Below are 144,179 nucleotides of genomic sequence, written 5' to 3'. Positions count from 1 at the left end.
CCAAACGTGAAGATTATTGTATACTCCTCTATAGACATCGTCAGTTATTTACACAATATATAATTTTGCCGCTATATTTTTGAGACGAGATTTTACGTTAAACTTTGTATGATATATACCAATTCTAAATCTTTTTCAATACTAAAGCTGAAACCTTAATTAAAGTTAAAAAAATAACTAACGAGTACAAAAATAGTATTTATTTTTTAGTAGATAATATTTTAAAAAATGAACTATTTCAAAGTGAACAAATTGCATCTTTATAACAAAACTAATACACTACAGCTCCCACTGCTTGCATTTTAAAGGATACTTGTCATAATTTACTTATTCAGATAGTAAGAAAAGTAATGTCCACTTCCGACGGCACAGCTTCTTTGTGTCTAGCGACAAAATTTATTTCAGTAAATTTACGTCAGACGCTGTTCTTTGTTATTTAAATTATATACTCTTACTTAAGTAAGTTAAAAATAAAGATAAATTATTAAACCAATCTTTTACTATGACTCGAAAACAGGCAATTACCTACTACTGTTTGCATGCGTTTTTTCCAGTGTTTTGATTAAACAAACACGTAATATTGGATAGGAATAAACTTTCCTTTCACCATGAGTTTTTACACATTTTGCCCATTGCTCAGATATTCACGAAAATCATACCAAAAAATACTTGTCTATTTCCGCAAACCATTCGTCGAACCATCTTGATTCTTCCTAATAATTGCTGAAATTTTATTGTGACGTGGTGATACACAGATAACCATTGACCTGGAGACTATAGCAGATACGAAAGACTGGATTGGCCTATCAATCCAGTCAACTTTTTATTAAAGCACGGTTTAGGTTTGGCGATAGCCAACAAAAATTAATCTAAAAAAATCTAAAAGTATTAATAGTTTTATCCAATAACTCCTGCAATTTTTCTTTTTCCATTTTTGTGGTCCAACCAGAACACTTTTAGAAATTTAAGTTGTTGACACCGTGTATCAAATATTCCACTGATGTAGCGTGTTCACCATACGTTTCTATCTGCAAATAATTAGGTCATTGCATCCAAGATCAATCTTACTTAACTTCTTTAACAAAAAATCTTCTCTATTTTTCCTGCAATGAGCCTTACACTATACTCCTAATCACTTAACGATGGTTCAAATTTAACATTGTATGTTGTTGTAAAGCATAATATTACAAAGCTATAAAATTCCTTGCCTAGGTTCATAAAATAATCACATTACCAGGATGGTTTTAAAATACTAAAATTGAAACGTGTCTTGACGTCGACGTTGTTTAATCTTATTTAAATTTTTTTTCGCTTTATATCTAATGGCATATTTATTTATTTTGTTTACTTATTTATTTACTAACATATTTATTTATTTCTTTATTGGTCACAGAACAATATGTAACCAAAGCACGATTTTACATAAACTTTGAACGTAGAATGCATCCGTAGTTATTTGTACAGAATGTACATTTTTGTAATTTATAATAATAAAGATTTAATTTGTTTTATAGAGGCAACAGGATCGGTGTTAAAGATATCAATTCTATGTATTCATATATTTATGTGTATGCTAATAAATAATAATAAACTAACAAATTAATTAAAATAGCGTTAGTAAATTGCAAAAAAATTCAATTTATCTTATTGGCCAAAAGACTGCCTAATGATTTTTTTGTAATATTTGAATTTATGTGAAATAGTCTTACACACATGTATTACATAAAGATCGATTTATATCTTTATCTCTTTAAAAATTTGATCAATATCGACGTTTCGATCTTAATTATAATTTATTTAACATAATGTCAACAAACTTTTAACATAATTTTATAATTAAAAATATGAATAACTTAATAATACAGAACATTAAAACGTTTCTTACATTTTTTGTAAAATGTACGCTTTCTAAAAATTTAAGAGGTTTTATAGCATGCTTCTATTATTTTTTCATTGTAAAATGGACATTTTTGTGACTAGCCGACATAAAAATGAATAAAAGCTAGCTTTAGAGAAAATGTTTTTCATAATACAAAATCGTCAGGTCGTCTCATGGACCGAAAACGTCTAACAATGGCTTAAACCTGAATTTCTGCATCCAACTGAAAGTTATATTCAAAGTACTCTGTCTTGTTCTTTAAATCTATTTCGTTGTAAAGTAACTGGCGTGATGGGTATCTTCTTATTCTATAGTAATTAAAATAATTAATTTATAAAAGTAAAAATAAATTGTAACATTTGTTAGACTCCAATACTTCATTTTATTAACATATACTATTATTCGTACCTTAGTATTTTAGAAAATAACAAACAAATTCTTCCTAGAGACAATGCCACCTTTTCAGTTCATTGATAGAAGATTGAATAAAACCGTATTTTTCCAATGTGCGCTTTGAGGACGATGCTAATATATAACACTACAATATATGAACGTAATAATTAGGCAAAAAGTTTTTTATAGATATTCCTTCATCTCTATAACGCAAGAAATTCCCACTAGACAGTTCCATCACCGACCTGCATCGTCGCGTACGGTACGCGACGCATGAAGCGGCAACAAATTGTAGACGAGATTATTTTGTCGTTGCCGTTACGGTCTGTACAGGACCCGCGACGTTACCTGACCGTTCCGCACAGGCAGTATAACGGTAAGTCGCATACTTATAACCGCGTATTATGGTCGATTCAACGGTGTGGTAAACGCGTAGTATTATTTAGCCTAAAACAAGCCGTGAATCGGAAAACGACAAATTCAATGTAAAGGTACCTGGACCGGCAAGCACAATAAACCAACCCTTATTAAAAAAAAAAAAACAACCGCAGGAGACGCTGGATGCTAACCACTTTCATCCGATCTTTTTGAACATCCAGTGGAAGGCCTATGTCCAGCAGTAGATATTATATAGCTTTAATGATAACTGACTTATCGCGATATCTCTGGAATCATAACCCTCGAAAATTTAAAATATGGTAGAAATAATTCTTTATCTAAGTAGAATTCAACTAAGATTATAAGGCATTTTACGGGTTCATTAATTATGGCTGAAATGATGATGATGAACATTCCTTTTACAATCATGATATACTACGAAAAGTGAGTAGACTTTTTAACGGAATTCCTGTCCATTGGACGTTATTTACGAGTATTATACGAGTCTTTTATAGTTATCAAAAACGTTGCTTATCGTCACCGTATTTTGCAGTGAGCAGACCCTTTATCGTCTCTGTAATTAAAAAAATAATAATACTATATTTTTAATTTAATTACATAAGACTTTTTAAGTTTTTGCTAAAAAAAATGAATGTGGATTTTATAAAAACGTACATTTTCTTTATTCAAATAGACAGATGCATTTATTTAAAATAAAACGATGTGTTTTTTTTTCAAATCCAATAGACTAAATTTGGAATAAAGCAAAATTCAAAATAAATTCACTTCAAAGACCAGCGAATCCTTTATCAAACAGTTCTTTGTATAGTGTATACAATTCCTTGTCATTTATATAAAGAAACAGGCGTACGTAAGCACTTTCCAAGTAACAGTCACTTATTTATTTTTAAAATAAACTTAAAACCCGTGTTTACTCTTACATTAAATTTTGGTATATTAGTAAAAATAATAAACTAAAACATAACTCTTAAACTTAATCAACGTGTAACACAAATATAAGAGAGCACGTAAAAATTTATATACAGTTAAGTTGTTAAAGTAACAAGTTATAAATTTTGTAATAATTATTATTCGAACAACTTACTAGAAACAATTTCAAAAGCTAGAGTTGAAGTAAAACCCTTAAGCCGTGATAGCGACCCGTCAAAGGCTAGTTAATCCTTAATCAAACTTTCTTTGTCGTGAATACAAAGAGTCGAGTTTAACGTTAACTCTAGCCAGCTATTACTCGCTTTGAAAAACAAATTCAGACAATCAAAATGTTATTCAAAGTTAATCAGAATATAATAAATGATGAAACTTAGTAATTTCTAATACAGATTTACAAAATCCTTTTCATATTTTACTTTATAAACATCAAGACACCTTGTATCAACGTAAGAAATTTATTTATTTCTCTACCTTTATTTGTGTCCCTCGTGCAGATATTTCCATGCGCTTTGAAATGGTCGATTATTCTAACAATGTAAGTAGTAGGCTACCACCGGCACCAAACTCAACTATTCCATTTTTAGAATAAATTCCATTTTTCATATGTCAACAAACCAAGTTCCACGTATTTCGGTTAACTAAAAAAAATTGAATGATACAAGATTTATTGAATATTCAAAGAGTAATAATATTATATTTAAAACTAATAAAGAAAGATGTACTGTATTTCGTGGAAAATTATTAATATGTACCCAGAACAATGAAGGATTCGTTAATTATTTGAAGACAATTGAAATTTTTGCGAGTTTATTTTTATATGTTTTACTCGTATTTATTATGTGTCTGTCACTATTTTAGATATAAGATTTTAAATTATTATAGTATTTATATAATTACACTATATATATTAATGAAAATGTATTGCGAATCAACTGTTGTCTCTCAGGGTATCTCTAGCTTTTAAGTTATAAATAGCCCAAAAAGCACTCTTTTGTGCAAAATGAATATGGAATTAGTATCAGCACAACTAACTTGTAATAAAATTATGGGCAAAGGCAATGGAGTAGATTTGCAATATCATGCTAAATATTTTTTTTATTTCCATTTGCGACCAAAATTTTTACTTAATGTGTATAAACAAAATAATGAATGCTTCACCACCCTATACTTCTTCCCAGTCGTGCGTTCTTGTATGAGTGGTCTGGTCATGCCCCGGTCGGTTCTGGTGCCCCCTCTGCTCTCGCTATACGTGAATTATCCATAGAACTCCAAAGGTTCATATTTGGACAGACTACGATAAAATCTCTTTCATGTTGAGTTCTTTGAAAATCAAAACCTTGGGTTTACGCGGATTCTGAGCACCGTCTCTTACTTACTTAACGTTCTATTAATCTTTTAATCTGATGAAGATTTTAATTTCAATTTTCTGTCCAATTAAAATTTAATACATTTCTTAAAATGCACTTGTTAGTTTGTCCAGTGAAGTTATTTTACCAAACGGTTCTGATTTCATTTTTATTTTACCGAATTAATTACTTGGCGCTTTTAAAAAGTTGGTAAAAGATAATTTAAAAGTTACAAAAAAGGTTAAATCATCTAGTATAAAGTTTTTGGACCGTTTTAAAACTTGAAAATGTTATTCGTTTTTAAATAAAGGAATAAGTCTTGTTTAGTAACTAATAATTATTCTTCACTATTGAACCTGCGCTTAGTGATAAAAATTTTAAAGGACATCGTGCATAGTATAAAAATTAACGTAACATGTGTAGAGTTAATATGAATTTAAATAAGACCATAAATGGCTTATAACAATATTTCTCTGAGCTTATGTCTAATAGCGCAACGTTATAAAGCTTAAAATTTGTTATTTCACACAAAGGTCACACTAACAAAAAGAAAAAAATAACTAATGAACGATATCATCGGTTCATTTTGTCAAGTCGAGATAGTTGTAAACCAATATGACCTAACTAACATCGAGATTTTTTCCTTCTCTCGAAAATGATTTGAAAGTCGTTTACTTATTTTATGACAGTAGACATAAAAAAAAACAATTTATGTTTTTGGAATGTTAGTAAAACAATTGAGTGGAAATAAAAATTTGCTAGTCAACTCATCAATTCAAGTTTAGGTGACTATTTTTGTATTTTTAGTCAGTTAATGTTTTTATTTGATGTTATTTGAAAGCGCAGGAGGACCTTCATCAGAATCCATGTAAAGTAGGCGGGGTCGTGGGAGGTTGTGAAAATTTTAAAATTAAAGTATTTTTGCATTTGAATCAAAATTCTTGCTGTATTTTCTTTATAAACACTTTCTTTACACAATCCGATCATAATAAAGTAGAATATCAAAATGATTGATACGATATTGAGCGATTCGTCGCTGACGCGGTGCGCTGAATGGCCACACCGTTACCATAGACACGACGCTACGCTAGTGACTGATAAGTCACTCTTGACGTTGACTTTGACAGCACGGTGACGCGACTGTGGCTTCATATTTATACTACCAGAAGTTACTCTCCGGTGGCATTTAAAAAAAAATAATGTATCGTAATTTGGAGTGATCATTTTATTTATCAATTAAATTCAAAATGAATAATTTCGTGGTCTTTATATATCCTGATCGATGCAGCTGTTAAAAGACTAAATGCAGTGGACCAACTTTCCAATATGCGAAGACAAAGCATGGTATCAAATGCATAAAGCTTTAACAGCTATCTGAATTTATTTAACTATGTGAAATTTACATTTGTTTGATGTGGACGTAATTTAAAGTATTTATAAACTTATTAAGACATAAATTCATCACCGGTAAAGTCTTTATCAAGTTATGACTTGACCAAAGGGAAACGAGATTCATGCTTATGTATATAGATTTTTAATTATACGTTCGCCTCGAGCTATTCGGATATTGCAGAATCTGTTATCTAATTAAAATAAGATATTGACTTTTATCCTATAACAACATTCCCTGTATGCGTTATAAAAGCAATTATCAATATACTAGTCTGTTTTCAGAATAACTTATATATTGGAAAAATATTTACACAAGACTTAAAAATTTATTTCTCAGTTAATTTATGAAATCCTCTCGGGTAAAGACACTACGAGCAATCAGGGATATTCTTGAAAAGCCTATGTTTTGGTTATAACGAAATAATCGTCATTAACATTACCAGTCCAGCCTTACGACTAAAGCCTGAATTCCACTGCCGGACTAAGCCTGTCCCATAGATTTCTAATAGGACTGGACACGCATCCAGCGTGCATCGAATGTGTTCCGATGGCCGTAACAAGGTTGCCTGTCCTTTTGGGTGGATGTCCTATAATGAGCTTGCCGGCCCGTCTACGAGCGGAAATATTTTAAATTCTAGTACTATTTTTCGTGCCACAGTAGTCAAAAATCAATACATGTTCATGAAATTTTGTTGTATATTCATCTTTATTTCTCTTTTTAAAATACCGTAATTCAAAACTTTATTTAATATATACAAGTATACCCGTAGTGTTATACCTTTTACAATGCCTGTTTATTCATCCCAAACCGTATTTGTTGCAAAAACAAAATTAAATGGCATCAGTTCTATTTTTGACATAACAAATTGATTTACTTCCTACACAATTCTTTCAGACCGTAACACGCCCTTATATAAACCTTTTTTGAATGACACCGTTGAACTTATAAATCGCCTATCCTTGCCCTATTTATAGATTGGGTTGATATACTTATGTAATAGGTATAGATGAATATAAAGAAAATTTTCTTTTATATTACCTTTCTACGTCGTTAAAGCAAAATTTTCTTGGGTATAATCATAGAACATGAATCTAACACGAGAATTACCTCTTTTACAATAATCTCTTTATCGCCAATTTGAGGCGTCCACGCAATCTTTATTTAACCTGTATGAAATTTATCCCTATGGATTATCCCAAAATTAGAGTTAGCCCTGAATTATTAGAAAGAAAATATATCTTGCTAAGTGGAGTGGCTCAGGATACACCGAGTTGTCAAAAAAAATTACTGTGTTGCGTTTTAATTTCGATAGTATTATTGATGATAAAAATCCAAAATGTGTATTTAGCTATTATGGTTTAACAAACGTCTCTTTTACAGAATATACTTCAAGAACCTTTTCAGCTTACAAACGAGCCTCCAAGGAAAACCTATTTAAAATTGAACAAAAGACTCTCTCGTTCCACTTATAAAATTTCAATTTTTGTTTCAATGTCAAAATTCGCAGAAACAAGTGTTTCAAGTCATGATATATCGCAAACAAATAATTCACTTATACATAGAAAACTTTGTTTTTGTTGACCCTGTTTGTACACTGTTTTTCTCTTAGCGTCGATCTCCACGTATCATCGTTTATTTTATTATTTTTAAGCACTGGTCAAAATATTCCCTAAGTTAAGTTAGGTTCAAATTTGTAATCCTTTGCTGTAGCTTGTAAGCTTGGCTAAGCGGTCGACTTCGTTACTAACTTTGTGTCCAGTAACGTCCATCTTCCGGCTTCCTTGACGGTTTTCTAACTTGTTTTAGGACAAAATACTAGTTTTTTAATTGCAACTGCACAAAATATTTTTGCTTCGTATTAAAATAAGAAGAGTAAAGAAATTTTTGTATTTTATTTATGACTGATGGCAACAGATATATATTATAAAATTATATTTTCATACTTTTACTTATTACTTTATTCTCGTCCCTTAACGTGTGTAAGTTTATTTATACCTTCGATTATTCATTTGGTTGTTTATTTATTTATATTTGAGTGTTAATTTATTTATTTTTTATTGATTTATTCGGTATCAACAGAAAATGCACATAAATTAACATGAATACATAATGATTACATTTTCATTGCATCTCTACTGTTGGATAATACAGATTGACCTAACATGAATAAATTACTCTTTAATTAAGTTACCTTAGTCAACAAGACCAAGACTACGAATTTATTGGCATGTATTGTATAACTTGCTAGAGGGCCAGATAATATTTTGACGAAGATGAATTCAGTTTTGTTTCTCAGTTAATGTTAAATACATCGAGTACATTAAATTTGAATTTTTTTAAAATATTTGGGTTCCCTCCTTTTAACATGTTATGTTATGCAGTTATTCAAAAAAGAAGAATAAATTTAGGACTGAATTTACTTCATCTAGTAAAAAGCGGCTACATTTGCTGACAAATTAATTGATCGTTGAAAGACTTCACACCTTTTTGTGTAGAAATCGATTAGTGATCTAATCTTTTTTCGAATTATCTTAATGCGATTGTTATGAACTTGGTACCTCGGTGATAAAACCTAATAACACTATTCCAATTTCACCATACATAATCACTGTTGTAAATTCTAACGGTTAAAATTAGTACATAGAACAAAATGGCGACAAAATAAAAGAAACGCGTATATTGCGAAAGCTCTTTTACAATAGACAGACTGTAATGAGTAGTAGTTAATGTTCACTGTACAGGGACTAAGCCTGACTGAAGATTGAATGCGGCGAGTTACGGTCCTTTCTAAAGACCGTTAAAACAACCATTACTCGACACCTTTCGATAGGATGCTTCTACAATATGTATTAAAAGAATTGTTCAATTTCTTGTAACACAATTGGCCTGCTTGACCTCAAAACCGTTACTAAGCCAAGTTTTCTGAATTGCAGTTTAATATTAATCAACGCTGAAATTACACATTTTTAAATATATCTTTTAAAATCATTGATATTATTTCAAATTCTAAATATCTTTATTCAAATAGGATTTACATGCACTTTTGGACCGTCGATTACTTTAACATTATAAGTAGTACGCTACCACCAGCTCAAAAAATTGATCTGCTAAGAACAGCTATAAAGCTATCAATAGTTCTTTTTAAAAATGAAATTTAACAATTTTTAATATGTACATTAATTATAATGTATATATATATAATATGTTTGTTTGTTGAGTCTTTTGCATTATTGATATTAATCAATAATGCAAAAGACTCAACAAACAAACAAGCTTTCATTATTTCAAACAAGCAAACATTATTTCGATGAACTCCTGAATGCTATAATAAGATTTATTTATTAATGTACTATTAATCTTTGATGATTTATCTAAGATCTTTTATTTATTTAGGAAAAGAATTGTTGAAGATATCTTGTGTAACTTTGTTACACATGCGAACACTCAGACCCATGATGGATTTCTTTACATTTTGAATAAGTAATTTAGGCGCCACGGGTTCTTTTAATTTCTAGTTTTTATTATGACATAGTTTTGTTAAAATATCCTCCATTTTGTTTTCAAAGTCTTCAGAGGTGGGTCGATGCACGCATAAAATAAAGTATTCATTGAGCCTAACGCAAGATTCTTCCATAGTTCTCTCGATAGAGAGCGCCACTACGTCTAATCAAGGCTTTAAAACTACATCGTCACGAACCAAGATAAAAAAATACTCTTTTTGTATGTAAAAACATAACTGTGAAACGTGAAATTAATACAAACATTAATACTAGTTAATATATATAAATTATATTTTTTATATAATAATTTAGACAATTTTTTTATTTAAAATTTCTTTTGTTCCTTTGCCTCTGTATGAGATGTAGGTCTGTGTTATAGAAGTAAGGATCCTCATCTGTACATATTATTTACACATTTAAATTTAATAAAAATGATCGGAAATTGAGTTCGCTAGACTACCACTGTTCTGGTCCTATCATATATACGAAATGATAAATGCGAAATAAAATAAACATTTCTTATTTTATTTTATCCTTAAAGAAAACTAGTCTGAGGAGAAGTAACACCTTTTAGTCACGATAACGACATGTCAAAGGATACTGCACCTTTATCGAAGTTTCTTTGTCGCAGACACAATAAGACGAGCCGTCTTATTGAAAGTGGACATACTGCCATTACTTACATTTCGTAAAGGAAACTCTGTCGCTATATAATCGGTACTAATGTAATTGTTAGCTAGGTTCCCTATTCACGCTTTAATTTATAAATATGTTGCATAACCTCGCTTAAAAAATATTTCATATTTATTAACACATTAATTATATATACAAACACATTCGTGTGTATATGTATGTGTGTGTGTGTGTATATATATGACAGATACATGATTAAATCCAAGAAATAAAAATAAGCTCACAACGACGAAATTTTGCGTTCAAAAATTAACAAATTCTTCATAAGTCTGAGTGTACGTACATATTATAAAATTCCACAAGATATTTTACCCCTTCCTTATCTTAATTTTAAATCTCAATTTAACAGTATACTATAAAATGAATCTTATTAAAGCATTAACGAGTTTAAAAAATCATTTAAAAATATCAACTGTTAAGTTTCTAGTCGACTCTTTTCAGTGAATCAGAATTCCGAGCCGCTGGTAGCTTACCAGTTATAATGTTAAAATAATCGACGATTCAAAAGTGCTTGTAAATGCCTACTTGAATAAAAAAATGTTAAATTTGAAGTTAAATAAGTTCCATGATAAAATTATTTGAATAACATAAATAAGACGAATTCCATGCCCCAGTTTGCGCTCTGTGGCCACTGACACCAACCTCCGGGCAATGTTGGTGAGTTTTGTCCTTCCACGGATTTTCCCATTTTTGATTCCATCTCTTAAATCATACATTGATTAAGAAATATTTAAGATAAGTATTAGTGTTGTTTAATTTTATGAACATCATATATAATCATGTTTTCCTGTATATTTCTAAAATAAAACAACAAATGAATATCATATAAACTTTGAACTGTACATTTTCCTATTTTTTAAAAAAAAACGTTAATGTACGGACTATAGATATGTTTTAACATTTTCGTTATGCACAAATTTGTGAGAATAATACCAAAAATTTTGAACAAAAGAATAAAAAAGGTTCATGTCACTTTCTCACCTTTAAAAGGTTTTTAACTATCTTATAAAAAACTTCATTTCTTGAGATAAAGAAAATGTTTTAAGGCGCGGTGCTTTTATTCTATTTCTCTGCGAACTTTATCTTAAATGCAGCGCTATTTCATCTCAGCTTTTAAAGCACATATTGCTATCTAAAAATCTTTTAGTAGTTATCTGCTTCTGTGAAAAGATAAATTGAGGTTTTGATTTGAATTATTTTACGGTGACTATAATACGTAGCAATATATACTTTTAAAGATTATTTTAAAGCCTGTTCAAGATTATTCATCTTGCCTATTGCAGTCCGCTTCACATCGATAACTCATTTCTGAGAACCGTAATTTTCTAAACAAAAAATTATCTCTATCTTTAGCATTGTTAAGTTAAAAAAATGGTATTAAGCGACTGGCGGACTTTTACGGTCAACTGAAGGAACTATGTTCACTTAGATGTTTGACTTTTACAATAATAATCAGTCGTTCGGGCTTCGGTCACGTTTTATGATATTTATAGGTAGTCTAAATAGCAGATTGGAATCATTGGTGCACCATATCTCGAGAACATCCACAGATTCTTCTTCAAAATCCACGTTTCTGTATCTTAACTGAATATGGAGAAGCAGTCTCACTTAGATATTTTTCGTGATCTTACTTTATTTATATTATTAAACCAAATGTCTGATTAATTTAAGCGAATCATTTGCTTGCTAAATTTATTTAAAGCACCACAATACTTGTAGTGTTATGGTGCTATAAAATAAACTAACATGTACATTTTGGTTGCTATATTTGTATACTTAATGATGGATTGAATGAAGAAATCGTATAGAAGAAAGAAGATAGTAATATCAGCGAAAATAATATTTAAAATCTTACCATTATTTGAGATGTACGAGTACCTTGTATGTAAATACTCGTAGATGTATTTACGAACAAGCATTTTAATGCACCGATAAATTTTTCAGCGATGCGATATTTTTCATATTCATTTGAAAATGGAAATCTGAAGCCTTTTGGCGACCATTGCTGTACGCAACGTAACGAGGTACAAATAAAAATATTGACCAATCTTTTTTTTTAATTTAGACTTTATCAATTGAGTTTTAAATTTTTTTACATTTATATCATTGCGGCGATCTCTTTTTTGTGTACACAAAAGTATTACATATACTGATATGATGCCCGAAAGCATTTAATAGCATTAAATCGGAGAAGAAGATTGTGTAAGCGTCATAAAAAGCTTCGAGACACATTATAGTACACTACTATATTATAGTACGCTAGACAGGGAAATGTTTCACCCGTAGCATCTCCCGGTGAGCATAACAAAGTCTGTTAACCTTGCGATCCGTGGTCTCCACTCAAGGCCAGTGTGAGTCTTTTCCGTACGCTATGAAACCTGCTCAGCGCCACTTTTGCTTGCCAAACCCATATGCTATCATTCGCTCACTTACGGATCTTCTCATTTCTGGTTGGATCTCGTAGAGATATCCCGAACATGAGCCAATATATATAAAAAGTTCAATATTATATGTGAAAGATTATTCAAATAATTTTTACAATTTTTGCGCCTATTGAACAAAAATATTCCAACAGTTTATCAGACGTAAGAGATGTTTCAGTGTATAAAGATTGTGGTTATGTTATTTTAGGAGTATTTTTAATTCAAATCGTATCGATATATTGTGTTGTCGTCGGCAGCCCTAAAACGCTGAACGGGATAAATTGGTCGCAAATTCCTTGTGTGATTTGTGACAATATGATTATCCCGTTTAGCGACAATGTTTAAAATCTCGAATTGTACCTGGACAGAGCACGTACATGAGAATCTCATGGAACATATAAGTCGTAAGGTCTTTAGGTCTGCAGCATCCTTGCGAAAATTAAGGCACTTCCTATTTTTCACAGATACAATCCATTCTCTTTCCCATCCTTGATAATGCTGATGCCAGCTATATCAAAATTGCTGAAGAACAACTCAGCTCATCAGGATCGGAGCATGTATATCATAAAGCTGCCTTAATTTCTTTGTGTAAACGTTGACCTTATCCTCAACATTATCCGTCGCGATTAGCGAACCATCATCTTTGCCTAAACTACGCTTAAGGAGTATTTTGGATGATGCTTTTGGTGGACGGATATGGAGAGATAGAAAAATTAGGTCATGATATGAAAACGATTCGGCAGAAAGTAGGTCATGCTCACTCACATGGTCTACGGAGGAAACATAGATAAGATCTAGGAAGGAAGGAGTACAGTACCAAAAATGATAAGTGGTGGAAAGAGGAGAGAGAAGGAACGAGTGACATTTTTGAGGAGACAGGTATTGAAGTCACTCATAATTATAGTTTTACTGTACGAAGGAACTAGATTTTCATTTTGTATGTGTTTATGTGCATATATGCTTATTCGTGCAAGTGGATTATACTCTGATATGTATGGTATAATTTAACGCTTTTATTTTATTTTTTTATTACGTATAACCAAAAGTTTTTGCCCTTCATGTCTCTCATTTCCATCCAAGGGTTGTCTGGTAGAGATCGCCGCAAGCGATAAAACCGCCTCCTGTACCTGTATATAATTTGTTTCTTTTTTAGTTATTATCTATGTTATTTTATTACATTCTGCTTGAATTTTTATAAAGTTTTAAAATACTGTAAATGTAATACATAAAAGTTAAATTCGGATAATCTCTTTCTTTAAAAATAAAACGCTTCAAAAGGTCGCCTATGATGACTCGTTGAGCTTGTCAATGAGGCCAAAAGGAGTTTCTATTTTGTAATTTATTTTGTTTTAATGAAGGACCAAGGCAGAAAAGAGATGAAATATAAAATGTTTCTGCATATACAGAAATAATTTATTTGTATGTGTATAAGCAAACATTTAAGCAATTAATTTCGTACATAGTTTATAAGGTTCTGGAGTGGAAACCAGACTGGTATGCCGACATCCACCCCCTTGTAAACGAAGTCATTTATCAAGAGCCCTTGCGCCTAGACACTCCATGAAGCATCTGCCTAAGCGACCTAAGATCTTGGCGACTTCCCAATCCGGTGTAAAATCTATATACGTAAAGGCACCAGCCGAGGTTCCCGAATGAACTTTGAATTCGTGGAAATTTTATTTATTAATATAAATTATTCTTAACTTAGAATTAATTATGGTATTATTATGGTCCTAATGCAAATTTATGGCAGAAGCCTATGTCCAGCTGTATACGTTCTGGGGCTGAAATGATCATGAAAGTTTATACATTGCTTCACATAATATATATGATAAATATAGATTGTTAAGAGTGTTAGATTATTTATAAGAACGACGTTTAGTATTTACAATGACATTTTTATTATTTTACCTCTACATCTTCTGAAACTGTTCTTTTGTATATACAAAGATGTTTAGATGTGCGTTGCCTTTATAATTGCCCGCGGGACTAACTCGGGTACATTATAATCGAGTCACGAACATGGACTCAGCGGTTGAATATATTTAATATTCCGTTTGTTAATTCTCTCAAAATCCCACTGTATATATACATTTATTACCGTACATTATAGGTACAGGTAAATAAAAATAAATAATTTACAAACAAAATTTATGGTACATGGTAAAATTTTATGGTACTACATTAAATTTTATTTATTTTATTTATGTACTCTTTATGCACACAAAAAATGTACAATAGCGGACTTAACGCCATAGGCGTTCTCTACCATTCTACCATAGGGCAGAGGGAAAATAATCGCGGCAGGTGCTTAAACTATAATAAAATAGAACATACCTACTAATGATACAATAACAATACCTACATATATACCTCGTTTAAATATTTATGTACAACACATTAATAATATATACATATAATATAATGTACACTTCATGTAGATAAATATAAATAATAATAACTACGGTTGTGTAGATTCTGCTAATTTCTGATGCATATGTTCCCGAAGTTTCCGTTTGAAACTGTACAGCTTTTTGCCGTCCTGACTTTTAAAGGCAGCTTACTCCATAGAATAATAGATTTCACAAAAAAAGAAGAGTGAATGAAGTCAGTACGGTGAGGACGACAATAAAGAAGTGGATTATTTGAAGAACGTATGACTCGTATATGTTGAGACTTAAGTACTCAGAATGAGTTTTTATTTAAGAAGGCGAAGTAGGAGTAAAAAGAATAGAAAATAAAGTAGTTGGTACTCTCGTCTCTCGCCGTTGTCTGATCGGTAACCATTTGAGTTGCTCTCGATAAGAAGACACGTGATCAAACTTGCAAAAATTAAAAACGAATTGAATGCAATTATTGAGAAGGCCGTCAAATTTATTGATTAGATCTGCATTCAGGTCATAGTAGCAAATGCCACCATAGTCGATTATAGGTAAGATCAAAGTTCATCAATCCTTTAGCCCTCTGTCGTTGAGGAAAACATTAGGCTTAAAACAATTGACAAAACGTGCACATTATTGATTTACGTTCGTATGAAAATACGTTGTTCATTTATTAATAAAGCTAGACTTCTTATGGTATATAATTATTTTGTTATGGAGTTAATATCATCAGCCTTAAATCAGCCAATATATTAAAAAGTATATAAATCAAAATCCAGCACGCCTGCATAGGACTTTCACCAACAAGATGAACAGACGATCTTGTTAAGTTCGAAGACCCCAATGTACCGCGTTTTTATTATAGGAAATCTATTAGGAAGGCCTAGGTCGAAATGGACATCTTATGCCTGAAACTAAAATTATAATATTATCTAGTTATTCGAAGAACATTACGGTGAATCTATTTAGATTATGGAATTTAAATTACAACGAAAACAAAAGTAGGCGGCTCATCTTGTGCTAGCCGAGATTTTTATTCCAAGCAGCGCCGGTTTTCAGCGTTTTCTAGCATTCTTAGGTGTTATTTATATGGTCTACCATATGGTGTTGGCCTATTGGAACTAATCATTGCGGTAAACGTTGCTAAACGCCTGCGTCTATATAGATACTTGTTACATACACACATGTATACTTTTGTATGTACTCATGACAAGCAACTGTACAATATGGTAACCCACAATTGAAGTAGTCACATAACTCCAAAATATTATTTTTATATCTCTGTAAACTCATCTTATTTATTTGTGTTTTTATAAATTGTTAATAATTTTATTCATTTCTCTAGTAAAAAAATTTACCTAAAAACTTCGTTTAATACGAAAGAAACTTTCTATTGTAATCGAGAATTATATTTACCTTTGTTATACAAATTGATTCGTCCGCCCATAATGACCCGCAACCGACTCTTCTTTAATCATTTTAAATAATATGATATCAACTCAAAAGAATTACAATTTACTTTTGTAAAAAATTTATGGAATATTTCGCTTTATTGTGCTTAAATTTTGTAATAAACTTTTCGGTATGCATAAATATAGCAATGATTTATATTTCAAAGGATATTAAAGAAGTGAATAGAAGAGCAGTCTCTGCTCCATTTTTTACAAGTGCGTAAACGCGTCCCAAATAGACTTCTTTTTCAACAAGTGGTCAAGTGTTTAATCTTTTCCTGAATCCATTGTTTTCACTGTTATTACTTGAGTTTAAGCTTCAGTACAACTTATGTGGTTATTACATGGAACATTATTTAGTTTATTAAAATGATTACTCATTTCAAACTCGAAAATTGCGATCTCTTGCACGTTAACTTTGATAGTATACCTATAAAAAATTCTAATGTGTCGATTAATAGAACTTTTAAATAATTACTGTGGTATTATAAACATTTAGTGTTAAAGTCACCACAATTTTCTTTTTACATTACATTGTATTCTTTCCTCTCGTATTTTTTTCATCCAAATGGTATTTTAATCTATTTATAGCATTATCTCGTAATCGCCAATTCAATTAAACCTAAATTAAGACGTCGTTTCAGTCCTTAGACGCCCGCTGTAAAAAATAGGCCTACCCCAAAAATATCTATGCGGGAATATATCATAATCGCCACGCTTGGCAAGTGAGTTGGCGATCACAGTGTGGTATTATGATTCGCAGAGGACGCTGCTGACCATCCTCTCTAAATGAGGTATATATCCTCTAGTTTATTAAATAATCCTCTAGTTTATGAACAGTGGCAATCCTATACAATTAATGCACAAAGTATGAATTATAAAAGATTGTATCCCGGGAATCTAACCTGCGACCACCGATCACAAGTCTCGGTCCTCTACCGCTGGGCTACCACCGCATGTTTATATAGAATTAAGGAGTATATATAGCAAAATTTGTATATTAATAATACAAGCATCTCAATCAAACTTTATATATTTTTTTAATGTTTGAAAACATTTAAATTGCAAACATTTAAAATAAGTTCTGTAACTATTATTTAATCTTGTAAGTTTTTTTAAAAAAATAAGTATAATGTGACACAATATGACCAAATAACCACTAATATAATCTGTGCTTTTGAATTTACTTGATAAAATATAGGTATAAAACATTTTCCTTTAGGAAGGTTTTCCTGTACCGTAATGTGAAATTATTGGCAACTTTGTAATATAATCTATTTTTGTCAAACTAAATATTTTTAGAAATATCATCGTAACGATCTTGGGAGGCAGTGGGCGTCTATTGCCTGAAAAGAAAAAGAGTTATTCTTTTTTCAATATAACCTATAGACCTTTTCTTATATGTAAGCTTTGTTATAGATAAACTACATCGAAATTTTTAGAATAATTTGATTGATTCATTTTTTTCCCGTTATAAATATCTCTTTAAGTTATGCATTTTAGTTATTTAAAACTAGTGTATAACTTTCACCGTATATTATAATCTGTTCCTGAAATTTTACTTAATTCAGATCAGCCTTAAACAAATTAAGACCAGATATACTGGCATACATTGAGTACTTTTAATGGATTAGAGACTATAAAACGGCTTATTTAATCTTAAATCTTTATTAATCTAATAATAAAGGTTTAATAAAATGTTATATCTTTAAAACGAACTTTTAGGATTTATATATGACGGTGCAAATTCTATTTAGTCATTACAATTAACAAATACGTATACAAGACGTATGTATTAGGTGTAAGTGGTTTACTGGACGCAGGTGTACAAACCCTACATTAACTCAGACTCATGTGTAATCTACAGGATGGTACCAATTAACCTAAATTTTCGGTACAATCAGAATTTTAAATCGTAATTTGTATCGTTAATATAATAATGCATTGTAGATTTTCAATCGAAATTTTACACTTCGCTGTTTGGATATAATTTCCAATTATTTGTGCGTTCACATACAGCATAATATTTAAGTTGTTTTGCGGAAATAAGTTTCAATTATTTCAATTGTTTAGATTTTTCATCATCATCTTTATTTCAGTCGTAGGAAGTCCTGGATATAGTCCTTATTCCAATAGGACCGGTTGAAAGCGGTCTGTATTAAGCATTCCCTAAAAACCTTTACTTTAGGTCGTCTGTCCACCTTGTAGGTGGACGTTGTACGCTGCGCTTGCCAGGTCGTACTCTCTACTCTAGAAGTTGGAAGCCACAGTAGACACTTGTTCTGCGTGCTATGCCATCCACTGTACTATCCTTTAGATTGTGATTGTGAACACGATAATTTTTGTTTATCAATAATTAGTTTTAAAAGATGTTATTGAAAATGAATTAAAATTTTATTGTCATATATGTATGTGTGTTTACATACGTAAATATATATTCTTATATACACATATATTTATATATATGTGTATAATATATTTTCATAAATCAAAACCTATTTAATTTAAATAGTATTAAAACATTTCCAGGAAGATTTTTGTCTAACAGAAATTTTCATAGAAATAATTTTCTTTATTATTTAAAAATATTTTATTGTACACGCGAGGATGTGTCTAAATAGTTTCATAACAATAAACAAAAAAATTACAATAGGCGGTTTTAAAACACAAGGCAATCTCTTACAGCCAGCCATAGCACGGAAAAGGTAGAAGTATAAATCTAAAAGTTACCGAGTACAAAACCTACATATACACATACATACAGACACATGTATGTAACATATATACATATAATAAATAAAGTATGATATTGGAGATTTGGATCGCACTTGCGTCAGAAAGAATACAAAAACAAGGGAAAAAAAAGAAATGGATTTACGGATAAATAATTATAAGTCTGGTAAATTTTAAACATATTTTAATTTTAACTTTCTCTCCGCTTTTTAGTCGCGTTATTCCGATATAGTCATATTCGAGAATCAGACGATTTGATGATTGATTATTAAAAGTTATCTCAGTCGCAATTCCAATCAACCAGAAAGTCAATCCAAATGTAATGCTTGAAATACATTAACCTGCGATAGCCACTATCATACAACTTTGAATTTGTCGATTGGCGTGTTCGAATTTCCAACGGGATTGTATTTTATTGTACCGATCGAGTATTGTTTGTGTACTAACAATGATTTACGGACCGATAAGTGCGATTAGTTTTTTTTTTAATTAATTAACTTGTTAAATTTAGAGATAATTTATTTTTATCTTTCAAAGCAACGACAACAAATATCGCAAAAGTTTTTAATACAAAACCTTATATAAGGCCTTTAATAACCATTCTATTTGACGTCGTCGTTTCAGTCCATAGATGCCCACTGCCTATGCCTAGGTCTTCAGCTTCGTCTTACGCTTGGCAGACGGGTTGGCAATCGCGGTGTGATATTATGATAAATAGAGAACGCTGCTGCCCATTCTCTGTGAGCAGTGGCAATCCTACATAATTAATGTTCAAAGTATTAATTACATTAGTTCATGTACCGGGAATCAAACCCGTAACCTACGATCTGTAAATAATAAATTTGTTTCCACAATAGCAACTCGCTAATAAGTCCATTCTCGCACAATTGAAGATCGAAAATTTATTTTAACTACATCGCTAACTAGGGTTTCGCTGTAAATGATTAAAAAATTAAATGAAACTACAACATATTTATACATCACAGGCGACGCATCTGACGTAGATTTTTTTTTAATTTATTAACTAGCGGGTTTCGTATCCGCAAGCCCTGTGTAAAAGTCAAAAAGGCTAACAGTGTCCAGCACCAAGCGAACATAGCCAATAGTTCCTCTTGCCTACACCCTTCCAGAACCTTAAGGTCTCAGCGGCCATTTATTTCTGCCGTATTAATCATATATTCATTATATATTAGAGAATGTAGAAGTAAAAAGGAATGATTTGTGTATCCATGATTTTTAGACCCATCACCATTTTTATCTTATAACGTTAAATAAATCTCAACGTGCTTCTTTGTACTAAAGCAGCATTGATTTTCATAATTGCCTTCGAGACTAATCGATGCTGTTGCCATGGGTCTACAGTATAGTTAGCGACAGAATTGAGTTACAATTTCGCTCTGAATTAACACAATTAATATCTACAGGGTAATATCGATTGAACCATATAATATACATTGATATTCTAAAACTAGTTTGCTAAGGTTATTTATTTTTTTAATGGACACGTAATTTAATTTTTGAAGTCATTTTGGTTGTGGTAGTGACTTTTTTATTATTTTATGCTTCTCTTTACACAAAGTAATATTTTTTCTTTATATTTAAAATTAACCATAAAGGTTATCTCCAGTGTCGCCTACCTATATAACTTACAAGGATATCATAGAGAGAAAAATGAATAGAATACATGAGTAAAAGGAACCTCATATCTTTGCCCATAAAAACCACAGCGTCAAAACCAAAAGCACATGTATTAAGATTTTACAAAAAGAAAAACATCGTGAACCATAAAACATAACAGTTAATTCATGTAATCAGTGTACATTTATACAAAGTCTTGTAGCATGCGAAAGAGAAACCCATTTTTTGGTAAATAATCGTTGTTTACATTAAATCAATAAATGATCAAGCTGAAATACAATTTACCTATTTATTATTTAACCAGTAGCTTTTGACAGTGCAGAGTCTGTCGTGACAGCTTATATTTTAAAAACATTATAACTCTTAATTTTATTTTAAACACTTATTTCAAATAAAATGTTCACTCTGAAATTAGTTTCATTTATTTGATCTTTGACCAATAACTCATGACGCTACGGAGCCTGCAATGCAGCTAGTATTAAATAACATTAAACGTAATTATATTTATATCAAACGCTACTTTTCAAATAAAGTAATTATTCTCAAGTGGCAACCACGAGTCGGTAGAATCGCCGTGGGTAGATCACCAGGTGGATAAACGAAATAGTTAAGGTCACCGTAAGTCGCTGGACGGGAGCAGCACATAACGTGGCTATATTTGGAGAAGGCCTATGCCTGACAGTGGGCTGATATGATAATTAAAGTAATTATAAATTCCTTTGAAATTTACTCTTTTGATTAATATTTTTTTTTGAATAGTACAAAGTTAAATTATTCAAAATGAAACTGATTTAGAGTGTTTACAAGAAATATAATAGTTTCATTTGAACTTCAAATTAGCTGCCACGACAGACTTTTTAGTGTTAAAATTTATTTGGCAATAAATAAATAGAATGTATTTTAAAGTAATCAAATAGTTCTATTTCGTTTTGATTAAAAAATAAAACTATTTCCCGTGTTCACTTTTTTGTTAATAACGTGATTACTCTGGAACACTTTCTATTTATTTATATAATTTTGGCCAGTAACATTTTGACACTATAAAATTCGTCATGACCGCTTGTTATCAAAATAAAACTATAATATTTTACAATCACTCTCTTTTAAAAAATATTCACTCTGAAATACGTTTCATTGATAAATTTTTGTACAAAAATTTTCGACAATTTGTTCGTTTATTTTCAATTAAATTTAATATTCTTTACACTTTACACAATATAAATATTTTCATAGTATTTAGCTAAAATACAATTATTATTTATTATTACTTCTCTTCAGTTGACAACATAATATTTAAATGTGTAAATAGTTACATAACATTCTCTAACAGCATTTGGTTTAACTAATCCATCACAGGTGGTATCTGTGCCGTACTCATTTCGCAGCTTATCCAATTGATGCACTCGACATATCCACTAAACAATGACGTTTGTCCTTAATCACTTGTGCCGTCCCGCTGTCTGTTATGGACGGTTTCATGCGCTCTGTCTGTGTATATAACCTGAAACGACAATATTTATGCTAATAAAATTATAACAGGTATGACTGAAGAAGTAAGGAGGCTTCCGAAAGAGGAAGTCATGAAAGAAGTGATGAGTGGATCAATTATTTTTGTACCTCATTTACAAGTTGCACAATAGTCACTCGCAGATTCCGGGCGGCGCATACAGATCAGAATACTTAGCCTAAAACCACTTTAAAAGTAGCGAAGCTCAATGGCATCCTGGATTGCCTCTGCTCAGGCCACTATGTGACTCTTAGATCGCTTAGGCACGCGCTCCATGGCGTGACCTGGCGCTAGTGCCTCCAAGATAGGAACTACGCATAGGCTGTCCCTCGATACCTGTTTATCATACCGAATAAAAGCCACCGGAGAGAGTCGGTTGTTATTTACTGGTTAATATTACTACCTTTGAAAAGCCTTCGTGCTAGAAAAAGTTCTGATATGATCGAGAATAGGCGTCCACTGTGATATACAAACCGATCTCTTATTCGACAAGACAGGTTGGTTTTTTAGCATCACAATGTCGTCTCGTCATCCGAAAATTTGAGCACCTGTAGTGGTTTTAGGACGACACGGCATTCAAAAGTACCAAGTGTTATTATTTTTTAAGTGGCGGCACCAGCAATTAATCAATTAGGGGTAAAATCAATATTTATCCAAGTTGCTGATATATTCAACAGCATATAAACGTTAGCACGTAGTAAAATACAATTATTGTCTTCCAGTGCCAACTAAACTAAAATTTGTACATTTATTAAATTAAACAAGCTTCAATGTTTGTTGTATATAATATTAAGTCCAATTCTCGAGTAGTAATTCACTATAGAAGCGTCTATGGAACTTACAAACAGAATATACCATTTCAGAGCCGATGAGCGTGTAAATTAAACCCTAAATATCACAAGAGCTGCCATTTTGACAAAAGCAATGTAATTTCCAACACGGCACCGCAAAATAGCTGTTTACGTAAATCTGGCCTTCGATGAATGTATAATGTAATCAGCTACTAATGATATTCAACCTGACACTGCCGAATGTTTTACGACCTGCAATTTAATTGTGAAAATTAAAAAAAAAGACTATTCGCAGGGTTGTCAAAAATAATTGAGCACATATTAGTGTTTTCCATTAAAACGTATTGGTAAGACGGCATTGGTATAAACTAATTACTGTACTGAATGGCCGCTGAGGACTTAAGAGTCTGGAGTTGAGGCTTTGGTCTAGCAAGCCCAGCGTGTCCACCCACAAGGTGGACAGGCGACCTTGTTAAGGTCTTCGTAAGACGATGGGTGCAATCTATTTCCAGCTGCAAAAATCCTACATCTGTAATAATGATGATAACTAGAAAGTCCACGCATAGTCCTCTACCAGACCAAGCAATAAATATTTAATTTTCAATTAAAATTCTTGAAAGGTAAAATAAATTATTCTTTAATGTTTCAATAATATTAGTGATAACTTATAATATGAATTTAAAAATTAAATTGCAGTATTATTAATGTAATCCCTAATTTAATTACTTGCTTTAGTCGTAAAAACCGACAACAACGTAAATAAATCGAGACTGGTTAGCGATGTAAGCTATATATTAAAGACTTTATTACGTAATTAACGCGCTGTACATCGCGACAATTAACGAAGAGTTTTGTTAACAAAGAAAAAAATGTTTTAGATCTAGAAGTCAACGGTGTAAAAACGCAACTACCATAATAAACGTGTTACATTTTTGTAAATTTACACAACGTATACCAATGATTTAATATTCTTAACATATAAGTGGTTAAATATTATGTTACCTTTGTTTTTATTATTTTAAAGGGCTCTTATATGTTTTAAAACTTTTAAGGTCTCTTTTATAGCGGTAAAAAAGTAGTTAAAAAGGTGAAAAATGCATACGCATTTAGTTTATAAAAGACAAAGATATGGATAGAGGAATGTTTGTTAGTCTTGTTGGATTTTGTACGTAACGACGCCTCGGCAGAGTTTAGATCAGAAGACATTAAAACATTGTCATTAGTCGAATGTAAGAAAATTCTCCGTAACTGTATTATAGGGGTAGTTTTTATTAATCGGAAAAGTTTAATAATTGATATGAAACAGCTTACATAACTTAATTAAAAACACTATCATCTATTTAACAGTCATATATTTACGACTCATAATAATCCATATATAATGACTTAATATTTTGACAAAATATATATAATAATTATAACTAAATAAGCAAAACGATTTTAATAGCGTTAGGTTGTATAAATAATTTTAATACAAATTTTCTGACAATTTCTTACATCGATGCAAATCAAATATTGTAAAATCAATCAAATACTCTATGCATTTTTTACAATATTTGACTTGATATTGTAAAATTTACTTTAATTGGCGCTGATGTTACTGAGAATAATATGAATCAGCTCACCTGAAATCTATTTGCATATCAATTTTCGTTAATCAAGATTAAGCAAACCAACGGCAATTAACATAGATACTTATAAAGAATTAATCTGCCCAAAAAAAGATTGATCAAATACCATGGGAATTACTGCCTACATAATACAAAATTTAATTAACCATAACTCTCCTTGTAACAAAGCTCAGGATAAACATAATTAAACATGGTAACAGAAGCGTTCGCAATTTCACCATGACATAATTAAAAAAAATTACAATCGAAGGGATCATTAATTAAGAAAAATTGAGGAAGATATTATAGTGACTTAAATTTAACATAAATCTCTTTAATAATTATCCTTCTCATTCTAATATATTAATGTTAAAAAAAAGGTTTCACCTTAATGAAAGTTTCATATCAACTCGAAATAAATTTAAAAATTACAGTTCCATAAGTAATCCTTATAAAATTTTCATCATTTTGTCTTTTTTTAATGTCATCAACATCGTAAACCCAAACATGTATTGAAACATTACAGCTAAATTTAAAGCATACGAATACATTAACTTAAGATACACACAACATTTTTACTTAAATCAAGAACAACAAAACAGCTATTCTGTTAACTACATAATAATAATAAAGGCAAAATATACAGTTAATAGATAGTTCGAACAACAAAAATTATTTTTAAATATTTATTTATGTTCAATTATATTCACTTGCGGTTTTATTTAAGTATGAAATTTAATTGAACGTTAACAGCTTGCGTAAGTATAAATTTATTTACTGTTTATTAAATTACTTATTTGCAAATCTGATAGTTCATACCTATATACGATTTAGTCATGAAAATGAGGCTCGCTGCTGAAACTGAAATTTGCAATCTAAATTATTAACGCATACAGATTCATTTTCCGAATAAACCAGAATCAAGCGCTCATTTCAACTTCAGTAAACCTATTTTAGATCTTTCATAAATCATGCACTCAATAATTATTAGACTAATAAGCTTATGAAAATATCCTCTAGGATTAAGAGAAATATTTCCATGAGTCCGATAATATCGACTCAAATTATGCAAAAAGATATTCTCAAAAGTTGTTACCACCGTTCAAAGAAAACTCTCACAATTTAAGGGAGAGCTCTTGGTTTATGTCCATTGCTATCGACACATAGTTTCAAATGTTTACAATCATCTATGTAAATTATTATTTTTCCAAGGTAAAATAAAATTCATATGAAGTGTTCACGCCACCTTTGTAAGTTTTAACTTAAAAAGGTGTTAATTAAAACTTTCTTTTTAAGCATTTATTAAAAGAAATATCTATTATAAATACATAGTAATAACGTCAATTAAAAATTAATTAATAAATCGTTATGACTAAAAAGTTATGCCAACGATTTCTTCATTGCGTAAATTAAAAGATAAGAAAACCTATCAAAGGGAATGAAATCGCTTACGCTTCATTAAGATTTTACTATGAACTAAATATACCCCACCCAATACAAAAATGTAATTAAAATGAGTAAGTAATAAAACTCATTATGAGGACATTAAATACTAATGACGCAATATGTTTATATATATATATATATATATATATATATATATATATATATACATTCACATTTATTTCCTACAGATATTATATACAGATATACAGTATTTTCCTTATAAAATTCCAGGCAATTCTTTTATTAAGCAATGCCAATGTGTGAACATACAGATGGATATTTTTGTACAAAAATTTATAGCGTATAATAGTTTACTTTTTAAATATTTACATTCATTGTATTTATATTTTATTGTACACATTTTATGTATATTTTTTCTTCTCGATAGTTTCAAAAACGGTTTCCGTGCCTCCCAGTCCACTACCCTATCCTCACGTCAATAGTAATAGACAGCCAGTTATTAACATTACATTGGTCAGTCATCCACGTGGTCTACTTTCCCTACAACCAGTAGTTAAGTCGAAGTTATCTAGTTGTCTATTGGCGATGTGACCAAAAATACTTCAGACTTTTCATTTAAGTTGTTTCTGTATTTTGTAGCTTAAAAAATTTTAGAGCATATCGTACATAAATGTTCTACCATTATCTAAGTATTTTATAGAAAAAAAAAACGTGTCGAAACAACTGGAAAGCGTATACCGTATCCCATTAGCGAATTACCTATTTAATAAATCCGTCACTAATCCGTGGTCAGTGCTTTGATATAGCAACGATACTAATGCGACCCCAAATGAATCCGACTAATGCTGGAAATGTTTTCGCTTTAATGCTTTTTTCTTTATACTCAAGTGTAAAATAGGCAGTATTTTTTTGTACATTTCATAGTAATTACACTATTTGTTTTTAAATATGCTGCCGTGCTAAATAATAAATATAGATATAATAATCGATATGGTAAATGAATACAAAACAGGAAAATAAAAATTACACTTTAAAATACTATACTTACTTTAAAATCTTGACATATTTATATAACTATTTCCCCTTTTTAGTACAATTTAATAATATTTAAATTTCTAATGAGAAAAATCTAACCAGGTTCGAAAGAAATCGAACACTGTAGCTGCTCTACGGTTCGTAGCATTATCAAGCTCGTAGCAACAGTTGTAGCGGACGCGCGGACCGCCACACTCGTTTCGACGCGATCCGACAATACGCTTCAAAGTTGTTTTGGGCGGTTTAAAATGTAGTGTTTCGTAGTTTTTAATTACTAGTGTATTTATGTATAAAAGGTAACACGCAAACTAGAAAGAGAATATTAATTATTAAATAAAATTTTGGTGAACTTTCTTCGATGTAATAGAAGAATTCATACGTGGTAGAATATTTTTTCCTAAAATAGATATAAAATAAACAACAAAAATGAAAAGTGTAATTATAATTAGTTTTCTATTATTAACAATTGCTAGAGGTAAGTTTATTATAATATTTAAATGTAGAACCAGTCACTTTAGATTTATTAAAACATAATGCATTAGAATTATTGTTGAAATAATTTTTGACAAGCGACAAAATATTTCAAAGATATTCTTATAATGTTTATTATATTACACTACTAACTATAAAATAAGGGGGATGTATTTTTATCTATGAGACTTGGGAAAACAAAAGAAAAACAATTAAGTTTTTCTTAGGCTATTCTAGAATTAAAGCGAATTTCAAGCCTTCGGAGCCACATGTTTAAACAATACTTATACGTATATTAGTTTACATAGATTATAAATAATGTATAACATACTTCTCGCAACGTGAATGATAAGAAGTGGACAATTTATTGATAATTCATAATAGATATTTATTATAAATTGTATATTTGTTTATAAATAAATTATCATAAGATGGTTCAACTTATTGGCTGTATAATTTTACTAGCATTTTCCTATAAACTGAAACCTGTCGATGTCTGCCTAATTGCACTCGGCGGTAAAAAAGCACTACGTCACGCAAAATAATTTTATCTCTAGTACCTTTATCAACACCGAGAGACTTGATAGTAATATTTCTTTTACCGAGTAGAATTTAGCTAAGAACAGTTTTTATGAAATTTTACTCGCAAGGGGATAGAAGGCTAGCGATTATAGGATTATTGAAGAATTTTATGAAATTATTAGTGCAGACTACGCATAGCAGGCGGGATACAGCCACTAATTACACCGGATATAACACGACTGGTGAATCCAACGTAGCCCAGGAGAATTGAAAACCGATGCCAAGCAATTACAACGTATCATTAAGTTCTCCGAAGAAATCGGATATTTTTGAAAGATCACAAATTCTCAAATATCAATCGAACAATGGAATATAACTGGACATATTTGGGGAAGGAATAAATAGATATTAAGATCCAATATTCGTGGCCACGATTGTTTCACTGGGCAGGTCCCACCTTTTATATACGTATATATCACAGTTACTTTAACACCAAACATATGTATAACACTATACGGATTAACTAAATAAAGAGGAACAATATTTAGCTCAAATTAGTTATAACCTTGAATAAATTACTCCAAAAGACTATTATAAGCTAAAATTGATTATTGAATTAGTCTTACAATCAGAAGCAATAATTCATACATAAAATAATGATTTAAAAAAACTTGACTATCACGGAACATCTAAAATCTGAGACACAGCTAGTATAAATCGTGTTAGAACAATTTAAATATCAAATGAAAGGCAGAAGACCTAACGCCCTTAACTAAGTACAAAATGTTATTGAAAGCAATATAAATATTTACTACTTTGAGTAATTTATGAATTCACGAGCGCTCTATTCGTTATGCCCGTCCCTCAAAAGTTTATTCTCGTTCATAAAATTTTGTTGAATATAAAAATTTAAATAACGACTTCAGAGAGATTTTAATATAGTTAAGAATAGAGCAGCTTAGATAGGAGCTTATATAAAACTTTATTCACGAAATTTATATTCATTGCGCTTCTCTTTAAAAGTATAAAAAATCATAGATATTGAATGTTGAATGACTAAGGTTGAATGTTTAATAAAAGTTCTTGTTAATAAAATCCGCCTGATGAGATACCATTGTATTAAATCACAATTTTCCACATTTTAAAATATGTAAAAATAAACTGATTATGTTCTACTATCGTCAGAAATTTTAATTTAATTTTAATTTTACCTTACAAAAAATATGCAACATCAATACTATATGTTATTAAACTAAAAATTAATACTAAACATTTTTAATAATACAATCTTTATAATTGTGAGTAATTCTCGTGACCATTCCTTATAATTTAAAAAAATATTAACTAAACTATTTTTTAAAATGAAAAACATTGATCCGGTCTTAATTTAATAAGTTATGAAAAAATTAAAGAAAATTTTTGTCGTTATTATCAAGTACAAAAGTTTCGGCTTTCTATATACGATATAATTATTTATTTAATAGCTCCTCAGAAACCTCATTACCCTGCCTAAGCACACTCAAGAAAGTTTTCTATTACAGTTTCAATTTGCTTGCGAGTTGTGGGCATATCAGTTCCAAGTCTGAAGCAGCGCGGAGAATCCGTCACGATGACTTGCGATTACGATTTGGAAGGAGGGAGACTGTATTCTGTCAAGTGGTACAGAGATAATGAGGAGTTCTACCGGTACATGCCACGTCTGCGACCTCCCCAACATGCTCATAGACTCGATGGCGTTAAAGTCGACGTAAGTATACACACAGCACTATTTTTTTTATTTTTAATAAAAACTCTTTTTCCTATTATAAAGCGATAACATTGCTTTATTATAACAACTTTAACACTGAATGACATTCAAAATCTACGTAATAAAAAAGTAACTTAAAATTATACATTAAATTAAAATGAAGTTTAATATTTTATACTCATGTCAATATCAATAACCGAATTACATTTTAAGTAGTTTTAAAATGATTTTATTATAATTTACAAATTAAACTACTTGGTTAAATAAAACGTTAAACACAAATTATTATATGTATGGTTTATTTGCAATATTCAGATACTTACTAGATGTTCTGATACATGAAGTTGATATATCGTAGTATCTTATTGATTTAATTTTGAAACACTAATCAAACTTTAAATAAAAGCCTATACAGATCTATCAACATTATAAATCTATTATAAATTTTAAACTAGATTCTCATGTAAGTGTGAATTGATATCGACAGCTTAAAACCGCTGTAAATAATGTAGTTTCAATTATCTGTCAAGAAATATCTATTTAGCATTTTTTAAATAGTTAAATTATATCTAATTCAAATATAAAAGTTGTCGTATAATGACCACTATCATTGTCTGCATCGTGACATTCCTTAAAACAACAGTTTATGACACAATGTCCAAACAAACACAAAATTCACAACGATAAAATATATCAGCCAAAGAGCTTTTGAGAACGCAATTTTAGAACGTTGTATATTTTTCATTTCACGGAGCGGTAAACATTTATCATCATTTAAAAATGCGTCATCATCATGACATCTAAAACTCACGTACCAGAAAATCTCTCCCGCTTTTACATGATGTTTCAGTATAAAAAAATATCTTTTAATCACTTCGTAAAACTCACCGCATATTTAAATGCCACGATTTCCTACATTAATAAAAATTCGTATAGCGTGACACATTTGTGTAGCAATTTATACAGGGCCGGACAAATTTGCGTAAGGACTAATTAAGTCCGTTAAAAGTGTTTCAATTAAAATCCAAACATTATACATTTTTAATGTCTAACTTTGAGAAACGCCATTTGCTCATAAATTCATTAAAACCTTCTTTAGCGTTTGAGTTGATATTTTAGTTACATTATATTTTATAGAGATTTTAACTTATTATCAACAATCAAAAATTATTCTGACATCAATAACTTTCATAATTTATAAAACCACTGTATAATTGACTTAATATTTTTAATAATAAGAGCTAATTTATTCATTTAGGAGCTTCTGTAAAATCTGCATATAGATAAAATAAAGGTTACAATATTAAATTTGATAATAATTAAATTACTATTTAACGTGATAATTCAAAGTAAATAAACATGAAAAATATTCAATAATATTTTAAATATCGAAGGGGATAGCTGCTTACCATGAAACACATTTCATTCGACGTAAATAAAAACACAGAAAGTCGCCATTGACATTTTATAAGCAATGAAACGAATGGTCGACACAACCAAAACGGAGGTCGGTCACAAACTAAGGAAACGACCACGTTAAATTTATACAATACAATACGATGCCCTACTAAAAATTGTTACGCATTAACTCTTTATATAATCGTTCAAGTATAAATGTCGATTTTTTATTTCCCTTTTTAATGTTATCTTTAAAAACAAACAGATAAAATATTGTTTCTTTAAACTTGTTAACTTTACTCTTAAAAGTAATTATGCGAATATTAACGAACGGAGTAAATCAGTCAGTATACGCTAACATAGGTCGTCCATCCACTCAGTGGACAGACTACTTTGATAAGGTCACCAGAATAGACTGGATGCAGGTCACTTCCAAATATTGTTATAAGAAATTTATGGAAAAGGTCTATTTCTAGTATTAGATGTCCCACGGCTGGAGTGATGATAAAGATGACGCTAATTGTTAATTGCCACCAACATTGCACCTACAAGATTTTGTTATACAAAATACTAAGCGACGTTTTAGATCCGCTCATCACATGTTATAAGATGACTATTCCAGTCTAGTAAATTAATTATTAAAATCGACGTCTACAATCTGGAACATAGTAATGCTTACGTAGGATTAAATACCTCGTATTAAGTATCCATGTTTTTACTTAGTCAACCCTATGTTTGCTCCGCTCATTATGTTTATTATGCTATGTAGTTGGCGAACATAGGCTATTTAAAGGCAATTATGCGATAATTAACCTAATTACGGTCTTGCACTCAGTTGGAAAAGTCAAGCGCACGCCGCGTGCACCTCAGGGACTTGACTCTAAAGTCCCGTGGTCTCTTCCGGTGCGAGGTGTCTGAAGAGGCACCGTCATTCCACTCCGCACAATCAGAAGCCTTCATGGAAGTATACTGTGAGTACAATTTTCTGTCCTAGAGCGCTTTTGTGATGTGTGCGAAAAAACGTAAAATTTTCTTTTGCGTTCTAAAGCATTCGCAGAAAAGTCAAGAGTCAAGATTTTTATCTCCCTTTGTTTTTTTATGTTATTTACAAATGACACAAACAATTTTTTTTTTAATTTTGTTACCTATAGAACATTAACAATACTACTTAACGAATAATATTATAATGCATACAGTATGTACTTAACACAGCGTAAAGTAACAAAATGAAAGAGGAAAACACATTTGTTATTGTCTTTGTTTTTGTCCATTTCTTTGCTTCGTCTGCCCGTTCATAATTAACATAAAAAGTTAAAGCAATTTAAAAACACACGCTTGAAACCCCTGACATAAAATTCTCGTAATTATAATACGATTAATATAGATATAAAGCTAGTTAATATGTAGCTGAAAATATTATGAAAGGTTGATTAAACAAAGGAAGACATTTAAGACAAAGGTTATTCACCCCATGACTTTATAACTGCTATAAGCTGTAACCTAATGTAGAACTAAATCAACAGTATACAGCTTTCGTGTTATATAACTATTTTCTTAATGATTATAACAAGTGTAAATAAGTTATTTATAAAATTACAGATATCAATGTTTCTGTTATATATGTATAGAATATGAATGACATTATAAAGATATATTTGATTACAGAAGATACCAAGAAAAACAATTCTCTGAAAACTTAAATAATTTCATTATAAATTATACGCATGTTGGTTTCGAGAAATCCACACCATAACATTATTGTTTTAAGCCAATTTACAAAGAAAGTACTAATATTATACAGTATTAATATTATACATAATTCCTTTTAACGCTTTTTGCAAATTTGCTACTTAATGAAATCCGATTAATGAAAATACACGTTTTTCCATAATGTGCTACTAATGACAATAGTTTCGCATAACAGTTCGTGAGTGAACATACTTTCGTTATGAATAGAATAACTTACTTCTAAGTAACTATTACTTAGGTAAGTCGTTAACACTTATTAAGCTGTTTGTATTAATCACTTTCAATGCACAGAATATTTTAAATATTAGTATTATTAACGTCGTAAACAGTTGTATAAAAAGTAGAAATCAGTGACTTATTATTGGTCGTATTTATCTGCGGTATCCAATTACCCGTCGTTAGTGCAGTCTTTGAAGATGTTCCACGCTTTTTAATAATAGATACGTCTTGTCCATTGAACATTAAAAAAAAAACTATAACAGCAATGTAAATGCTCTTGTCTGCTGCTTCAAATATTCTTTTGTATATTGATTTAATGACCATTTGGATTTCAGCAAAGATGATTCTTATTTGTTCTTGTAAGTTTTATCTTTAGCGACAATACTAATAAACATATGGCAATTTAAAAAAATTACCTTATTCAGTAAATTTAGTATGGATAATATTTTAACGCAGCCTATATTTATGTCACTACCAGATCATACTTGATGTTAAAACGTTATCTTTTTTTGTGTACAATGTTTTTAGCTTTATAACATTTGAAGTGTTGGGACAGAACCCTCTCTTTGAGAGGATTAAAAAGGGTGCGAGCCATAATTCTCCATCGGGTTCAGTGACAATTTGATGATTTTACATGTGATTTTGATTTTTAATCTTTTAAGAAAATGAAGTAACTTGCCCATATATTCCTTTTCGATATACAAGTTTAGCGCTAGTAACAAAACAAGCAAGTTATACCTTACTTTGGGCTTCATAAAATTAATAACGCCTTTGTAGGCAACTGCGTACGCTTTTACAATATACTACCTTGTAAGGCCTCTGAAATATGACGCAGTAAATTTAGAATGTTTATTAAACAATAACTAGTAACAAAAATCCTACAATAGTGTAATGGATATTTAATACTAGCTTCGGAATTAGTTGCTGAAACTACTGCGTTGGAGATATTTGTTAAAATAATTATAGAAAAAAGACGCGTCTTTGTTTTGTTGGTTTGGTTTCGTAAGTTTATTTTCTGTATCATATTTGTCATCATTGTAGTCGTAAGACGTCCACTGCTTACTAAAAAACCAACGAAAGAACTATATACTTTAACTATAGAGAGCTATAACAAATGAGAAGATTTGTTGAAGTGGAAATATGGAAAGACCAAATAGCGCACAGAACAGATAGTAGTTGGAGGCTTAAGGTTCTGGAGTCGAGACCACGGAAGGCAAGCGCAGTAGAACACATCCGTTCTCATTAAGAATCTCTGGAGGAGGCTTATGTCCAGCCATTTTAGAGAAGCTCAATTTAATTCGCGTTTCTATCTAATGCGGTTCTCCAGGAATTTTTTTTCTCACGGTTTACATTAGTGATGAATATTTTTAATCCATAGTGAAAAATACTAAATCCAATGCTCTTAACCACAAAGCTATTGATGTGATATTAAATATTTTGATAAATAAATGTAAAAAAAATCGCATTGTATAACCAATGTTTAATGTTAATAAAGATACATACTTTCTTACTTCATATGTTACTACTTCTATTCGGCACACTATGTTTTCTTTAATAGAGCATCTAACGGTTACGCGAGCAAACTATCGATTACTGCTTCAAACGTCCTAAGTTTTTTCTTTACTTATCAGGCACATTGACTTTAACAAATTCATATTCATTTTTTTACCATTTGTATAAAAATAATCAGACGTAAATAGCGCTCGTATAATTTAGACTAATAAATATGCTCCGTAACAATAGCGTGCTGTCCCGCGTTTACCAGAAAATCAATGGAGGCTCCTTTGGGAGCTCGGGCTCTCGAGCTCCACTACTTAAAAAAAAGGACTTAGGCTATTCGCCCGCTACATCTTGCCACCTTGAACCGGTGCAATAGGCAAGTACTAGTTGATCAGCATTAAAAACCCGATTCCTAAAACAACGAAACACAAAATCTGGTTTCACCCCGTTTGCCTTTACTATAAGACTAGCAGCATTCGTTTTTCGTTTATTCATACCTCATGTTCACAAAACAATCATTTAGTAAGCATTGTAAAGGAAAACGCAGAGAACTGTCACCATAAAAAAGGACTAGGGCTATGCGCCCGCTACATCCTGCCACCTTGAACCAGTTCAATGGGCAAGTACCAGTTGGGCAGCATTAAAAGCCTGATTCCTAAAAAAACGAAACACGAAATTTGATTTCACCCCATTTGCCTTTACTATAAGTCTAAACTAACAGCATTTGTTTTTCATTGATTCATATAACAATCATGTTTACAAAACAATCATTTAATACGCATTTCATATTGTTATACGCTTTAAATTTTGTTCACAATTCCTGAATCAGTCATCGAGCTTAGAATCGTATATAGTTATTTCATACATATTTATATAATGAAGGATTCAGTGAACGCAATAAGTTCTAAAATTATTTCAAAAATTGACGTAATAAAATTTAAAGAAATTACAATTTTAATTCAGATGTTTTGATAGGTTAATTTGTTTACTAATCAAGCCTCTGAATACCGAGGATAAAACAAATAGCACTTTAAGTTCTCTCACACGCTGTCATTGGAGACTTTGGACTGTGAAATTGTCAAGCAATTCATTTTCTATTTATATTTATTCATTGCATCATTGCAATATCATTAAAATTGTTTCGTTCATCTAAAGCAGAGGATAGACGGGCAAAGTCATGCCAACATTTTCATTCTTCAATGTCGTGAATAAATAAATTTTCTAGGACACCGCTTACGAATTGTGAACTCTTAATTTTTTGTCATACTAATTCCTGTCGAATTATCCTTGGGACTCGGGGGACCCGCTGTATTACTTTGAGAACTAAAGACAAAAAAAAAACGTACGTTACTCAACCTAGGTTTTTAAAATACAAATTTTTGTACAGTGTTTATTCTAAGGAATGTTATATCATATGTCATATTAATGTCAAATAATCTTTAAGAATAAAAGTATTATTCATTTCAATGAGATGCATAAACTCAGTTAACTTGTCTTTTTGCGCAACTTATTTAAGTGCTTTTTGTTTTGAAACAGCGAGCGGATCGCGGAATGTACCCGCATCTCTAATTGTATTAATGATGTTATTGTACACCCAGCAATTTTCAATAATTACAATCCCATATTCGTTTCTTTTTTAACTGAATAATAATCATGTTTTATACCTCTCGGTCGTTTCATTTCTGGTGAAAATCGAGTTCATTTTGAAAGGCTAAGACGGAATTGATCAAGAGCTTTTTCAATACCGGCATTTCTTCTGTTTTCCTGAGATCAGTAGTACTTGAGAGTCAAGTTATTGACTTTACTAGATTAGACCAGAAAATGCTGTATTGACATAGTCTATAATATCTAGAGAACTCTCTCATATGAAAGTTTCATGAAGAAAAACTTACGACGGTTTTTAGTCGATATGTCACGAAAGTAAAGCAACTGGCCTTTTCTTATATCAGAGCGCATTTGGAAACCTCGTTCCTCTACGTTGAAGGATGCCATTATAATGGTGCTCAATCTAATCAAAATGGTCGACCAACGTGATTAACCATATAGATCCTGGTTTACTATATACTCTCCTTATTTAAAGAAGCTTGTCGATATCTTTTAATTTCCTGCGGACAGTATGGCCTTAGACAAAAGTCACCAAGGCGACTACAGAAACATTGGTATCATATTGTAGTGAGACTACTTTTGATCTTGAGTCGGTCGAGGATGGGCATGTTTTTGTGTCTTATTGTCTTATAGTATACTGTCCATCGTAACAGCACATAAACGCCCACTGCAAGACTTTGATCTCACTCAAAGATCTTTATGGGGGGAATAAACCATAACCACCACGCTCGGTAGGTGAGTTGGCAACGGTACGAGGCATTATAGTATGCAGAGAACGCTACTGCCCATCTTCTAGAAACTTGTTTGTGAGCTGGTGCGATTCTATATAATTAATGCCCAAAGTGTGAGCGCGACCTACGATCGAAAATTTTAATCAGCTGCCACTAGGCTACCACTGCAACAATTTAATCAATATTTGTATTGAACTAATTAAACACAGAGAGGTTTTATTCGATATTTAAGAAAAATTTCAATATTTAACGTTAACTCAGAAGGTTAGTATCGAACACAAAGTAATTGTAAAAGCTTTTATTCTTGTTAACCTCCGTAGGCACGCTAAGGCGGCGGGCCTAGATATCTCTGTTGAATCACGGTGGGCGTTAGGTCACGGCCTAATTGACGACATTAAAACAACGACAGCCAGGTTAATTACTGGCATTATAGCAATTTGATCTTAAAATTTTTATTTACTTTGCTTTAGATTTTTAAACACTAAAAATAAACTCTATTGTATCAACAGCAATATTTTTTATTTCTACTTTGTTAGCTATTTATTAACTTCAAATTATTTTTCTTTTAATAATTAAGGTATTTTCGTTTTATTTTATGATAAAGTATGGTATATACAGATATCATAAATCAGTTATTTATGATATCTGTCTATACGTTATTAATGTATTTAAGACTATTTATATCTGAATTTATATTGCTCAGGTGAATCAAAGATGCATTGCTAATCGGCTAGAAAAATAACTTGATGTCTTCCTGTTTTGATTTAAGAATGAATCTTCCTAGTTAAAAAAGTAATAAATAAAAATTGATATTGCCTTCTCTAGCACAAATTTAGATACATGCATTTTAAATATCATTTCTTCTTTTCTCCATCAATCTCTATCTCTTGTTTCTGTAATCCACATTGGTCCGCAAATTTCAGTAAAAGTATCTTCCCATCTTCTTTTTGGTCTTCCTTTCTTTCTTTTTCCATCTAATAGAACCCATTCAAATTATATAGTACTAACAATAATCTTCTAGCAATATGATGAAATGTGATCCTTTTATTTGACACTTAATAAAAGCTCTGTGTCCGCTAAGAAACTTTTAAGTTACTGGTGGCAAATGTTATAGTAACGAATTTAATTAAAATGATTGGAAAAATTGTCAATGGTAATTTCTTTTAATAACCAACAAAATTTGATTTTTTTAATTATACAGTCGCTTAAAGCGCTCAAAAAGAAGTATGTCGATACCTCGACTAAAGCTTTTTAGGAAGCGCGTGATCTTCCACAACGAAAATAACGACCAAGTAGAAGAAGAAGAAATTATTTATAGTTGCTATTTTTAGTACACGTTAGATTTTTATTTGCCTTAAGAAATACATTGCGATCAATATGCCACGATAGTATAAAACAACAAAAGAAAGAGAGCCTCCAAATCGAGTAAGTTACATGTAAAGTTATTTGTAGTAGGCAGTTTTTCTCTTAAACTAAAAGTTAAGGTGCTCGCTCTTTTTCGAATACTTTTTTGTAGCATAATTGAATTTCTTTCTTGTTATTTCGTAACAATTTATAGGTTTTTACTACAATTTTGATTAAAAAGAAATATTGTGTTTCCATTGGTCACAAACAGTGTACTAGCGCTATGAAAAATCCGTCAAATGAGGAAAATAAAACTTCCTAGAGGTAATTACCCTATTACCCCTAACGCAATCTGTCTTTGACTTGGATCCCAAATATAAGATTACAAGGTTAAGAACATTTCAATAAGTATCTATTCAAGATTTAACTTCTTTATTTAATGTATGTATAATATGTAGATAAAATTTACAATATTACAATAACAATTTTGGCCAACCAGTAATTCAATACTGTGAACTTGTTTCATTCAATCATTCATTCATGTTTGCCGATCGACGCCCACCGCAAGGCACAGGTTTCTTTCAAAGATCGCCACACTGACCGGATTGCGCTTTTGACATCCAGTGACTTCCCATGATCTTGATTATGTCGTCGGTCACCTAATACGAGACCTACCTACACCTCAATTAATTTTATTAGTTAGTCATAAATCTTAAAGTACAATAATATTTTTGTTAAAAAATTGTATATATCACTTGTAAAATTTACATTACGTAATTTACTTTATCTACAATCTATGGTTCAGTAAAACCTGAACATTGTTATAGAAAATAATAACTTAAAAGTTAATTTGTTATTTATACTTAAATAATTTTAATTTACTATACATATGTAAAAGGAAAAAAGATAACAGAAAGTCGTATTCGCATAAAATGATTTTACAATATTCGTAAAAATAATTTCTATAAGATATCTTTAGTTATTTGTTATTGTACATGAATATTGTAAAAGAAATGAAAATCTACGTGAAAACAATAAACGAATAAAATTAAACTTTAAAGGAAAAAAGTCAATCTACGAATACAAATCTAAAACAAACTAAATCAAAATATAACAAATGTTTTATACGCATTGTTCATATATTTCTTTAATTACCAAATGATAAGAATTCCATCGACTAATGTTATTAAAATATGGCATAACCTTGTATCATGTATTTGAAATTCAAAATCCACATAAACACTGTTGGGCTCACTGCATTGTGATCTGCATATTCCATATTGAAATATGCACAGACTTATTTTGCTTCCTACTAGCTATAACCTTCAAGTTCAAACATGATAATGAATAGTGTTTTACAAATCTATATTTATCTACTCCAAGCCAAAGATCGTTTCTGTTTAACGGCGGTATGTCACGCAAATTGGCAACTAATTCGTAATTTTTTTCTTTACAAACAGATCTCCTTCAGAAGTTACGTAGTAGGCCTGCACGCAGTTCCAATTTAAATAATGTTGTTATACTTTTCGGTAACCTAAACTTAGTTTCTCGGTATATTGGAACGAAAATCAATCATCATAGTTTGCTTATTGAGGATGTTGTAAGCTACCATAAAAAATGAAACTTCTTGTGAATTTGTCTTAAGCTCTTCTCAGATCAGGACCGTTAAGAACTTCCGTAGCTTTAAGTTGAAGAATTTCAATATAAGGGAGGTTTCTTCTCATAACGTACACATGTGGTCGCTAGAAATAATCCAATATTAAAAATGATATAAGAATAAATTAACAAACATGAATTGAGTTGACTGTTTATAGCAGACTAAGATTGACATTTAATAACACAAATATTTTTATTTAAATAAAATCACACACGTACTGGCCAACTGGGTTATGTTTCACGCTGACTAAGGAACGCCGTGTTGTTCAGATTTCTTAAAAAAACATAAGTATAATATATCATCATCGTAATGCCAGCTAAAGATCGCCACGATGATCGGTCTTAGGCTACCCGCATCCTTGACTATGTCATCGGTCTACCGAGTGGGGGACATACCCACATCGCATCCACCAGTTCGTGGTCGCCACTCAAGAATCTTTCGGACCTGACAGCCGCTCATGCAACCAACAGTTGAATGTGCTCCGCCCACTCTCACTTCAAGCTACATCGGTGATCCCAGTTCCACTATAATATATTGAATAATATAACCATTAATTATGCGTACATTTTTAAAATAATTATATTTCATTACAATATTCTCCTGTCATCTACCGCCTTGCTATGGATATTAAGTCTTTCATGATAATTTCTATCCAAGTACACTAAATCTTTTATAGGGACTTCTGTTGGTTATGCCATGAACTTTTATTATGTTTTAGTGTATTGTAATATTTTCAAAAATATTATACTTTTAGTTTTTATTTACAAATACAATAACTAAACAAATTAACTTACTAATATATGAATTATATGTAAACAATTGTAATTTAATATTTGCAAAATTTAAATTTCATAAAAACACAAGCAAAAGTTTCTTCACAAAAGTCGAAGCATTTGAATGTAAATCACTTTTTAACGGAAAAAAACTTTCAAGTGACCTTTTAAACCTTGTGAGGCTTCCTTCACTTTGTTATCGAGTTCTCTGTACTTTTTTAAATGGCGAAATTTTGTTAAGTAGCATGAATTTTAAATAATACTGCTGCTGAAGTACAATCCAAGTTACGCGATATAATAATTAGGTTAGTGTTTAAATTGATACAATAAAATTTACTTTCATTTCAAAGTATAATTCCTATTGTATTCTTTTCGCATCCCCCTCTGATGCGCATCTTACGCATAGATTGGGTAGCGATTTTATGAACGTCACCTGATCCCTCCATTGCAGAAATGATCTTTTAAATCTAGTCCATTTACGTTGCCTACAAATTCTTTTACCATGTATAAATTTATCGTCATCAACATTTCAGCCTAGGCATGATCATTGCTGAAGTGGGGGGTCTCCCATAGTTTTCGAACAGTTGGTTGTAAGAGTCGTCTGTAGAACTCTTGGGTGGAGGTCCTATACTAAGCTTGCTGGACCGTGTCGTGGTCTCCACAGCAGAACTTCAACATTCTTGCGATTTTCTGTTCTCTCTACTCTACTCGTCTACGAATCTCCCCCATTCCCGAAAAACAACCTAGCCATCTCTGTGGCTCGCTCAGTAGCTGTGAGTGAAGAATTTCATACGTATATGCAATACGTATAATTGATAAAAGGACACGAATAATTTGTGTGAAGAATATTATCATTACATCAACTTGGAGTTCTATTGTAAAAGATTGTGAAAGATAAAAGGATATATATTTTCGATTCCTCCTGAAATGACTGTGTTCTGATTTGGGGGATGCCTAAAAACCGAATTGCTACTAATTACTCTTTATCACTGAGACATGTAATTTTGTGATTTAGTATTTAGAAAAATATTACTTAACCCTTATTTTAACGCACATTGGTAAGACAAACAATAATGGATACTTAAATAGTAAGTAAGAAAAAAAAGAAGCAGTCCTGCGGCTATCTAATCATGGTGGAATATATAGTTCTCCAATCAAACGACGTAACTTCTTGTCACTTCTTGAATCTACTGTGCAGATGCCGGATCCATCGCATTGTAGAAAGATAGATTGGATCAATGATCGAAGCTAACAACACACATGGCAGGCATCATTCAATTGCTCCCTGCATTGTATTAGTCAGTCTCCTTCACCAATTATACTTTTCTGCTTACCTAACCAATTTTCTAAAGATTTTACTTATGTTGCTTTAGAAGCTCGTTGAAAAAGCGTGCATTCTTGACATATTTATTCCTCCAGCAGTTTATTGAGATACTTCATTGTTTTCCCTACTTCAGGCACGTACAAATTCACTATGAATTAATTCCTAGTTATTTCATAACGTATCACGTCGGTAACACGCGTCCAATCACGAGCTTCTTACAGTATAGATAAAAACTTTTGTTAGATTTGTTTTTTGCCACTTCTTGTACAAAATTGATCTTACATGCAACAAAAATGAAGTTATTAATAACTAAAATTATTCTCCCATTAATCTCTATTCAGTGAATTCCCGATAAATTAAAGTTCCTTTAAAAAGGTTAACTGATTTCTATATATGATTAATTATGTATCAAATATAATACAATTTAACAATCACAGCGGAAATTCGCTTAATGCGGGTAGCGCAAAACTGACCGTTGTATCGATCATTGGGCTTTGTAGTGGGCATCTATCGGCAGATATGAATGAATAAGTTTTTTTTTTATTTATAAAAACCTATGCCGTCATAAACTGAAAAAGGAGTAAGCCACAAAAGACGGCCCAAAATTTTGAACAACTTATGGTGACTGGATAAGTAGCAGACAAACGGCCGGGACGTTGTAGTCTATCAATTCGGGGTTCACGATCTTTACCAATGAGCACAGAAATGCGAATAGATATGTAATCACGTAAAAGAGAGAATATCTTAAAAAATTGAATTGTTGCATTTGTTAAATAACATTCTGCGCAGATATTTTCATACATCTTTAGTGATAAGTAGATAGATTAAATTTCACAATTTGATTTTATAGTTTATTAATATCACCCAAAATAATGAAAATGTTATCGGTGTTGAGGGTATGTATGTAAATTCAAACTTTACCGAAAACTTAATAACAGAACACAGGTGCTAGGATATTGAAGGGTCAATATCTATAAGCGTAGTTTCAAGGTGTATTTTCCTTAAATGATGTTTTTGGAATACTTGGAAAAATTATTAATACCTACATGGGAAAATAATAGAAGTTATTTATACACCTTTCTGACATAATATATTCTAGTTATAACTACGTGACGATGCGCAGAATAGACTATGAGAATGATGATGGTAAAAAATGAATTCACTTCTGCCTCAAAATATTACAACTGATATTGTTACATCCTTTGCTACACCGCCTAATTTTTTTATCTTTAAGTTTCTTTATTAATATAAGCAAAATTTAAATAAATCTTTGCGCAACCAATAAAAAAGTAGCCATTTGTAAACGCATCTTTAGATTTATTTATAATTGCTGAAGCACGTTAAAATCATTAGCACCTATCACTAACAGAAACGAAAGAGCATTGTATTAAATCTTACGTTTATAGTATAGTCTTTATATCTAGTGATATTGAAAAACCAGATACATATTGAAACAGCATTCAGGTTCTTTACCAAAACTTAAAATCGTAAATTTTTGTAACTAAAAAACATTTGTTTGTTCGTCTAGCAATGGAAAGCAAACAACGTTGACATTCGCTTGCTCGGTGCCGGAAAATTACCAAAAAATAATACTTTGAGATACGCGTACGTTACATAAAGAACGCTCTCTTCGAGATATTAAATATACTTTTTTCATTAACAACTGCATTTCAGTAAGTTAATAAAAATCTTTAAAGCACACATTCGCTATCAGTAGTGCTGTGTATACGCCTTCACTTAAAAAATTAAATTAAATTTGAAAATATTGGTATACGACGATATTTCACGATTTAAAATAAAAGTTTAAATTTCCATATACTTCGGTCTGTTTTCAGTTTGAAATGTATAGATTTTAGAAAGCGGGTTAATAAAATCAGTGCGTACATGTCAATGATCAGTGATCAAGGAGGAAGGAGATTTGAAGACGAACTCAAATGCCAAAAAAATGTGATTGCCAAAATCGAAATATCACAAAAATTAGACTGGTAAGAACTCTGAAATTTTCGATCTTATACGCTTTTGAATCCTGAATAATCCTCACGGCAGACCGAAATAAGATCGATGATCTTGAAATATGGTGCCGGCGAAGGGTGGTAAATATACGGAGAACTGTCAGGAGAATCACAAAACCTATTCTTGATCAACTTCATATAAAGTATTATCTACCATATGCTACAAGCGGATTCTGAACTACTTCGGTCACATAGCTCGGAGGTAGTTTCGATAAGCAGGTTGTCGTAAGAAAAGTAAAGGGAAATAGACGAATGGGATCACAAACCCAATTGTGAGACTCTGAGCTGGTGGTGACGGACCTCATAATAACATAATCAATCAAAAAAGCAGGTCATAGAGGCTTTCCAGGAAGGATCTCTTCAGTAATGACAATGAAAGAACAAGAAGAGAAAGACAGAATCAAACGTGAATGACGTCTTTCAAATTTGTTTTTCTGAATAAATCAATCGAAAAAATCATAATATGCCTTAATTATAATTTAGCTTAAACTCACAAAGCGTCAAAATATTTTATATATTAATAGATGTTGTAATAACCAATGAACAATTATACTTACTTATATTATACTTACTATACAAAATATTCATGAAACTATGTTATTTCTAACTTTCCTTTCTTTACTGTTGTTCCAAATATGACTATACGGCTCTGAATCATAGTCCAGTTACGCATCAAACCGAAAGAAATCTTTAAAATGCGTTGTATAAGGTGAAATTTACGCATATCATGCTACACGCACAAAGAAGTCCTCGAATAACTCAAGATTAATACTCTCTACAATGTGTTACCAATGAGTCTTAAAAAATTTATTCTATATGGATCGCAGGTAATCAGATAGCTTCTGGTTGTAGAAAAAGTTGTCGATAAAAGACCGTGTCAACGATCACCTACCATCCGAACTGGTCAAGTCAAGTACTGCCCTGTGGAAGGCAGATGATATGATGGCATGGAAAGAGGTTATAGTATATAGATTTTGTGAAGGCGTTTCAGAATGAAAACGGTCTTCATAAATGAAGAAACAATAGAGAAATAAGTACTTTCTTCCTTCTATGTCAATTACTTTTGTCAATCCATATATTATGCATTATTTTAAAAATTAAGTTATTGGTTTAAGCAAACATTTGTGTTGAAGTTAAAGGCGATTTAAAATTGGCACGTTTTTCAAGACTTTAATTTAAATTTTTGAAAAGTTAAAACAATCTATAGTGACCTCACGTAAGCTTACACATTAATTCTTCGTTAGAAGAAAGTACGACTAACGAGCGCATTACCGTTTTCTATTTAATTTAAAACAGCAATGCCAATGTGCTTGATTTAATTTTACAAATCGAACTTCAGACGGAGAACTCGGTCTAGTTCGAAACAAATTATCTTAGTAATTTTACTTTTTTAATTCAAAATGTCTGAGACTTTGCAGTCTAACTATCAATTACTTCTTATGGATTAGATTTGGTTACCGCTGTCTGACATCTATTATAAATTGTATGAGATATTAACATTTTTCCCTTACCTAAATTCATACTAAATAAATTGCTTCGTATAGCCACAAAGTAATTTAAAGGTACTTCCGTAGTTCTCATAGTCTATTTTTACATTATTCTTCTCAATAGCAACATCAACATTCCGAACCAGACAGCAATATTTTAAAAAAAATTAAACCAATAATAACTTTTCGAAGTCTTGGTTTACTTTAAAACGATTATTTCGATAGCTGATATGATTAAAAGATCCTGTACACAATACTCAAAGACAGACATAAAACGAATAAAAAGAATAAAGCATTAAAGAAGTTTGTTACGTGACAGTATCCAGAATGCTGTAGTGGCCATTTCCAGTCACGCTGTTATCTTTATATTACTACACGAACGACATTCACGACAATAGGCATATTTCTGAAAAGTACAAAGTGTTCTCCGTAGTGAATAATTGAGTATAATCTCAAAACGGCGGTTGGTCATTGGAACATAGCGCTCATGACAGCTCTAAAAAAAGTTAAAAACTGAGAAACTCGTAAATTTAAATCTTGTTCCAAAAATAATAACAGAAAACACAACAATATAAAAGATTCAATAAACATCCGTATCTTTAAATCTAGAAAAAGCTATGTACGCCGTTTTAAAATAATTTATCCCTACTCGACAAAGCTGTTCATAAAATGTAACTTCCGAATTTCAAAATAATATGAAAATTACTATATATATCGTTATAGAGATTTTTCGAAACAATTAGTATATTTCAAAAGGTTTTAGCGCGTTCTTACGTTGTTAAAATATAGATGTCCGGCATTGGGTGTATATGTAAAAATGTACACACGTAGTGAAGAATATGATGAATTATTTAATACATGCGGTATGCGGTAGAGTGGTAGCAATCACCCAATCGCGTACCGAATTGTCGTAAAATTCGGTTTAACGAATAAATAAACGAGGGACTGGGTTAGAGTTTTCTTTTAGACACGCCATAACTCCGCCTGTCGTGTACAATAACTGCGACATTCTTCGGCTTCTTTGCGGGTTTTGATACTGACGATATCATGTTACTGTAACGTTTTTATTCAGAACGCCCATTTCATATTTATTTAAGAATCATTTTTTTTTAATTTACCTATCGATTTCTATTCGTTGGCATTCGATTCATACATTTCATCCAGCGATACCGTAATTGTATCTCGGTGCCAAATTTTTTAAACAAAAATAATATTTAAGTTATTTAACTTTAAATATATTTTAAATCTAGTTAAACGAAATATATATTTAAGAATAATAACATGTTATGGAAAGTTCGTAAATATTACAGGTCGAAAAACATATATCTAACTTGTTATATAAATGACTGACTATCATCTGCCCGCTTCTGGAACTCACCTTAGTTCTCCAAAAGGATACAACCTTTAGGTTTCGGAGATATAGTACTGAGTGTGTGTATATTTAGAAATCTCGTGTACAAGAATTTTTACATATATATGTATTTAAACTAAAATTGACATTTATAAATATAATAGTTATTATTATTTTATCACTAATAATCATGTCTTATTAATTTATAGGTATATACCCAGTGGCGGACGCCATGCGGCCTGAAATTAGAATTATGATATGATAATGTAAAGGTTAAAGACAAAATGTTATATACAAAATAAAATTGTAGTTTCGATCCAAAGTGTAATCTTACACTGATCGGATCTTAACTCAACTGTGTAACATTTTCCACAAATTGATCCACAAGCAACGAGTAATGTTTCCGGAAATAATAGAAAGAGTATAAAAACTTCCATTCCCCTGAGCCGAAGCGGAAAGCAATAAATATTTTTTCAACAAAACGACAGATATAAATTACGACTTAATTTTTTGAAAAGCTGTAAAAATATTATTTAGGAAAGGCCGGTAATAATTTATTGCGGCAAAGTCTAAAGAGACAACTTGGTAATATTACACCAATTTAAAACAATAACTTAAAAAATATAGCGTTAAAGATTTTCAAAGCTTTGTTAGTTATAAAAAATGACAATAAGAGCAAAATTAAGTAGATGGTAATGTAAGAGTTTATTCCTTATTTGGGTTCACGATGTTTTTTTACTTATTTTATAAACTTTAACAGAAAAATGAAGCAATTCACAGTTTATATTCACATTAGATGACCGAAATTGTGAACGGTAAAGGTGTTTTGTAAAAGACTGCTAATTATTTTGTTATTGTTCGACAGTTTTTAATTGAATTAAAAATTACATTGACATAATCAATTTGTTTTAAACAATCATCATCAACTTGACACGTGATCTTCTATTTTTAAACAACAAAGTTCGTTACAAAAACGAATGTCTTCATATTGAAATTTGAATGTATAAGCAAATTAATGAAGAAACTTTAATTAAATGAATAAACAAATTTCGGTGAAATTATATCTCAAGCCGAACACAAAATATCATTAACAAAATTAATGATTAATATTGATTCACGTAAGTTCCACTGCCTGTAATGAGAACCGAATGATTAATCTCTAATAAACAAAAGAGCAATTATCGTGATGGATATCTCTGCACCTTTTTAAATGTGATCATATTTAATGTACGAGTACTAAATTACTTTCATCTCATCCATCCACTAATTGTACGTTTAAAATACAACCTATTATTCACTCACGTTTGATTAAAATATCATGTTAAAAATAACAAGCGTAATGCTGTATTTATGATCTCGTACTATGTATATTGAATTTTTTTTTTATTTTTATTAAAAGCAACTTCCGTACTCGGAACTGAAAAAGCGGCATCATGTATAATCGAATATAAACACTGTTGTGAATATCAATTTACACATGATCTCCGGGCATTGTTAGCCCTCTAATGTCGCGTCTACACACTTAATAAACCTAAACAAGCTGTCACAAATTCAAACGTCTGGCTATCCAAACACTGTTTGGCTTAGTTTTAATGCACTTGTAGAAGATTCAATGAGTCCAAATTTTTTATTGCAAATCCAAAGTAATTTGTCGAAAGCGCTTGCAACGCCATAGGTTTGTGCGCTTTCATTCTCGTTAGTACACTAGTGGCGAGCATATGTCATAAAATATAAATAAATATTTTTTTTGATAAATAACGCTTTATTTTAGTAATAATGATAAACTAAGCCAAATATAGCTGATAATTTCGATATCCATCACGCGTGTAGAACTATGAATAACGACGTTTGATTTTCGAAATTAAACGTTTATAGCGATTTAAAAGTTTACGGAAATTTTCAAGAGTGCGGATCCAGTATAAGGCAATCGAATCGAATTTCTCAACATGTTGCGAATGACGAACTGAGCCGAGTTTCCTGTTCGGGGCCACTTGCCCATTCACTCCATGGAGCATTCCCATAAATGATCTTGTAACATAGCTTTCTCCCAACACGTTGAAAAAAATAATATAACTATAGAAACTGACGTCACTAAAGAAGCCTCCGAGCTTTGCTGCTGTAAAGAGGTTTATGCTAAGCGTCTTTATTGCTTTGCCATCTTTAAATAGCTATGTTTGAAAATACGAAACAGCAAGCAGCATTTGTCAACAACAAAAATATCATCCATTAAAAGGAATGTGCAGGACGATACTGACAGTGACTGGCTTTGTAATTTAACTCTTTGTTTGAAGTAGCGAAAAATTTACTTGATTCCAGTATATAACAAGCTAAAGCATTCGTTACAAATAAGAGAAACGAAAGAACAATATTAATAGTAAGATACAAAATATAAAAATATAAAATGATTTTAAAAAGGATGAATAAATAGATAAAACTTGACTCTTTGAATACTGACGAAAACCTAGCTTTTTATATATGTTATAGTAAGTTTCACTCATGTTACAATTTACTTATGTAACCTCATTATAACTCAACTATAAGCTCCTCTAGATTATCCGAGCTCCTTTGTGCAATGAGACCGAATTAACATAGTATTCTACGCAAGCAGAGATCAAGAACAATATGGAATCGTATTTAAATATTTATATAAAAGTGGTTTATTCTGGATGTAACAAAGTAGTGCATGTACATGTTCTATAATAAATAACAATATTATAAATTATTTAGACAAATAGACTTTACTAATTTGAGATATAACTTTTTACTACTACAAATTAAAAAATCAGTTGTTCTTTAATATTAATAACCTTGGTTTCTAAAACTGACTTGTTTACTTTTTATTCCATTTGAGTATTTTACTTATATATGACATATTCAGAAATAATTCTTGATTAAGTTTTAAAATACTTGACAAGTGATTCTGAACTAGATATTTTACTCATGCTAAAAAATTTACATTTCGGGTATTATTGGCAAACTCGCAACCGCTTAAAAAGCCACAGAGAGGCCTTCGCCAAGGATTCTCTACGAATAAAAAATGAGGAGGGATTTGTAGAGGAATAAAAGTAACCGATCTAACCCCGCAGTTTGATTTTGGAGCGGAGACAATGGACTGTAATCGCAGCGTAAGACGTCGATCCACAAGGTAACAGACGATCTTGTTATATTCATCGTAAGGTCCTGGACACAGGCTGTTTCCAACCGATCCTACTGGGAACATTAGAGGAAGCTCTATTTCTGCAGTGGACGTCCTTTGGCAGAAATGAAGATGATAATGAAATATAATTAATAATAATTCTTCTAACGACTAAATATTTTTTAACAAACTAAATTAACTAAAGTAATTAAAAATATATTAAAATCGAACCACAATGCGATGTTTAGCACACAATTAAGTGCGGATTTATTCGTCGATTTCACATTTAGAACATTAAATTATTATTTTACCATCAGAATAGGTGTCGAGAGAAATATCTACATCATTCCTAAATCTGAAATTTCTTTTGACACCTCTTTATATATCCCAAGGATAGTACCAGATAACTAATAATGGTACTAATATATAGATACTTCCGCTAAACACCGGGCTAGCGGGCTGTGCACTTCATTGCACGACTACTGCTGCATAGCGGAAGTAGCTATATATTAGTACCTTTCTTAGTAAGGATGGACTTCCGCAAGGTAACGCCTAAATCTATTAGATAGTGACAGATAGTTGTATAAATTTACTATTCTAAGCGCTAAATTTAATAAATCACTGTTGAAAATAAATTGCCATCATAAAGTAACATTCAAAGGATTTTTGGCAAATACTTTCAACGGTCTAAATAAAGATTTAAATGAAAATGATAGAATTAGGTAAAGTCTAAGGTTCCGTTTACACTAAATATTCATAATAAAAATATGTTGACGACGTAGTTTCGGCCGTCGTTGTTTCACAATAGCTAAAATCGATCGTTTACGTTACGCCATGTTCACGTTACAAATTTTAAACTTGATATACTAACTTTAACCATGCAGTGTTTTTGTTCTTAGAATGTTCTAGAACTCTAGAGTCTTTATTTCCTCGCTCTTATATTAATTTATCCGTACGTTTTTATACAGTGAGAATATTTTACAGTGATCACTTGTGTAAGTCTTGAGAAGAAAGCCTGTAGAATCCAATTTGAAACGAGAATCAGACTAAGCTCTCCTATAATGCAATTGTTTTAAACCTACAAGGATTCAAAACGCATGTTCATCTGAAAAGGGCCCACAATAAACTGAAACAGGTTTTTTTTTTGCGATCACTTTCACAGTATCCTTAATACGGTAGAGGAGAGATTTGGGAATAAATTTCTTGGCTTATTTTTTTTAAATCACTTAAAAGTCTTGTACACTGTAGTAGGATTTTTTTATTTATTATTTAAAAGATTACATGTTACACTCTATTGTAGTAAATAGGCAAAGCGTACCTATTGAGAAAATATATTACATAGCTAAATCCTTACATATTGAGCATAATACCGGATATGTAAACTAGCAATTCCAAGTGAATAACCAATTCAAACTATCTAACAATTGTGTGTCATTGAATAATGAATTTGAACCAATTCCGTGCATAAATTTCAGATTTTCCGCGCGATAATCCTCGCATAAGTGGTCACGAGCAGATCTACAATATCGAAGAACCTTTAGATGTCAATTGTTCTTCAGCGAAAGCATTTCCTGCACCTGAACTTCAGTGGTACGTCGACGGCGATAAGGTATGTGTGTAAGCCTTGTAAAATTCAGAGTAATCTACCGCGCAGGCCATAGAGGATTAATAAAATTGTAAAACGTTATGAATAATTTTTAAAACTTTTTAAGTCTGCTATTCAAATAGGTTAAGGCGCACGAATCCAAGTAACACTAACACGGCACAAACACAAACCACTTCACAAACAGAAACATATGCATACACAAAAATCAGCAAGGACACTCGCGCAGCGAGGTAGTCTCGCTGGACGAGGGGTCGCGGCATCCACCGAACATCATGCGCTGTACATATAGGTAAATAGGCCATGGTTAGCTGCACCGGCGCAGGCGCATCGCACACGTATATATCAGCGCTGCTTTCCACACAGCACGCTGCATGCGCACACTTATTCGCGCGCTTATATTTTACGTGTGACATAATTATAATTTCGTTCCAATGTTTAATAATACATTTTTAACTGTTTTCAGGAGTTTTATTCCAACAAAGAAAACGCCTACAAAGTAATTATTCAAAAGTTACACACAATTCATTTTACTAGGTTTCACAACTGTATCTGTTATTTTGACAACTGTTATCCTTTACTATTAAAATTGAAATATATTTTTTTCTTCTACAATACTTATAAATTCTAAAAAATAAGTTTAAACCACAAGGGGCAATATTTCTCTTTGATTTTCTTACCATCAAACGAGGAGTATCAAGTTTGCTGTACAAAGAATTTTGCACAACGAATTTATTTTATTCTGCACCTTGGCGATTCAATTGCTATGCGGTTGCACACGCGACTTCACCAAATTGGTATACTTATATACACGTTATGCAGGTGGCGGTAAGAAATCACCCGTGCGCATATTTGTTTCTTCTTGAATGCGAGGAAAATGAAAAACTAGTGTGATTGAGGTGTATATTACATATATAAGTTAATTTTTGCAATTCGTGTACCATGTACATTCTTGCCTCAAACGCAATGACAGCGATTATCTTACTGATGGTGTCCAAATTCAAGTAAGCGTTCGAATACTAATTAAAAAATAAAAAAATATTTATACAACATGGGAAGCTTAACAAGGGACTCTTATTGATTGTTAATTTTCAATGTATTTTATTTTTGACTACTCTGCTTTTGTATTATTATAGTTGTGGAGAAGAAGCAGGAAAGAACACTTCAAAACAACACATCTTTTAAAAAAAATGTTAACAATACCAATTATTATGTATATACTTTTTGTCGGATATACCTTAAATGAAAACAAAAATAATAAGGCAACATCACCACTTACTATTCTCAAACAATACTCCATCTCTTCCGTCTAGTCACATCTTGAAAAGCACCTTCAAGCGAATTAAGAGTTTAGCGGCCTACCAATCTTGTAAAACAAAGATTTTATCAGCGCAAACGGAAGCTTCTGCGGAATCCTTCGAACTTAGTTACTGTAAATAAATCTAGTCTAAGTGCCTCGCTTTACCTCGCTTTGCCACGCTTTGCCATGCTTTGCCACTTTAAGCTTATTATACCTTTCTCTATGCTACATAAAATTATTAGCTTTTTTTGTAGGGAATCTGTCTATAGTTTTACAGTGCACTATCATACAATATCTCTGAATTATTATGTAACAAACTTAAAAAAAATTATCAAAAATATCTTATAAAAAAATTATCAATGAGAATGATTTTTTAAGTAAAAACAAAGCTTGGGCTTGAATTACTCTATTTTGTTTAAGAAAATATTAAAAGAGGTCACAAATCAACTGCTACCGACGGAGTTGCATTCTTTGCAGTTCAGAGCACGTATGAAAATTTATTGAAAATTTTAGTTGAAAAAAGCAATTATAAGGGAACTCAATTTTATAGAAGTTTCTATCAAGTTGGGCTCTTCTAGCAATCAAAAGAGACAAACTAACAGAATATGTTAATTCAAGATTTTTTATTACTTACACAACTTACAGTTATACCGTCGTTTCTGTCAACAGATGCCCATTGCAAGACCAAAAGCTAATTGCCATGCTTGATAAGCGGGTGGGTGACAATAGTGTCGTATTATAGTATGCAGAGAACACTGCTGACAATCCCTTGTAAACTTGTTTTGTGAGCAGTGACAATCCTATATAATTAATGCACAAAGCGAATATATATAAAAAACCGCTGCACTACCACCTCTCACCTATACCAACTATGACATTTTCAATTCGACAAAAATATTAAACAGTCACTATAGATATAAAAATTTAATTATAAAGCCACATCGCAATTAAGCTAAACAAGGATAGGCCTCAGTCTAAATTTTAATTTAAACTAAATACCTTCAGCGCTCACAAACGCAAATGCCAATTCGCAAACAGAATTAGTAATAAAGCAACTAAACAAGAAAGATAGGAAGGACGTATCTAAGATCGTTAAAAGAAAAAGTCATTCATTTCTCTTTACACCCTTTCACGGAAGCACATAAATGTACATACGTGTCAATGAATATAAGATGAATAGTAAATATTTAAGCACAGAGTACCGTAGGTTACTCCATACTTAAATATTTATCAAGCGTGGTACCTGAGCGGCGGAGAGCTCGCCGTTGATTTATCATTACACGACCAACCCGGTTCAATCACAAGCATGTTTTTCACTCTGAATTAAAAATAGTTTTTTTTTCGTTCTAATTAACGTCGTCTCTGATTCATTATGAGTACAATAAATATAACAAAGTACAACAAAATAATATAACGAAGTTAAATGTCATTGAAGTTGACATTTTCCCGTCGAAATACATTTACGATCTTGTGTTATAACTTATGATATGATTTGAATAGTTTGACGCTGCACTAATCTTCGGTTAATAAATTGTTAATAAAACACAATAATTACATTAATTCAACTTATGAAAACTCTAAACACAAACACAAAAACAAAAAAACTTTACTAAAAATTAACACACATATGAATACGTTTCTCAGTTGTTCCTACCGATATCCATGTATGTATATCTGTGTGTGTATACGTGTTATGTTTTATTTTGTATATAATGTTTCGTTTCATGTACTCTGTACTCGTCACAATATCTCTGGAGCGACATGACTTAAACTAAGAGTTTAGACATAGAGTTAAAATATGTATTTCTATCATCAAGTCGAGGTATAGCTAAGTATAGATTTTACGAAATTCCATCCGCATGATGCTCGAGGATTTCATTAATATCTTGAAACTGGCGGGGCCATCTTGTTTACATATATAATTATATCCCAAAATCTGTCTTAAAATATCTCTTGTTTGATTAAAATAAAAGATATAGCTTTAGTATCAAGGAAGCGCATACAGTTATGTGATTTACATTCTGACTCTTAAATAATTTAACCCTTGTTTATCTTCCGTGTGCAAATTGTTAAATAAATAGATTTGAATTGATTACGTTTTTGCGAAGTTGTTCTGAAATATAAACGTTAATTGGACTAAATGTTGGTGCTGCAATATACAAGCAGGGTAACGAGCAGTTTAAATTAATATGTTTTTTAAACTAATTTTGAAAATTTTAAGTGCAGTTTCGAATTACTTTCAATGGACGAAGAGATTTCCACTTTTTTTAATTAAAAATAAGCAGAGATTTTGAAGTATGATCCAATTTAAACAAAAAATTAGTGATCCTTAATTTAATATTTTTCTGTTTATTCATTATTACGTAATTCAATTTGCAATGCTGAAAGTAAAGTAGGTCACGTGATGTTTTTTTTATATTTATGTCACCTTTACTCCATCAAATATATATGCGGTATGAATTACATAATTCTATAGAAAAGCACATCGAAAGATATTCGTCTATCCACGAGAAGGATATTTGACCATGTTAAGGTCGTCAGAAGATGTCAATTTCAACCAGTATCGTGCACGTCCTTTAGCTGCAATGATAATGATAGTTGCAGATAACTTTTTCAAGTTTCTATTACAAAAATGTAATTAGTACAATTTTTAACAGTCTGTCTAAATGTGATAAAATACTTTTTATATTTAATATTATTTTATTTGTAGAATCTAAGTTTCAAAGTTAAAAAAAACGCTTTTTTACAGATAACAGATCGGGCCATGTTGATAGCGTACGGTGCCAAACCAGTCTCGCAGGGATTACTAGTGTCAACGCTCGGACTAAAAACCCCAGCGAAACCAAAAATGAGAATAACGTGTATTGCATCTATTGGAAATCATAAAAGGGAGCGAAGTGTTATTATAGGTAGATATTCCTATTTATATCATTTAACTTTATGTATATGTGACCAGCGTTAGAAAATATTTATACGGAACTCTACCAAAATAACCAATGAGAGAACCTCCGCTAACATAACAGTTAGTATTTAAATTACATATAAATGACAGTTTATTATCGTTTTCTTATTTGACAGCGTGTCAAAGTCCTCCTCCTTGCATCTTTGTTCTCATTGTTGAGGATAGTGATACCATGGACACGGATTAACCTTCATCTTCAATATGCTGCACCAGTAGTGCATATCTTTTTCCTTGAGGAGCGTAGCATGAGGATGGGTAACAAGAGACTAGCGAATGTGGTTCGACCAACTAGACGTTTGCCCAAGACTTTTACAGTTCCCCATCGGTTATTTGAGATTTTGATCGTCCTCTCTGGATGTCGCCCAAAAATACTGCTACATTACAAACAAATCGCAAAAAACCTGTTTGTCGTATCGGGATCGTCCGGGATGGAATAGTTAGTGCAAAATGCAGTCCACGGAAATTGCAGCAAATTCCTCCAGCACATGTATTGTTCTAAAGGATCGTTTCTGACACGGACTTGAATATAAAAATAGAATTTACCAATAACGTAGTATATCTCGTTGTTTCAATTTATCCATATTTTTTGTAGCTGCGATTTGCGTTTTTGTCCATACTTATGACTGAATGATTTCAGGTTCTCTTTTTTGATATCTAGCATACACTTAAGCCTCCAGAACCTGCCATATATTATAGTCCAAAGAATTAAGATCTGGACAAAAAGAGAGCCTATCTTCATGCCTGTTGAAGTCAATATTTTGACTTTCAATCCCGGCTACAAGGTTGCCGGCTTGCTACAAGGCTAGGATTACCCGTCTTAATTTCGTATGTCGGTTCTGCTGGAATACCCTTGACTGCTCTCAAAAGAAGATATAAGTCAGTCAGTCAGTCAGTCAAAACTGTACCTTGATACTCTTGCGCTGGCATTTACCCTTTTCTAACAGAAGTGCACCTAAGCGACCCTATAGTATCAGATCACTAACCAAACCACTGATGATGGGTGATATTGTAATCTAGGTATGATGTTTGTGGTCTTTCGAGGAACTAACAGCGTACACTGTTATTTTAATTGAAAGGTTTTTCGTTTTAAAATAAATTATCTGTAAATAAAATATCACGGTGCTTGTTTTTGACATTCTACAATGCTTCACCTCTTTTCATCCTTATTGTCTTCAATCGTCTGGATGAGAAGATGATATGTTTTTTCCGTTCAGCCCACAGTCATAAATCACCATTAAGCCTTTTTTCGCGGATTACTTTCAACCAACCAACTCTGAGAAGCCAAGAACTTTTGCTTGCGGATAGAATTTTAAAATTCGCCTCTAAATCGCTTAAATCACTACTGGTGTCTTAATTAACCTAGGCCGGCCCGATCACTTTCGTGTCATCATCACATGAAACTTTATTGTAATTGTTAATTGTTCGATCAATTATTTTTTTGCGTGATTTTTAAATTTTTGATTAAATCGAAAATCATAGTAGACGTGTGACCACAACGGTGTAATGCAATTACTGCTTCTCGGTCCTCTTTGACTTCCACTCAATCGTGGAAAATTGACGAAATAATGCAATTTTATCGCGATAATATTAATATGATATTTAAAAATCGAATGTCTAAAAAAAATTCCAGTTTTTTTAGTGTTTTATTTTTGTGGCAATGTTGAGTAAAATTTATAAAATCCGGTTTATTTTTAATTTTTTTAAAAAACACGACACGTTACGAAAAATTAAAAATATTTTTGAAACAAGAAAGTATTACTTTAAAAGTTTTATTCAATATTTAATCGTATGAACTGGAATGATCGTAAGCAAAACATTTTAACGCCTTGACTACAACACATGTTAAGTGAAGGGCATACCTCGTATTACCTTACCTATAGTTGATGCAATCGTGTTACCTAAATTATTTTTTCCATTGTGTCGTAAATGCATAAACTAGATAATTGCATGATCTTGTGTAAAATCTGAACATGCAATATTGCTTAACTTTAACATCAAAATGATTCGACAGATGAAAGTCATATGAAAGCAGTTTGATTATTCCGTGACAATTTCATTAAAAATAATATCAACACACATGTATTTTAAATTTCAACATAAGAGTAATCATTTACTATTTCAAAGATAATTCATAATATATTCTTAATTTAAATTTGTTTTAGACCTTTTCAGGTTAAATAAATATTTTAAATTATAAAATTCAGAATTAAAAAAATTATACAATATTTTAATAATCGTTTCATCCGATGATATTCGCTTTTGTGAAATTTGAAAAAAAAACATCTATTTACACATATATTTAATATAGAGACGAACAGACTTAAGCCGTATAAATAAAATTGTATACATATGTCAAAGAACAATACATTGACCTTACTCTGTATTTATTCGTCTTTAGCTCAAATAAATGTGTTAATATTTTTCTCGTGTCACAATGGGCTGGACCCTCGCTATTATTCTTCAATAACTGCAGCATTCATTGACTTATACGAAAAGCATTATCATTTGTAGAGAGATAAAATACATGTACGACAAGGTTTTATTGAAAAATAATAATTTAACTTATTATGCTTTGCCGCAGACGTAAATAAAATTAAAAAAGTCTTATAAAGACGTATAAACAAGTCTACAACGTGGTTGATAATTCAAGGTTGCGTATATTTGTGCAAACGTTTATATACACACAAAAAAGTGAAAAACGAATAAAAAGAACAGGATTCTAAAACATCAATTAGCTATGATAATTATCTACATTCGTTTTCGATATTTGACATTGAAAATTAAAATTATAATAAATATTTTTCTGTTGCAGAAACAAGTTCGTCTACACAGCGAAAGGCGATTAATTCAATCATTATATTTACAATCATTATCACTATAGTTATCCAGAAGATCTCGTGATGCTAATATTGTTCTTGAGTTTATATAAATCTTATTGTCTAATAAGCTTTTGAAACTGTGTCAACGACTTAGTAACAAGGATGAAAAATGTGAAGCAAATGGAAATATTATTAAAAATAAGAATGCCCGTTGAGTACATTTTTATGTTAAATATTAGAATAAGCGCAGAAAATGATTTAGATTGTAATTTTCAGAGATTTAATTAATATTTGCATTTGTAATGTAAACATCATTGTTTGCATTTGTAACGACGTTAAGGCAATAAGAGAAAGGCGATATAACATCTTTCATTTTTGCGAAATCTCATTGACGGTTTAGGAAAAACGCGTGATATTAAATTTATTTGTAATGTAAATAAACTTTCAATCTTTTTTATACGTGTCTTTCATTTTAAGTTTTACATGTCCCAAACATCTTAAGTTAGAAAAAGAAATCCAAAATAATATTGATCTTTTGAATCCACCAAATGAAACTAAAATAAAACAGTAAGTAAGAAATTACTATGGTTCTTAGTGATCATAAAGACTGAAATAAATTACTCTAATCATTGCATTAAAAATATTGTTAAGTGATTACAAAATAGACGAACCCTAACCCACCAGATGAACCAACGACATCGTCGCGGGAAGTCGACAACGACGATGATGATGATGATGATGGCGGTGGTGGCATTGGTGGTGGTGGTGATGATGATGATGATGATGATTACAAAAGACCGACTGAGCTTGTGATGAACTCTTCTCAGATCAGGGCGTATTTGGAACCCTTGTAGCTTTAAGTTGAACGTTGCCATTATATCATATATATACATTTTTTTCATGGTAGTGGTCACTGTACTAAATGATCTTAACTGAATATTAATATATTTAAATGAAAATTTGTCAAAGATAAAACATTAATAAAAGTATAAAGAGAATTTTGTAAAGGGTAATGAATGACTCAAGATCTAGAGATAACTTAGCTTTGAGATGATCGGACAAAGTAAAAGCCTTCGCGAAATTCCGTTTAAATCAAAGCGCACAATGTTTCTTGGATAGGGAGAGATATGGTAAATTATTAGAAGGGTCGTAGAACGAACCACCAAAAAAATTTCATAGTATATACTAAACACAAAATATTTATATATATGTATATATTTATATATATACACATATATATATATAAAATTTATAAATATAATAATAATAATAAATAAAATTTGCCGATCCGTTGGAATATGTTCTTTGGTTTACGGATTTTTTCACTTACCTTCAATTAATAATATTGTTTTTCGTTATCGAAAATGCCGTAGTTAAGCAGACTTGAGGTGCCACGATTTATTTTTTTAATAATAAAAGATAAGATTAACGTCATATAAATACCAGACTCAGCATTTATATCTTAAATACAATACCTTTCTGCTTTGACAGCACTTATTATGTGGTATCAATTATCTTCAATCAATCATTGACTAATAATTGACAAATTAATTAACTTAATGTATATTGTCGTGCTAATACAATACAGACAGTTGTAACCAGCACATTGTCTTGATAATTGAAGTACATAAGTGATTTGTCAAATGCTGGTTACCAACCGAGGTATCTGAGCAGTAAGACGGAGGAGGTTACCATTGACAAGACGCACATGAGATATTTGAAAACACTACAACTTAACATTTGTCTACCTCTCACTCACATAACTAAAAAAGTATAGCTGCACAAAATAGCTTACCTTTCTTAGGCTCACACTTTTTTATTGATAACAACAACACTTCCTATACATATACATTTTTTTAAATATATATATTTATTTTAAAACGCTTACTTAATTTTTGTACGAATAAACCAGTTACAACCAAAAATGCTTTATACTAGAAATAGAATTAACAAGAAACATAAAATACCCAATTCATATGGACAGAGCACCAACTTTTTAAAAAAAAAGTAACAGACATAAATCCGACGTTCGAAAGTCCTGCCGTTAATAGTTTCTTTTTTTAGAATTTTGTCCGACACATGATTGGATTTTTCGATCGACTTAAGTCCGTCAGTATAATTGGTCCGTCACAAGGCATTACACACGCATGAAGGCATAGTTATTTTTAGAAGAAAACTAGAAATGTAAACAAATATCAAGCGTCATTTTCAACACGATATATAATATAATAACCTCAAAGAATAAAATATTTTATCTTTTTTTGTGTTATTTCGAAGTGACGATATCATATACAGATGATAAAAAAATTTAAAAATTAGAATAAGGAAATTTTTATTCTGTCTACGCCATTTTATTGTTACTTTATACATTTAATACAATTTTCAAACAATTTACAGTGATTGTCGGCTTGTGGGTTAATCCATTATCTTGTTAATTATCGTGGGAAGGTAATTTTCAACTACACGCAAAACATTGCGGTGTGACGTAAGATTGTTTTTCTTTAAAAATAAACATGTTTACCTTGTATTGACTTTGAAAACTTAACTCATTTATTCACTGTTTAATACCACTTATACTTTATAGTTTTTGTCATTAGCAAATAAGAAGGATAAAAATGTAAAATAGCAAAAACTAATATACAAATGTCAAAATTCTGTGAATTTTAGGAACGAAGCGAAGGAAATGAGGCGATGAATGAACGGAAATTAGTATGGAAAAGAATGAAAAAAAAATCGTAGAATGAAAGAAGAGGAAGGTTAGATCTTAAGAGGAATGACAGAAGAGCATAAAAATAAAAAAACGTATGTAAAAAATTGAATAAAATAGGAATAAAAACCCTGTCCCAAACAAGATGTGGTACTAGAGTTCCCTAATAGCGGGGGCCATTTAAAAAAAAATACTGTTTGTATGTTAACATTACCAGGTTAATCGGGTTCCATGTGATACAGCACTAAAATATATACTATAGACTTAAAACCGGGGTTCCTACAAATTACATTATTTAGTTAATGTGATTAGGAATCCGCTGACCTCTTGAGACGCTTAGGCGGACACTTAATAGAATATCTAGGCGCAAAGAGCCTCCTCCCTTGAGAACGCCCCAACTTACGCTTTCACTCGAAACACATTTAGCATTCCGATTTGTGGCCGAACCTAGGTACACTATTATTAGACTATAAGGTAAATTATACAGCATATGATAACACATTAAAAGTTATAATTTTAAAAAATATGTTTTCCTGGTAAATTAATTATAACAGAGCGCTTTTGCCTTCCTTAAGTGAAAGCTACTAGAAAAACAATTTTTAAACAATTAAAGACATGTAAATGAGCAGACATATGTTCGGCACATATATACTAGGTTTTTAATTAAGTCGAGATGAAATTTTATAAATCCCCCAAAAAATCGCTGACGAATGTTTAAGACAAAACTTTTTCGTTAAATAATCATTAGCGATTGTTACGCTTGGTATGAACAAGAAAAAGAACTAAATATAAATAAACAAAACCGGTACTATATATCCTTTATAAATATTTTTGTTCCGACGTTCGGGTGTTCCGATAAATTCTGTAAGACAAAAATAAAAGTTATTTCATTTGTGTTTCGAATGATTAATTAAAAAATATTATATTTGCTGCAATTTTTATTCTTCACGCAACTATTTCGTTGTATCTTTTTCTGTTCAGATATCTTGATTCATTAACAAATAAGAGTAACCTTGCATAATTTTTGCCAATGGTTATTTCCTCGTAGTTACGTTATATGATTTTTTAATGCTTAATATCAATGCCAAATTATTACATAACGAACGAACGCGTTGATTTTTTTGAATATGTCTCCACGTAGTTGCTATAATGAATTTTAATTAACTAAATTATTGACCTTCCCCGTGGCATTCCTACGACCGGGTGTGAAATCTCATTACCATTTATCCATTACTACATCTCAACTGTATCTATTAACACATACTGCTATAAAATGAAATTTTTATGAACACCGAGGTTTCTCAGGGAACTTATTATCATAGTGGTGATATATTGTAGCCGGTATGTCAAAATACATACATTATAATTTTTTTGTTTATATAAATAAAATGTAATCGTCATATGTGTTTCAAACATATAGAGCTCGAGTAACACTCGATCCAATAATGGAGCTTCAAGGAAAATAGTAAAAACATTTTTTGATTTTCTCCTACAAACCACAGTGTAAAACAAAACATCGGTTCACAGATGTCATATTTGATATCGATCAAAATCAAGAAAAGGTGTATTCAGATGTCAGAAAACATGAAAATATATTATACTGTTAGCATTATTATGAAAACACATATATCCATTTTTAAAGTGTTATAGTGTCACTTCAAACGAATAAATGTGCAAGCCACGTTGGTATTTTTAAGTCTTCTGAGGATTTCATTTCTGATTCAATCCCATAGCCAAACTCTCATAGCTCTCCCTATTGCTATTGCTCTATGCGTAATCTTGAGCCTTATTATAAAGCCCACCGTAAACGACCTCGTCTCGGATGTTTATTATTAAAACATTATTATCAACAACATTACATTATTATCAACAACAATACATTATTATCACTCTGAAATATGTTTTATACATTTATTTTATTATTGGACACAGAAAGGTTAATGACTTATGACAGTTCGAAGTGTGTTCGGTCACCTTGATATGTGGATACAAAATTACACAACAACTTACTAACAAAATACACGTTTTTATTTATTTTTCTATTAAATTTACAATACACTAGCTATTTCCGAGATTCGTTATAGAACCATTGGTATAATCATTTACAATTTCATAATTCATACCGTTGCCATTCAATCGTTCAACGATATCTGTATCGTAAAATACACTTTCTGGCATTAGAACGCCGCCTCTGAAAAATAAAGAAAAAACTAAATCAAATAAAAAATTTAAAACTTAAAAAATTCAATTAAGTTTCGTAACACAATATTATGATTTTTTTTATTTTGTTTATTTTATATCTTCATCACTGAAATTTAATTACTAGCGCTGATATTTCACTCTTAATCCATTGACATTCGTTATTTCATACACGGATGTTTTTTTTAACTCAACGCATACCAACATACTAGTAAAATAAATTACCATATGTAAATGCCGTTGGTTTCTTAACAAAATTAAAATAGATCGATTTTATTTGACACAATATTCCAAAACATTGATCACATATAATTAAATTATAAAAGCAATCTTACTTTGGTGTTTTCGATCTTTCCAATAATATTGTGACTGCAGAAAATAATACGGCGGCGGCTGTAGTCTTATAGCCTGGATCTGATCCCGTTATCTACAACAGAGAAGATATCCGTGTATTCTATTATCATTATTTGAAACAAGTTTTACACTAGTTAGTTCGTCCGCATAGATTTCGACAATAAAATATTGTTTTTTTTTTTTGGAAGAATATGTTTCTTAAATAATAGTAGTCTACTTATTACATCAGCTACTCGCCAGAGTAAGTCCTGTCAAAATCGGTTCAGGCATTTCAGAAATCACAGACAAGCAAAGAAATATTTTAAAAAATGTAATTTTATTATATGTACCATTTTAATATATATTCATATGCATGTAGTAAAAAGGGATTATTTTAGTATTACAATCAGACATTTGTACAGATAACATCATTGCTTATGTATATGTGTTTATGGAGCACATTGGTCGTGTATTACATAAAAACATTTTCATATATACTTCTAAACTTTCTTTAAGAAATTGATATATCGTATCTATTTAGTCATCGTTATTTTTATATACATTATTATTAGACCTCAACATCTCAGGGTAAGTGAAGTGTCGAATTATTATAGAACTATGTATCTATTTTTTATATGTGAATGTTTAAGTAAAATGATTATAAATATATATAAATAGTTCTTGTTATTTGTGCTTGACCTTTTAAATTAAAAATTATATATATTTTTTTTGAAGTTACATGTAGATTAGTCGACCTGTATAGATTTAAGGTAAAAAAAAAAACCTTTTAGACTTCCTAACACGTATCGACCGTCTGAAATACAGGTCATAAGCTTCCAAGTAAAGAAGTCTGGTATCCTAGGAATGAGCTTAAGAGTCGTTGCCATGAAGAGAGAAGGTAGGGAGACGATCTAAAATAAACGAGATGCTCTTAGGCTTAGAGTGGCGGCAGATCGAGAACAAAGAAACAGTTTTCAACTGTTGGTTTGGGAAAGGAATTTGCCATAAAGAACACTGAGCTCAGAAATATTGCATAAACAATATTTTAATTGAAACTCCTGCTGTCAAAGCATGGAATTGAAGGTAAAATATTATGTTTCTTATACTTCATTATTAATAAATAACAAACTGTGGCCATTGCCTTCATGTTTCTTTATATTGACATCACTACCCCGAAATAAACAGGCTTACTACACAAGTATTAGTACTATACTAATATTTCAATGTAAAGCTACAAATATAAACTGTAATTTTTCGACGTAACTTTCTCGTTATTTATACTTTTCAAATTTCTAATAAATCTGGAATAAATACAGTAATCGTTTTGATATCACGCGATATCATGTCGTGTAACAAGGTTTTCTCTCTACCCCAAATCGCGGGGCAATCCTATCGCCATAATTCGATATTTAGAAATATTATACATACATACATATATATATATATGTATACATATATATATACAAATATAGATTTTTACTGTTCATTATCAATAAGTAAAATTGTGCCGATTGTATTTTAATAGAGTTAAATATATACGGCTTAAACAACCTTTATCGGGAAAAGTTAAATGACAATCGTTTGTACATAGGAATGCCTTAATTTACTGTAATTTCTAGAACTAATCTACCATGTTATAAAAAAGATAAGGGAATATTTTTGTACTTGTGATACTACTACTCTGAGGTAACGAGATGCGTTTATAAATGTTTACTTATTTATAGCTCGAAACTGTATCGGAGGATTTTTTACTTACCTTCACTATATGCTTTTTGGCTTTGTCATCGTCTCCTTTTCCAATCAATGTGAACGTATACTTCAAGTCATTCTTTAGTTTCTCCGTCGGACCTTTATGTGACATTAAACCAAAAGAAAAAAAACCCGGATATTTCCACATTAAATTTCTAAAGCATCGCAACTTACATAGAAAATATGCTATGAATACTATAGGTATTAATAAAAAGTGGATACATAAAGGCATTGTAGTATATGCTTTAAAATGTATCGGTTTTTTTCCTTTCTTTTCTTGAAAATATGTTCGTGCCATAGAATCTACTTCGTAATCAGGACCTGGATAAGGAAACCACACTCTTCCTTCGTGTTTATGGAAAAATGATCTGTAACAAAGTTTAGCATAAAGCAATTTTCAGAGCGGGACGTATTTGTTATGTATATATACATAAAATGATTTATTTAAAGACAGGCTTAATGCTATTCAAAGTCTTCAAAATGTGAGTTACGAAACCGAAAAAATGTGGGCGGAATAATACTAATTAAAACTCATCCTTAATGTGTATTTTAAGGCAATATGTAGTAAGAAAATATTATTTCATGTTAAGGTTATGCTCAGGAAATAGGTTTTTTTTACGTACTCCCTTTCTTGTTATAGTGCAAGGTTTGGTATTCTTTAATGATTATTTCACTTTCTTTTCCTTTTATTTATGTACTCTCCTATCTATCATCGTATGATCTATCATTTCTCTTCTTTCATTCTTAAATTTTTTATTATTCTTTTTAATACTTATATCCGTTTATTCATCGCCTCATTCCTTTCGCCTCGTTCCACAAATATTACAGATCCGTGTTATATCACATTTATTACAATTTATCACAGTTTCCAATTTTTATTTTCGTTTCCACACATTATTCTGAGTTTTTATTATTTTTCCTAGTTATTTTAATTCTAATTTTAAATTTCTTTTCTCTACCTCCTGTGCAAGAGGTATCTAAAAATTTCACAAAAATGCACACACTATCCGAAAAATGGTGTACTCTTAACTACTGCTACCACTAGCTTCATTTATTCTGTGGCGGACGATCGACCGAAGTTATCACGAACTATCTTAAAAATACAACGAGAATATCTGGGATAGTTGAACAACATTTATCCTAAAACGGACTAGGTCATCCGATATAGCACAGCGCAAAGCATTGTGACCAGGTCTGTAGTTGCCGTGATACCTAGCTAGCGCGGAAGAAGACTGTCAAATTGACATACTTATGTCAATTTGACAAAAAAATCCACACCTTTGTCTTCCTCCAGAGGGGATCTTGAATATCCAGACATACGCCACCGAAGCTACTCAATACCTAGATTGACTATTTTAGCTCAGCGGCAATGTGGCTATTAACAAAAAAAGTTATACAATAGTTTCTAGGTCAGGGAAAACTATTATCTTCAGACATTTTTATGGTCGAACGCGACGAAATTGCAAACAGTAAATCACATATATTTCTAACCTAACCTAACCTGTAAAAACTACAGGAGAATTGGCCTTCTATTCTGACTTACTAAGGTTGCCATCTAATCCTATCACACGTAAAGTTTCGCCAACAATCACAATGCCTTAAAGAAAGCCAAACATTCTACCTTATCGTCTTTCCGAACAAACTTTACAACGGTGAGGTCAGCGAAAAGTTTTGAACGTCGCTTTACTTCTGATAGACATATCTTTTCATTGTCGAGAATATTGTTAGCTCAGAAAATGCTCTTATTGTTTTCGAAGTATAGTAGTACAGGGAATAAAATTTTTATTTTATGACTTACGGTCCTGAAACGTAGTGCCTCACTTAGGGTCTTGGCAAGCTCACATTCGGTCAACTAAGGCCGACCGCAAAACAAATATCCACTGGTCATTAAGGTTCTGGAGTGTAAACCAAGAACCCAAAAGATCTTCAAACGACCTTTTTTAGGTGGTCGATAATAGTGACACTTTTTTATCAGGTTCAAATGTAAGCAAACAGATTTTCGATAAATCTGACTAAAGCAATAAAGTCTTTCCTTTAAATTCTATATTGTATACTGTAATTACACGTTGCCGGTTTAAACGCGAGTGCGAATTACTTCCGACATTTGATATCACGTCGTCAGTTGACACTTATTAGTTAATTGATTTTCACACTACTATTATTCCATTGTTTCTGAAATTTTTTTCGCTGTTAATCCGGGGGCTTTTACAGCTTCATCGGAGTTGAGTTCACAGAACGGAAGGGCGCGTGAATTTTCAAAATAAATGTTACTGGAAAGACGTACTGCAGTTACACGATGACACTGGCATAAAAGCAGCAAGCAGCTTTATACATGTAAGTGTATAGTGTAATGAATGTATGGCTTAGGATAACAGCGTGGACCACTCAGTAATCTAAAGAAGGATACCGATCCTACTCCAGATAGCCAACGATGTTCGCGGCTTGGGGCCGGGAGGCTGCCCCCAGAAACAGATCAGATATGTATCATGCAGTGTTACGTATGATGTCTGACTTTTTTGTGACTTTGACACAACCGAGCGGTGCTCTTATGTACTACTAGCCGCGACAAAAGATAGCACGAGTCAATATATAGCCAGTGCCTATATCGGCTTCATCCAAAATTACAGCGTTCCGAGTTACATATATTACCGGCTCAATCAATCAAATTTACCATACAACAACCACCCGATAAAATAATGAATCGAACTGGTCGTACAGAGACAAATGTTCCAGTTAAAATTATCGACAACTACATCAATTCTCTTTATCTTCTTCTTCTTTCTTTTCAACCGATAAACGCCCACTGCAAGGCATAGGCTTTAACTGTATCGTCGGTCCACCTAGTGGTCGACCTGGTCTACCTACGCAGCGCTTACTAGATCGTTGTCCCGATTCCAGAACCTTCCAGCCTTTAGTACAACATTTATTTTTTAATTTTGGTAACTTTTTGTCATCGTATTTAAATATTTCCTCTATCCACTTTTTATATTTGTTTCATTTATTATTAGAAACTCCGAACTTTGTCATACTGTTCTCTATCTGAATCCTAAATAAATTGAAATAAAAAATAAGATACCAATCTCTTGGAGGTCTACGCAATAAATATTCTATAAAACCGTTCAGCCGATATTTGCATTACTTCTTATACATCTTCCAGAAGTGTCAAATCAAATTTCGGGCACTATAATTACATAAGTTTGCAAAACAAGGATAACTCGAAATCGGTTTAAGCGTAAAGGCACAGTTTAGATGTAAAAATACCAGGTAATTGATTTTTAAAAGCTTCATAGCGAGGCGGAATGTTGAACGTCATGTAAAAGGACACGCTGACGCATATACGAGTACGGCTTTTGTATTTACTGTTGTATTTCCTTGATTATTTTCCGTGACGAGCGTTGTTTGTTGGCCCCGACACACGTCAAATGAAATTGTGAACACGTTTATGTGTACAAAATATCTCGCGGTCGGTACGTTATATTATAAAACGTTAGATTCAAATGCAGTGGTAGATATCTCTTACTTTTATAATGATGTGTGACAGACGAGGAAAAAAATCGACAATTTTTTCACATATAATAAAAATACGTGTCATAGACATTCTTCCATTATTTTATCCGGTACACTTGTTGCATGTCACTTCTATTAAATTCTGTTCAATCAAGTGATGATAAATTTATGCGATTTATTTATATTAGAAAGTAATACAAGAAAAAAAAGTTTCTGTTACTTTGGTATAACTACGAGCAAGATGTAATAAGAGTCCCAACATTGGGAACCCTTAAACGGCTATGTACTGCAGTACAGCTTAGCCTGTATTGCAGCGCTAATTTTCAGTAAGGGCGTTTAGACCTATGTTCAGGAGTGGAAGTCCTGTGCAAGTGTTGATGACGAAGATCGATTTAAATCGTTAGACACAACCTTTACGTTCGTATTTTTACATTAAACTGGACACAGTATACTAATTTGAAACTATTTTTACGAGGCGTTGTTTGATGATAGATTACAGTGATGATTTCCTGTATTCTTAACGCAAATGAACTATATAATTTACGTCGTTCGTCTTTTATTATCATTTCACCTTAAAGACGACTACTGCAAGCCATAAGTCTCCTCCAGAGATATTTATGTGGGATATATCACAAGCGCCACGCTTGGCATGCGGGCTGATGATCGCAGTGTGATATTATGATACGCAGAGGATGCTGATGCCCATCCTCTGGAAACTTGTGTGTGCTACATAATTAATGCACAAAGATTGAATTGTATAAAATTGTATCCCGGGAATCGAATTCGCGACCATCGATCACAAGTCTCAATCTTCTACTGCTGAGCAACCACTGCTCGTATATACTTTCAATTTTTATTAAATACTTTAAATTCATTTAAAATTTCAACACTTATTATTAAACTAGTTACTTGTTTTATTTATTCTCTACCATTACAATTCCAGGTAATTCAGTTTTAATATGCAAACGATTTTACGGTAGGCATATTCGTTGCGATCGCCCATTTATTACAAATAAAATAAAGAATGATTTATACGCGTAATAAATACACTGATAATTTATATGTTCGTGCTTTTTCATTATAATTAGAGACAAACGTTAACATTTACTCGATTAACCTACTTATATTAATAATTATATTCGATAACTAAACCGCCCACGTGCTAGACCTAATAACGTGTTACTGTTCAACTAACACGTTATCCATCCATATCGTTGCCATTAGTAACAGGATCGATGTACACCCGAGTTCATACTCAACAAAAATAACACTCAATGCGAGCTACATAAAAGAAAGATTATATTCCTTATAAAACCATAATTCTTCGTCTAATTTTACTGTGCTAGTTTAAGAAGAAATTATTTTGATTTGTTCTGTTCAAATTAGAAAAACAATTCGTTATAAGTTTAAATGATTTAAACAGGTATTATTTTGATTAAATTGAACTTATTCCCGATCGATGTTGTTGCTGTTAGCCCGGGGCATTTTACAGCTTCATAAGAGCTGAGTTCACGGAGCGGAAGGGTCCGTGAACTTAAAAATAAACTAAGCTGGTCGAGCGCGTACCAGTTGCATGAAGACTTTCACACGCAGTAAAGCGCTCTACCTGAGTAGAGCTGAGTAGTGTTTGCGTTGTGTATATGCGACTTGGGACGGCAACGTGCGGACCACGGGCCGACCAAGGAGAGATCCGGATCCAACCTCGGTTCGCCCACGTTGTTTGCGTCTAGGTAGCGAGCGGCCGCTCCCTAAAAACGCGTGTTATATTGAATTGAATATAAAGTATGCTTTGTAATATTATGGTTACGCATCTTGTGAACTGTTTTTGTAAGTTAAAAAGATTATGTGCAGCTTAATTAAGAGTAGTCACCCAATTTACTTCAAGGAAGATCTCCTAAAAAACTAACATGATAATCGTTACTCAAGTTACCGTCTTCAGGTAGTAGTCGTTATTAATTAATTACTAAATAAATCATGTAAGTTTCAATTCAATTAAAAAATCGACATGTTATTAAAAATTATTACTATCATATTTTTACCGTCAACAAATCACGAGAAAACGTTTGTCAATATGTTATTTCCAAGCTCACGCGTTTCTTTTCATCGCTTCCGTAATAAGACGAGGTTACAAAGGCCGTATCTTAGTTCAAAGTTCACGACAATCACACAACATGTCAAGCGCAGACTGTGATGGGTTTCGTCGATAACATTGTTACATTCGTGATTTTGACTCTATTGACAATTGCTTTTGTTATTATTTTTATTTTAAATTCTTTTAAAAGATCTGTAGCAACTTTTTTTTGAAAATTCTCTTTCCATATTTTAAAATTGTCGAAATAAAAACCTTCAGTTAAATATACAGGCACGGATAGTAATTTCACACGGGTCTTAAGGTTTTTAGTGAGTTCAGTCGTAGGTATGAAACTAATTTTAAATGTTTCTAATTTTGGAACTAGAACATGTCTGATTCCTAGTTCATTTTTCTTTAGGAAAACAAACCAAAGACTTACAATCTTATAAATATATGTCTGTATAAGTCCACTGTTTAAGACATTTGTATATTATATACACCAATATACTTAACTGTTTCTTTTTACGAACACGAAACCAAAAGCTGGATTAAAAAAAAAGATCAAAGTACTAAAGAAAAGATTGTAAATGGTATTGAGATAATATACAAAATCCTTGAATTCAATACACCGGTATCGATAAGCTTCATTGATTATTCCATGGCGTTTGATTGCGTAATATCCATCTCCAAGTTCATGTTTCATAAAATAGAGGCTTATGAAATATGATTCAAGAATTTTGTAATACCACATTTTTTTCATTTATCAGGAATTTACACCTAGACTGTTATTACATGGTTAGAATAGATTGCATAATAATCAACATTATCATCAAAGATTTTCAATCCTTGAACTTTGAACAAAGTCGGTGGACCACCTAGTGAGTATACGTCTTACGCTGCAACCAAACTAACATCTTTAAAATTCGAAAAAAGAAGTAAGTATAGATGCATTTCATTCCCGATCAGCCAAATATGTGGAAAGAATGATTTGGATAGTTAGCCTTGACTTAGTTGAACTGAACTGAACATAAATTGATGCTTAACAACAGAACTGCAAAATATTTTAAATATTAATCTGCATTATTTGTAGTTCATTTTATTATAATTCGCATGTTATGGTCTTCTATAATTCAAGAGCACGTCACATTTGCTGAGACCTTCAGGGTGCGGTATCGCAGTTTCGGTACCAGCGCATGGCTGGGATGGATTGTTTTATTTCAAAACAATGCATTACGATGTACTGTAATTATCAGACATTCCATTAGGCAATCTCCCTTGTCAATTTGACATTCTTTTATAAAAGAACGGTGGTAGAGAAATATATGAATGTGCTAAAAATACACACAAACCTGAATTATATGAAAAGTAACCTATATATTTCAACATATTTTAAGTAAAATAGCATTATAATGTTTTGAACACATTTTTAGTTTTATTAATTAATTAACTGCATATAAACTAACACTTACTAATCAACGTAATTTATTGGCCTATGGTAGTCCTGTAGCAAATATAAACGAAAAACTTATTTCTTAGTAATTAACAGCTATTACAAAAACATATTACATATTTCGTAAACTGCAAGGAAGACTTTTTAAATAATTTAATAATAATTTCATTGTAATATTTTATGGTACTCTAAATTAAAAGAAAAATGAAATACTTGGTTTTAACGGAAAACAGGTTGTGTAAATTTTCTTTTGAAAAATACTTGATTTTAACGCAAAAGAAGTTGTGTTTATTGTTTTCCACGTAATAACTTCTAATAGGTGAAGTCATTCTCGACTTTGCACATATTTCATTTTGATACGTTTTTATTTATATCATCATTATTTTATTTACAATGTATAGTATACTCTATATGAATGAATGAAACCACAAATTCGGTGACTTCCGTTCAGTATAGTATCAGCTGTAACAGTGGTAATCCAGTTTTAGAGTACTGACACTAGCGATCGTAGGTCACGGGTTTGATTCCCGGCATAAAATTTTATATTACTTCACACTTTCTGCATAAAATATAAAGGATTGCAACTGCTCGCAAAAAACTTTCCAGAGGATGGACAGCGGAGTTCTCTGCGTACTATAATGCCACATTGCGATTGGTAGCCCTACCAAGCGTGGCGAATATGGTACATCCCCAAATAGATATCCTTTAGAGAAGCTTAAGCCTTGCAGTGAGCATCTATGGGCTAAAAGGATAACGACGATAGTGTCTGTATAAAGTTGTTCTTTTGTTGTATTAATGTTAGGATAGATAGAATAGATTTTGAGATTATAAATTGAAAGTTTGTTTTCCAGTATAAAATAAGACGTAGTATTTTTTATAAACTATAAGCGTGTAGTTTATTTAATGAATTCCGATATTTTCATACATATTTGCCTTAGAATTTACCTTATTTTTATCGATCAATCAAGACATAGATAGCGATACATTAAAAAACGTCAAATTACATACTTTTTCAATTCCCTCGGTATGGGCTCGCTGGATGTCTGAGGAAATATCTCTTTCTTTAATTGCTTGTATTTGCCCATATTATACATTTCGTGCACGAAAGATTCCCATGTTCCGTAATGTACTAAGGTTTTATTTCTGCCACCAAAGTAACATTCTCTCGGTATATGTAACTCCACATAACACTCAGCACTCCGTAGTGATCCTGAAATAACTTATGCTTTAGCTTACAGAGTAACATAGTACTAACATATACTTGCTAACATTGTTAATAAAAGATATATATTTTTTATTATTTATGTATATACACTTTTTTGTTTAAAGACCGATGATAAAATGACAATAAAAAATGCGCCTAAAATACAAAGCACGAACATACACTCAGCATTCCGTATTGGCCTAAGAATAACCTTAACTTCAACTTGTATACTAACGTCTACATAAAAAGAAATAAAATATAATGTATAATTTTTAGTGGAATGTAGTATGACAAAATGGCAATATAACAAGGATGTATCATATGCAGCTTAAATTAAGTGCTGCATTAATCTATTTTTCCAAATATGTTATGTATATATATATATATATATATATATATATATATATATATATATATATATATATATATATATAAAATTTCGCTTTTCTTATCACACATAAATATTTTTACCTATTACTAGTTGAACGACTGACGTTGGTCTGTTTAAGTTTTGAAAAATCAAAAATAAATCTGATAAAAATGTTGAAATAAAGTGGAAAGGGCGGTCTAATTGAAAATGTCCATTTCTTAAGGACAATCATTGGACGACCTTAGTTAACTAGGCTTAGCAGAGCGATCAGTGGTCATCAAATTACAGAAGGGGATATAAAGAGATGTACATACAAATTATAAATTATTTATAATACTTATAATTCACATATCACAAATACATGTATTAACACAAAACAAGAGCGGTGGTTACTCAGCAGTAGTTGACCGTGACTTGCGATACTAGGTCACCGATTCGATCTACGAGATACAATCTTATACAATTCACACTTTGTTCATTAATGCCACTGCTCACAAATAAGTTTCCTGAAGATGAGCAGCAGCTTCCTCTACGTACCATAATACTACACTACACTCGACAACCTGCCTGCCAAATGTGGCGATTATAACATATCCCTCACATCTATTGGGTCAATTGACGTCACTTTCCGTAGTGTTAGTAAACATAAAAAAGATAAATAAAATCAGTAAAGTCATTCACACGTGACCGTGACCGTGCAAGATAAGGATTATATTGTAGTTATATGCACTGACTGATTAGTAATAGCTACTAATAAAGTCGTAATGCAAATGTTCGATAACTAATCATCAGGCAAACTGTTTTCAAATATTTTATAAAACTATCAGTGTTTATATTTGTACAAAGGATATTTGTGAAACAAAATTCTAATAAAAGTAGTCCTTTACGTGACATCAAAGTATTTAATTTAGTGACGATTTATAGATTGCTACATCATAGAGAGCTAGTGTTTATCCTTGATATTGGCGTCGAAGAGAATTGACCTTGACCTTGGCATCGAGAACTGTCAAAGACGTGTTAATAATCGAGGCGTGCCGTTTACTCAATAAGTGCCGCCCGAAGAGAATAAATAGAAAAAGAAAGATGATCAAATATATCCAGTTATTATATAAGTTAAATATATAAGTTATGATGTGGTCAAGAGAGATAGAGATTTATTAACATCACCATCATCGTGTTCACTTACACATATTACACATGTTCACATTTGCTCACTTTCATAAGAAATTATATTGTTAATTTTTAAATTTATATATAAATGTGTGTGTGTGTGTTTATCGCTCCATAGACTAAGTTTAAAACAGGATTATTACCTATGTCTATTACCACACAAAGAGCAGCAACTATACTATTATGGGGTTAGTTTACATTTCACGAACTAGAAGTATTGATTGGTAGCATTTACAAACAATGTTTAATGCCATTCACCTCTTAACCTCTCTTGAAACTAGGTGAAAAAGTAAAAATTGCGTTCCCAAACGAAAAAAATCTTTTGTACCTTTATTTTTAAAAAACATTTTTTTCGTTTTGCGTCTAAAAATTAATGTAATGCAACTCGCCTACAAATATTATTAAAAGCATAAACGGTGACTTTTTAAACAAACAGTTGATGATATACTTGAGATGACTTATCAGTAAATGTTATTTTGTAGAGAAAAGAATGCGGATATAAATCCTAGCACACGTGTTAATTATGTAACTATTTAAAGAAAATGCCGCGAGAATAGTCAAAGTCAAGTCGAGTCAAAATATCTTTATTTTATGAGATCATTACAAACATTAATAAACGTCAGTTTAATATTAAGTTTACGTTAGGTTGTTACATGCCACCTACGGAGAAGAACTAACAAGAAACTCGGGTTTGTATTATTTTGTTAATTAGTACAAATTTTATTTTTCTTGCAATTGGAACAATACTTCTCCAAACATCCTTAATATATTTCATTTATAAACAATAGAGTAATATACTTTTCATAGAACAATGCTTAATATTATTAAATAAATTAAATTTAATAATTAAATTAACCGCGTCTAGTTTATTATAAAGTCATATACATACCTACGAATGAGTGAGACACTTTAAGCACAATAATAGCGGGTATAGCAAGTTTATTTTCTATCCTTAGCATACATTGACGGAGATCACTATTTGTCATAAATTTACTAGAATTTTTATGTACACATTAGGCTAATATATCAAATTTTAAGAATATTCCGAATATTGTGTGTTAGTTTTTTTGATTTTATATCTAAATGACTTCCGTAGACTTACATATAGGTAGATATAATCATTAAATAAAATATACATCGCATATAAACCATTCACATTATTATAAAGAGATTAAAATGTCTTTGAACTTTAATTCCTACGTTGACTACAATACAAGGTTTATTTTAACACAAAACCATTACCCCAACCACAAATTGAGATCGTTCGCTGTTGAGATCGATTTAACATTGACGAAACTATTAAGTTATGCAACCTACAGGTTTGGTCTAGTTAGCATTCTAATATTCTACTCGTTTAAAAAAAACCTTCCATCAAAGAAAGTGAAGGCCGTAGCCATTTACAGGTTAAGGAAAACCGGATTAAATCACATATCATACTAACGATATTTCCTTTTAATAATTTTAATTAGCAATATATTATACATTTAAAATATTACTCTTATTCTAGATCAGCATCACTGCTTTCAATTTACAAAATAACATTAAATTAAATTAAATTTAAATTTATAATACACAGATTATAAGAGAAAATATTTAAATATATTTAACATTAACATTTGTACATGTAAAGATATTGCGTAAATGTAACAAAAAATCAGACATCTAAGTTTGTCGCGGGCTGTTCTCAAATAAAGGCGTGTTTGGAATGCTAGTATAATTAAGTTGAAGATGCCAGAGGTGCTTAATTTGTTTGTAATATCTATTAAATCGAATTCTTCTTACGTTATTCTCATGACGAACACTTGTGACTACTATGACTGATCCTAAGTGGATAATAAATAATAATATGAATAAAAGATAATGCGGTGTCTTCGGGGAATAAAAAGGCAAACCGCCATTACAATATTTTTCATATTATACTATTTTTGGCATCTCCAAGTCCTATTATACCTTGTCAACTTATTTCTTCATTCATATACAAACTATTTACGAAGTAACAAATAAACCAAAAAATATATTTTTAATGCTATATTGTTAAAAAAATCACTTGATTAAGACCTATTAGTAAATTGAATTTTTAAATTTATATATTCTCAAATCAAACTTACGTAAATTATTTTTGAGGATATAGTTATTTCACTTAGCAGAAACGTTAAACGTAATAATTACTAAAGACCGATCAAAACAGAATACATCCTACCTTAGCAGATTTGTACTTATTTAAATGTCAATGAAATATTAAATACAAAACAAATAATAACATGATATATTTTGACATACTGAGCGAGAAATCTTTATTATAATTATGATACTGTCGTGGGTTATATAAAGCTACAGGTAACTGGACGTATCGATAAAGAGGTCGAAACGCAAAAAGTTCAGTTACTCATATGTGTAAAAAAAAGTTGTTGCTACTTTTTAAGCCATTTGACTAGAATTGAGAATTTAAGTGCATAATAGAATCCACTTGTGAAATGGTTCACTTTAATTTATTTTGTATCTAATACTTTAATTAGGCCCTTACTGAATTTATTTTAGGTCGGAGAAATACCTTCACATTATTCTCTTGTAGGGGCAAGAGAATAATGCGATGGTATCACATATATGTAGCGGAGATCGAGGAATATTTTCTTATCTTCTCAGCCCTGCCAGTGACGATCGTTTATGCAGCCCCGTAACAGAATAGAAAACATCTCCACTTCTGGATTCTTGGGATCCTTTGCGCTTAAGTAAGTTATTGTATTATTTGCCTTAACGTTAGAGCTTAGCGATCTTCCGTTCCGGTGGAAGTTTTACATCTTCATACAACAACAAGACAACTCTCTACCTTTGTCCCGTCACTACTCACATTCTTCCGCTCTCAATATTTATTTTATAAAAATAATCAACCCACCATCACATTAATTTAAAGACATTGACAATTATAACAGTTATCAATGTCTTTAAAGTAAGTAACGAATCATTAAAGAATTAATAAAAAAGGTTGTAAAACTTAGTGCTTAGGAACTGCTGCAATGTACTTCTATTTTAGTTTAGTTACGTAGGTCTAAGCTAAGCTTCTTCAAAGTCAAAGTGAAAATAGTTTTATTACCTAAGGTCATTACAATCATTTACATTCGTCGGCTTATAATTAAGTTTACTTTAATTCGAAACGCACTCTACTATATATAGTCTTGTGAAGTTATAAATACCGTCGGTCATATAGCATTTCATATAGACTAGCTATGTTTTAAAAAAATTCAATAATATTTTTAAAATATCACAAATAAATATTGTCGTAAAGAAAGATAGGAAAGATTGAAATGGAAATAATTTATATAACAAAAAACTTACCATTAAAATGTCTATCCAAAAGAATAAGACCAGTTGAGGTTGGTATGGATGCGAAACCACAACTCGGTACTATCAACACACCGGCCTCCTCAGCTGATTTATGGTACGCTCTATAGACGTTTAACATATGCTAAAAAAATAATAACAACAATGTTATTAATATTAATATCATCGTCTTTTCAGCCGAGGGATGTCCACAACTGGACATAGGCCTCTCCCATAGATTTCCAATAGAACTGGTAGGAAGCGGCCTGCATGCCGCATATTCTACGATCTTAACAACGTCGCCTCTCCAACATATCGGTGGTCGTTCTACGCAGCGCTTGCCAATCCGTGGTTTCCACTACAAAAACTTGCCCCAGCGACAATTTCTAAGTGACCTGACCACTACCAATTCAATTTGTTAGTCAGCAAAGCTGTATAACATTTTCTATTTTTCCGAGAGTTATGTTGAATTTCAATTTAATAATCAAAAGCAAACCCACAACATAGACCAAAAAAGAAAATTGGATTTATAAAGCATTAGTAAACCAACGATATTTAAACTTTATAGCTTATTCTGCCAAGGCTTAAAACATATAATAAAATCAATGAAACGTTTCCATAAGTTGAATTAGCATCTTGGTATGCGTAGAGCAGAAGAGTTAAAAAAAATAATTTGTGAAATATAAATGTTACAAAAAAGGGTAGCCAGAATATATTAAGAAAGATATAATATAAACGAAATAAAATCAAAATATAAAAAAAATAAAGATGACAATATAATTATTTGTCGATAACTTTTTTTACGTAAACGAAAAGTGTTAATATTAATATAAAATTACAATACGTTATGTATAGTCACCATAATACTACTACGTGTTTACGAGGCCATATATTATACTTATTTTCTGCCCATAGACGCTTGCTGCAAGGGATGAGCCTACCCTAAAGATCGCAACGATATCTCGCGCTGCCCGGATCTTGCTACTTCCAGTGACCTTAATTATATCATCGATAGGGGGCCTACCCACATAATGTCTAGCAACTGGTGGTCGCCGCTCAAGATCCTTTCGACCCCAACGGCCATCGGTTGAAAGAACGATATGCTTTGACTATTTCAAACAAGCAATTCTTCAAACTAAGTCAGTATTACTCTCTGGGAAACCTTAAGCCTTCTTATAAAACCCACCGTAAGCGACCATGGCGCAATTCACACTAATCAAAGACCTCGCCGTCTACAACCTTCGTCAAATATATGTAAATAGAGGTTATAATATTTATGTTAACAAATTATCAGCATAGTAACATAAAGGTTCCATTGCATATAATTAAGCATAATTTACTTTAATTTACTACTCTTTATTGTAAACGTACCATCGAGTAAGACAAACATAGAGACATAACAACATAAAAAATTGATGATGAAAAAAACTAGAATAAAATGTATATAATATACTTAAAAAGACGTATATACACAATTACTTAGAAACACCTATAGACATAAATTTATTTATACTTAATCAATAATAATTACGTAAAAATATGCAAATAATATAAGGAGTTTACTAAAAATGAGATTCATATGTAAAGAACAAACAACGAAGCTTTAAAATATGTTACACGCTTTAATCGAGATCGCACTTGATTGTCTTTTACAAAAAATCACCATTTCTGCAACCAAATAATTATACGATTTTTGCTGTGTTATTAAAAAACAATCATAGTTATTGATATTCCTGAGTTAATACTAGATTTATCATGCATCAGTCAGTCAAGCAGTCAAGCATGATAAGCGAAAACGTGAGATTTCACAAAATTTTGTACTCTAAGACTATAAATGGTAAAGTACTATATTATATGCACTGCTCGAATGTTCGTTTCCTTGTACAAAATACATGTATTTGTTAATATAAAATGGCTTAATGAATGATAAGTAAAAAGTGATCATCAAATAATTTTTATTTTAGTTAATTAATTTGGCAGCTCTCGGTAATAATATATATACATAAGGTAAACAATAGATTCAAAAAAAATTACAGTAAGTCAATGAGAAACCTCAATGATTTTAATAAGTGTAAAAACAAAAATATGATTTTACGAAAAATATTACACATGATAGATAAATCAAAATGCTCATGAAAAAAACACAGATTGACTATTAAATAAACAGAAGAATGAAAAAGATAAAAATATTTAGTATATCTGACATTATACGTAAAAAAATCGCAAATACTTTCATTATAATATTCGAAAAATAAATCAAATTAATGAAATCAACGATGCAATCCAAAAGGTACAATGACACCGCAGGTCAAAAAGGAGATTCTTATAATATAGTAGAAATATAACCTTCAAATCCATGTAGAAAAAGATGCCGTTCATATCAATTGGACTTCAATTTATTTAAAATATTGAATCAAATATAAAATGCGAATAATACAGATAAAAGTAGTAAACCCCTGAATGTATTTTTTATTAAATTAAGTTAATTTATTATAACAAAATGTATATAAGTTGTGTAAAAATAAATAAATACATTATTCAATACATGATTTAGTCTATGGTAAATTAACAGCTTGCGTTTGCAAATACACATGCAAGATTTTTATTAAATATAATTTAAATTGGATGTAGAAAATTAAAAAAAAACAATATGCGTTACAAGTTTATAAATATATAACCTTGTTTATTAGTTACATGTCAAAAGTGACGTATAACGCGCTCTTAATAAAAACAAAGAACCTCAATGGAATTATGCCTAAAACCTAATATGCCTTCCCATAATTATTTTATATGTGAAGTAATAATGTACGAATTTGAAAATATCCCTCCACATTATTTATATATAAATATACATCAAAGAATATTAAACCATGAATAATTGAAGCCATTTACTCACATAAAGTTCCGCCGATATATCAACATAATGAGTTCCAGTCTGTAAACACGCTTTCACTATGTACTCGCTAAGCAATGTATTAGGACCTGTGCAATTTATAACAATTTTCGCTTTTTTCGTTACATTGCTTATGTTACTCTCATCCGTTACATCACTTATTACTGTCAGAATTTTCGTTATGTCGATATCTAAAAGATATAAACATTATACTATCGAGGTTTATATATCAGGAATTACGCAAATTCCATTTTAATATCAATTCGACAAATACGTAATATTTACGCACCACTCTCTTCGATCTCCGACAGTAAATTGTTGACTTTTTCTTTAGATCTACCTGATACACCCCATGTTATTGTTTTATATGTTTCGTGTTTTCTAAAACCTGCTAATTGTTTAACAACGTGTTTTCCTGTGAATCCTGTCGCGCCAATAACTATAATGTCCACTTTTTCCATTTTTTTCTTAACTTAATTTCAGTTTTCACATATCACTATAATTTATCACTATTGTTATAGTCGCGTACACACTCATACGCACGAACTATATGAACAATTTTAAATTGTTTACAACAACTTATATAAGATCGGCGCTGCCATTAAAGTTGAAGACCTTCAACGAATATAAGGTCGACTTACCGTGTTGTAAAACGAAACACTGCGATTATTCGACAGCTACCTGATTAAAAAAAATTAATATATCAGTTTTTGGCGGGAAATTTTAAAAACGACCTTGCATTTTGTTTTACAACTATCTTTACTTTTACTTTTGAATTTAACAAACGCTAGAGATCGTATCACATCGGCTATTATTGACTTTTTTATGCTTTCTTGTCTGAGAAGCACTCAGCCTCAGTAAGTAACCATTCACTCTGACACTAAAGAGACCTGGGTTATAATCCTTGGGACATAAGGAAGCCGGCAGATCTTTCCATAGTCAGGCTGTGAGGAATCAGAAACGTTAAGTCTGTACGCTTGGTAGGCCTCCAAGGAAATAATAAACCAAAGGAATAAAATCATTACGTAATTTGTTACTAAATTCAATTAATTAATAAGCAATCACATTTTTAATAAAAACAACATTCCACAACATTACCAATCAAAAAAAATATTTTAAACAACAATTTCGTAATAGCAATCATATTTGACAACCCTAATAAGGTGACATAATGACATTATCATAGCACAGTGCAGTTTCTGTAATAAAATAAAACTAGTTTATTGTACACAAACAGTTCTGTAACAAGCGTATAAGTGGAATGTGCAAAGTCATTACTTTATATTGCGTAAGGACGTATTAAATTGAAAGTAATTTGTAAGTTTGGTTTTTATTCCACAATCAATAATTAACAAGCACGCACAGTTTAGGCATCAACTTCTTTCAATAAATACTGAGCAAAGTCAAATTAATTATTAACAAATATATAAATTATGATAAAATATTATTATCAATATTATGTTCACACTTAGACGTAAGCCTTATCTGAGAAAAATAATTTAGCCTGTAAACCACAAAATTTACGGTAATTTTTTATTTTATAAATAAAATTTTGGAATATTTTTACAGGAAACAAAATTGTTATTATTATCGCCAACGAAGTCAACAACAATTGCCAAAATTATCGTAAATAACAAAATCCAAACTATCATCAATATCCTACAGATTAATAATCTTTAAGATTAGTGGTAGTAATAAGTTAGATTCTAAATCATAAATAATTAATAATTAAATATAATCTTACAGTAACGTGAACTTTTATATCTTTTTAAATTCATAAATAAAAAATACATCTTTATACTGACAAGAAAGTGACGTGTACTTTTAAATTTAGATTTTAACCGAAATTAAAATATAGAAAGACAATAAAAAGTGTGAAAAATATACTATTACTTACATTTATTAGTAATTGCAATTTATACAAATTAATTGCCTAATGTAAATAATTGCGTTAAACTTTTGAAACATTTACAAGTTTTTTTTTCTTTACGTATCCACCTGCCTATAGCCTCGATCAATCCACTACTGATTCTGTATTGTAATATGATACGTTTCGTACGTTAACATTCATTACGCGTACTATTAGTTAATGAATATGCAATGAACTTTTATTTGTCAATGACCTCCTATTATACCTGCATGATTATTTTTTAAATCCACCAGATAAAATATATTGAAAACAAGTCATAATATACTACGAATAACATGACTTAATAGTAAATCTCTTTATCACTCTTCTATGTAGTAAGCGAATTCAAATCCGCTATTGTGACGCGGTTTCTACTTTCTCGTCTTGTCAGAAACAAAGTCAGATAGTATATCACACCCTCGATCATACTAGATAAAAGCCTTGCTAGAGTTTCTTTCGCCACTTCTTCTCCCAGCGTTAACACTTTCTAAAGTGGTAATAGTGATATAAACCAGGCAATAGCAACCGGACTGTCCGAGATTTCGCTCTCTCAGGCGCTCTTGTGTCGGAATTCTAAGAAGGTATTTTCGGCTAGGGACAGTCAAGCCGAGTTTCCCTCATGAGGGCCCTTGGTCACTCCATGAAGCGTTTACAGAAACAATCTATGAGCTCGGCGGCCTCCCAATTCGGTGAAATAGTAGTATGTAACGGCCTGAGATGAAGCTCAATCGGGATCCCTCGAGCCCCTTTTGAAGTAGCGAATATACTTTAAAAGAAGTTTTAGGCCAAGCGCACTCTGCGCCTCGCCATCTCAAAACCACGAAATCTGCAAATGCCATTTGTGCAGCAGCAAAAAAAAAACATCGCTGACAAATGTACCCAACCCGTTAGACAGTATACTAGGTGATTGGTTTCCCATGTTCAAGACACTGGTAGTGAAACTTTTAAATCTTATTTTCCAATAATCCTGTGATCGCAAAGTGATCGCTCTAAAGTATGTTCATTTAATTTATTTGTTTATTGGAATGTGACATGCCAATAACTTCTGGCAAAGTAACGACGGTCAAAACAGATAATAACAAAAAATAATTAATCCGAATTTTTAAGAAGCTCAATCTTACAATGTTATCATTACTTTATTTCTGAAACTATTGATTTATGGGTACGGTGTACGATACATAAAATGAGCGATTAGCTATACATTCAGCCTTTTATTCTTTTTACGTCTATAACCAATCACCTGTATACTGCATAGCTTATACAGTTTGACTTATTTGTATGACAGTAGTATGTAACATATTTATTCCGTAGATAACGTTGTTAATTACGCATTTCTATTTTTTAATATATTACGGTTTCTTTTCACAATCACTATTATATATCTATTTGTTTGTTCAGTTTCATTTACTACTTCGATCAATAAACATAATTTTAGTAACAAAGCTCGAGAGCTCGAGTCGTTACATTGTTTATTTCACTTTATTAGGTGGCCATCTAGCTTTATGGGCGCTTCGTTGAGAAGGCGTCAATGTCCAAAAATACAACCTCGGTTTGAACTATCACTCGAAACGCGTTCAGCATTCCGACACAGGGGCGCGCGAAGAAACTGAACTTCTTCGTGATCTGTTGCTATTATCTGATTATAAGTCCAATATTATACGTGCCAATAGGTGCATAACGCTTTTTATTTTTAGTTATGCTATATCACATCATCATCATCATCATCATTACATCCATAGTAATTTACATCATGTCCAGGTGCCCACTACAAATTTTTCCAAAAGGACCAGAAGCGGCCAGCATTCAGTGTCAATACATCAGACCAACTTCCTTAGCTGCCGCAATTCAAGTTACATTTAATAATCCAATTGTTTAACTGCGAGTCCCAACCAATGACATACTTGAACGAAGAAAACAAACGCTTTGTTTTTCACTAATTTGGTATAACAACTAATGTACTTTTTTTACCGAAATCTCGCTGCTTCCCAATTCTATAGTAATAGATTCTACAGGTTCATCTATAGTATTCTACTCCTAAAATGCAATAAGACATCGCGTTGATAAACGTCACCACAAAGAGCGAAACGAAAGTGTATCCATAGCCTTATAATTTTGTCAATATATAGCCGTATGTAATAGCCATTGCGGTATTTTACTTCACCCGACAGTTTTTCATTGCAGTTAGAATAGAGAACCTATCTACTCGTAAAGTTCTCAACTGCGAAACCGTCCTCCAACTTTGTCTTAAAATCACTTAAAAAAAGTACTATTGAAATGTCTTAAGCTGCAACTCTCAATTACTCATTTGACAATGTAATTGCCGTACCTGCACCTATATAAGTTATCCCAATTGCCAACACGCGAGCTACATTCGACGCTACACTTCGAGCGAAGAGAAAATAATCATTTTCATAACGGACTTTGAGCAACAGCTAAGGTTTAACAGTTTTAAATACAACTCCGTATGACTGTCTGAATCCTATATATTATTCAAGGTATATACATAGCTTTGTAACTTTGTCACTACAGGCATTCCGCGAGAGCGTTTTGAATGGAACAGTCATGCGATGTACTTTACAAAAGTCTTTTACTCCCAAAACTATCTATTCCAAAAATGTGGTGTTCTGCGAAACCTACCATGATGTTAGCCTGTACGACTCTCAAAAGTTTAAAGCTGAAGTAATATAATTTGAAATAACAAAAAAAACATAGGCGATTAAGAAACCTACAAAATCTTTAAATTTACTCTTTCTCAACAGTTTATTAGGAATAATTTTGCTTAAAGTTATCGTTATAAAAGTCATATATATATTATAATGTCGACTAATGGATACATACTAAATGGATAAATGGACTTACAACAGATGGCTTTTTTCATCATTATAATTTAAGCAATCGTACAGTGAACTTTATATTCAGATTTAAATTTGGAATTAATGTTTTTATTTTAAGTGTTAAAAAATAAATAACAGCTCGCAAACGTTCCATGAACATAAACAATTCTTTTTGCCAAACTTTTCTGACTGCCCCCACATATTAGTTAAGCATGAATGCGTACAAAAAATATAAAGATAATATGACAAAAGCAGCATTGTATTTAGAATACTGAAAATTACGCTATAATTTTTAAACAGGAGCTCGACCAACAAGACAGAGCATTTACCACTAAAAATATTGAGTTTTACATTCTCAAAAAAATGATTAATAAAATTGTTATTATTTAAAAATGCATTAATCAATTTATACCTAAGTTTTATCATTCCGAAATAATCATGTCCAAAGTTTTTTTTAATATGTTGATTGATAATTTAGATACAATGTCTTTTACCAACATCTCTAAGACTCAACAACTAAGTGAAATGCAATTTTTGTTAATTTTAGACTTCTTAGTTAATAGGTGCTTCTTAGTTTTCTACAAAAAGTGATAAGGAACTAATAAAATGCACTATCACTTTATTCAAAACTTTATTATTCGCTCCTTACAATACAAAAAAGAAATGAAACACCAATTGCCTGTTTTCAAATTACATGACATATATTTTAAAATTAATCTATTATAAAAATTGTATTGGACTTCACATAAACAGAAAGCATCTAGTCATTTTAAAGCGCGTAATAAAATATATATCAATTATCTTCTGCTAATTTTTATCTAGTATTTTCACAAAGTAATCACAATTCTATATTTAATCTGTGACTTTTAAATTGTCCCTGTAGTCAATAGTAAATTGTACCATCACTACTTGGTTGCAAAATAATATTCATCTTTCCCAAAAATATTCAGAAAAATCTCAGCTTAAATAAATATCACAAAAATTCTAAATTGCAGCCATCAGTGCTGCCACTATTTCTTTGGAATTTTTTTATGGAATTTAAGACTAACATGGGACTTTAACATTTGAAGAAGTTGCAAAAACACACAGCAATATTTGTAACATTAAACTTTTAATATCAATAACAAATTACCAATAATAATGGATATTTAGATACCTATTTACGTCATCGGCTTATAATGGAAAGAACCATGGTAATGGAATTTTACAACACATATTGAAAGAACTATGTTCATAGAAATAATTAATGCAAGTGAAACAACTGTCTCCTTGCGCATAAATATGGACTCAAATAATTGTTCCTTAATTTAGATTGTTTCTTAATTAGTAACTCATTGAAGCCATCTCCATAGTTTTACTTGCAATCTTTCCATAGGTTAATATATATCGTGTCATCTGGTTTCGACTTATGAAGAATCAATTTAAAATATATAACGCTGTTCTAACATTTTTATTTTAAATTTATCTTATGTTAATGCTCTAGTATTACTGTTTTTAAATATTACAGCTTGCATCAGTGTATTTATTAATCTCTCATGAATTAAGTAATGTGCAAAGCAGATATATATAGCAAATTACAATGTGTTTCTCATTAAAAATATTGTAAATATGGACTAAAAGATTAATATTAAGGGATTCATTTTAACATTCACAACAATTTAATTATAATCATTTACTTTTAGCCCTCTTGACCAAAATCTTCCATGAACTTCTTGAGTTTTATCATATCATCATCATTAACTGTGGGTTTGGATGTTGCTAATGATCTCAACATGTCTGACATTGTTACTGGTGGCTCTCCCAACTTATCACTTGGTACATCCATCCAAGTCATCTCCATAGCTCCTGGATCACCGGGGGAACATGGTGTGAGAAGATCATTGACAATTACATTAGGGTCAGTCGGGCTTGGTCCAGAAACTTTTTTAAAGTGGGTGGCAGATTGAACTTTACGTACAGGTTGCATCAAAGCATCACGGACCACAATGCTTATATCAGCTCCAGAGTAACCATCTGTCTTTGCAGCTAGAACCTTCATATCTTGCTCAGTCAACTGATGTCTAGTATTTCCAAGATGCAACTTGAACATATCTAAACGAGCATGCTCCTCAGGAAGGGCTATGTAAATACGTTTTTCAAATCTCCTTCTTATAGCAGCATCAAGGACCCAAGGTATATTTGTAGCCCCAAGTACCAATATACCATCCATGTCATTTCCAACACCTTGCATTTGAACTAGAAACTCTGTCTTAATTCTTCTAGCAGATTCAGACTCATTATCAGATCGGGATGAACAGAGAGAGTCAATTTCATCAATAAAAATTATACTTGGCTTATGCTGTCGAGCCAGTTCAAATAAGTTTTTAACCAACTTTTCAGATTCACCAAGCCATTTAGACACAAGATCAGAAGAAGATACTGAGAAGAATGTAGAGTTGTTTGCTTCAGTTGCAACTGCTTTTGCTAAGTATGATTTACCAGTACCAGGAGGACCAAACAATAAAATACCTTTCCAAGGTATTCTTTTACCTGTAAAAAGATGAGGAAACTTTATAGGAAGAATAACAGCTTCTTTTAAAGCTTCTTTTGCCGCTTCCAAACCAGCTACATCGCTCCATTTAACATGTGGTTTTTCTACAACTATTGCACCCTCAAGCTTTCCTTGCAATTTTTTCTTTTCTGGATCATCAGAATCACTATCGCTATCACTTTTCTTATCTTCACTCTTAGAATTAGATTCACCATCTTTGACAGGCTTTTTCTTACGATCTTTCTTAAGGTATTCCTTTAATTTCTCTGCCCTATCCAGATACTGTAAACACTTTGCCCGAATACTTTCCTTGGCTCTTTCTCCTTGCGCCTCATATTTCACAGCATGGAGAAAATATTCTACTCCATGTTCATAGAGACGAAGTGCTTCCTCATAATTCTTGTTCTTATCTTCTTCTGTAGCCTTTGTTACTAAGTCAATTGCTTTTTGTAAAGCATTAGAAGTGGCCATCTCTCTGACTCAATTTCTGTTCTGAAAATATGTAGAAAGATTTTTATGTTTTTTTTTCATATATCAGTCGATGAATAAACAAATTTGAGACTTTCAAATTTACTCATAATTATTAAGTAAATTTTGGACTTGGTGGGAACAATGTTTTTTTTTTAATTAATAGATATCAAGTTTTAATTTATTCTCCTATTCCAGAAGAAAACAAATCAAAAACTCTAAGATTAAAAAGATCATGCTGTTCTTGTATTACAGTGAAACTAACAGGACTTTGGTTTATATATAGAAATTATATAAAACAAAATTTTAGAACATGTACATATTTGTTGTTGAAAGTTGATTTTTATTTTATGAGAAGTAAATGTATATGATTGGATATTTCGGCAGTTTAATTTTAAGTAATAAACATAGATAATGCTTGTAATATGGTTATCATTTTTATTAAATTAAGGTTTATTGTCTAACAGGATATATAAAAGAAAACAATCTAATAAGTACCTTAAGATTGCTGGTTCAAATGTGTTCCAATTTAAGTGTTTAAAAATAACTACCTTTATAAGTTGTTAATTTTTATACATATATTAACAAATATACTTATGCTCTTAGATACTACATCAAAATTATGTTGTTTTAGTTTGACTCTGATAAGTATTAGAAAAATACAAAGGTTATAAAAAGTGTTGATTTTTTTTCATGTTATAAAATAAAAATCATCGCCTTTAGGATGACCAAAGTTTAAAATTAGCTCCTAATAATGATATTTTCATCTCCATTGATCAAAAAAAAAGTTTGTGTTTGTAATCCATGTTTGCATGGTAAGACCACATAGTAATCCATTAAATAGGAAAGGTAAATTATATTTCCTAATTGTGAAACAAAAAAAAATGTATATACCAGTATTGATGTCCATACATTTATAAGGAAAATGAGTCACGGCAATATATACTTCTATTCAAAACACATACTCAGACAGTCGCACAATTTGTAATTGTAACTAAATAATTAACCAGGTATTTATTCTTAAATTAACGTAATCTTTATTAACAAATAATATTTCTTATGAATTAATCGACAACTACTGAGTTCATGGATAAACCGTGACATTTTTTTCCCACTACGTCATTGCCTACAATAACTAAGTTTAGAATAACTTACCATTCAGATAAACAAAACCAAAATGTTTTAATAATCATATGTGAAGATTACAATCTTTATTTTCTATTATAATTTATGTTATAAACGTTTACCTATTAGTCTCTTCTGTCAGAGCCAATTTGGATATATAATAGAGTTATTTTAAAGTGTTGCCATACTTTATTTATTAATTAATGAACGCCGCAGTATTCATATCTTCTAACGAATTATTGTATTTGTTTCTTAACAACTCAAAACAACTTAATACTTTTTCGCTTTTTATAAATACTTCTATTATGTTTTACCATTAAATAAAGGTTAGTTGCGAAAAAAAATTACTTGTAAAAGTAGATAAAATTATATTAATATGGCGACATTTTATCTTTTTAAGATGATCATAATTTATGAATTGTAAATTATACGTTAATATAAAATATTTTTTTTGTTAAATGAATAATATTTATCTATTAATTATTAAATATTTTTATAACTTGTAATAAGTACAAAAATGTTAAGGCAAAATTATTGGATTAAATTAAAGACACTATTCTTGAAATAGTTATATATTTTAATGTATATTTAGGGGTAAAGACGACCTTTTTCTAACTGAAGTATACACAAACTAAACTGAATCGCTGTTCCAGAGGGAATCAGTGCAAGTTTTACAAAGGGTTCCGACAGTAGCTGGAGTATCTAAAAGGATGTCTTTCGTTGCGGAATCGTTTCTAAAAGCTGGCCGTATGTCAAATGGTAATTAAAAGCCAACTAAAAACTAACAAAATTAAAACTCAAAGCGAGCCGCCAATATATCAGAATGCCTTAGGTTGCCAATTAACAGTAAAAAGTAGCTGCTAGTGCGGCAACTATACATATGTAAAAATAAATACTTGTAGAAGTACCAATAATATACATTGGTACATAAACAATAGAGCTATATCTATCTAAACCTATAGAGGTCTTGAATGAAGACTATGTATGATTGAATTAAATTGTACTTCTCAGCAGTTTTATTGTTTACCATAGTATCATTGCAAGATTTCCTCTGATTTAAAGTAATAATATCCAAGGAATCCAAGGAAGTAATAAAGGTTAATTAAGTAGGGGTGGTTTTATAGTTTTTACTATAATCACAAATAAACATTTCAACATTTTCACTTAATAAAATATATTTATCACATTTCAGATAAGCTTATGGTAAAGTAGTTTTATATAATTTAAATTTTCCAACAAACTTTTTAACTTCATCCCTTGGATATGGCTTCAGAGCTAAACAAGTAGGTATATTTTCTGGCTGTTCAATCCATAATTTATGGTCTATAGAATTCTCTTTTAATTTCTCTGTTAATTTTTTTAATGATTCTTCATTAGGAACCTGTAATTTATATCAATAAGCTATTTTTAGACCATTAAAAAATCTTGACAGAAGAATCAGTTAAAAGTTGCAAAAAAATTATTAAAAACAATTCAAAAAAATTGGCCTGAAATCAACATACCATTAGTCTTTGAATTCTCAAAATGGCTTGGAGCTATATAGAAATCATTTACAAACTTTCCAAAAAGATATTTATTTAGTTTTAAAATTGAAGTTTTTGGAAAATAAGGTTACATAAAAAAATTGACTTTACCAGTACACAATTTACCTGTGGTAAAATTTAAACACATTTAAGGAAATTATTAATACTAAATATCCCCATAAAAGGTTATAACAAAAAAATTAGGTTTCTAAAAAATACTCTTGATGACAATTTTTTTTCACCCTGAACTTAATAGTTAAATTAATAGCTGTAACGGGCTTCAACATTTATCACAATACTCACTTCTAAGACAACTTTATGCATATTTTCCAGATCATTTAAATATTTAATAGTGTATTCATCGTCTTTAAATAAATGCAACACTGCAGAAGAAGCATGGCATGCTTGTGCTACTAATGCCCCAATAGACCACCCTAAATCTTTCAACAAATCACTACGTAACAAAACATATTGTACAACAGTAGACGTCATAATTTAAATATAAGGGACCATTAATAATTATATACTGTTTATTGATTTTTAACCTTCTGAGTTGGGAAGATAAACAATGTCAAATTCTCATACAGTACAAATGGTATGACAACCAGCTGTTTTTGATATAAAAATGCAAAAAGCTAAAATGTTGCTATCACTTAATTTGGACTAATAAGAAAAGAGTAACATTTCATAGTAACTATATTAGAAATAAAGAATCAAACTGTTCTCTAAACTTAACTTTAAAGTAATCGTTTTAAAATGCTTGGGGATATTACGTCCAGTAGTAGACTTTTAATCTAAAATTTGGACAATGTGAAACAGCGTTATGTTAATTTTATTTATACTTGATTTTATTGTGTAAAGTTTATGTCTAAAATCTAAGTACATTATCTATAATCAATAGATTTCAAGAAACGGATATTTATTAGTAAAGTCAATTGTTAAAAAAATAATGTGTTTGAGAGCTTTTTTTAGAGGTTGTGTATGTACCAATTTAGGTTTTTAATAAATAATTAAAAGAAGAAGTAACAACAAAAATCATTCCGTGTGTGAAAAGAAGGAGTAACAAAAAAATTATTCCGCGCGTATATCAGAGGCACATCGTCGCCACAGTTAACAAAAAATGCAATTTATAGCTGAATTTTTTAATGAATTCGCTAGTTTTCAGAGAAACACACGGAATTAGATACATGAATATTTTCTAATACCTCAAACATCCAAAGAAATATTCTTTCGATGTGTCTGCACCGTGAAATCTCGGCGACGGAATAACTTTCTAGCATTTAGAGAAATTGTGCATTTTCTAGAATAATCTCCGTTCGGTCATACAGTACAAAAGTATAATAAAATTGTTTTAAGTTTATTTAGTATTTTGTATAGTCTATGTTTATTTTGGCATTGACAATGTGACAGCAAACATTTGAGGGAACGTGAAAACTGCCGCTAAAACTCGTGTTGAAAACAATAATTTCCTAATGAAATAAAATACTTTAAGAAGTGGAAATATAAACAATGGCATCCGGTTTAGAAAATTATATAAATCAGACGGTGTCTGTGATTACATCCGACGGACGTAATTTCATTGGTACATTGAAAGGTTTTGATCAAACTATTAACATCATACTGGACGAGTCTCACGAAAGAGTGTTTTCTTCATCGACTGGAGTTGCACAAGTTGTTCTTGGTCTTCATATAATAAGAGGCGACAATGTAGCCATTGTAGGCCAGATCGACGAATCGATAGATAGTAGACTGGACCTTGGAAACATTAAAGCAGAACCATTAGGAGCTATTGTACACTAAATTTATACTAAGTAATAAAATAAGTTATTGTAGTTTGTAGTTTTAATTATTATTATATTTCAATATTTATATATAAAAAAAAACATTTCAACAATACCTTTTATATATTCATAAATTATATATGTTAAAAAACAACTTAACATAAATCACACCTACACCAGTATAGATGTGTAATTAATTAATTGTATGTAAAGAAATGTTCATTAATGATTAATATTTAGATATCAGACCATAAGATAAATTGATATTTGGCTTAGATATTACAAAGGTGGCTTCAATGAGTTACTAATGAATAAATAAACAAAGTGAACTATTTTCAGTATATCTATTTGCTCACATATACTATTAATTCCACTGAGCAAAGAAAAATTATCTATCCCACTCATTTATTTGTGAAATGCTTTTCATCAAAAGTAATTCTTTGCTTTCATAGTATAACATTTTTTGGATCATAGAATCAAACATCTTATCCAATTTTAAATCAAAAATAAACAAATTAATTCAACTTGCAGCACAACATTTAAATTGTACTAATTCCATAACATGCCAAAAAAATATTAATGTGTCCGATTTATAACTACCACCTGAATATACCTTTGGCAAAACAGGTTAAGGGTACGAGTAATTATAAAAAAATATTGTAAGTAATTTGACTAGCAGCTAAAATATATTGTTTTTACTTTCACATAATAAGTATTGACTTTATTATAGTTGAGCTTTATAATGTCTGCTCATGTTGATATACCAATGAATTTTGTTAATAATATGAACAATTATTATTTTCACTACCTGTGACAAATATGTAGACCCAACTCCTTCTTCGTACATGATTTTTAAATAATGAGGATCACTAATAGGAATGAATATACTATTTTTTATGAATTTTTGTTCTAGCTTCAATAAAAATATTTTTAATTCTACAAGAAGCATTAAATTTCACATAAAATTTAAGTGTAACAATAATCACTTAGACAACCAGCTGCCAATAACAGACTTTATAATACCAAAAATCTGAAGGCTGATCTGAATCACGAAAAGAACAAAATTCTTCAAATGCAACAATTTTGCTAGGTTTATTTTGATGTATCTACAGATGGTAGTATTTTTGGTTAGTCCGAAAAAAATGTGTATGTGATGCAAAATAAGCAATGAATAGTTGCAAAATATTTATACCTTATTTTAATTTGTGTTTTTATATGGTTGGTACTGATACATTGATTTTTAACTGTACACTAATTTTAACTTTTGTAGGCATTTATAATCTACTGTGTAAAAAAGAGTTGGGTGTAGTTTTTATCAAGACACAAATAGCTTTTAACGAAACATTATGTTGTGATTTTTAACAAAAATTAAAAACAAAGACTAGATTCAAGCCACAAAAGTATTATGCATAAGCAAAGGGTATTTAATTTTATTTATTTTGATAAGCATTTAAAGTATGTTTATGGCAGATGTACTCATTATACTGTGTCACAGTAGTCATTGTATTTCTTGAATTCGACAACAATTAAATAATATGTTCAAATGTACTATTTTTTATGTATCAGGTAGTATAAACCTACTCTCTACTTCAAAGAAGTTTTTCCACACTCCAATAAAACTAGTATAAAAACCATATCTATTTCTCTATCTATTGTACATAAATTATTCTAAATTGACATTACCTAAGAAAGTCCACATGTCAACAGTGGGATTAATAAATGATTGAAAAACAATAATGGAGACAACATTCCTACGTTTCTAACATTCATATCAGATATTGGGTAATGAGTTGCATATTCTATAGAGGTGGCATTAATGACTTACAAATAAATAATTTAACAAAAGGAACTATTTTTGCAGTCACTACCTGTACACAAGCAGGAAGAGTTTTCTGGCTTGCTCACTTAAGCTGGTATTGTTATTCATCTCCCCCACTGATTCACAAAATAAGTTTTCCTTATTAAGGCAAGGAAGTGTTTTTATGATTACATATACAATTTCTGTTATTTTTTGTATATAAAAGAAAACCTAATCACAGCTTTCACCATTAAACTAAAACAAGTAAAAATAAATGGACAATTATATGTCTGTTAGTTTATTCCAAATTGTATGCCTATGACTGCTTTTAAATTGGGTACAGAAACTTTATTACATATGTTTTGGGTATATCAAAATTAATTTAAAGAGAGAACAAGAAGGCTTAGATATTGAAATAATATTTTAAAGCAATATTTAAATTACTGTGTTTTTGTGTGAAGTTTGGTAACCTTGAGCAAAACTTGAGCATTATTAATAATAAAAATCAGAGATTGGATAAACGAATGCACATGTGCCAATTTTTTTTTGGCTTATGTATGCGGCTTCTCAATAAAGGAATTTAGAAATATCGAAGTTTTACAATAAATGAGATAAAAGTTTTGAAAACATATTCTTAAACATTTATGGAAATATTTATTTATCAAATACCTACCGAAATATTCAAATATCGCCCAAAATTATCCTAAAATTAAATTTTATAATATTATTTCGAAATCCCGTTATTTTTTCAATCAAAATTGCATAATAAACCAACACATTGTCTTTGGGTAAATATAAGCATTTGGGTAATTTTGGGTAATTATAAGCATCTTTTCTCTGTTAATAATAAATTGTTGATATGGCCAGAATAGAAAATCACAAGATGCACAGGTTTTTCAATATTCGTAAAAGTTACTTAAAATATATGTATAATTGCCCCACCATTTTATATCTATAATTAAACCATACATTAGATCATTATTATATACCTAATATTATTTTGGTGTGTGGTAACATATGCATTTCTTAAATGTATATACATATTAAAATTTTATAACATATTGTAATTTACAACTTTATGTCCAAGTCCAAATTGATATTGTTTTTATCACATTAAAATTATATATGTACATTGACAATGATAGTTATATTTTAATACTTGCTTTTAGCGATATCTTAATCAAAAAGATAGGATTAATGGAAGAAGGTTTTCGAAAACTGAAACTCATTTCATAATTCCTCAATAACCACAGTATTTTAATCTATACTAACTTCCCTATTTTAATTGTCAGTATAATTATGAGTAGCCATTGTTATTCTTTGTGTTGCCCACTAAAACAATCTCTTGATGTCTGAAAAAAAAATGTGTACAAAATTTAAGATCAATAATTAAAATATACTTTAAATATTTATTATAAAGATAATTGTAAATAAACACTTAAAGAATTATTAAAAAAAAAATTACTATTGTAGAAATTATTTGTTGAATAATTGCTTTCTGACAGCTGTAAACAGCAATTTATACAAATACTTCTTATTCAAAAATAATATGACCTAAAGAAGAAATGTTTTTAAGAACTCATGTACATATTTTAATTATTTCTACTGCTAAAATTAAAAAGTTATGATTTTTACAAGATTCAATACCATTATAGTATTCCATTTAAATAAAATCAGTATACAAAAGCGATTTGATTTCATGCTATTCACTTTTTAGTATTGTCACTTCAATTCCTTTTCTGAAATGGAAAGTTTGTTTACATATAGGGAAAGAAAACAAAAATTAAATATTACGAAAAACTGAATGAACCCTTTGCATTACTTTTTACAAACATTACTCAAACTACAAGAAATTAAAATTTTTAAAATGGGGCATCTTTTTACAAAACAGTTCGTTATATTAATTTTATGTTTATCTATAAACACACTATTTTACAAGGTACTGTCCCCTATTTGCCTCTGGCTCCACTAGTGTCCCTTTGGGAACAAATGCTTTAAATTCATGTGGAAAATTAAAAATAATTTAGAAAATTAAGTTGCTAAATAAACTATGTAAATTTGTGATGAGATGAACAAGCAAAAATCTTACTTTTAGAAAATCAAATGTTATGATAATTACCTTTGTAATTTTTCTTTATATTTTTGTGTGTTGTATTTCTGGAAGAACTGCTTCCCGTATTCAAATGTTGCTATCATAATAGCACACGCCGGCGCCACTTTAAATATCCTGGGCAATAACCCAGTAAATAATCCTTTGAAACCATGATTCTTGTATATATTTTTCACAATATTCTGCATATTCGAAGCTCGTTGTTGTGCTTGTCCATCTGCTTTTAAAACATTGTCATTAATATATTATTAAAAGTGATATTAATATTATATCTATTTTCTGGAACTTTAATGTACATCATAAGTGTTACTTTTAAATAAGCAACCGTTATGGAGTATGGATTGTATTAGTGTTGATAAGATTTGTTCAAATAAAAATAATAATATGTATTTTATTAAATATAGTGAACTTTAGTCCCTTTAATTCTGTTATCAATTGAAATTTTAAGACACATATTATTTACCAATCGTATTATATTACTTTTAATGTCAATAAGCATAAGGCTAGAAATTATTTTACAAGAAAAAGTATTCAGAGTTTCGTTGAAGACCATGATTTTAAAGGCGTTCGTCATTTTAGCCCATGGATATCCACTACAAGGTATACCCTTTCCCAAAGATATCTATCGGGGAATATGCCATAATCACCACACTTGGCTAGCGAGTTGGCGATCACAGTGTGGTATTATGGAGAACAGAAGATGTAGCTGCCCATCCTCTGGAAACTTATTTGTGAACAGTGGCAATCCTATATAATTAATACACACACTGTGAATTATATAAGATTGTATCCTGGGAATTGTACCTGCGACCTATGATTGCCAGTGTCAGTCCTCTACCACTTGTCTATCACTACTCAAAATGCTATGATAAATTGTTTTTATTTAATAATGTCTCAAAAATAATATCTTCTGTCTGATCTTAAAATTATGTCAAATAAATCAATTAAAATCGACGAATCTTAAAAATTGTGATTTTCTAACATTATAACTTTAGGAACTACATTTGTAGAAACTTAGATCACTTCATTTAAAGAAAACCTAATGAGTTCATTTTTTGATAAAATAATCCATGAAGTAGTCGATTTTGCCATTTTTTTTGGGATGTTGCTATGCCGATACATGGCATTTACAAAGTCCATGGGATTGAAGTGGCAGGTCGCAAATACTGCTTAACCTACTTTATTACCTAATTGGAAGCGATTTTGTACTTATCATGATTTTAGCTGTTGGATGTCTACTTCTGACCTTTCCTGTAGAATTTCAATAGAACCAGTAGAAACCTTGCATCCTGGGACTTATGATGACCTTAACAGGGTTGTCAACCTTGACGGTGGACATCCTATGTTGAGTTTGATGATCCATGGTTACCACTGTCTCAGTACAAATCAGTTTGTCTGAGCGAGACTGCAATCTCAAACTTATTACTACTTATTGATACTACTGTTTTACAACTTACTATTATAATAGGGATTTACCTGTGTAAATTTCTTTTTCACCTAATTCTATTTGTTGGTGCGTTTTAACTACATCAAATGGTAATGTCACAAATGCGGCAATCTGTAATAAAAGGAAAAAATAAATTTATTATTAAAAATAACCTGGTTTTGTAAATAAAAAAAAAATAAGTTCAAATTGAAATTTGTACAATAAACATATTATATCTTGAATAGTACAAAATTACTTACACTACCAGCTACGGAGCCACAAAAGAAGTTGAATAGAAATGAATTCTTTTCTGAATCTGGTTTACCGAATGCTCTTTTTGTACTTTCAAATGTCGTCCAATATATGCCTGTAAAACAATAAATAGTCAAATCTAGGTAAAAACGTTAATTAAGGTTGTGCAATATAGTAGCAGGATCTGGCTAGACATATGATGATGGTATATTGAGACTGGATAGAGGCGCCTATCAGTTATTTGTGTTGTAACAGCTATTACAAATTTTCCAATTCAATTATAACTTGTCAAAATAAGCGTAAAATGTGTTTTAAGCACAATATATATATTTCGTTAAATGTTTTTCTACTAAAATATTACCTGAAAAGGGCACATCCCTGAGCAAAGTTGAGCCTAGACCCCGAAAAAGTCCTTTGTAACCTTCGTATCTGATAACTTGTCGTAAAGCTGTGTTTAATTCTGAAAGATATGGAAAAATAAACAAAATTCAAATGACAAACGTAATTACTTTTTATTCACAAATGTAACTTCAAGTTATCAATATGCACTTTCGCGTTATATGGACGCCAGCAGAAAAGTAATAATCTCCCACTGTCTTATAATAAAAAAAGGAATGACTTTTGATTCCCTGTGCTGTTTTTTCTAAATTAATTAATAACTAAGTAGATTTCCTTTTTCTTAAGCCATAATTATATAAAGTATGGCTTTATTAAGCCATAATTATATAAATTATGGCTTTAATAAGCCAAAATTATATAAAAAGATGAAGGCCTGTAATTGAGCTACTATTGAAAAATAGTCTCCTTTTTTAGACATAGGAACATCTGCAATTAGTGAAACAAGAGATCAAAATCATTAGGTTAGTTTATGTTATAGATAAATACTTATGTATGCTAAACAAAACAGTTTCACCCAAAATGAATGCCTAGGTTCATAACTTGTGGCATTTGCACCAGCCTAACAGAAAAGTACCTATTAATTAAAATGAAAAATTAAGTATTAATAATACTCTGCTTTACCTGAATATGTCAGTTGTTTAGATTGCATTTTTGTTCTAATAAGTTCTAATGGACTAAACATAGTAACTGCTATTGTTCTCGCTGTTGCACCAGATAACAATGGTATCCACATTGGCTGATGATCTGAAAAATAACATATTCATTGTTATCAACTTTCATTACTAATTTTCTTAATTGAAGTGTTAGATTACTTTTATGTCAAATAAAATCCTAAGAAGTGAATTAGTGAGTGAGACAGACTGTATACATCTCTGCTTGTCTGCACATGTAGGAACTAATAGTTATGTTTGAGACATATTGGTGGGATAATTGTCAAAACTTTTCTCTGATTGCATATCATGTAGTATGTTTATATGTATTGTGGGAGTCGTATATACACTGATGTGATGTCTGAATGAATAATAGGTGTAAGATTTTGTGGGCGAGCGCAGCCGACGGGCGAACTTAGTGTGCCGAATTAGTGCAGCGAGCACATGCACGCACCGGTGACGCGGGCGCAGACCTTTTGTTACTTTTGTTTCTTTTATTTCTTTTACGCCTTTGTTCTATTGCCCGCTTTCACTCGGTCGCGGACCACATTGCGCCCCAGAGTTCCACGACGAATGCACGTCCTTTTTGCTCGCACTCAAGCGCTAATAAAAATTTGTTTGTGTGTTAAATAAATTGTTAAAGTGTTACAAACATCTTTTAATAAGATACTAACTCTTTAGTATGTGAAGTCAATGTTCATATAATATTATTGTATATCAGTATTGATAAATAAATAATAAGTACAGTATTTATCTTGTGAACATGGCAAATATAACTTTTATATAAAACTTTCCCGTATCATTTAACCAAAATAACTAATGACTTGTTCTAAAGTATCAGCACTGACATTATGCAGAAAAGTCTTTGCCTTATATTTTCTTAAATAGTCAGTTTTTACATCAATTTAAAATATTTATTATGCTGTTATAAAAACTGCTGTTAAGAAAGTCTAGCATAAACTCCTTTGTATAAAAAAAAACTTATTATTTGCTTGGAAAAAAGTGATAAATTATAAGTAAAACTGCTAAAAAGCCCTTCTTTTTAATACAAACTACAGAATGAAATAAAACATCTTCCCCTTAATCAGATTATAATCATAGTCATCATCATTTCAGCTATAAGATGTCTGCTGGACAGAGGCATCCCCAGATATTGACAATAGGACTGGTTGTAAGTGGTGTGCAATAAGTGTCTTCCAAAGACCTTGACTTTTCTCATTGGGCTGGTTTCCGTAACCAAGCGACACTGCACTCATTTTGTGCCGAGGTTAGTCTCACATCTAACTCCTCAAGAAACGCCGCAGTCTTTCCAAACACCTTATTACATTGTACTTCTGAAGCAGGCATTTATTGTGATATTAAGCTAGAAATTCAATGTTCAGGAAGATAGTCTTTTAGCATTTTTCATGTTTTTTAAATGTAATACTTAGAGATATATTTAAATTAGTTCTCTCAATACAGGAAGTTTGCCAGTACATACAGACAATTATTGACAAGTGGGCCACATTCTACTCCCTATCTATGAAAACATTTGTATGTTATCAACTCTCTTGTACTAGACGAACAATAACAACCTAATATGCAATTGGATAATAATATGTTAACAAGGTAGTCTGTCCACCTTATGGGTGGACATCCCATGCTATATTATTACCAGTGGTACAGTGCAGAAATAAAACTTAATTTCGTAAGCAAACATCAACAACTTATTAATAAGAAACTAAATCAATTTATAAAGTAATGACTATGAAATTCTTTTTATTTATAAATATTATAACATAGTTACTCACCTGTGCATGTTAGATTGTTATAAATAGTCTTAGTTTTATACCGCAGCTGTTCATAGCTAACAAAATATACTACTGTACAAGGCAATGCCAGTACAAGTGTTGGGCTTAACCCTGACCACAATGCTGGTACACCTTCTAATTTAGCTATTTTGTAGAATGCATCCTGTTTAAAAATAAAATGTTAAAAATTAATAAAAGTATAGAGTATTGCTGGCATAAAATTATTAAAGCATCAAAATATGTTTTTTTATGTCAACGGTTAGTTATTGGTTTTTGTTTCTTTGACATGAATTTCAATCAGGAGTTAGATTAATTTAATTGTTGTATAACAGCATTTAAAGTTGTAGCAATGCATTCTAACTGAAACATCTTTTTATCATCCAATATCTAAAAAAAAAACTATTTATTTCACCAAATATTAAATGTAGTACAACATTTTAAATAAAGATATGTTGATATTAAATGGAATGTGAAGAATAAAGTGATTCAATCAATAGATGCATACTTTTATACTAAATATTTGATATTTTCATTATAATTATTTTAGATCTACTGGACATAAGCTTCCCTCTCAAATTAATATTGAAGAGAATATTTCATAAATTTTACTTTGAAGTAATGAGGAAGTTAAGGTTATTTATTATTCTCAATTACAAATTTCTATTCAAATTGTTCAATACATGGTGATTAGATGCATTTGAGCAACTACATAAAATATTTTGATGTTTTATTTTAAAAAGATGATTTATGCAAATAACATTAATACTTACAAATGTACCATGAAAATGTACTCTTCTGGGTATCCATGCAGTTTCACCACAAGGACAAAGGTGCTCCATAAGCCCATTGCAATATAAGTAACATTTATTTGATAATAGTGCCTTCTGTTGTGCTTGTAACCTTATCTTTACTACATCTAGAGGTGTCACTTGAAAAGACAACGAAATATCGTTAGTAATAAAAAAATAAATTACACAGGCTTTTGAAATTATTAGAATTTTTAGCAGTTTTTTATACAAAAATAATTGAATTTTTAGAGATTGACAATAATTTTAGTAACGTTTGGAATATTGAAGATAAACCTATATCTTAACTCTGTGTAAAAGTATATGGGTGATTATGTATAAACTTGTAAATATTAAAACGAATAATGTGCAACTTACTGAACAGTGATGTTATTAAAGCACCGGAGCAAGCCGATGCCATTTGTTGTACTGGCGTAATTCTAAATCGTGGGTCGTCTTCTCGTATCATTATTACTATTTTAAATATCTTTCTAGTTTTTATACAATACTTTACCAAAAATACATAAAACTACATTCAAACGACAGAAGTCATATGTTTTCCGCTAACTTGACATTAAACAAAACTAAATATATTACACGCTAGAGATTGAAACATGTATTATAGATAATTTACAAACACAATAATGATTACAAAATTAATCGTAATTAAATCATGAATCATAAAATTGAACATATAAATTTTAACTTTTTTATATCTTAACTAATTAGTCATAACTATCAAATTTTATGACATATAACGTTAAAAGTGAGCATTACTCCTAAAACCTTGAAGACTTCAAGGATACGATAAAAAGTGGGCAAAACATATAATATGATATCAGAAGACAAATGCAGTACATGAAAACTGTCCTAAATAATTAGTTTATAAAATTATAACATTAAGCAACTGTATTTTTTAACAACTTTTAGTCCAGACCGGCCAATTTTATACATTTAAGGTGTAAGAAATGAAATAATTATTACCCGCCTTCTGCTGGAGAATGATTATCACTAGGGCTATATCTATCTTCAACGTTGTAGCTCTAAACAGCGTTCCAGGGATAATATTAAAGATATTAACGGTATTTTGGCCCTGAGGAGAATGGGTGTTATCGTATGTTATCGATTGCATATGATATTTCCCGTGACCCATTATTAATTTACTGCATCCTAATTTGTCTAAGGTTTGTTTTCTCTTATTGCTGCTAGTTGGATGATTGTCTTATCACTTAATATTGTTAGTATTTTTCTGTACACCTTCGTTACACGTCTCTAGATATTTATGTGTATTATAGTATCGTGCACAATATACAATATTTTACAAACAAATATGATATCGTTTAATATTTTTGTTTAAATAAAATTTTTGAAATCATATTTTGCAGATTATGTTAAAGTGAAAGTGATAAAATCATCCATCGAATACATTACATGGTAATAATAGTTTGTCTATGGCAACATTAGGCTGTAATTCCGTTTAATCAATGTACATCACTAGGTAGGGCAGGGATAGAGACAGAAACGGAACGGAATCTACGCGGACAGATCCACATGGAGGGCGTTAACAAAATATTTTAAAAAAATTGTATTCGACGAGTGAAAGAATTATATTTCGTGATTTTCATAATAGTAGATGAGATATATTTTTTGAAATGTTTTCCTGTGTTCCTAGATCGTTGAAGTAAGTATCATTTCGTTTATTTTTGGAGTTTACATAACGTGACACCTGTGTTTTATTCGATTTGTATACAAATTCTAGACTGTCGCTCTTACTAGTCGTTAATATTTATTATTTAATTGTTATGGGCTATACAATCATCATATACAGTATTTTTAATTTTAAATTTGGCGGTTTAATAGACCATGCGTGAATTTTTGCGCGATTTATTAAAGCAGTGCAAGAATTCGCGTTGACATGGTCTCTGGGAAGTAATTTTACTAGTTAGATCCGTTTCAAGGCCACGGTATGGTATTACTGTTGTATATATTTCTAAATTTCTATCTTCGATGTTTAGTACTCACGGCTATTGATTTGTAGAAATTATGTTGTGCGAAGTAATACTACTAAATTCAGAATTTATTATTTTATATATAAACAGTGTTATGTTCAATTAATATTTTGAAGAAATTCAATATAGTAATGATGAATATTTTGATGAAGTTTTTCCGCAAATTATTACGCGTTTAAATTTAAAATAAACACAGTGTATAGCATGCATTACTTTACTATACTACTTAAAAATTACACATATAATTTTTACGTATTACTGGTAGTTCTCGTATCTGACGATTTTTTAAACCTTTAGGCATTGGAATTAGACTGCCAAGTTCCTTACATATTGAGGTTTAAATGAGAATGAAATAAAATTCTAATAAAATCTGTGTCTGAGCAACATTTGAAACAAACATACATTTGAAGAAACTAATTAGTCACTTGTTTTTATGAATAAATCACAGGCACAGATGCATGCACGAGGCATACAATTTTGTGTAACTTTTTTCCATTGTCTTTATAAAAATACAAAGCAATGTTTACTACATCAATGAAGAAATACTTTTTTATTTTTAACACAAAGTTGGCAATGGTTTTGATGGGCTAAAAATGCAAGAATTGTAAACATGAATTACATTGGTTTAGTTTGTTTCTTTTTTCCTGTCTGATTTAAAAATAACAAACTAATTGATTTTGTCCTATTTGAAACTCATTACATAAGTACCTAAAATATTATTGTTCATTATTATATCATTGGTAGTATTGTAGAGATTTTGTATGATATACAGCGAAGATATTATGTGAAAGGAACTTTATTTTAATAATTGTTTTATAGATCACTCAACTTACACTATATTTTACTATTTATTTGTATCTAGTGCTTTCTATTCTAGTACAGAGTTAAGTCCATAAAACATTTTCAATTTAATTTTTTTTCTGGTAGAGTAAGGCATTTGAATATATGAAATGTGACAATAATTGAATATTAACTTAAAAGCAAATTTTCTATAACATTCTTAAACAATATGTTTGTGAAACAAATTATTTCATGGTCTACTATTCAATGTTACCATTAAAAAAATTAAATTACTTTTAACTTTGTAAGTTTTAATGCCATTAGATGAAACTTCTCGCCAGTAATTTAAGAAATGTATTCTTAAAACGTATCATTGTTTAATTTTAATTCATTTTGAAAATTTTCAATCCTTAGTTTAGGTACTATTGATTTCTTTTTAATGTGTTATATTTTAAGGATTACAAGGCGCTTGAAATCCCTAACAGGCGTGAATAGGTTCAAAGTAATGTTCTTAATAAATGTATTATTTTAAAATTATGGTTGTATTTAACAAGATACAATGGAAATTAATCTTATTTAGATGAAAAAGTATTTAAAAGACGTAAAATCAGAACTTACAGATAAAACAATAATGATCATGGCGGCTCTTAAAATGCGCAATTTGTAATTTGTTACTGACTTATTCACCGCCTTGACAAAAGCTTCCTCCAGAGTCCATTGCTCCTCCTTTCTCGCCATTTATCTTCCATTTTGGACTAGCTACTTTTTAATGATTGTCAACATTGCGATTCCCAGTTGCTAATTCAGTCAATTTACCAGTCCTTTCTCTTAGTATATGTCAAGTTCACGAGTTTCAGATGTTTTTAAGGTGTGTGAAGCAATATAGCTTTATAAGTAGTAGCTAGGTGTAAGTCGAAAGAAAGGTTTACCTTTACAGGGTCCTAGTCTTTTCTTATCTATAACAGATATTGAGGTTTATTTTAGTCATGACTTGAGCAGTGGTAGTCTAGCGATGGAGGACTGACTTGCGATCGTAAGTCGAGGCTTATTCGTAGGCGGCGGTTATAGACTAAAGCGCCTAGTAAATAAAGAAATTATGAAAATAATGTATTGGTATGTTTGTATATATGTATGTATTTGTATGTACGTAAACCCTAAACTGCCCTTTTCTTCATGTCTCTCATCGCCATCCAAAGGTGGTAGAGATCGCATCGAGCGGTAAGACCGCCACTTGAACTATATGAACTGTTTCTTTTTTTCCCTCTATTGTCTATGGTGTACAAAAGAGTGTTAATAAATAAAAATGAAATTAATAAGACAATGTGACATTATATTACTTTTATAGTATCTGTACCACATGTGCATAATACGGGTCAAAAATTTAGTTAATTTTTATGCATAGAAAGTTGCGAGTTAATATCCCGTATAGTAGTAATCAAAATAACATTGAATTTTGTTTCAACACAGATAGAGATACAATTCAGAATTTTGTTTGAACACTTCTTTCCCGATATCTAGGCGCGTGCAGAATAAAATAGTTGCGAACATTTAAAATGCAGTCATGGCAAAAATCACAAAAAGCTTTTACTTCCTGAAGCTTATAATTGCTTCAGATGAGATAGGGTTAATTAAATAACTATGAAAGGTGGATTAATTGATTTTAATTAATTAGTGCACATGCGGATTGCGGAAGTTTTATTTATTGCCAAACACTCAAAGGATCAATGCAAAATTATTAATTTTTTGTGTATTACAAAAACCAACAAATTTTAACGCAGACTGTTAAACTATTTGAATTTGGAAAAATAATAACCTCGCCAATAAGAGAAATGGCATTATGAGACGTTATTATTTTATTTATTCCGATCACTTGTTAGTGATTACAGATTACACCCAATGCAGTAGCGAGGGATATTTTATACCAGCGGTGGCTAAACTACGGCTCGTCAGCCACATGCAGCTATTTGAACGATTATTTTTGGCTCCGATCGATTATCGAATAATTTCAATATTTAAATTTATATAACCTATTTCAGCTCCTGGAAAATCGAAACAAATTACTAGTGTGAATAATAATTATTATTGCACCATAAAATTAGCGAAATCCAAATACCGATGATATTTAACTAACCGGTATCTTAAGTATTATGAGTGCCGTCATATATGTGTGCCATTATATCTAATTTCATTACATATATTTTGTGATAACTGTAAAATGCGTAATAAAAAAACAATGGCTCGAACCATCAAGAAGGTTGGCCACCCCTGTTTTATAACAATACATTACACATTTTACTGCATTCTATTACTCTCTCTAGTGAACTCCGTCAATGAGTGTGAAATATTAATCAGGTTGGACACCGTGTTAAAATAAAGGGTTGTTATACTTTGCGCTAGGCTTCATATAATTATCTTTTTTGTGGTCAGTTGTGTACAGTTTTACAATACACTCCCATGTAACGTGTCCAAATTATATTGTATTAAATTGAAGAAGGTGGTGGTGTTAGGAATGAATTGCTATAACTACAGTATTAAGAATGTTGTTAAAGTGACCACAAAAACACCCATATCTGTGTTTGTTGTGGGCTCTTACATCAGGTCACGTTATTCACCATTAAATTAGACTCTTCTGGCATCTTTCTCGTATATCGTCCTTTATATATATAATTATATTAGAGAGAGTTAGTTTTTTTTCGTCATTCACAAATGCTGTTTGGCATTTAAAACTTCATAGGTTTATAGAAACCCATTAAGTTTTAAATGCCACTATTGGCATAACGCCAAAGCCGGTTAGTCCAGATCACTTTGCAGTAACTAAATTTTTTTTTATATGTAATACTTCGCGTTCCTCTGTTAGGCGTGAGGCATGGACGTTACAATTTCGGGTAATATGTTTTTCGGATATACTTTTTATTAACATTTGTCTTCTTTCTTCCTTAACAGTATCTTTCATACTTTTTCTTTCTTTCATCCATCATAAAAATTTTCGTTTCATAAGCATTATTGTCGTTCAACCATCGCTTTTCATCCTTCTTCTCCATTCTCACTAGTAACTAAGCTTAAAGGCATCAGCAATTTCTGATCGGGTCATTATGTTAATTATATAACCTAATCGAGAGGCTCCAAGCTCATAGGCGGAGGCAAAATATTATCTAGTCTAGTTTATAATAATAGTTTACCGGTAGTAGTGCGTCTATTAATAGTTCATAATAAGATTCAGATCAGATAATAACATTCATTCAGATCAATTCGATTCCTTCGAACCAACTCAACTCCTAGAGAAATCCCAGTAGACCATTATCGCCGGTGCTCTCAGAGAGGCTCCCAGTTCTTCTTTAAATCAATCTTTTTTGATATCGATTGATTTATAAATTCGTGAAGGAAATTGTGAGGCTATTCGCCCACTTGTACAGAATAAAACACATATATTACGTAACTATTTCCATGTACATTCGCTATGGAATTGATCTTAAGCTACTATCGAATTGGTATCTGCGTTTTTTTCTCAGTGAGCGCAAGCGCTATACTTTTCGGACTTAAATCGATTTTATGTAACGATTACGCTGCCAGAACTTTATCTATGTAAGTTTATATTGACAAAGTTTTGGCAGCGCAACCCCTTGTACATCATGTATACACAACAGTTGATTAATATTGAGTTTACATTGGTAATTGCAGTGGAGTTTTGGCGTGGCCAAAAATTATTGCAGATTTTCTATCATATTTTTCATAAACATTATAATATGCTGCTCCCATAAATCAACGTCAAATCGAAATCAGATCATATTAAGACACGACGCGCATTTTTAAAAATGTTGAGTGTTGGACGTGGTTATTATTTTAATCGAAAAGTGTTTCAATTTATAAAATTTTTCAAGACATTGGTTACGTGTAACAAGGCAACTTAAAAGACTAAAATTATTAAAAATTTGTCGCAAAAGTAATAGAAAGAACATCAAGTAGCGTGCATAAAAATATTTTCCATTTTTGAATCGCAATAAGTTTTGAAATTCGTGACTCAATTATTTAATTTTCCGGTATCACCTGCTCTTTTTTAGTCTTCAGCTTGACGTTTGATTAACAGGATACTCCGTATAAATAAAATCGAATAATACTCGTGAGCAATGTCGTCGAAGAAATATTACGTAAAATGAAGTATATATATAAGTGTGAATTTATAGCGAATAAAAAGAAATATGAATATGATCGAATAGTAGTTTATGATCTATATGCTAATAGAACACGTAATATGTTACGCTATATGCTGTATATATGTCGAATATAGTAAGCCGTCGACCTTTGTTATAATCATGCGTTGTTGTAGAGTGTCATTTTACACTTTCTAACGTTAGCGGGAAACGTCAATTGGAACACATTTTTTCCTTTGTTTTTTATTTGTTATTTTGTTATTATTTGGTCTCTGTTTTATAAAATCTTAAATATTTTATTATTATTTTTATTTATTGTAACCAAAAATAGTATGAAGACTGATTATTACGCCATTATTTAACATAATGACTATACTTCGACTGGCCATCAATACTGTGTTATAATTAAAAATAAACAAAATATCATTTTTGAATTTTGAATCTGACATTTTTATATGATTCATTGCTTTCATATTTTCACCCCGATATACTGTCAAATATTTTATGATATTAAAATGAAGTGGAGTGATAAAAAGAACTCAATTGCTGTGATTGCATTACATTGAGTATGGTACCAAATACAATTTTTAAAATTCTCCATACGCTTGGTATTAATCACGTGTTTGTGTACGAGGCTATTGATAGGTACAATGAAACTTCCTCTGTTTGTGGTAGAAAAATATCTGGCCGTACACGTAGTGTTTTTACGAAAAAGGCGATCAAAGCAGTCATGGAAAGAATTCAAAAAAAATCGTGTTCGATTCAAAAGATTTTACCTCGGGAGATACGATTTTACGTATTTTAAAAGTTGATTTAGGACTGGCAAAGCCTGCAATCTATATGAAACGCACCGGGGAATTCTTAACTGATATTAAAAAAATAAGATGGTAAATTCAACAGTAAGTAACTACTTAAGCGGTACGCAAATTTGGTCACAGAAAAATTTAGTTTACCAATGAGAAAATTTTAATAGTTAAGTAATATTTTAACAAAAAATGTGACTCTATTTATGCTGAAAGCTCTAAAGAAGCTTCCCAATTAGTCAAAATAGTACAACGGCGTATTATACGACTCCAGTGATGGTATGGTGAGACCACTTCGTGGCTTATATAATATGCTATAATAAGCTTTATATATTTTTAATGATTTTATGTTAATGTATGAAACTAACACTGTAATAATAATAAATGGTATGTACAATAAACAAAAAGTTTTTTTCTTTGTAATAATATTTAATGCAAACCTAAGTATATACTGCCGCCGTACAGTTAGCGAGGCCTGCACGGCCTTTTGTGGGTGTAATTTTAAAATATCCATTATTGACAAACATACAAAAAAATATTCTGGCTAAGTTTTATACCTACGTTCGAAATTAAGCATTCTTTTTTAATGAGCGCTTCTTCAACCCCGCAACAAGGTTTATCCACAGTTTCCACTGACGTCCAACATTGCGTTTGCCGGTCCGTGGCCATTGTATAACCATAAGGACCTATGTGGCAATGTTAAATATTCATTAAATTATTACAACTAAACTTAGTATTAGTCCATTTAAAAAAAAAAAAAAAAAACAAAGTTTTTTTGAAATATCCGTTCGTATTTAGTGTGTTGATATGCGATTGATGATTACAAGACAGGTCGACAAATCGATTTTAACGGGAAAGCAAATCTATTAGGGGGATCGAAAACTGATGTCGTTTCCGTCAACATATTTTGCAGAAAAACCGAATGTTTTTTACCGCTCCGGCATTGAAAATTTGTGTAATAAATGACAAAAGGTTGTTGATAACGAAAGTGAATATATTGTTGATTAGAAATAAAAACTTGTTAAAAGTGTAGTGTCAATTTAACATTAGAAAGCTCTCTTAGATAAATTATACACCCTAATATAAATTATTCCATATCCAAAAAAAGACTAGTATATTCCGCGTTATACCGGCCCACTTGTCTTGGACAAGAAACAGTAAAGTCTTGTTTGAGTAAGCCGACATCGAACATCGTCCTCAGGTATTGATTTCCATTGTTAATGACGTACTTGTGTCGACAGCGAAGTTGTCGATATCGCCTTTAGTATGTGACAATGCTTTCAGTACGTGCCGTCTCAAGAGGGGATTTCGTTTACTTCGAAGTAGTTGCGTATGTTTTCAACTAGTCCATCTATTCTCTTTTCAAGATTGACTTTACACGTTTTTGAATGAAATATTTACAATTAGAATCGTTCCTTGCCTATGTGTATTAAATCCAGAGATTTAAAATATATATTTGTGTGATAAATAACCGTAATATGTGGTCTACAATGTTGCCATTTCTTAACACTGGCATTCTTCGAATATATATGTTAGCCTAGGTTTAACAAACGCGTGCTATTTCTTTAATTAAAATAAATCTTATACATAAATAACATGTCTTATTCAGTTATTTGCGATATTTTTTGGATTTTAAATTGATATGAAATATATTCACATTATTATCATTTATAAGTGGTCACTGTAATAACAGAAGAATTCTAGAAGAGCCTGGTTTGATACTAAAATAAGATACACATAGCTACAAGAGTTCCAAACGCCTTTTCAGACAATTTTTTATTACTTTTTTTTTGACAATTCACGCAGAGGTATCGCTTATGGTTCCACTAACCATCGGTCACCTTAAAAAAATGCCATGATTCCAAAATCAATAAAATGTGTTATGGTTTTGGCAGCCAAGTATTTATTTTCGCATTCGCGAGGTTACGAGTTCGACGAATTTATAAAACAAGTAAATCAAACAGCGCCGTATGTAATAAATCATTCGAGTCTCACCGACGAATCGAGTCATCATTCGAATGAATCATAAACTGATGATATACAGAGATATATAATGTATAACCTCAAGTAAATATACCGTTTAACCCATGGTTGCACAGACTTATTACGACTAGGGGCCACTCGGGCAAATCATGATCTGATGGCTGGCCGGCCGCCAGAAGTATAGGTAATTAAAGACAATAAAGAATTGATAATAATTAGAATTCAATATTTTTCGAATGTACTAGAGTATTATTTTTGTCGTGGACGGGTCACCATTATTCGACCGGCGGGCCGCGGTCTGTGCATCCATGGTTTAACCTGTAGGTATCATAAAAAAAAATCGGGTTACGGTTAACATGGGTTGTTCTCCTATCAGTTGTAATTGAATAAAAGAATGTCCATTTTCTTTTTGGGGAAGTCGTTACTACAATTTTGGTTATTGCATGAACGTTTTAGATAAATAGGAAATTTTTATAAATTTACGATTTTAATATACGCAAAAAAGTAAAGCAAAAAAATAAACTATATGATCTTCCATAATGATTACGAAATAATCAATCCGTAGGAATAAGTATTATTTCCTAATAATATAAATAAATTTTTCCAAGGTACTGCTTGGAGCATAACTCCATAACGACGCAACCTATTCGATTGATTTTTTGGCAAGACAAAGTTTGTCGAAAAGAAAAAAAAATACAAATGTTGCTAGGAAAATAGTATAAATAAATAGGTTTCTTTTAAAACATTTGAGGGTAATCAAAACCAAAGACTTTAGGACATAAACAAAAAATATCGTTTATGTAGGGAACTTATTTTTGTTAACAAATACTGCATACCTTACGTGCGTTAATAAATATAGTAATCACTATGATATGCTTTTTTTCTATAAAACAGCGACAAGTCTAACATTTTACTTACGTAGCTATTAGATGAAACTAGAAATTGTCGAGTAATTTGGTTTCAGAATTCTCCAGATGTTAATCTTACAGCGTTGATATACGGGGAAAACAATGAAGAAGTGTTTTTAAACCATTTATTTCCTCAATTCGTTTAAAGGAAAATTCTGCTCAAAATATTTAAAGTGATTTGTGCCTAATCTATCCTCGTGCGTTACCTCACGGATAAAAACATGTAATTTCAAGCGTTGTTATCGACTAAACGAAACACTATCGGCTGTTCAATTGTTTTTGATTATGCGGTGTAACTTGTACAAAGAAACGGGAAAAAGATCATCATGTATACATGTTAAACACATCCTTTATGTTTAAAACAGATTAAATCTGAAACCACGGCTTATTTAATTTCGCCATATAAAGAACAGTAAGTATTTCCTTCGCGTGCAAACAATAGTGCATTATTTATAATTACAATAAACTAATAATAATTGTTTCATATACAATTGCTTAAAATGTTCTACGAAACTAAAGAAGAGTAATCCCCTACTACCCTTCCGAGCTGTTTCATATACTCTTTTTCATTGGTCGCCATCTTGATAAATTACGTACGTACGAAATAAAAAACTTATTTTTGTAAGTTTTACTACTTACGCTAAGGTTTTTTTATTAAAAAATGTATGAACGGACAGACGTATATATTAGGGGGACCGGAAAGTAATGTCGCTTTCTTCAGTTTAATTCAAGCGACTACATTTTTAACAAGTTTTTATTTCTAATCAACAATATATTCACTTTCGTTCGTCGTACAAATTTTCGATGCCGGATTGTTAGTTATGTTTTCTGGTGCGTAAATAAATAATGTTTATGGTTTCCTCGCACGGAAAACCAACATACAACTAATAGGCCAAGAAAATGGATTCAAGATAGATTCCTCAAATACTTTATGATTGCGTTTTGTATTCATATATCGACATTGCAAATACAAGCCGAACTGAAATTTTTTTAAAGAATTTTCTACAATATATTTGGACACTAATAAAAAAAGCCGAAAACCAAGAGAACTAGGAATTTATAAAATGTATATAGACTGTTGTTCTAATGAATAAACCAGTGCGAATTGAAAATTAAATGTGTAGAAGGTTGCGGCGGTACTGGATCAAGTTCAAATGGTATCGTTAGGTATCATCCGTTGTCCCTGTCAATTTTCCTTCCTCGATTCAAATTGGCGTAGTTAACTCGAGGATATAAAACAGTGTTCACAACGATAAACGATCCCCCGCTTTATTTTATTGTTTAAACTATATTATTTGGATTATGTAAGTGTATGTAATACATTGGATAATAAACCATTTGTATGTTTGTGCCATAGAAAATCCCTAATTATATCTTGGATTAAAAAGGTTTCAGGGTAAGTTATCATTTACTCTTAATCGTGTAGTCGAAACATGTAAAATTTTACCAAATCCCATCATAACTATTCATGTCTATATTTATAAATAATCCATGTATTTAAGGTATTTGAAAAAATAAGATATTAATTCATTCAACGACTGATTTGAATTTTGCAGTTTTTTTGGCTTCTTATTTTTGTTTCGTAATCGATAATTATCTTTTTCAGTCCATTTATTTTTTTTTAAATACGATATTTAATTTTAGTGCGTCGTTGACAGTTGTACTAGTTATTAACTGTAACTGCGTATTTCTCCATAAAAATCTAAACAAATGATACATACATTCAAATGTACTAAAAAATAAACAAAAAAAAATTAATTCAAGTTAAAATTCTGTTACCTTATATGCAACTATTATCCATTTATTAGTTAAATTGTATGTGTTTACTTGGTATTTAATTGATTTTATTTTCAATTTATCCATTTTTAATCATATTTTTGTAATCATAGTGACAAAAATTATGTACAAAGTATAGACATTGTGTACTCGTTAATTTTAAAAATTTATTAACTTCATATTTTAGTGTATTATACTCGGATATATATAAAGAAATTATTTTTATATACAAATGCTTGTAATGATGTAATCACTTATAATGATAGTACGTATGGGAGAGCAGCGGTAGAAGTAGACTGACTTACGATCGTAGGTCGCGAGTTCGATTCTCAGGATACAATCTTGTAGTTCACACTTCGGGTATTAAATGTATAGGATTGCCAATACTCACAGAACATTCTAGAGAAGCAGCGTTCTATGCGTACTACAACGCTGCGATTGTAAACCCACCCGCCTGCCAAGCTTGACGATTATGGTATTTCCTCCCTTATATATCTTTGGCGGAAGTCTACGTTTTGTAGTGGGCGTCTATGAGTTGAAACGACGACGACTTATGGGATCTTCTGACATACAAATGAGTAATATTTGACAAAAACGTACGTGTATCGAAATGTTAACGGAATGAAAAATTACGGGCCTGTGTTTCTTAGCCAATTACATAAAGGATGGCAACGACAGCTATGAAATCTTTAAAATTTAGTGTAATACTTCAAAGCGGTATAAGAATTTATTTGTACACAAGGCGTACAAAAATCGTTGTTGTGAGTTAGAGTTTCCCAGACTTTTTTTTCTCATATACCACTTTCAAAAATTTCCATCATATTCCAAAAACTCGACAAAGATGTGAAGATTTTTTATTATATTTATTTCAATCCGCAATATTGCATAAGCAACATTTTACTATTAACGGTCGTTATGATTCTTATATCTATCTGCCTATAGTCGTAGGTGAAGTAAAGTCAACATTTTAGTTTTTCAATGTATAAAGATAAATTTTCAAGAACCCTCGTCTACCATTTTTTTGTTACGCCAAAGTTTCCGTTAGACCCTTGAAGATCCTTTACAATTACTGGGAATAAATGATTTTATTTAGATAATATCAAAAATAAGTAATGTCACCCGATCTCGACTTGACCTTGATTTGTCAGATAACTCATATTTTTCTTTAAAAATTCATTTGGAAAAAATTGCTAAGGTATAAGGTACGTCTTTTCCCATTTTCCCACAGAAAACGTGTAGTCGTGTTGTTGACGTTATTGAATTCACATAAACAATACGGCTAAACATTGATGTGTGGGAAAATCATATTGACATCAGAAACGTAGCCGTAATTAAAAACTTAAAAACAATATTTATTGTATCAATAATTAAAAATTTAAAAACAACTTAAAATCACTTTAACAGGGCGATAAATTTATTATAGAACTTATGACACCTTCGTTACGTCAGAAATGAGTAACTTACCAGTTCCAGAGTACTTACATGTATAAGTCAATGGTTTTAACTAGAATTAAGACTTGTGAATTGGATAGCGTGATTTACTATCATGCTGGCTGCTAAGTCAATTGATAATTTTTTGTGTTTGAAATCTTTGCAGGCAAGGTTTAATTCTTTATAGTGCAAATAAGACCTGTTCGGTCTCATGAAATGTTGTTTTTTTAAAAACCTTTATACAGGTCAATAATGACAATATTTGCCTGAGATTTTACCTTAAATTGTTAATAGATAACTCTATAAACATGATCAGTCAACTATTTATATAATACTATTAATACGATACTACTCTATGACGTCAATCTCTTGAACATTTTTTGTAATTTTAATGTTTATATTCAATACCATGTAATATATATATATATATATATATATATATATACACATATATATATATATATAAGGTCCTTGTAGGTTAATTTCAATGCATTTAGAACATCAGATAAGGCTTAATATTTTGAATTTAATTTAAAATCGCATAGTGTTCTCGAAGTTTTGTCTGATATATACAATATATTAGGGGGACCGGGAAGTAACGTCATTTCTGTCGACATATTTTTTACTAAAACCTCTTCATTTTTATCGCATCGGCATTGAAAATTTGTATACTAGATCGCAAAAGGTTGTTGGTAACGAAGGTGAAGTCATGTGAATTTAACTTAAAAATTGACATTATTTTCCGGTCCCCGTAATATGTTTAAAAGATGAATAAGCGTAAAAATATATTTGTAATATAAATTAATTCTACGAAATACGTTGCTTTTTTTATTTGTTAATATTTCGTTCGTTCGATTTTAGAAAACGACTATATATATCTGAGAAACAGTGACGGAAATGTTCCTTCAATATTGTACATTAGCATAACAACCTAGTCGTTAGCATATAAGTTCACGGATCCTTTAGCTCCGTTAGCTCAATTTCGATCAAGCTATAAAAGCCTCCGCGCTAACAGCATCAACATCAAACGAGAATAAACAGGCGTTGGCGAATTTTCAATGTAATAGAATTGAGCGACTATAGCTATTATTATATTGCATTTATTTTTTGGCTAAATATTATTTCATCCGATAGACAAATTTTTGGTTAACTGTCTAACATTACTCGTAGTTTCCAAATGTATATACACATAAGCACAAGACGTCACGATGTAGAGACTTCAGACTCGATTTAACGATGGACGGATAGAGTAAAAATTCTTAGGGTATTGCCATTTAATTATATGATTGTATATATGCCTTTGATTTAAAACAGAATCGATTGGAATCAGCCTGTATCCAGCATCTGACCACCTAACACCTAAATATGGTCGTCTGTCAACTTTGTGGGCAGACTTACTACTCTGCACCGGCCAGTCCGTGATATCCACTCCAGAACGTTAAGGCCCCAGCGGCCATTTGTTTTGCGATATAGTGGTAGCCCCCCTGCAAGCACTTTGCAAGCATTTTCGGATCCGTTGGGATGTGTTGTCATTCATAGATTACTCCACGTCGTAGAAGTATCTCGGTACGACGTAAACATCGTAAGATCGTAAAACAAGCCGTGGCAACGACCTCTGTAACTAATTTTCTTTGCCAAGAAAAATATTTATGTACATATATGAATTTATTAAATTAATTATATTTGTTACAGATGCTGTACATACGTTATAGGGTCCAAGCGGGCACTACCGTATGCTTTGACGAAATGCCCGTCGTTCCTAGAACCATCCTCGCAATGCAGACGGTACCACGAAGTCACTGGAAATATTATTTGCCCCAACATGGTGCGGGGCATCGATCATCTCAGGGACCCGCGCCTTAATAAGGTAAATTATATATATCCAGACAAAGAAAATGCTTTTATAAACTGTTTCCAAAAGGTCGTCGTGACCGAGGGGAATGTACTCTTTTATTACATTCGTCTGGTTTATTTTAAATTATGATCTTATTTTTTGCAACTCATGGCAGTGAATGTTACAATTTATTTGAATGCTTTCTTTTTTACAGCACTACATTTTAAATCATCAAATTAAAAATACTACCTTACTACTTTATGTCCCGGCATTTGAGATCGTAATTGTTTTTTAGTTCTTTTAAATATGTACATGTACTCACAAAACATAGTTAAACAGGTTTATGGTGGTAATTTTATGTTATTACGTACGCTATTTGAACCTGTCTAATATAAATATTGACATTGAACAGCATCGTCATAATTAGGAAACGACAAAACAGTTACGCAAATTTTTAAAAGGCTTGACATTTAGGCAAATTACGTCATCTTCAATACGAACAGTAATCTCCAGTTACACTCCAGAAACAGTTTAATTCTTATGTAAATTAGTGTTATATATTCAGTAGAATATTGTAATAGTAACTAAAATAAAACAATAATATTAATGAACAGTAATGTCAGTAATCAAATAATTTTTAATTACAGTAAATCATAATAAAATTTAGTTCGAATGCTGTCTACACAAGCTTATGTGGACAAGACAATAATTGTATTTTATTATATAAAGCATTCGGTGGCAGAATTTCGATTTCAAATTCAAATAAAAAATATCTGCTATTATTAAACGTTTATTTAAAAAAAACCTGTGCGGATTTTATATCTTAATAACTGTGTATGCCGTATTGTGTATGTATGCTATATTGTGTGTGTTATGCCTCGGTTTTTTGTGTCTCTCGCTGCAGAAGTGATCACGGGTTAGCCCAAACTTCGCGAACGATATTTTCTTTGAGCACTGAGATGGTTTCACTGGGTTTTCGTACATTTTATCCTTCAGATAACCCCACAAAAGATCCTTGGCGGTAAGATCCGGTGATCTGGGTGGTCAGGGGATGTCACCAACCTATTAATTTTTCAGAGATGTTATAATGAAGCGTTATAGTTTCTCTCGTCGAGTTGTGTCTTCGTCTCGTTGAAACCACGTATTTTATTATTAGCTCTCGTTGATTTTCCAAAAACATACGGCTCGTTCGTTCCATTATTGGATTATTATGTATAGTATTATATTCATCTTGTCTCCACGGGCTGCTTTTAGCAACCAAGTGACATTGCGCTCATTTTGCGCTAAGAATATAATATTGAAATAATTTAATTGTATACTTTAGTAACTAGACTCACATGTCTACTGACTTCATTTTAGATAATAGACACTGTATATTAATTCAATTGTTTTAGTAAAATCTTCCTGTTTTTTCTCGTTTACTACATTTCCGTGTTTTAACTACTTTAATTAATTTATTTCTGCGCTGCATAAATGATTACTATTAGAGAATCATCTGGTTACGGAGTTACCAGTTGTATTTTATTTAATATGACAAGTGAATTAATAAATTTATTTTACATCTTATTTTTAGTTTTGGTATTAATTACCATTTAAGATTCCTAACAGTTTACTTTTAATTATTTTCTCTTTGGTATTAGGTAGAACCTAATCCGTTCGTAAATAATCCTATTATTAATTCCGATAACATGAAAAACGCGTAAGAACGATTACAAAGTACGTCAACAATTTGTCGATTAAGGTAATATTGAAATTCAAATGACGCACACAGATTGTTGGAGCAGAAAATATTCCAAAGCAATCAATATTTATTGTATGATTGTTTTTAGTTGTCGATTTAAATATTTCATATAACATTGTTGAGGATCGTGGATAATAAATAGAGATGTGATTTTATTATATTAAAAGTTTTTTTTATTGGCTGTAGGCCTCCGTCTCGCCTGATGTTAAGTGATGACGAGGTTTACTGTGACTAGATATTTGCCTAGAAGAAACCTATTCACTCTTTACGCTAAGACTTCAAATTTATAGTTAGCTGGAAACAACGCTTGTAGGTTATTCCATACTTTGGCTGTTTGCAACTTTAAAAGTAGTATCAAAACTCTTAGTGCGAGTTGAAGGGCCTTCAACTTTATATGGAAATCGTAAATCCGTTGGTTTTTTGTCCGATGGAAGAAAGGAGATGGAGGGAAATAATAAATGTTACTCCGTTGCACATTCTCTAAAAAGCAGTCTATACCGATAAGCAGGTAACTACGCCGATGCTCGAAGCTCTGAAGCTTAGCGTTTACTAAAAGGTAATGATTACCAATGAATCTTTTGGCTCGTCTCTGTATGGAGTCCAAAGCATCGAGCTAATTTTTTTAAAATTTATGGTGTCTATCTTTAACTGACTCCAGTGTTAGTTTAACATCATCAAATCAGCCGATAGCCGCGCACATGAAAGGCATAGAACCTCCTCAAAGATCGCCACGATGACCTTTCGTGCGCTGTCCGCATTACCAATGTGATTGACTCAGATTACAATGTAAACAAAACAAATACATGTGTTGAATCGAGCATGGTACCTATGTGGGGCAATGCCAGTAGTTATGGTTACATAACAAAAATTCCTGATAGTGGGTATTTACTTTACAATATGCATCATTTAATCAATTCTCCTTGAGTTTTCTAGTACTGCGAATTCGTTATCAACAGATAAGATAAGATATGGATAATGTAAAGAAAAATCTGTTTATAAAGATTTTTGTGACGTTAAATAAATGTGATTATGATAAAGGCTTACAAAGTTTTTTTAGGTATTGCTATATTATGTTTCCTTAATTTTTATTTAATTATTTCAAAAAATAGACTGTAGTTTTCTGGAACTTTTTATCATCAACCTAAAAATGTATTTTTTTATCTACATTTTTATACGGTGTATTCTTTCCTTAATGCCTTTTGTTCATTAATCATTCTATGCCAGTTAACATAGTGTTGTAGATATGATTAGGCAGGGGTGTAGAAAAATATACAGACAACATTAAATACAAAATACATATATGTATACTTTATAAATACTGTAGCTATTATCTGATATGAATACTAACATTACATGTACTTTAATTTATTTATGTATTACATGATATATATAGTGCAGTGGTAGCCAAGTGTTAGAAGACTGAGACACGTGAGCTTAAATCGCGTAATTCACAATTTGTGCATTAATAAACATAGGATTTCCACTGTTAACGAACAACTTTCGAATGGATTAGCTGCAGCGTCCTCTGGGTACCATAATACAACACTGTTATCGCGAATCCGCCTGCCATGCGTGGCAATTATATATCCCATCATATCCCCGGTCTATGAGCTAAAACGATGAAAAGTTTACATTTCTGTTTTTAACTTTTTACTATATTAGAGCTTTGATGGATCTACTAAGATCCTGAATAACAATTACAATAATAAAAATTGTACCTAATTATATCATAACGCTTTTTGTTATATTGATGAAATTATTAAAATAATAAATATTTCTAGGGTCTAGCATTCACGCTCGAGGAACGCCAAGCGCTTGGAATACACGGCCTTTTGGCGGCCAAGTTCAAAACGCAGGAGGAGCAGTTGGACATCTGTAGGATATCAATTGACCGATACGAGGACAATTTGAATAAATACCTTTACCTCGTCGAGTTACAGGTGACTAAACATAATAAAGGTATCATTGATGTAAATATGCCATTATGTTAATTTAGAGGTGACAAGTATTCCACGCGAGTAAACTAACAATTCATTTCCATAATTATTTGTAATTTTTTTATAAATCCTAATTCGTGTTTAGTTTAGCTTTGTTTATTACCAAAAATGCTTTGTTGCTTTTGCTAAACATATTATGATATCAAATAAATTTCATAGAAATTAGCACAAATAAATTATTGTAGGTAGTTGCAAGAATTAGATTTCTAGGTATATAATTTAACTGTAACTGTTATTATTGCTTAAATATCATTTATATGATATTAATAGAAATATACTTAAAATAAATTTTAAGTTTGCAAAATATGGCGCAATTTTTGTTTAATATAATTCTAATGTAAATTACTTCCTAAATGTTAACCAGTTATACATAAATTTAGATATTTATAAAGCAAAAGAAAAAAAACTGGTATAGAATTGCGTAACAATTCGTAGCTGTATGAAAAATTATTTCACAATATTAGTATTTAATAATATTAATAGAACCTTTGGAATGTAATCCTTACAAACTTACAGTTGGCTTGGATTATTGCAGGACAGAAATGAGAAGTTATTCTTCAGACTGTTATCGGAGAATGTTGAGAAGTATTTACCAATTGTTTACACTCCCACCGTTGGTTTGGCGTGCCAAAGGTTCGGTCTTATCTACAGGAGGCCTAGGGGTCTCTTCATCACCATCAATGACAAAGGACATATATTTAACATACTTAAAAATTGGTAAGTGATCTTTAAACATACATATGGATATTTTTAAGTACACCTATTTGTGTTATTAATAAACCAAGCGGCGTGGTAGTTCCCCCGTTAGGTGCATCAATGACCTAATTAAGATCGCGGGAAGTCCCGGTCATCGTGAGGATTTTCGGAGGAGGCGCCGGATGTCATGATGAATAAGATTAAACTGGCTAGTTATAGATTCCAGTAGTGTCATAAATTATAGGTCTATCGTGGTCCAATATTAAAACATTAACATTTTTTCGGAGTGATCACCCGTTTTGTTTATTTAATGTCCTCATAGAATTAACTAAGGATTTAATTCTCTATAGTTATAAAATAGTAAATTGTACAAATTAATATAACGTTGTGTACCTCTATCATGTTGTATATACATAGTTTGTTTATACTACAGAGACTCATTTTTTTGTGTAAAAGAAATGTTTTCTTATTTGGACTTTATGACAATTATGTATATTTTCATTGATTTAAGATACACGATATTTTTTGTGTGAACACATCCTTACACGTTATTTTTTTGGTTTTAATCGGCTTCCAGTTTTTTACTGACAGATGTTTTAATTTATCCTATAGTTTTAATGGGAAAATAAAATTTTGTTCATTATTAAATTTGTCAAAAATTTTTCTCTAAATCGACAAGTGGCTGGATAAAAATATGGAAAAGAATTAGCCGACATAGCAACATTTATTGCAATTCATTTTTATTTTTACAGATATATGACTATGTTCGTTATTTTTATCAGAAATCGTATCTGCAGATAAACAGTGTGTGGAAGAAAACTTGTAACAAATGAGACATTTTAACAATAAATATGTTACTTTTGCACATAACTGCAAATCATTATTTAATAAGAGAATACGCACATTTCTGTAGTTTTTTGCTGACTCATTTACTCTGTTATCTAAATTAAAAAAGTCAGAATAAGTAGATTTATAATAATAATATAAATATTATTGCATATCCAGATTAGCTATCTTTTATCCAGGTTAACTGTCCTATAGGGTCGAATTTCGCGAAATCTATAACATTCTTAACCGACCTCTTTTTCGGCGAAAGGAATATTTCTATATATAAATATTTCTAATATTTCAAGATTAGTTAGCCAACATTAGAGCCATAGAACGTCCACTGGTGGACAAAGATCTACTCCAAAGATTTCTATCAGAACCGTTTTTTTGTTGCATCCAGCGTCTTCCAACGACTTTAACCGTCTGTCAACCCATTAAGCGGACAAACTACGCTGCTCTTGCTAATCCGCAATCTCCACTCCTGAACCCTAACTAACGTTAACTTGCCAATCCCCTGGCACAGGCCATTTGTGGGTTACTTTTGTTCGTCTGCACTGTAGACTACGATGTACCTGTGACTCAAGAGGTGAAGAATAATGAATAACATTCATTAAAAAAAGCTTATAGTATAATGTGTTTGTTGTAGGCCCGAACCTGATGTGAGAGCTATAGTTTTCACCGACGGGGAAAGGATCTTGGGTCTAGGTGATTTAGGGGCCTACGGCATGGGAATCCCCGTAGGCAAGCTTTCCTTGTATACCGCTTTGGCCGGAATTAAACCTCACCAATGTTTGCCAATCACTTTAGATGTTGGCACTGATAATCAGGTACGATTTTTGTTTTAGTTTTAATTTTTGTTGTTACATAGACAATTTAAAAATATTTCATTTTAGTGTAGTATTTAAGTTTAGGTTAGTACGTAAGTTTAAGTTAAGCAAATAAAATGTATATTTTTATATATACAACTAAAAAAAAGTTAGGTGAAATTGTTATTTAAAGCTCCGGGGCATGTAGATATTTTTTTTCCTAGGTTTAATAGGACAACATATACATATAACATTTGCCAAGCGTCTGTTTGTCTAAACTTAAAATATTTGGCTCAGCCCAAACCATTTTCAGATGTTTATTGTCTCAAACGCGTGAAGTCCCGTACGGTGCTAAATTGGCTCAGTAATTTTATTTTTTTTGGAAAAAAGTGTCAAAAACTCGACTTACATCGGCCCGCAACCACCGTATTCTTCTGATTAGACTCCGTATGACTTGGCTATTCACCAAACCCAAAAGCAATTGCGGGGTACGCTATTTTGACACGATTCATGAGATAAAACTGTATTGAAGGTTTTGATTGAAGGCCGTACCGGGAAAGACCCGTACCAGGAAAGGACCATTCCGAATATCGAGCACTGGAAAAAGTATTATAAAAATATACGGAGGTACAACATACAACTCGAGACTATCTCTATCACCTTTGGATGTAGATGAGTGACATGAAGAAAAGGGCAGTTTAGTTTGTCATTTAAAAAAAAAACATAAAAAACATATTACACATTTCAAAATATGATACACTGTTTTGTACAATATGTAACAGAAGCGTGTTTTCAACATTTAGTTTGCTTATAACTGGCTGCCCCGCAAAGCTTTAGTACTTCTAAAATTGTTGACTGTCGGAGTAAAAGTAAATAATTATCACGTATTTTCCAAATGGGTTTATTTTTTTTATTTTACGAACAAGTCCTTCGGTCCGATTTTAAGCAATAATATACTTTAGAAATGAATTGCTCTAAATTATATGCATTAAAATCATTTGGGTAAGAAAAGAAGTTTGTTGTTGATGGTTATTCAGTTTTTATATTAAGTAGATCGATGTTATTAAGGGTAGCTAAATTTTATTCAAGCTTTTATCAAATTTACTTATATCAGAATTTCGTCAGAAAAGATCAATTTCATTACATGTAATATTTGCATCGATTTATTGATCATTATGAATAATCGAAATAATGTAAGTAATGTCACAAGCAATTTAAAATAGACGACTCCATATAAATAATCGCGAAAATTTAATGATTCTATAGATATGGTTATATGTAATAATTGGTGGCGATTTATTAGATGTGATTAATATTTAAATTGGAACCATAAATTTATCCAGGAATAAGATTGATATTTCGTTGACAGGATTTGTTAGAGGATCCCCTTTATATCGGCTTGAGACAACGACGGGTGCGAGGGAAGGAGTACGACGAGTTTATAGACGAGTTCATGGAGGCGTGTGTACAGAGATACGGACAGAACACACTTCTACAAGTGAGTATTATGTGTTGTATTGTACACTTTATCTGTGTGAGTTTTTTTGTGTGTGTAACCTTAAAAATTCCATCAATCAAGTGAATGGAAAGGTAACATATATTTCTTCTGCTGTGTAATTTATTCGTGTTCCTGGTTTATTTGTAATATTTTGATGTAAATAATTGTTTATTATTGACTTGTTTAAAATATGTATTTTTTTGGTAAAAAATGCCGTATAAATTGCAGTGATATTATCTACGACATTTTTTTCAAATGTAAATGTAAAATTATTCGCCCTGGAAAGGAAGAAACTATTTTTCAATTATTAAGCGATGAGATGGCTGGAAATTTCATCGTGTGGTATCGTGACATGTTGTTTGATAACAATCAATATCTACCATGATTAAAAAAATATGAAACAATGTCCGTAATATCCATATCAGTACGTTATATTGGCAACTTTTTGCTATAAAGCTAACAAAACTGTTGTTTTGTATATTTCGTATGCGCGCAGCGAGACGGGGGGAGTCTTGGTCGTTCAATTCCCTCAGTCAACGCCTGTGGCGGCGGCACTCATACCTCTCTTTTGCAGCCCCCATCTCACCCTGCTTTCTCAAATCATATAGTGGTATTGTGATTACGATAGCACTATAGTTCTTCTTGGTCGTTTGTTTTTGTTGCTGTTTGTCGCTCCCTTCTTGGAAAGCCTCGACCTCTATGGCCTATTTTTTAGTGATTCCGGTAGGCATAATTGTTTGCGAGGTAACAATAAGTTTAATTCGTACTACAAGTTTCAATATACTTGAATTAGTCTTTACTGGGTTCCTCGTCATCGCCATATCCTCAGGGATTTTAGGTTTAGCGAACTCCCAATCTGGTGGAAAGTCTAAGACAGTAAATGTCAAAACGGTTTTTTGGTATTTTTTGAAATAACTTAACATATTATTTAAGTATGCATCATAATTTAAAAACTTATGAAAAATAGTGACAGACAGATAGTAAAAACAAGAAATAAAAATAAACTCCTAACATCTACATTTCGCCTTGAAAAAGGTAACAATTCCTACATAGGTCTAAGTGTATGCATATGTATTAAAGTTTCACAAGATATCTTAGACATTCCTTTTAGTTTTAAATTAAAAATAAGGTGCATATTATTAAATAAATCTTGATATAGTTGTCAAGAATTGTTTTGATTTAAATTGGTTGATCGAAATATGTGTAACTAGTTTGATTACTCATTTATATGATATTATGATGTACACATAAAAAACGTTAAAATTAATTTGAAAGAGATATTGTTGCCGGATCTTCCTAAGCGTTCCTATTCCATCAGATGGTAGCTTATTTCATGTAATATTAGAGTAATGACAACTCAAAAGTGCATGCCTACTTGAATAAAGATATTTTGAATTTTGGTAGATATGGACCAAATGTTAAAGTCAAAATGATTATACTGTACGAAATCATTATAATCCATTTATCGTAAAAAGTAATTTTTTTTAAGGATTGTTTTTGCAATTTTTATTTCCTTAAAATTAGAACAATTGATTTTAGTCTACTTTATCATGAGCATACGTAAATGCCTACAGGCAGACGCGTTTGTTACATAATTTTAAAGCCCCGTGGTATTAAACCTTATAAAGGTTATTAATTCTGAACTGACATCAGTCGTTAAAGTGCATTGAGAGGATTTAGCGTAGGCTAAAAACACTTTCTGGCATCTGCCATTTATCATTACGCCTGTTGACATAATGGACGGAAACATCTAATCTGTAAGGGGATAAAACTGGAACGAGTCGAGTTTTCACCGAAATTTCTAGATCTAAATTGGCAATTGTTATTGAGTTATTTTTATTTTGAGGAATTCTTACAATATTTGCCATTAATTGTTTCACATTTTGTGCAATTTTCCATTACTTCATACTACATTACTACAACAACCGTGTAAAGTACGGCTATCGGTAATTATTCAAATTAAATTATTGCTAGAATGCACGCTTCCGATATTTCTTCATTTATTTCCAATTTTCTTTGTTTTGGACGTCAAAAATCCGGTTACTGGCTGCCGCTTACACGATGTCACCCCTTTTTCGGATGTCAGTCCTTTTTCTGATGTCAGTCCTTTTTCTGATCCCATGGTCTTAATTCTAGCAAGAGATTATGCCAGGAATCATATCTTTTGTATGTAGACGGCCCACTCCATTTGAGCCATGCCACTTTAAGAATATCTATGACTGCTCTGACTTCTGAATCACCAGCTTCTTCATTGTAATTTGAACCCCAGTTTATGACTTTTTTGGTGTTAACTCAAGTTTCTGAGTAATATGTTAGGAGGGAAGAACTCGGTGGTCAAATATTAGAGCTTGCTTGTTAGATACCTACATAAATCCTTCAAACTGTAATTATGAACTATGAAAACGCACAAATAACAATCCTATTCTTTGAGCCTTAAGTTGATCTATTAGTAAAATTATTTTAGTTTTATTCAGAAGTAGAAACGTTCTCTACACTAATTCTAATAAAAACAGTCGAGTGATGAATTAAACCGCATCGCTGTTCCATAAGAAATTTTTGTATTGATAAAATTACTTGGCAATGATATAAAATATTCGGACATACACGGCGTAACAAATGGCACGTCGTTTGTTGTGGCGACGTTTGTCAAAGTGCGATGTCTTGTTGCGGCGGCGTTTTTGATGAGACGCATGTCGAACAAGATGTTTGTTCAAAGGGAGTCAACATCACTCAGTGTGCCGTCGTTCGGAGCGCGCGGGTTAATAGTTTTGTAATAGCTTCAAATATATGATGGGTTATACGTGTAAAAGCATCTAATGGGTAAATGTATAGATCATTATCTGTTAATTAATACATGGTATCCTAAAATCAATGATTACAGAAATAATAACTAATAAACACTCTCTTCTAAATCAGAATTACCACGTGTTAAAATTAATTATTGTGTACTATCTATCCCTGCAGACTTTGTAACGCCAGAAGTCATTATCCAGATTCCTATAGAAAAATAATGTAACATGTTTCAGAGTCATCACTTGATTGGGAATAGGCGTAAAAGCTTTAAAAGCCTTTTGCTAAGAAATGAGCTGTACATTGACCGCTTTAAAAACTTTTATATCACCGTGTATAGCTTTTATATTTTTATATTATCTGTGTGTTATGTAAACTTTTATATTACCTTTGCTAGACAAATATCAATTTGATTTTCTTACAAGTAAAATGCGAAGTTTCTCGTAGTTTTAACACAGCGACTTAAAACGAAGTCTGTAATAATAGCGGGGGGTATATCTGAGACGTGTGTGTCTTTATAGTCAGAACACTATTTAGCGATAAGAGCTACGTATATGAATTACTACTTAAATCATATTTTTTTAAGTTGCGCGGTTAAATTAAATTTAGAAACGTATCGAATTACGCCTTTTACTACCTTAATTTACTTAATATATATCTTCCAAAATATAATACACTAGATTTCTGTGATTGTTCAATTTATAATCAGAAAATTTTATAAATCGTGCTCGTGAAAAAATTGTAAAGGATTAATTTCTTTGAACATTTTTTTTTAATTTGGTTTTCTAAATAAGTTGTTTAGGTAATCTATAAGCTATAATTTTAAAACGCATACATTAGAACTGGGTATACTTTCCAGAAGTTAATACCATTTGCAACACAAAGGTAAAAGGGAGCTAAATTACTCTGTGTGTATTTGAAATATTATCATCTTCATCATAATGTCATTCGATAAATGTCCACTGCAAGGCACCAGTAGGCCCTTAGGACTCCTTCCACCTACTAGGGTGGCCTTGCCTACCCACGCCGCGTCAACCGGCACGTGGTCGTCACTCGAGAACCTTTCCGCTACAACGGTCTGCGCTTGCACGAGCGATTGAAACATTATAGAAAGTATTTATTCTTCCGTGCTGAATTATAGCATTTTAAAATAAAAAAAAAATCTATTTTTTGAATCATAATGTTGTAGATAATTGGAAATACGAAAGGTCAGCGAATGGTGTCTATAGTTGATGATAAATAAACATATCTTTTTCCCCCTTTTCTCTCAAAGGCTTAATCGAATTGAATGTTTGTTATTATACATTTTAATATATTTATTATTAGCGTGAAATTCAAATTGCACTGTCAAACGCGCGAAGTTCACAGCAAACGATTAAATATATAATTTAAAAATAATTCTCTGTGCAATTTTGTAATTTTTTTCCATTTCAAGAAACTTATTAAAATAGATTAATCGATAAACTCTTATCAAGTCATGGCGTGACTGAAGAAAATAATGATCTTTAGTTTTTTTGCTGTAATTCATTCTATAGAAGCATCATTGAGGCTTCTCTTAAACGTTGCCATACAAAAGTTAATAGTTTGATTGAGAAGGGCAATTAACAGCTGAAGTACGTTAAACTTTGCGATTCGCAAATTGAGTTTGCAATAGATTTATTGTTTCGATTGCTGTGTAACATTATTTAAATCATCATTTATTATCATCACTTCTTTCCTAGGATGTCAACTGCTGAACATGTCTTTATAGATTTCCAATAGAAGCGGTTGGAAGCAGTCTATATTCTTTCCTTACCGTGATCTCCGTTCCAGATCGTTAAGACCCTAGAGGATATCCGTTCCGCTCGCTTTATGGCCTATCTATTGACGCTTCAATTTCCCAATCGTCCAAGCTACATGTGTAAATTTCCTTTGTATAAGGAACTTCCTATTCTTGATTGCATCTCCTTGGCCATGGCTCGTTGAGTGATTTTCCAATGAGACCCAGAGTGGGAAACCACGTTTTATCAGTCATCATTGGTATATTGGTCATTGGACTTTTGATTAAATGCACTAAGATATTAGACGAGATGTTTTGTTGCTTGTAATCCGCGATTGATGTTTGTCCCGTAGTTTAACCTGTTTGTTGAAAAATCCCTTATAAATATAATAATTATCATTTTTTTCAACAGTTTGAAGACTTTGCATTGATAAACGCGGGACGTTTACTTCAGAAGTATCGTAACAAGTATTGCACCTTCAACGATGACATTCAAGGCACTGCTAGCGTGGCGGTCGCTGGACTGATGGCTGCCGTTAGAGTGACCAAGAGAAAACTCAGCGAGAATATTTATCTGTTTCTTGGTGCCGGCTCTGTAAGTAGTACCTATTTATGTCTATCATATATGCATAAGCAAGTTTTTATAGATATAACTAGCTAAACTCACCAGATTTTCCTTTCAATTAGTAATTATTTTTTTTCTTTTAAATAAAAAATTTTTGAACACTACTTACGTGTTCAATAATTTTTAATTTTAGCGCAAATGTGAAATGATATATTTGGTCCTTATTTCTATCTTTTCCATTCTATTATGAGTATTATTTTATATAATGTGATATGAAATAACGATTTTCTTACTAAATTAAGCCATATTGGTGTGAATTTACTGAACTGCCAGTAAACATTTTTTGAATAGTTTAATTTTTTTAAATAATGGGATGTTGATATTTTTTTATTATAGAAAAATAGGAAATAAAAATGTCAGTTGATAAGTAGTGATGTAATTTGACGTTGATTTGTGAGACACGCATATATATTAATTTTATCAATTCTCTCAATTGTAACAGGTATAACATATCTAATTTCTTCGTAAAATACACATGTAACTTTATTTTTGTTAAAATTAAACATTTAAATTCTCATTGCGATGGATGAAATCGGGTTTTAGTGTTATGTAATTTCATATATATAATAACATTTATTCTTAATAATGGATATATTAAAATAGGGCTTACTTTTAGGCTTCCAATGGTATTGCAAATTTGACGGTAGCGGCCATGATGGCCGAAGGTCTGACCGAGAGGCAGGCCCGCGAGCGTGTCTACATGTTCGACGTGGACGGTCTTCTGTCGACGCGTCGCGAGGGCGGAGTTCCCGAGCATGCAAAGGCTTTCGGAAAGGACATCGAACCGGAGAAGGACTTCGAGGCCTGTGTGGCGAAGATAAAACCTAGCTGTCTCATTGGTAATAAGACATCTTTACTATTTTTTTTAAATCCATTCCCACTGGTATTCACTCGGTTTCATATGATTTCTTTTCTTTCTTATTCATTATTTTTTTATAAATTTTGTACTGTTATTAAATTTGATACTTTTACTTTTAGTTATAGGAACTTATTGGAAATATATAGAGTAGGCTTATGTCCAGCAGATGACGTCTTACGACTGACATGATGATGATATAGTTGTACGATCAATGAGACAAACTAAGTAGATTTCCTGACATTAAGTAATTAAAATTATATGACAATCATTCGCAAAATTAGGTGACAACTTTTACTTAAATAGATAAAGGATACTGCAATGTCTGAAGACGCGCGCCTTTGACCAGTGTGTGTCGCCAATAGATGACCCACGGATCCGAGACATTGTCGCTTGCGATGGCCTTTAAAAATACGCTCAAGTTTACATGGAAAGTAATGACTATGCTCGGAGTTGCGTTGCGAGATGGATTCAGAATTGAGGAGATCTGCAGAAGAACCAAAGTCATCCACGTAACTTGAATAATTGTTCGTCTGAAGTGGCAGTAGGTAGTACATTGCACGTGCACGAGTGACGATCACAAGCCAGTAGAGCGTGGCGTAGGTAGACCACCTACTATTTTGACCGACGACATAGTTAAAAGGTCAAGAAGTCCTTGGATGCGGGCAGCGTAAGACCGATCGTCGTGGCGATCTTTGTAGGAGGCTTCGCAGTGGGCGTCTATCGGTTGACATGATGATGATGATGATTAATTGAATAAAATTGATTTAACAGAATCAATGATGTAAAACAAAACAATTTTGAACTGTATATATTAGATTGACCGATTCATTAAAAAATCACAAAATGTCTTCCGGGTAGATGACATTTTTAACGACACTAAATGACGTAAACAAAAGTAGGCGTTGCTTCAAATGTTTTGTTTCAGGCGAATGTACGTACAAAACACAGTTACGATTAAATGTTTGTTTTATCAGTTATTGTTCTGTCCTTTTGTACTGTATATAATTAATTACGAAGGTAATTTCAATGTTTGACTGATGAAAGAAATGCCCTTGAAAGCATTTGTCATCTTGTTTATTAATATTGTTCCGTTGTTTGTTGTATGACATTAACGGTCAATTGTAACGAGTCTAGTATTTTTTTTTAAGAATGTAGTTTGAATTCAGGAAGCTGAATACGATAGTTTTATTCCATTTATAAAGAACACAGGGTGTATTTTTCGAGGATAATGTAGTTTGAATTTAGAATGACGAATATAGCAATTATTTTCTATTCCGATGGTATATAGAATGCTTGGTTAGGTGTAAAAGCTTTAAAGGCATGAACGTTTAGCTCACTTGCCAGCAAAAAGCTTTAAAGCTATATAAAGTGATCACTGAAATTTTATGCATTTTTTAAATATTGGAATGCGAAAAGCCAAATTACTCCTGGCAGTACAATGTCTGCCGGAACACATTATAATCAATAATTAATTTTATTATGTCGTAATCCGAATTTGGAATTTTTAAAACGCTTACTATATTGTAATTTTTTAATCGCTAAATTTTTTAGGGAACGATTTACCATACATTAATTTGAGCTGTACGTTTACCCTTTTAATACTTTTACAGCTATAACTAATCATCCTGTATATTGTTAAACATCTGTGATGCAGTGCGTTTAACATTTCAAATGATTATCTCGCATATAGCAATGCGGCAAATTACTTATATCTACTTAAACGGTTCCGCTATCGAATTTGGTCCGTAAATTAAAACTTACGGACTGCGACCTTGTGCTAGAGATCGATTGTAAAAGGTCATTCATGCGGGTAAATGCTGGTTTGTTTGTTTATTTTTTGACAAATGGTGTTTGTCAGCTAGCATTTGCAGCTTCACCAGGTTTGAGATGAAGCCCAAAGTGCTTAGAGGCTTGGTAACTTAGAATCTGGTCTCTATTTCCATGCATATTTTTTTTATTTTCTTATATTTATACTATTTCCAGGCATAAGTTAAGTTGCCTTTAATTACCGCTGTGGTTTGTGGTTTGCATTCACATGCTACTAACACTTCGCTCGATCTCGGTGGCCAGTTCACATTACGTCCACGTAAGATGAGCATGACCTCAAATCGCTCGTTCAGAATATTCAATGTGGCGCGGGCATATACAATAGAACATAGCGCTTACTGTTGAAACTTTGGGTCGTTGGTGGTCAGACCGTCCAATTCAGGACAAAAAATGGTTATTGCCTAGCCAATATCCTTCAAAGAAATATGGATCATTGACGCCGCTAGCTCAAAATACGTATCAAAAACTGGCTTTTGGGACGCATTGGACGTTCTTGGATTTCTTGTGGTTTGATTTAGTTCCAAATTAGACAATATTTTTTACGTACCTGTTCAGAAAGAAACCCGCTCGCTGAAGACAAATTATCGATGAAAATTAGGGTCAGTTGCCAACTACTCCAAAGCCCATTCAGCGAACACATATCGTTGTTTATGAACGTTTACCTTTAGTCCCTGGGTCAGAAGAAATTCGTAAGGTTGCACGCTCGTCACGACACTAAATTCAAGTAATGGTCTGTGAAAGTCCGAGTTCTTGTGAACGACATGAAATCAGACAGCGGCGATGTTTTGGGCAGATTATGCGTTTAGTTGACGTATATGCAGGTTGGTATGCAGTGAACCAATAGATTCAATTTTATCCACCATATTGCGAATAGTACTGTCGGTAGAACGATTACGGCAAAATGGGCGAAACACGCGATGCATTGCTCGAACAGAATTTCATAAAACTGTTTTATTATTTGCACGTGTTGTCAAATGCTAAATTCATGGTTATTTGGTAAAAACAGACTGTACAGATTGGCCGTTATTAACTTTCGAATAAAGTAACTTACTGTATTAAATAATTTTTTTCGCATGCTTTATGGGTGATTTTTATATGAAGTATTCATAATTGAACCCATCGCGGTAATTACATATTCATAAATGATATTACGAAAATATTATTGTTAATGAAGGTTAAGAAAGTGTAAATTAATAAACCTTGCCATCATATAACCACCCTTTATGGATGATTTTAGTGTTAAAAACGATCAATTTCATCTTACAGGTTGCTCGACTGTCGGCGGCGCTTTTACTCCTAACGTGCTGAAGCAAATGGCGAAGAATATCGAGAGACCTGTTATCTTTGCTCTTTCGAACCCAACAAGCAAAGCGGAGTGTACCGCACAGGCCGCATACGATCACACTGAAGTGAGTGAATGTATTATCATAGATAATCATCATTTCAGCGTCGTACGTCACCTATTCTCATAGACCTCCCCCATAGACTTCCATTAGTACTCGTTGAAAACTGCCTGCATAAGTAGCTAACATATATTTCTCTTTATTTATAAATCTAACACATGTACATATAAGTTACAGATATGATTATTTTAAGATTATGTAATTTACAATCCATCTTTAGTGATTGATTGGTACAGTAAAATATACGTCAAGAGCAGTCATACGCATTACGTGTTTTGGTGCATCGGTAAAACATGTATTTGGCTTTTAAATTGCTTCCCAATGCAAATATGTGAGCGCGGCACATCGATCGTGCAACCGAAGGCCGCGGGTGATAAAATGTCTATGTAGGGTTCATCCGTAATTGTAGGATATGTAGCTGATGCAAAGAGCTTACGTAATCATGGTACCAGTAGGGCAACAGTCACCTATACAAAAATATGATCTTATAATATTTATTATTTTATGTCTCAATGACATGATCTTTTGATGACAGTTTACAAATTGCAACCATAATACATTGACATAATTTTGCTTAATACATTTTTTCGTATTATAGTCTCGAGATTTATAGCCAAACGAACAGGTTTCCTATTATAAAACATACGGGGTTTTCATTCAAAATCATTATCCAGCCTTCTCAATATAAGTTTCTTATCGCGAAGCAAATAATAATTTGGCTGTGAATTGTGCTATTAAGGAAAAAAAAAATGTAATCAGTAGGTGGCGCGTTATGAACTAACGTAACAGTTATTTTAAGCTGAAGATTATAAATGATTGTAATGAAGTCGTAACTAAGCTATTTTGACTTTGACTTTAGAGTCGGATTTGTCTTTGTCTATTTCTATAGTAGAGGTGGAGTAGCAAAGAGAGAGTAGTGTCTGTATTACGTTCCATCATTATTCTCTATCTTAGTGAGAATTTTGTCTGACACAATCTAGAAAAAAAAGTAACCAGTGGCTACGGCGCTATAAATCGAAAACATTTGCGTATTATAATTTAGTAAATAATAAACACCAAACCGCTAAGCAGTCTCTCGCAAAAGAGATTTATTATCAGTAAATCACATAAGATTTCCCCGAGCAGAAGCGGTTTAATACAATAGAGCTATTTAAAGAAACGTGGCATTGTATGAAAACGTAATTGTTTGTGGTTCAACTGCAGTATTCAATAATACATCTATTTTGTATCGCATTTAGATGATATATCTATATCGAATCAGGAATGAGGAGATCCACCACAGTCCCGGACGTAGTTCGAAGAAATACTCGTCTGAAATGGGGAGAAATGGAAATGAGCATCCAAGTTACATCAATTAATTCCACCGTCTCTATGATAATTCTTACATCTATCTACTCTAGCTTCCAACCTGCACCAAGCGTTTAAATATTATTTTTATGGTGCGAACAGCCAAAGTATAGAACAACTGCGTTGTTTCCAGCTAACTATAACTTGGAGATCTTTTCAAGTCAAGAGTGAATAGTTTTCTTCTGAGCAAGCATGTAGCATCGTTTACGATGATGTTAAGTAATGAAGAGATCTACCTCTTCATCACTTAACATCAGGTGAGACGGAGATCAAATGCTTTGCCTATCTTTTTAAAAAAAATTATAGCTAAAAAAAATTACAGTTTTGATTGAAAGAAATGTGTGTGGAACTTGGTTTAATGAATAATTTAGTTTCAATTGCTCTTTGGAGATTAGTATTCCAAGCAGGTGGTAGCGTACTACTTCTAATGTTAAAATAATTGACAATTCAAAACTTCACGAAATGCCTACATGAATAAAGAAATGTTGAATTAATTTTTTTCAGGGTCGCTGCATTTTCGCTTCAGGCTCTCCATTCCCACCAGTTCAATATAATGGCAAGGAATATCATACAGGACAAGGAAACAATTCTTACATATTCCCTGGTATTGCCCTTGGAGTCATTGCTACTGCCACTCACCATATACCGGAGACTATGTTTTTGACTGCCGCTAGAGTGAGTTTTTGTAACTGTTGATTACTTGTTACTCTATCATAAGTTTTTTGTAACCCTTGGACTACCTACCAGCACCATACGATTCCTAGAATGCAGAAATATATACACTTCATAAATTTATTTTTTCATACTATCACTGTAAGGAAATATAAATTCTTGTCCATAATTAATCTAATATAGACTGTGCGTTTATTTTTTTATTATTTAAAGAGACCTTTAATGTTGTTTTTCTGCTTTATTCATTTATCAACGTATAGATATAAGCTTAGCAATTATGGCCTATTTAAATTAAATATATATTAATATCTGTTTAAATATAGATGAATTTCCTAATACCATAATGATTTGAGCTACAAAATATCTCATAATTATTGAAGGCTTGGAGAGTGGTAAATAGAAAACCAATTTTTTGGAAATAATCGTTGTTTATAATTAAGCCTATAAATAAAGTTATTACTCTGAAATTTATACCATACATTTATGTTTTTTGTGACCGGCTAATAACTTTGTCGGTATGGAGTTTGCTGATACATGTTTTAAATTATTTTTTAAATAGACCAGCAGTCAAAACTACAAAATTTTATCTATGGTATTGCAATATTAGGCTCGCAATATTTGAAGACTCAATTATATGTACGATTGTTGTTCAGACAACTTCTATTATCTTTCTTTTGACATAGATTTTTTTATTATTGAATTTATATCCCACAGACATTACCATTCGCGCCTTTTTTGTTTTTACAATCACTATTAATATTTCCTTTTTTTGCTTCTGTTTTTCAGTGTTTACGAATGTTTAGAACTAAATTACTACTGTATTTCCTAATTTAATTCTTAAACTATTTTAAACTATATTCACTAAATTATTTTTTAATTTTCTAAAAATCTTTTTTTTTTGCTTTAAAATATCTATACCTTAAATCTCATTTAGTGGTCTTTTTATTATTTATTATTTATATAGCATATATTTTAATTTATAATGAAATGTAAAACAAATTTTAAATTTTCACTTTTCAGACTCTAGCTAATTATGTGAGCGAAGCTGACCTTTCGATTGGACGCATTTATCCCTCGCTGGCCGAGGTGAAAGATGTATCTCTTTCCATCGCAATAGAAGTTGCAAAAATGGCCTACGATGAGGGTATGTTATGATAGATTACAATTTTTAACATTGATTAATGTAACAATAACTATTGGATATTCTGTTGAATATTTACATTAGGATAAAGTGTTGGCTTATTATGGAAAAGATAAATATATATTATATATATATATATATATATATATGTATATATATATATATATATATATATATGTATATATATATATATATATACATATACATACACGTTAAGAGAGAGTTAAAAAATGACAGTAAACAATCATTGCTTTTAAATATTATTATAATTATAGAGACAATTGAAGTAAAGTTCCTCTTTCTATCATTGAACCGATTGAATCTTTTTCTTTCATCTATATGTATTACTGCTAATTTTTTATAGTTATATAATTAGGGAAAAATATTTAAGGACTCATAGATTTACAGTTTGTTTTCATTATGTGCAGGTATAAAATGAATGAACGATAAAATTATTTGAAAAATACTCTGGTTTGTTTTTTTTTTTTTTTCATTTTTGATATTTTATCGTCCGATGATATTAATACAGATTTATATATTTATATACTTATTAAAAACTCACCAGGGCAATGTTCGTTATATCCAACACCAAAGGATATGGCCAAGCACGTTAAAATGTGCCAATACAATTTTCGCTATACATCCAGTTTATCTGATAGATATGGATGGCCAGCTAATACCATGATTGGCTATGATTCATGTGAAGGACGTCCTTTTCCTTGCCATTAATTTCATCAAAGAAGATTATTATTTTAAAGGAGAAAAATCGTAACTGAATTTGAATTTTCGTTTTATAGTAATTTTATTTAATTTTAGTATGTAGCCATAGATAATAGATGTAGAATATGTAGACTTATATCATAAGTTCCCGACGGAAGCAGTACCGCCCTGTTGTGGGCGCTAGCTCTTATTATAAAAGTCGCTGCGAGTGAAGTAAATAGAAGGCAAGATGTGGGGTGTATGGTGTTACCATAATGTTTATTTTAAAGAAATAATCATGTGGCTGCTGTTCCATTGCGTTGTAAGAGTTTCCGTAGACCCTCCTAGCAATGCATTGGTGTTCACCTGTACCGACCAGGTTTACCTCTCTTCCAAACCAAAATTTAAATGTTTTAGAAGTCCTTTACAAAGATGGGCTGTTTACTTTTAACAGCCTTAAATCCTTCATCAGGTTACAGAGCCATCTCACATTTCTGTTTGTACAACACATTTCAATGTTCTAGAAAATAGCAAAAAGCCAATTTAGTAGACCTATTCGCTATATCCAGATGTATTTAATAAAATATTATTTCTCATGTTATTGGTTATGATTTCATGTTATGACTTCAATAAACTTTTGGAGATTAATACATATAAAATTGGTATAATTAACTGTCTTGAAAAAGAGGGTGTTTGAATTTTCTTGTAATGGGTGTGGTAGTCTATGAAAAGTTGGGAACTTATGCCTTAAACAGTAACTAAATTTTGGAACAGCCATAAATATATTGTAGTAGTAAAGAACTCAGTTTTGTTATATTTTATTATACATAAAATAAATTTAATAATTTACAGGACTCGCCTCAGTGTATCCGGAGCCAAAGGACCTTGCGAAACATGTTGAAAATCAAATGTACAACTACAACTATGAAAGTTCTATGCCAGTTGTATGGGGATGGAAACCTGAAGAAAAATTCAACGTGAGACCTATACAACCGGTGCCCAAGAATATTTAAAAAGTAATAATTTTTAGACCTTCTAAATTGTATTTGGCAAATGTTACATTAATTCAAAATTTTATCAGTCCATGAGATATTGTGAAATTATATACAAATTATTGAAGAGGTCTAAAAATTTTAAATATATCTCTCACTTTTTTTGTTATAACAGCACTAGTAAAGTTAAACAATAAGGGTTAAACGGCAGCTGAAGGCTTGATGAGCCAAACTATAAAAAGTGTTCAAACATGATGTCCATTTTTTACTTTTTGCTACAGAGGTATTACATTTATCTCTCCATATTTTGACGTCAAAGTCCAACGCTTCACCGCGATGAAATATTGGATAACATATGTAGATTAGTGATCATACTCATTATATTTATATCTCTGTCTGTGTGTAGTAGTGAGTAGTGTTTCGGAATAAATTTAGATTTATTCAGCGTGAACGTATAGTAACAGTGGCCTTTTTAACATTCACAAAATATTATTCATTTTATTGGAATGTTCTTAATTTCTTTTTTTTTAATTAATCGTATTTAGGTATTTCTTTTTGATTTCTGACTATGTTCATCTATATTTAATGTGTGTACCGTTATATTTCCTAATCGAAAAGAAAGGTTGTAATTTTTAACATGTGCTTCTTGACGAAACATTTGCGTTTTAGCCGAATGTATTTTTTTAAGTATTATGATCAGAGATCGTGTATCTTATGCATATTTACCTAAGGTTAGGACTAGGTTCTGAAGTGAAGATTACAGACCGGTAAACGTAGAATGGGACATCCCACCCACAAGGCGGACAAGGAAACTTGTTAAGATGGTTGGTAGATGCTGGATTCAGCATTGGACATATTGGCATTGGAGATTACAGTCGATATAGTCATCATCATTTCAGCCATAGGACAGGAAAATGACTACAGCGACTATAGTTTACCGTCTCTTTACGTATTGCAAAATTGCAAACTTTTCTTTTTAAGATACAAAGGATCCATCCATAATTTTTAGGTAAAGACGCATTATCCGATCTCTGATAATGATCCACCATGCCTCTTGGTGCGTTACACTATTGTATTAAAATCTAAGCGTATTATTTCTCTTTGATACTGCTTGTGTATTATTTTAACAGGAACATTGATAAATGGGATGAATCAATCCTAATCTAGTCACCACAGCATTAATCATTTTTGATTACATCAGCGCATCTAATTTATGCATTTTTTGTGTATATTTGTAACATTAAGTATTGAAAATGGTGGTTATAAAGACATTTAGGCAAGTATCTGATAGCGCAAATAGAATAATATTCGAGTAATAGTAAGATTAGGTCTGCGTAACACCATATGCTTTTAAAAGAAAATTGATTCATAATGTCGTCAAAACAGGCAACATTTGATTTAAAAAAAAATAGTTAAAGGGCAACATTACCTCAAGCTAGAAAGAAGAACAATATTTACTGTAATATATAAGGAACCATGGAGGAATTAAATTTTCGAAAAACATGGAAAGTTGATGTATAAACAAAACCAGTGGTAAGTTTTTTGGTGTTTATTTACAGTGAAATTCAATGATTTCAAGAAACTGTTTTCATTTTCAAAATGGCCACTGATAAATCGTATTAATAAATAAATAATGTTTAATAAACTAATAATTATTTGATGTAGTATTGGTTTTAAACTTACTTGCATTTATCGAAAATACCATGTATAATTATTGATACATAATTGATCTTCGCGATCTATTTACAAAATCGATTTAAAAAGTCGATTTCTTTGCGATTCGGAAGTTAGTTTATATTAATTTCAGTATTCTTTATTGATAGATAGAGAAAATATTTTCGCTGAGCGAAAACTTCGAGTTGTACTTCGAGTATTTTAAACTAGTAATTTATGTTACATTAGACAGGTATCTATTGATACAAAGTGATTTGAGTTGCTGTGACGATGTTAGATATAAATAATAACGAAAATATAAAAAATACGTTGATTTTCTATTTGTGCGTTTTCTAATATGCGTTCTTACGCAAGTTAATACACTACATGTGCTGTCTATTTGCTTTGGTTTCATTAATAGTTATGTTCTCATATAATTTTAAGTGATTTCTTACAGGTCAATTAAATTCTTTTTAATTTTATGACGTTTTGGATCGAAATGCGAGAACTTATTGTGTACATTAGAACGAAAATGTTGACGTTAATTGATGTTACTAATTAAATATGTTCCAAATAATGTTGTTTTATTGTTACATATTTTTTCCTATTTTATTATATTTATTTATTTTTATTTATCATTTACATTTATGTAGTGATCACATGTATCTGAAGAAAATCCCAATTTAATAGAAAGTTGAATTAAATTAAGATCGTGAATATATGGGCTACGAAATATTGTCATTAAATTTTATTTTATATTTATACTATCCATTCAGGATCATTAATGCTGATCACTAGTTTACGTCATGAGAAGAATGTAAGAAGAGCCCAATTTGACAGAAACTAGCATCAAATCGACATCTATAAATAGCATTCTTCATTTTAAATTGAGGGTTTTTAATACTGAGAAAAATCCATAATACATTCTTTGCGACCATTTTTACAATGTTCTTAAGACTTGTAACGATCATGTCTTCTGGCCTGTCCAAGGTGTGGAAGGTGAAAAGAATCTGCGAACTTGGCAACAGAAGAAAAACATATTTAATTTAAAAATGGTAGTGGGCAAAAGGCTTGGTCTGTTTTTACACTGCAGGTGGTGGTAAGCAGCCGTACGATCTCCTACGACTGGTCAGGCGGAAGCAGGTCGAAACGAGGAGCGCCGGTAGTTGACAGGATGTGTTCGTGCCGATGCGAGATACGAATAGGTTCAACCTCCATGGTCGAAGGCTATTTTAGTCATAACACTCGCACCTGTGAACAGATATAATGTACATATATACAATTTGATCTGCTGACAGTAAACCTCGAGATAGCTTGCGATGAAGGGGAAGGGAAGAAGCCGAAAGCAGTTGATGTGATTGTTTACTGTCAGAACGGAGTCACAAAGCTAAAACATTGTTGAATATAAACAGAAGAGATAAAGAAACAAATTCAATTCAAATTGCGTTTGTGCGTGAGACGTGACTTAGTGAACTCGACCGAGGCCAGGGCCCTTCTTTCGGGTTTCATTCACATTCATGTGAATGAAACTATTGAGGTTGGCGCGCGGGCGCATTGGAATGTTTGTTATAAAAACAAAGGTCCGCTGAACCGATTCTAAGGAG

General features: G+C 31.3%; 7 protein-coding genes across 9 annotated transcripts; 3 read left to right on the top strand and 4 right to left on the bottom strand.

The window, feature by feature from the left end:
• The first annotated feature begins 27,902 nt into the window (after positions 1 to 27,902).
• LOC137926835 (uncharacterized) lies at positions 27,903 to 60,073 on the top strand. Its single transcript, XM_068770554.1, has 7 exons — positions 27,903 to 27,984; positions 30,044 to 30,249; positions 32,483 to 32,618; positions 52,011 to 52,144; positions 56,188 to 56,347; positions 59,213 to 59,280; positions 59,885 to 60,073. Exons 1-7 carry the CDS (start codon positions 27,936 to 27,938, stop codon positions 60,071 to 60,073), a joined length of 942 nt encoding a protein of 313 aa, XP_068626655.1. The 5' UTR covers positions 27,903 to 27,935.
• A 3,825-nt stretch (positions 60,074 to 63,898) lies between these two features.
• On the bottom strand, positions 63,899 to 84,163 carry LOC137925152 (saccharopine dehydrogenase-like oxidoreductase). Its single transcript, XM_068768537.1, has 8 exons — positions 84,088 to 84,163; positions 82,480 to 82,871; positions 82,194 to 82,381; positions 79,313 to 79,442; positions 74,244 to 74,445; positions 66,215 to 66,575; positions 64,461 to 64,552; positions 63,899 to 64,117 (listed from the first exon to the last, which is right to left on the bottom strand). Exons 2-8 carry the CDS (start codon positions 82,649 to 82,651, stop codon positions 63,985 to 63,987), a joined length of 1,278 nt encoding a protein of 425 aa, XP_068624638.1. The 5' UTR covers positions 82,652 to 82,871; positions 84,088 to 84,163; the 3' UTR covers positions 63,899 to 63,984.
• Positions 84,164 to 87,580: 3,417 nt separating this feature from the next.
• On the bottom strand, positions 87,581 to 91,204 carry Vps4 (vacuolar protein sorting 4). 2 transcript variants are annotated; one of them, XM_068767203.1, is made up of 2 exons: positions 91,087 to 91,204; positions 87,581 to 89,955 (listed from the first exon to the last, which is right to left on the bottom strand). In XM_068767203.1, exon 2 carries the CDS (start codon positions 89,932 to 89,934, stop codon positions 88,612 to 88,614), a length of 1,323 nt encoding a protein of 440 aa, XP_068623304.1. In that variant the 5' UTR covers positions 89,935 to 89,955; positions 91,087 to 91,204; the 3' UTR covers positions 87,581 to 88,611. The 2 variants fall into 2 exon arrangements, with proteins under 2 accessions (XP_068623304.1, XP_068623313.1); XM_068767212.1 differs by having other exon boundaries at positions 91,179 to 91,197.
• Positions 91,205 to 92,219: 1,015 nt separating this feature from the next.
• LOC137925725 (putative peptidyl-tRNA hydrolase PTRHD1) lies at positions 92,220 to 93,179 on the bottom strand. Its single transcript, XM_068769197.1, has 2 exons — positions 92,883 to 93,179; positions 92,220 to 92,437 (listed from the first exon to the last, which is right to left on the bottom strand). Exons 1-2 carry the CDS (start codon positions 93,069 to 93,071, stop codon positions 92,255 to 92,257), a joined length of 372 nt encoding a protein of 123 aa, XP_068625298.1. The 5' UTR covers positions 93,072 to 93,179; the 3' UTR covers positions 92,220 to 92,254.
• A 784-nt stretch (positions 93,180 to 93,963) lies between these two features.
• On the top strand, positions 93,964 to 94,393 carry LOC137925596 (U6 snRNA-associated Sm-like protein LSm8). Its single transcript, XM_068769064.1, has one exon. It carries the CDS (start codon positions 94,089 to 94,091, stop codon positions 94,377 to 94,379), a length of 291 nt encoding a protein of 96 aa, XP_068625165.1. The 5' UTR covers positions 93,964 to 94,088; the 3' UTR covers positions 94,380 to 94,393.
• Positions 94,394 to 97,308: 2,915 nt separating this feature from the next.
• On the bottom strand, positions 97,309 to 104,159 carry LOC137924831 (solute carrier family 25 protein Shawn-like). Of its 2 annotated transcripts, none has more exons than XM_068768207.1 (9): positions 103,949 to 104,159; positions 103,556 to 103,713; positions 102,786 to 102,948; positions 100,967 to 101,089; positions 100,308 to 100,406; positions 99,955 to 100,061; positions 99,745 to 99,826; positions 98,278 to 98,488; positions 97,309 to 97,510 (listed from the first exon to the last, which is right to left on the bottom strand). In XM_068768207.1, exons 1-9 carry the CDS (start codon positions 104,037 to 104,039, stop codon positions 97,456 to 97,458), a joined length of 1,089 nt encoding a protein of 362 aa, XP_068624308.1. In that variant the 5' UTR covers positions 104,040 to 104,159; the 3' UTR covers positions 97,309 to 97,455. The 2 variants fall into 2 exon arrangements, with proteins under 2 accessions (XP_068624308.1, XP_068624317.1); XM_068768216.1 differs by having other exon boundaries at positions 98,278 to 98,485.
• A 911-nt stretch (positions 104,160 to 105,070) lies between these two features.
• Men-b (Malic enzyme b) lies at positions 105,071 to 143,120 on the top strand. The gene is made up of 12 exons (XM_068765479.1): positions 105,071 to 105,251; positions 119,101 to 119,275; positions 122,765 to 122,923; positions 123,516 to 123,697; positions 125,151 to 125,331; positions 126,680 to 126,808; positions 131,770 to 131,952; positions 132,599 to 132,821; positions 135,935 to 136,077; positions 137,923 to 138,093; positions 139,111 to 139,234; positions 140,783 to 143,120. Exons 1-12 carry the CDS (start codon positions 105,223 to 105,225, stop codon positions 140,941 to 140,943), a joined length of 1,860 nt encoding a protein of 619 aa, XP_068621580.1. The 5' UTR covers positions 105,071 to 105,222; the 3' UTR covers positions 140,944 to 143,120.
• The last annotated feature ends 1,059 nt before the right edge of the window (positions 143,121 to 144,179 follow it).

Source organism: Battus philenor, unplaced genomic scaffold, assembly GCF_028537555.1.
Source record: "Battus philenor isolate CCGP_79_NKW_IND1 unplaced genomic scaffold, ilBatPhil1.0.hap1 SCAF_10, whole genome shotgun sequence".
Taxonomy (NCBI): Eukaryota; Metazoa; Arthropoda; class Insecta; order Lepidoptera; family Papilionidae; genus Battus; species Battus philenor.
Note: the sequence above shows the minus strand (reverse complement) of the source record. Positions and strands in the feature narration are given on the sequence as shown.

What these genes read in the sequence shown, in the direction of transcription:
- LOC137924831 (XM_068768207.1), bottom strand. Translation starts at nt 104,039, where the DNA reads ATGATACGAGAAGACGACCCACGATTTAGAATTACGCCAGTACAACAA. An exon ending in TTTAATAACATCACTGTTCA is followed by an intron (nt 103,714 to 103,948) that starts GTAAGTTGCACA and finishes TGTCTTTTCAAG; the next exon opens with TGACACCTCTAGATGTAGTA. An exon ending in GTGGCTCCGTAGCTGGTAGT is followed by an intron (nt 99,827 to 99,954) that starts GTAAGTAATTTT and finishes CTTTTATTACAG; the next exon opens with ATTGCCGCATTTGTGACATT.
- LOC137925152 (XM_068768537.1), bottom strand. Translation starts at nt 82,651, where the DNA reads ATGGAAAAAGTGGACATTATAGTTATTGGCGCGACAGGATTCACAGGA. An exon ending in GTCGGAGATCGAAGAGAGTG is followed by an intron (nt 82,382 to 82,479) that starts GTGCGTAAATAT and finishes TATATCTTTTAG; the next exon opens with ATATCGACATAACGAAAATT. An exon ending in ATACCGAGGGAATTGAAAAA is followed by an intron (nt 66,576 to 74,243) that starts GTATGTAATTTG and finishes ACTTTGTTACAG; the next exon opens with ATCATTTTTCCATAAACACG.
- LOC137926835 (XM_068770554.1), top strand. Translation starts at nt 27,936, where the DNA reads ATGAAAAGTGTAATTATAATTAGTTTTCTATTATTAACAATTGCTAGA. An exon ending in GGTACGTCGACGGCGATAAG is followed by an intron (nt 52,145 to 56,187) that starts GTATGTGTGTAA and finishes GCTTTTTTACAG; the next exon opens with ATAACAGATCGGGCCATGTT. An exon ending in GGAGCGAAGTGTTATTATAG is followed by an intron (nt 56,348 to 59,212) that starts GTAGATATTCCT and finishes TTTCTGTTGCAG; the next exon opens with AAACAAGTTCGTCTACACAG.
- Vps4 (XM_068767203.1), bottom strand. Translation starts at nt 89,934, where the DNA reads ATGGCCACTTCTAATGCTTTACAAAAAGCAATTGACTTAGTAACAAAG.
- LOC137925725 (XM_068769197.1), bottom strand. Translation starts at nt 93,071, where the DNA reads ATGACGTCTACTGTTGTACAATATGTTTTGTTACGTAGTGATTTGTTG. An exon ending in TGCATAAAGTTGTCTTAGAA is followed by an intron (nt 92,438 to 92,882) that starts GTGAGTATTGTG and finishes TATAAATTACAG; the next exon opens with GTTCCTAATGAAGAATCATT.
- LOC137925596 (XM_068769064.1), top strand. Translation starts at nt 94,089, where the DNA reads ATGGCATCCGGTTTAGAAAATTATATAAATCAGACGGTGTCTGTGATT.
- Men-b (XM_068765479.1), top strand. Translation starts at nt 105,223, where the DNA reads ATGTTTTCCTGTGTTCCTAGATCGTTGAA. An exon ending in TGTGTTCCTAGATCGTTGAA is followed by an intron (nt 105,252 to 119,100) that starts GTAAGTATCATT and finishes TATTTGTTACAG; the next exon opens with ATGCTGTACATACGTTATAG. An exon ending in ATGTTGGCACTGATAATCAG is followed by an intron (nt 125,332 to 126,679) that starts GTACGATTTTTG and finishes TTTCGTTGACAG; the next exon opens with GATTTGTTAGAGGATCCCCT.